A 144,179-nucleotide genomic window follows, 5' to 3' on the forward strand; every position below is an offset into this window, starting at 1 on the left:
TCACCCTATGCTGTCCCAGTCAGATGCGAAGATTAGAATTCATGTGTTTGTTACCTCCCGTCTTGATTACTCTAATGCACTACTCTCCGCTCTCTTGAAATCCCAAATCAAGATGCTGCAGCTAGTACAAAATGCTGCAGCAAGGCTTTTAACTAAGACTTGATCGCATTACCCTGGGTGTAGCTGACCTGCATTGGCTCACTGTCTGCTTAAAATGTGATTTTAAGGTTCTGTTGGTATTATACAAAATCATGCATGGACTTACTCCCTCATATCTTTCAGATTTAATTTCCCCCTATGTTCCGGTCCGAAGCCTTCGCTCTGAAAATGCTGGTCTACTAGTGATCTCAAGAGCCAAGAAGAGATCCGCAGGTTCGAGAGCGTTCTCCATTCGGGCCCCGGTGTGTGGAATGCTATTCCCCCTGAGATTCGATCCGCAACCTCAGTGGAACTGTTTAAATCTAGGCTTAAAACACATTTATATTCTAAAGCTTATGAATGACCTATACAGGTATTTCATCTTGACAATATCTGTATATTGATTGTTATTGCAACATCCATTGTAGCCTGGTCATCCTTGAAGGAGGATTACCTCATGTGCGGTCCCTTCTCAAGGTTTTTTCATTGACCTCATGTTGAGGTTTTGAGTTTTTCCTTACCCTCATGTAGGTTTTAGATCAGGGGATGGCGCAATAATAGTCTGTAGTTTGCAATAATCTGTGGTCTGTGCAGCCCTTTGAGACTCATAATTAAACATGACTTGACTTGACTTTTCAACATGAGACGCGTGAATGCTATACAATATTGTATGTGGGTCATTTTTACTATTCGGTGCCATTTCAGCATGGTAACCTTCACCTGGGCGGTATTAGCTCAGGAGGTATCAAGAGGTCGCAGGTTTGATTCCCGGCTTCTCCGTGTTATAAGTCGAAGTGTCCTTGGGCCAGACACTGAATCCCTAATGCCCCCTTGCATGGCTGATGCTGCTAGCGGTTAGTTAGTGTGTAAAAGGGAAAAGTGTGAAGCACATTGCAAAGCGCTTTGGGAGGTCTTCATTGACTTGAAAAGCGCTATATACAGTAAATGCAGACCATTAAATGCATATCACTCCCCCAAAAATTTAAATATTCAATGTTTTCAACATATCATCTTAAAGAGGGACTTTCAAACTATAAGAGAAATGTTTTGGTCCAGCCAAGGATATACTTATGTTACTTTTTTTTTACCAATTACACAAGCTGGGGTTTTTGTGTTTTTCCTTGCACTCGTGGAGGTTTTAGATGATGTGATGATAGTGCAGTGGTTAGCATACTTTTTTGTAACCAATTATTTGATACATTACTTGAGACACACTGAGGTTTTAGAGTTTTTTGTTGCCCTCATGTAGGTTTTAGATCAGGGGATGGTGTGGTGATAATACAGTGGTTAGCATACTTTTTTTTTTTTTTACCAATTACTTCACACACGCTGAGTTTTCCTTGACCTCATAAAGGTTTTAGATCAGGGGATGGTGTGATGGTAGTGCAGTGACACATTCTCCTTACACGTGAAAAGTCCCCAATTTGAGAATGGGTTGAAACATATGGAGAGGGAATGGCACCACCAGGCTGTACTTGCCCAAGGCAGACCACAGGAAATGGCGCCCCTACAATCCTTGTGGTTAAGGGATTAACAGTCTCTACATCCCTTTGAGACTTCTTGTGATTCGGGGCTATACAAATCAACATGACTTGACTTGTACCAGTAACACACTGCCATCTAGTGGTTAAAAATTACACATTGTGGCTTAACGGTTTTTAAAACATCTACATAAAAATGGCGAAAGGATTTTTTTATTTTTATTTTGGATGGACGTTGTATACCTGTTTGTTTTAGTGAAAGAAAAGAGCGTGCCTTGGCCTTAAATTAGGTTGAGAAACATTAGTGGGGGATGAAAGAAGTTGGCGGGGGGATGGAGGTGCTTTTGCACAGAAAGAAGGAGGTACAGTAATACAGTTGTCAGGGGAGAAGAGGCGGCAGACGTTTTGCTTCGGTAGTTCGAGGCTGAGCAAGACGAGAGTCTGCCCTTCTGCGTTTGTTATCGTCTCCATGCTTCGGTTCCATTTAATTCACCGACTTTTTCTGTAACTGACCAAAGGATGTGCACTCCGTGTTGTATTTCTCAGGTAAGGAATTACACGTCTTTGTCCTCGTGACCCTTTTTTGATGCTGCCTGATGTTATCATTCTCAACAAGCGTTTTTTAGGTCATAAATGAAATAGTGGCTTGTAAATTATCAACTGTAGTAAAACCTACAATTATTCAATGTTGATATCGCTTTTGTCGGGAAAGAAATTAGCGAGGCTTAAGTGTGCTAGCTAAACAGCAGTTAGCAGGAACGGTCTGCTTTTAGGGAGAATGTCGTCATTGTTCTTCCGACCAGATGTGAAAAAGAAGCTGCTATTTCCATCACGAACGTCTTTTCCGACGCTGTGTCAAACAAATAAGCCAAAAACATCAAAATGGGTTTAAGTTTTCGGGTTCTACTATACCTTTCTGAAATTTTCTTTCACCCGACACATTTCGAACCTAACATGACCCAGTTTACACTTGCTTGTAAACGATATTTTCTTTAAATGTGTGAAAAGGCTTAAACACGTGGCTGTGTTTTTTTCCTGTGTTATAAAATGGATTCCTTTTGAACACATGCACTCCACTTTCTTCATTAACACAATGGGACTGTGATAGAAAACGTTAACTCTATGGCAGTGTTTTTCAACCAGTGTGACGTGAGACCTTGTTTATTGTGCCACAGGAAATTTCCTAACTTTATCTTTGCTAAAAAGCATGCCACTGTTCAGAAGCCTTGCTTTTTTACCCAGGGTGTTGATTTAATGTTTTTATGCTGAGCTTGAGTTGCATTTCGGTGTCTGAAAAGTGCTATACAAATAAATTTCAATTTGTTTGATTTGCTTTCTTCCAGTGATCATCTAAGTAACTGTAACATCCATGTCAGTAGGTGGCAGCAGATCTTTTGTATGCCAATTGTTTTCGCATGAGGTAGTACATGGAAATATAATTGATAACTTATTGTGTTTGATAAGGCTGTTTAAGATTGATTGATCAAATAAGGTGAAAAACCTTTTACTAAAAAAATGAAGTTAGGACTTAGTAAACCATTTCTGTTCCGCTTGAATGTTTTTTTCTCATTTTAAATATTATTTTTGTCATTTTTCTAAGAATAAATAAACATCACCCTTACCCTTGAAAAACAGGTTAAGTTATAGTCAAATCAAAAAACTACAGCAAAATGTTTAACCAAGTAAAATACTTGTATGCTGCAGTATCCACAAATGATAAGAAAAAAAATGATGCTGTCAATTTAGGTAAAACGATAATTATCTCATTTCATCAGCTACACCGCTTATCCTCAGTAGGGTCGCGGGGGTGCTGGAGCCCACCCCAGCAATCATCGGGCAGTGGGCAGGGGACACCCTGAACTGGTTGCCAGCCAATCGCAGGGCACACGGGGACAGACAACTCACTCGCTCATACACACCTAGGGACAATTTGGACCGGCCAATTCACCTGAAATGAATGTGGGAGGAAACCAGAGTGCCTGGAGGAAACCACGCAAGCACGGGGAGAACATACAAACTCCGCACAGGAAGTCTGGAGCTGGATTTAAACCCACGCAGGAGGTTCCCAAGACATGAACTGTGCCGCACATGCGCTAACCACTGCCCCGCCGTGCTGCCCCACGATAATGAGTTTTCTAATCATAAAATTTGAAAACAACATCTTTTTTGTTTGAAAAACATGAGGACTTATTAAAATAGAATATTTTAGATGAAAAAGTTCTCAACACTACTCATGTTTCACTCCTATACTTTGGATAAAAATAATTGTTTTTTGTTTGTTTCATTGTTAAATATTTAATATCATTACTATTATTTTGCTTTAGTTTAGAATTCTTTTCAGTTTTAGAATACATGGTTAAAAATGAAGAGTCTTGGTTTATCTAATTAATCGTCTGTGTAGATCTAATATCAAAATAATTGTTTGTCGAAGCCACGGTTGGCATACTTACCTATTATAATGCTCATTGGTCCACTTTAATTATTCAGATTATACTATTTTCAGCTTTTATGAAAAGGTCATTTATTTACCAGCTTGAATTCATGGTAAATTACGTTAATCTTTTACATTTGAAATTTTCAGTGCTCTGTACTTTTTTCCCCCCTGCATTAAGCATATGTAATATGAGCAGAAAATCATTTTTTTTAATTTGCCTATAACATTTATTTTCACACAGAATGTACAATGAACCAATTGTGGCAATTCAATTTAGCCTTTCTGGGGGCTTTTGTTGAAATCCTGGATTTAGCCTTCCTATGTGGAAATTCAGTGTTATTTTGTATCTATCTCTGACTTTTTCAAACATAATAAAAGCCTGATACGACAGCATGTTATTTGAACCTTCTATAACTAGCTGTTGTAAATGTGTTGCTTGTATACACGTGTCCACCAAATGGCCTGTAAAAAGTCTGTCTGCACTATTTTAACAGTAAAGACTAATGAGGATTAAAAAGTAAAGAAAATTGATAGATTTTGTGTGGTGGCTTCATACTTTTAGTCTGTGGGATGCACATCTGCTCCATAATATGCCACGTTAACCAGATTCTTTTTTTATTGTGTCGTCCCACATGCAGTTTTCTTTATCTCAAGTTGGTTTAATGGTTCTTTATATTTTCAAAACCTTTATGAGATGCACTTAAATTAAAATCCTGTCCTTTGTCCTCAAAACATGAATCCTTGGCTTTTAGCAGCAGTTTAGACATTTAAACGATAAATAAAAGAGTAATTTACTTACATATACACGATCATGTTGACATTTAAGACCCCGAACAACCCCACACAAATAATGTTCAACATGTCCTGCGCCCATAGGCTCAGGTGGGTTGCTCTGTTCAGGAATTTCATTAGACAAGCAAATCTCTCATTTCAGGAAAACTCAACTGCTTCCTGCTTGCTACAGTGGAAACATGGAAAAATGAAGGAAGCAAGGGGACAGAAACTATTCATTTGAAGATATCCATACATTTCTAAAAGGTTTTTGTGGGTGAAATTATCTTTGCAGTGATTATTAAAAAAATATATGTGCATTGTGGTTTCAAGAAGCCCAAGTTAGATTGTGGTCTTTTTGATCAAATTTTGCCTTGAAAATGGGAATTAAGTTACCAACACTGTTTGATTTGGAAAAAGAAGTGGTCATACTGTGGGAACAAGTACTTCATAACCTCTCAGTGGGGTTGGAGATGTCCACCATGTTGCAGAGAAGTAGGGGGTGGGCTAATGCCCAATATCGAGTGTGATCCAAAGCCCTATGAGAAACATTGGCAGTGACTGGAGAATACAAGTGAAAGCATGTTTAACAGTGGAAGCATGTAAGCAGGACAGCTAGGCTTTGCAACTTTCTGACAAGGTACATAGGGACTCTTAATCTGAAAACGGCCACAAATTTACAGAGTAGTTTGGTAGATTTGTTGCAAACCCTTGAAGACAGACTTAAAACATTTTCCAATTATTATCTTTATATGGTTGTGTTAATAATCTTAGCGCAATATTAATTACAAATGTTGGAAACAAATGGAGATCCTTCAACTAATTGATTAATCAACGAATAAGTTACTTTGAAATTATTTAATTTGCTCCCCCAAATGAAACAGATAGAGTTTTGAGGGATACCAGAAGAGAAGCCTCCCGATCAGACTTAGATACAGCACTTTCATCATCTAGTTGCCAGTTTTGTCGGTGACCACAAAATTAATTGAAATGTATATTTTCTACAATGATGTATTGAATAATGACCTGTTTCAAAACACATGGATTAGAATTAGGGCTGCAACTAATGATTAATTTCATAATCGATGAACAGGTCGGTTATTTTTTCGCTGAATCGATGCATCGGATTTCTAATTTCTCTCCTATTTATTCAAATATTGAAGTTTTGGACGAATAGACGATAGTGCACAAAAAATATTCTATGATATAAAACAATTAAAAATTATGTTTGTCAATTAACTTGATAATAAAAACATGCATAGAAATGTATGCCATAGACCTGCAAGTGTGCAAGACGCTCTTTTCCTACCACCTTATCCAGAGATCACATTAAATTTGGACTTATCATTAAAAACAAAAAAGAAAAAATAATACATTTAAATTTGTGTAGATTTTTTTATCCACAAAAAAATCAAAAATGTAAACAAACCCTCTTTTCAAAATGTTCGCCGGACACAGGCAGCTGATGGGGGGAGGAGGGAAGAAATTCTGGAATATGATAAACATTGTCAATATGAAAATGATATGTGCTCACGAATTTGCCCCTTGGATAGAGTAAAACATGTCACTATTAGTATTTTTCTTTTTACTTTATTTATTTTATACTTATTTTCTCATTGTTTTTCTTTTGTCTCTTCCCTTGAAAACTGTTAACTTTGTTTCATGATGAAACAGTCAAACACTTCAAAGTTGAAACTTCCATGTCAATTTTCTTTGTAAAGGAGGCAATGTTCAGAATGTAATATTTAAAAATAAAATAGCTTTTTCATAAAAATTCTTGCTGCCCTCTGTTGGGCCAAAGTGGTACTACAATTCCCAGCATCACAACGAAATGGTGTGCACTATAATTTGCATTGATTTAATGTTCTTGGTGGCTCATAAATCACATTATGATACAGAAAGTCGATGATGTAATTAGTTGCCAACGCTTTTAATCAATTTTGATCGATTTTGTCGATTGGTTGTTGCAGCAGGAATTGAAATTAAAACAATTTAAATAGATCAAATATATCGGTTAGTCTGGAAAATAATCAACACATAATAAGTCGATTCCAAATTGAATTACTCAGATATCCGCTAGTAAAGTTAGATAACAGACAGTTCAATTTATTAATCCCTACATGTTTTCTTTATTAATTCATTGTATTTACAAATAAACACTTTTACACTCTACTTTATAAATCACAATTTCCCATCATCATTTTTTCAAGAACACCACCAGTTAATCTTGCTCTTGGGATGTCATACCACAATTAAAACATAATCAAACATCAAAACATTACATTACAAGTTATCCCAATCTGGTGTGTTGGCTTTTATCCTTTCTCCCCCCCACAAATGGTTATATCGGTGCCAAGTGTTTTCAAGAGCACAACTGCTGTAATGCCACAAGTGGGACTGCTGATCCCCAAAGTCTGTGTTGATTAACTTCAAAACTCCGGGGACTTTTAAAATTATCGCCCAAATAACAGTGTGACTACAGTCCCCTCTATCACTTATTCGGTTTATAATGATTGATGCAGTTTAAAAACATCCACCCAGAAAAAAAAGTTTCAAAGGACGTAGTTTTTTTCACAAAGATGTCTTTTTTTTTTAAAGTAAAAGATTGAATATCTAAATCGTACTTTTAAAAAGACCTCTGGTGCAGAGAAGGTATGTTGTCAAGGGGATAGCAGAGATTTTACAAGTTCTCATCTCATTAGCTGCACCGCTTATCCTCAGTAGGGTCGCGGTGGATTTTACAAGTTAATACGTATGAATACATTTCTAAAACAATGCACTGTAAAGGTAATCACTTCTGACCTAAATGAAACATTTCGACATGAGATATCAGCTAAGCCGCGTCAAAAATCAAAATAAACATGCCATTACAGTCCTTCCTAAAGACCAACCGATACGGGTTTTTCAGGCCCGAGACTGATTATTAGAATTAAGAGGATGTCACTATTGAAGCCAATATTAAATTGCTGTAAAAGCCTAAAAAAATGTTTAATTTTTTTAATAATACTAAAAGAAACAAAGAATATTTGTTATAACTTAAAAAAAAAAAAGTTTATACCTCTTTGAAACCTTTCACATGAAAATAAATTAGATTTTCAACTCAACTAACATGACTAGTCTTTCATTTAAACCAAAAACTAACAGTGCAGGAAAGGTACATAAAAGCTTAAATAGCTCCCCAATTTTTTTAAATAAAAAAAGGGTCAAGACAACCAACATGAGTTAAATTATCTGAAAAAAAAGTGCATTGAAATTTCAACAGAGATCGCATATTGAAAAGTGTAGGCATTTCTGTTTAGGATCCAGATCGGCGAACTAATGATATGGTAACATCTCTCAGCTTTCCACTTTACCGTGCCCTTTATGCTCCCTCAATTACAAACACACCCGCTTGATTGCCAAACTAATAATGGGACAGGAGCCAAGATATCAGTGTCCACCTGAGGGTGCATCCCTAAAACAAGTTAACTACACTTTTCATGCTATGTCTTAATCTCACATACTATCAGCGGTCTTGATTTGCAGGCATGTTCGGAGTGAGCAGTGCTGCAGCTGTTTACTACGCTCTCATGTTCTTCTTCCTGTTTTAGTGTCATAGCCCTGGTCGCTTGTCCAATCAGAAGTGGTTAGCATCCCACACGGAGGGGAGGGAAGAGAGGGAGAGAGAGGCTCGGCTGCATCTGAGCCTGCCGAATAAATAAAAATGCTCATACTGATATTGGGTCAATCTCTAGTCCATCCACACATCAATGCTAAGTGGAGTGGATTGACTTAGATCTGTTAGCAACTCTAACATCTGATAATTGGCTGCATCCAAATGTTCAGATCTACTTCAAAATGTTTTCCATTGTCTGCAATTGGCTGTTTTTGTTAATTCAGTAGCTAAGCAATAAGACGTTTTGTTCACTAGCGTGAAACAAAATAAAAAAAAGACATACAAGTCCTTCGTTCTTGTGCAAGTTTTCTTTTGTGGTCAAGCTTCCCTGAGTAGGCTCAATTCCATAGCCTTTTCCTGGTTGTCATGGTAATAATAGAAGACAGAGTTGACATTGATCGTGCTGTTGAGTGGGAAGGCGAAGGACAGTTTAATTTGAATAAAACAAGGCTGACCCCTTCAAAACATGCTCATGCTCAGCAAGTTGAGAAAAGTTGGGTTGAAGTAATTTAACATATTTGATCCCTGGTGTATTTTAACAAAATTCTTCCAAATGGTTGTGTTGCAGTAGTTATTATTAAATTCATCCAGAAGTTTTTTTGTACTGCCAACCAAACACACATACACCTTAATTCAAATAATCTTAACCCTACTTTGAGCTTTTGGACGGATTTACCAAGAAAGAAGCAAAGACTTGAGGTTTGTACATAAAACAGAACAATGATACGTTTTAGCTGTGTGTACACAGCTGCCGAGACATGGAGACAATGGCTGTAGCACAGCCTAAGGCGACCCTAGGTCGCTCTCACAGTGGGAGGGACGCTACGCAATAAATCGCTTTCCATTGTCGGCAATGTTGTTCCTCTCTCTTTCTTCCCCTCAAACGTTTTTCTCCTCCTGCTCTGCTGTAATTTGAGTCATTGGGGTGTGACGAGAGTTTTGTCTGAAACTCTTTCTGTTTTTTGGTTTGGTTCCACGACCTCTGTCATAAATATTCTTGAGCGAATACTGGAAAAAGTCTCTGCTTGTGCTGTGAACCATTTATAGCAGATGTCACGGACGCAGAATTTTATCCGAAAATCCAACATCGACTACATGCAAATTTTGGTCACTGAGCCCAACAAGTAGGACAGTGAGCTATTTTTAAGTGAGGCCGTAATTTGTACTACTTAGTGCGTCTGTTCATTTTGGGTTGCTTTTCTTAAGATGATGATGATGACACTTTTTGATTAATTTTGGTTTGGAGAGGAGATTGTATTTGTATTTACCAATGCAGAAGATATGATAATTATCTGCAGTGCTGGGCATCTCTAGCCCATGTGCTAAGGACAGCACAGTTTCATATGTACTTGCGTCAAAATATTTTCACGTAAGCAAGGGACCCCAAACCTTCCTGTGAGTGCCACATAACTTTTCCCTTCTCTAATGAGAGTCCAGGCTCAGTTTGTAACAGTATAAGTGTGACGACTCCGGTAGTCCCGAAATGTAAACATGAATTTGTTTCCAGAAAGCCACAATCAAATAACCCTCACAGAACACAAGTCGGAAATAAAATAAAAAAAATGACATTAGTAAACACCAGATAACACTCTCTGGGTTCTTCATAGAAAAAAAACTTTGTTTTGGCTTAACAGGTCCAAGATCAGTTTAAATATCAGATCAATGGAGTTGTAAAGGATAGATGACTTGCACAAAGGCAGTCGGTTTTAACTTATTATCACACTATTTGGGTTGCTCTTCCTGAGATTATGACACACTTTAGATCAAACTAGCTAAACTGGGCTCCCGGTTGGCCTGCTCGGGCCAACAGGGGGGCCAAAGTGGAATCAGTGTATGCTGTCGGGCCTCTCTGTTGCTGAAGGGTTGCATCACCCCTTGTTGAGTTGTAGGCTTAATGTTTGGTGTTAGGTTAGGAAGAAGAAAGTGGAATGAATGTTAGGTGAATGTGAGTGTGTTTTCGACTCTAGCCGCCTCTCACTATGGGTATATAGATAGATAGAATCACAGTATTTTTAGTCACGGTACTCGAGACGAATTTTAATTTTGTTATGCGTGTCACATGTTATAATGACAATAAATTCTGTTCTATTCCTTTATTTTAAGCATTGTAAGTGACAAATGTTTTACCATTGCAACAAGTGAAATGTACAACATCTGTGGTACCATGAATAAAGAAGGCGTGATAATCAGATAAATCCCACTGCCTCTTCATGTCACATATATTAGTCCTGTTGTGAGAGTATGGTACTCTCACCCCAACGGCTTCTGCTTCACAGTCAGAAACTTCTGGCCGTGGATCAGCCGACCGTGAGATTCTAAAAGTGTCGGAATGGCTGTGGTTGGCATCGGCCCGGTATTGCAGTACCTCCGGGAACGGTGCATTCGCAATGATCGCAGCAAGGCTTTAGGGCTAGGACCTTAGCTTGGCCTTTTGGCTGAGAGTAAGTGTCCCGGCTCCTAGGCTTTGTAGCGTATTATGAACTGACCGATAACGGATAATGGATAATGAATAACGAAGATAGATCAAGAACCCTTAAACCCCCCCCCCTGCATTCTGGTTTTGAATCCTTTTTCAATCAAAAATGCGTACCCGGGCCACGAGTACTATTTGAGGTAAAAAGAAAAAAAATACCTGTGAAAAATCTGTGGGGTATTGTTCAGGGAGGCGGGCCATAATTTGGGGATGCCTTACATCCTTGTTTTTATAGTTACAGATTCCGCTAGCTAATTTGCATTGAAATTGTGTCAAATTGTCGCCATATAACTAAAATACAGGTTAAAAAGTGAAAAAAAACCTTAACACCGATAATGGTAAGTTTCTTTTAGAGTTAAAGGAAATATATGAATAGGTTTTTGGGGGAAATTGATTGATCTCCAGTATGTTGAGGCTTTTGTAATACTCTTCACTATTTCTGTTATGTACAGCTACTGTACCAAGTAATTGTGGGGTGAAAAGATCTTTTTGTGGGCTGGCCACACAAACACGACAATCAAGTTGGGGGTTTCTATGGAAATTGAAGTGGGGACATATGTCCGAGACGCTCTGAGCACCTGTCCATATGCTGGCAAGGCAGACAGGCAGTTGAGGAGGGGCCACGTTGAGGATAAGGCAAGCGTTGGTTACCATAGATACTCCTTTTTGTATCGGTGTCCAAAAGAATTTCTTTAGACCTCTCCTGTTTCTGACCCTCTCCCTCCCTCTCTCTTTACAGAGTCTGCCATTTGCCCACACACAGTGTGAGGTTCACTGGTGAAACACCCCCTAAACTAATGAAATTCAAACACCCTCTCTGTAAAATGCCCTCTTTAGTTCCTGGTTAATTTTAGTCTGTATTGCCTAATTAATCGCTCTTTGAGGAGAACGTGGGAGCGTAACCATTATCCTGTTAAGAAGCATGGAGGAAAATGCAAACCACGGGATCTCAAGTATGTTGACATGGTCTTGGGAGGAGCCGAGAATTCAGCCAGGAACTTTTGCCAAAACGTGCCAGTCTTGTGGTTAGAACCACACCTCCTGAAGTTTTTATTTAATAGCCTCCAGACCACCAACAAGTATGTTTTAAGATGTAGGTCATAATCATTGTGAGAGAATTTTTTTTTTAGAAGTTCTATTGCAACAAGCGAAATACTTTCTGAAGAAAGAGTATCTGACTAACATCATATTTACTTCCTTCAAAACCCAATTAAAAATGGCTATATTGGTGTGGTGTTTACAGCAGAACTCGTGTGAAGGACAGTTTTGTAGACCGGATGAATGACTAAATAGGAGAGACCCAGTCCTTTTGAATTCTCTTTGATAAAAACTAAAATTGCTGCAAGGCAAGGGAATTATCTTGTAAGAATCCTCACCTTGATTCCTGACTGGTATCTACTCTGTCAACTGAAATAAGATGTAGTTTTACTGATGATACAGTTTTTACTCTTCTTTTTTGTAGTTTGCATGTACTGCACGGTCCAGTCAGGTCCACCTTAGTCCTAGCCAAGTGAAAAAACTACCGCGTTCATTTGTTCTATAACGCATCTTTTTAACTTAAAAATAACTCTAAGTTTGAGTGCGCGTTATACACAAGGTTTTACCGTATTATCACACTAAATTGGTTATCACGGGATTAAAACCCTGGTTGCAGCAGCGAGAGCGCCTAACTCTAACAACTGGACCACCAGCAATATAGATAGAAATATGAAAAGGCATTGGGTTTTATCTCATTATCACACTTTTTTAGTTCCGGTACTAGAGACTAATGGTAATTTTATTGTGCATTTCACATGTTACAATGACAATTTATTCTATTTGATTCTTCTACTCTAATCACATTTAAAGTGTGATTATGAGATAAAATCTGCTGCCTTTTCTGTTGTCATCCATACCACTGGTGATCATGTGGTTGAAAATCGGTCCTTTCACCGCCACAACCCAGATTTGATTCCCACTGCATCAGACCGCAGGGATTGAGCTGTAAAAAAATTTTCAATTTAAAACATTATGCATGCACGTTTACCAACAAATTAAATACGGTATGTTAAGTTGGTAAGATTTATGTGCAATTGAGTGGCATCCAAGTTTTTTTCATATCTATAAGACACACACACACACACACACTAAGAAAATTAAACTTTTTTTTTTTACTTGCAATGCCAGTGCCTGGAGCATACAGTGCAGTGAAAAAGTATTTGCCCCTTCCTGATTTCAGTATTTTTTTGGGGGAGATTTATCATTTACAAAGGGTTCAGTTAATCAAACTAATTTAATACAAAAAGGACAGGGAAGTACAAAATGCGTTTTTGAAATGTTGATTCCATTTATAATGGTACGAAAAAAAATCAAAACCTAACTGCCCCTATGTGAAAAAGCAATTGCCCCCTGAACCTAAGTGAGTGGGGCCACCTTTGGCAGCGATAACAAAAATTTAGCTTTTCGATAATAGGAAGAGTCTTTCACAACACTGTGGAAAATATTTGACCCACTTTCCTTTGCAAAAGTGTTTTAAATCTGCCATATTTTAGGGCTTTCTAACATAAACTGCCTGTTTAAGGTCACACTACAGCATCTCAATAGGATTAAAATCCAGACTTTGACTTGGCCACTGCAGAATCTTCATTTTGCGTGTGTGTGTTTTTTGTCGCAATTCAGAGGTGGCATTTGTCTTCCGGATTGTTGTCCTGCTCCGTGATCAGAAAGCTTTTGATTTTGAGGACACATACTGCTGATCATGACCAGAATTCATTGTCCCGTTAACCACAGCAAGTTGGCTCTGAAGCAGTAAAGCAGCCGCAGATCCTTACACTGTTACCGCAATGCTTTAAAGTTGGCATTATGTTCTTTTCGTCAATTGCTGTGCCACTTCTATGCACACCTTCCAAAAAGTAACTTTTTTGACTCATCAGTCCACAGAATGTTTCTTCAAAAGTCTTGAGCATAATCAAGATGATTTTGGCAAATGTGAGACGACTCCTTTTGTTCTTTTGTGAGAGCAATGCTCCTTACCCGGGAAGTCTTCCATGGATGCCAATTTCGGGCAGTGTCTTTCTTAAGTCATGATCACTGAACTTAACTGAGGTGGGTGAGGCCTGCAATTCCTTGGATATTTTTCTAGGTTCTTTTGTAAACTACTGGATGAGCCATTGTCACACTCTTAGAGTAATTTTAGTTGGGCGACCACTCTTGGAAAGGTTTGCCACTGTTCCCAGTTTTCTCCAATTTGTGCATAATGGCTCTGGAAGTAGTTCGCTGGAGCCCTACAGCCCTGGAAGTGGCTTTGGACATTTTCCGGGCGGATGGATTTCAATTACTTTTTTTCTAATTCTGGATTTTTTGGGATCGTGGCATGTCGATTGTGTTCTTGCGATTTTGTAGCCTACTTCACTTCGTCTAACCAAAACAATTTAAGTGATTTCCTGATTCAACACAGGTAGTGGAAATCTGTTTTTGGTGCAGCCTGTGGAATTAAACGCAACTTTCCCAAAACTGTGGTCACAGTTACCTTTTGATTTAACAAGAAGGGTAACTACTTGTGCACATTGGGCCAGATAGGCCTAGATTTCTTTTTGGGTGCCTTAATTAATGAAATCAACATTTCAAAACTCCTTTTTGCATTCTCTTGAGTTGTCTCTAGTATGATATTTGATTGGTTTAATGATCAGAGGGATAATAATGCAAAAAAAAACTCAATTCAGGAAGGGGGCAAATACTTTTCCACGTCACTTTATCACGGGTATCCAATTGTGTCATGTGGTCCACACTCAATTTAATTTATCCTGTGAGGCCTTAATTAAACAATCTCATGTACGAAAAAAGTCTATAGCGAATTTGTTAAACTTGACTCGGACTCCAATCTAGCCTGCCGCATCATTTTCCTGTGGCTCATGAAAGCAAATTATGCATACAGACTTCATGTTTATTACTACTTGGCATATTTGAAATTTTCCAACTTGCTACAGTATAGTATATTTGGTTGCCAATACGTTTTAATTTTTCTTTCAGCCATCTCTTGACATTTACTATGGTCTTGTATCATGCATGTCACCCCACTGAATCATTTTTAGCTATGCCTCTGAGTAATAGTAGAGCAGCGCTTAAAAGCGAATATAAAAACAACAAAGACTCGCTAGTTGTAAAAAAATTGTAATCTTTTGTTACGTGTTGTGGGAAAAGTCACAAAAACGGGATTGAATGACTCCAGTAAGCACTTTTCCCCCCAAATAACATTTAGGGGACCTGTGACATAAATGTCTTGTATCTGTTTATAGACTATCTTCACATTTTTTGCTTTTTGCTTTTTCTCTCCCCCTTTTCAATGCAGCTGGCCTGCTGCTGCGGCTCAGCGGCTTGCTCGTGCTGCTGTAATTGCTGCCCCAAGATCAAGCAGTCCACGGCTACTAGAGTCATGTATACGCTCTTCTTCCTTTTGGTCACTGTCGTCTGTGTCGTCATGATGTCCCCCACAGTAGAAGAACAGATGAAAAATGTAAGTACATACATATTTTAAAGGCAAGACTACTTACTCACAAAATCCATTTAGGAACATGTATTTGACTATCCAATTTTCGTATTGTAGTGTTTTTTGTTTTTTTTTACTTAGCTATGTTCATATGAGTGCTCACTGTGTATTTCTTTGTTAAAACAAGAAGCTGCGAAGGCGTCTTCAGGCAAAATAAGCTGTTTGATACCCTCCCTATTTAGACCCAAATCAAGTATAAATGTCCACTTTTCAAATTTATTGAACAAAAGGATTGTGCAGTTTAAACCAGGAATAGTAAAATATATTTATATTTAAAAAAAAAAGACCAGCAAAACCAAAATGACTTAAAGTAATAATATTACTGCTCAATTAGCAGCATTTTTAATGAAATCCAAGACGGTTCACTTCATTGGGCTTTGTCTTTGATTTGTTTATTTAATATTTGACACTTGCAAAGACGATTGCATAGGATGCTAGTTTTTTATTTTGACTATTATTGCACACTTTTGTTGTTTTGACTTTTATGAATTGTTTACCTCATTGTCACGTTTGTCCTATCATGCCACTGTTCCCTGATATCCACACCCTTTAAGGCAAATAAGAAGAAATGGCTCGGGGGGAGGGGGGCTTAAAAACATGTTGGAATTTCTTATCTGAGGTTGCTCTCTCCCCTGTTCTTCTTTCAAGTTTAAAACCCATTGATGTATTCTCTTTCTACTAAAATTCAAATTTAATGGTATACAAGATGGTAAAATCCATATCGTATACAGTAAGACCTCGGTTATCGCGGTTAATGGGGACCAAAACCATAAGTGAAAATCCGGGAAGTAGCGGTGCACCTTAATTTTTTTTATTATTATTATTATTATTTTAATTATTATTTTTTAGACCCGGTTAATGGGGACCAAGACCACCCGCAAAAAGTGAAAATCTGCGAAGTAGCGACGCCCCTTCAAAAAGAAAAAAAAAATCTCATCTTCATTATCTGCACTGCTTATCCTTATTATTCGCGAGCGAGCCCCTAACCCGCGGCGCGGGTACTTTTGGGCGCGATTCGCACGACACCGTGACGGCCTGTCGGAAGCGCAGCGGAATGCGCGTTTACGCGAGGGGGGGAGGATTTTGTACGGGTGTCGGATTTGGGCACAACACCGGCGCGCGGTTTTGGTGCGGCTTCCGCTTCACCGCCGTAATGCATAATAGTCTTTGAGATCCCGTCAGCAAACACGAGCTTTAACGTGCGCCACGAGCACCATGCTAAGCCGGGAAGGCTCTCGACTTACTCTGGCCGTACTGAGTGTACTGGTAGCCCACGGCTGCCACTGCTGGGTCCACGCGGCTTCCGCTTCACCGCCCCCTAACCCCCACAGGTCCCCCCTACCCCTTTCCCCCCCATCGAGGGCCGTGTTGGTGACTTTTTCATCCGCGTTAACAAACGCATTTTGTAGAATACGATCGCGCTTTATTGTTTCAATAAGCGTATTAAATAGAATACGATCGCTTTTGTCGGAAGCGCAGCAGAATGCGCGTTCACACGAGGGGGGGAGGATTCTGTACAGGAGTCGGATTTGGGCACAACACCGGGAAACGAGAACGGCGCGTCGTGCTAGGGTCGTCGGCCGAGGGGGATTCCCGCAAAGAGTAGCGACGCCATTACAGACTGCGAAGCTCTGAATCCGCGAACGTCGAACCGTGAAGTAGCGAGGTCTCACTGTATATTCTCTACTGTATCTGCAATTGGCCATGCTTGACATGTGTAGACAAACTTTCTCTTTCTCTGGTGTGAAATGGCAGGTGTCACATCTCATTTGCACGGAATTATCTAATATTAAGGAGTTCAAATGACCCTCAGTTGTTTTTTTTATTTTACTAGCATTAGTTTGTTAAGTCAAAGGCCCATGATCCACTGAAAACGGGCTCAACCCACCAGTTGAGAATCACTTATAGAGACTCACACATTGTCACTCAACGGGAAGTCTCTGGCTTTAAAAACAACCGTTTCATGGATGAGGGCTTGGCACATTATAAAGCTGATAATCCTGTCACTTTTTAGAAATATGGAAATACTGTATGCCTGATATGGCCAAGGCTGAAATCCTAATAACTCGATCTTTGTGTCTCATGATAAAGACTGACGAATTATTCTGCAGTTGCTTGTGCGTCAGGAGTCTGCTTTGACATGACTCCATTCTTTCTTAATCAAATTTGATAAATGAATCTTCACTCGTCTATGTTGAAGGCCACATCCATCTTTTATCAGCCCTACACATTTAAGGATTTTTTGTTTATATTAAGGATGATGGACTAGACGGAAATTGACTCAAATTTAGTTTTTCTTAGTACATTCTATGTCTTTTTAAGATTTATTAGGGGACAATCTTCTATTGAGTTTTTCTAAAATTCAGTGGCCACTAATTAAAGTCGGCTGTTTGTTGACACTGAATCTGATGTGTAACAACAGCCTGCAGCCATCATGTCTTAAACAAAGGCTTGAACACACAAAAATCAGGATTGTTATTCCTGCCTGTCGACACTTTTTGGTCCTAAAGTGGCATGGCGATTAGAATAGAAGCTGTTGGCCCTTTTTCAACTGAGGCCTTGACAAACATGAGTAGAAGTGGGCGGTTTGGGGCTTTCAGTGCGCCTCAATTCAGCGATGAGCTAATCCAGTTTGCTTTTGTGTGTATGCTGTCAATTAGATCCCCTTTTACAGTGAACTGTGTGAGAAGATGAATGCAGGAAAGAACTGCCAAACCCTGGTTGGTTATTCAGCCGTCTACAAGGTGTGCTTTGGCATGGCCTGTTTCTTCTTCATCTTCTCCATCTTCACCATAGGAGTCAATAACAGTACTGGCTGGAGGGCGGCCATACATAACGGGTAAAAAGTCTTGACTCAATAATTTCTCTTGGGCGCATTTGAAAATCAATTTGAAAGATGAATTGATCACAGTTAGAATTACCTCTTTTTTTGTTTCAGGTTCTGGTTGCCAAAATTTGTTTTGCTTGTGGCTAGCTGTGCAGCAGGATTCTTCATTCCACAAGAGGAAATTTTTCTGGAAGGTAAATTCTGTATCTGAGATTAATAATCAGGAGTATAATGATAAAATACATATAAGTATTATTTGTGCATTATGCATATCATTAGATGTATTTTCTTACTCGATTATCATAAATGATAACAACAAATGTATTTGTTGTTTCTTTGGTTTTGCCTTACGTTTGATATACTATTAATTGTGAATTAAAAATATTTTAAAATATAATTAAATACGAAGTTGATTTTCCTTTACATAACCTGTTAAAAGCATTTTTTTAATATTAGATTTATTTAAGTATAAATATCCAAGTCATATTTTGCAAAAATCCAACCACCGTCTATATGTAGCATTTTTGTCTTGTATTTGGAAGGAAATAATTTTAGTATTTCTGATTGCCGATTGCAGTTACTAAAAGAGGACGCCAAATGTTCACACAAGAAAAATAACGATCACTCTCATCATTTTGAAGGAGCTACACTTTAGTAGGATATAGGGTCAACTTAATGCGGTGCATGTTTTTCCCCCAGTGTGGCGCTACATTGGAGCTGCAGGCGGCTTCCTCTTCCTGCTTATCCAGCTTATGCTCCTGGTGGAGTTTGCCCACAGATGGAACACAAATTGGTCAGTCAGTGCGAACCCGCTTCTCTAAACTCATAATGCCAATTGAGTTCATGTGAAACTGAGAGTAAACATATTCTGTGTTTTAAGTTAAGTCATGTTTATTTGTATAGCTGTTGATCACAAGGAGTCTCAAAGGGCTGCAGAGACTATTATTATTACAACACAACATTTTTTTGTACAGATCATTAAATATGCGACTTATTGGGTTTCATGTTAAAGACAATATCGTTCAGTATTTTCCCAGCTTCAGTAGGACCGGCCTGGGTAGTTGATTCTAATGTTATTCCATATTCAGTGCTAAAACTCTTATTTTGTATTTCCTTTTTATTTATTTCAAAGCAATATGGGAATTGAGGCAAGCAAATTTATATTCATAGCTCCAACTTGAGTTTGTTTAGTGTGGTGAGTAGGTTCAGATGTAAAGCTGACTTTATTCAATTGTTATAATAAACAATTTGTTATCACATTCAATGCCAACCCAAAAAAATATTTTTCTGTTTCGTTTGTCAATAAATGTGTTGCGCTTAGAAAAGATCCCCCTTCATCTGTTATTATACTTCACAGGGTGGGCTACAACTGTAGGCTGAATGATAAAGCATAGTACTGAAAAACAAAGCTAAATATTTTGCGTTGACATTTTTACCGGTCCGGCCCACCTGAGAACATAAAGTCTGCATTTTTCCCCACAACCTGTGCGCACTGACTTTTCTGTCTTTGATGTATTTCTTTAGGACCCTGTTGGTTATTTTTCTCCCCTTTTTTTATATTTTTAGTCTTCTCTACCTATATTCATTCATTTTTTTCCTTGTTTTTCTTTTTATCCCTTTCTTTATACACTATACTTGCACAGGAGCTCGGGAGTGAAGTACAACCGCTTGTGGTATGCGGCGCTCGCCCTGGTGACTCTGGTGTTGTTCAGTATTGCGGTGGGAGCCGTGGTTTTTATGGGTCTTTACTACACCCACCCGATGGCTTGTCGCCTCAACAAGGTCTTCTTGGGGATCAACGCCACCCTCTGCCTCGTCGTTTCCATGCTTGCCATCTCCCCGCTTATTCAGAAACGTAAGAACCCGTTTAAAACCCATGTCCATTTAAATATACTTTGAATTGTTCTCGATTCTCTTTAATCTTATTATTCTGTTTACCTTTTGGGTCATTCAGTCCAGCCAACGTCCGGCCTGCTCCAACCAGGAGTTATCAGTGTTTATGTCATGTACCTCACCTTCTCAGCTTTCTCCAGTAAACCAACAGAAAGTGAGTATTGGTTCACAAACGATGTTACGTGAACATTTTTATTATCGTGGATACAATTCGCACTGAAAGTGAGCTGCTCTGCTGACAAAACAAATGATTTTTCTGGCAGAGTAACCAGTAACGTTCTGCACTTACTCTTGGGGAGTTTAAAAATCAAATATTTGAAGAAAAATATCCGGTTTCAGAATAGATTTTTTTTGTTATTTTCACGATATTTTACAAATACCTACCTCTTTATACTTGTGTTTTTCAAATGAGTTCCACTTGATAAACTCAAATTTTATCACAAGCATAGCTTGGACAGCAAATGAACAGTCAAGGGGTCCCAAGGTTGTCCAAACCCAGCCTTTTTCACAAGATAGTAAGGAGTGCTTGTTGGAGCGCAAGAATGTGCTTGAATTTTCACCGACGGGTGATAAAACTAAAACACTACATTGAGTGTATTTTAAAGAGGAATTTGTGTTTTAGAATGGCCAAAAGCTCCAAAAATGTTTTAGGAAAGGTGTCTAACACTTGCCTGATTAAAATTGAACAGTGTTTATCACCAGAGGATTCTCTAACTGCCCAATACAAAATAAAGTTAGCTTTCGTTAGAGATGCACTGCTGTTAGTATCGGCAGTACGCTGATTTCGCAGCCAATTAATACAATATAATGATATTTCCTGTATAATAACATTAGTAGTTGTCACACTCTACCAGCACTTGTTGATGGATTAGTCAGTAACTCTTATGCCCAAACACCAACAGACTACAATTTTTACTGTCCTATTTCCTATTTTCCACAAGAGGTGTTCCACATTTTCCTCACCACTTCCAGTTCATCAATCTACACCGCCACTTTTCCCGCTCGTTAATTATTTACCCTTCCGGTGCCATATGCATGATAGTGCTTAACATTCTGCTACAGTAAGCTGTTTTTGCTTTTCTACTTGTAGTGGTGGTGAAAGAAGGCTTGAACACAACCGTGTGCGTCTTTCCCTTCAAATCTGGGAGGGAAAGCGACAAAAAGATCGTCTCAAGTTTGGGAGCTGTCATCCTGTGTGGCTGCATTCTCTACTCCTGGTAACAGCTCTCACTGAGAATAACATTTGCGAGGAAGACTGTACTTGCTTGCTATCCGCAGTCACTCCTGATAACAAACATTTCACGGCCTTTTTTTTCCCACCAGCTTGACCTCGACTATCAAGCGAAGATCCGCAGCCCTGCGAGTGTGCAGAAACAGTGAACCAGAAACTGAAGTAAATGCACACTTGTTACAATTTAATCACCTTTGATATATTTGGAACTCATTCCCTGCCATCCGATAACGATTCATGGATAGGGAACTTGTCACTTTCCCCTGGGCTGGAATGATAATGACCTCAGTGTCTTCCTGTGTTGGGGCGTTGTAGAGTTTGGAGCAGCATTTTGTCCATCTATTTATTCATGACCTCTTTTTTCCTGTTAGAATACCACAGTCTTTTGCCTGTTTTGTTTGTACTATACTGTGAAAACACACAAATTGTTTCAAAAGTTGATCCAAACTTTTGGGATTTGATAACATGCATTGAAAGTTGGGTCCAACTTTTTTTAATGGTTTTGAACAACATTTTATCTGATACTTATTTCCATTTGTTCCTTCTAAAACTCATTTTTTGGTCTCCGAATCATATACATTTTGTTGTTTCTTTTCCAAATTGATTCAATTTATTTGGGTTGATCAAAACAAAAATGAAACCATTTTGGGACTTTGTGTAAATAAATTTGCTAATTGACTAATTTTATTTATAGAAAGTGAACCCTTTATTGTGGTGGTGGTGTTTATGGAAAATAACCCGGTACATACTTACCAAAGTAATCTGTAGGGCTTTAAGTAATAACTATCTTAATTGTTGTAATTGGATATTTTTTTAATTTTGTATTAAGTTTGGCATTAGATTAGTTTGATCATGTGGTAAATGATAACACACACAAGAAAAATGGGTGGAATGAAAAATACATATTTGATTGAACGTACTGCAGACTCAAACCCCCCAAAAATTAATTCTCTATCTAGAACCGATAAGTCACTTCGCTCGGTCAGTAGAAACATAAATCCATCAATAAACCTCTGTCTTTTTTTGGGGGATAGGCAAATAAATAATAAATTAAAATCAGGTAAACAGAATTGTCTTGGTAAACAAAGAACAGGCTCATTTGAAGCAGTGGAACAGTAAAAAGAAGGGCATTTTGTAAGGTTTATTCAGTGGTCAACTGCAAAGTCGGACAAAACTACCTAACAATTCTCAACAGTTTGAAATCAAACGGTTTTAACAACTGACGTTTGACGTGTTTACTATTTTAACACCAGACGTTTGTTCAAACTGCATGCATTTGATTTCAAATACGTTTGTCAGGCACAGTATGACATAACGCTCGAGCTCCCCTTTATAGTGAAATATAGCCGAATAAAATGTACAATGCATGTTATCAACACCGTGTTGGCCTAAATGTGAATTTTACCAAGGCGAGTCAGACTCCGTTTCGTTTAACTGTTTGCCAGGCTTTCTATTTAAATGTTCATGCATAATCAATGTGCTGCCATGATACAAAATGTCTGCTTTGCACCCTTTTTAAGTACTCATTTTGTACGCTGCATTCAGGCTAAAATTTTCCCAAATTTTGGTTCGCTGACTGGATGTTGATGCCGCCATTTCTGTATGTTTATGTCACCTGCTCCAGACAAAGACGCTACTGTCTATTGCACATCCACGACTCTCAGCAGATTATATCTTGATATCAGATCTCTCATTCTCTTGGGAAAACTTGTCTGGCGAAAATAGTCAACAATGGAATTCATTGTCAACTATTTCTATTACAGACTTTTGTCGACAACGTCAACTAAACATTGCAGCCCTAGTATTTGTCATGCTACTCTTGTCCCAAATACGAATCATTTGTTTCTTTTTTTTTTAGAATGTGGTCAAATTTACTTTTCACCTCTAAAGCCGCCAATGTTAGTTGCAATGAGAGGAGGCTTGATGAAGACACTAGGAAGGATGTATTATTTTATCTTTTGGTCCATGTGGTTCTCATGTTTTTCTTGACCCACAGAGAGCCCGTTGCTGTTTCTGCTTTGGAGATGACGCCGGTAAGAAAAATCCCTCTCCTTTTCATTTCACACCTTTTCCTTTTCTTCACGGCCTCCCGCCTGCTCGTGTGCCTTCAGCCTGTTGAGAGTGTGAATGTTCCCAGTGGTAGCGGGTGCACTCACACAGCGCCTCTGCTCATTGTTATTCATTGCACTGATGTGAAATAGTGAGAAAGTATTGGTCAGCAATCACAGATGACGCTACTGTTACTAGGACATTTAAGTGACACCTCTTGAGCCTTCAGTAGACTACTACCGCCCCCTGTTGGATAAAATATGGCTGGCATATGAGCGTTTGTTGTACTTTCAGATGACTATGACGAAGAGAAGACAGGTGGAGGACAAAATGTTGTGTATGACGAGAGTGAGACCACCACCTACAGCTACAAATATTTCCACTTTGTTTACTTCCTGGGTTCCCTTTATGTCATGATGACCATAACAAACTGGTTCCAGTAAGTCATCGCCATTGCTCTTTTATTACAGAGTTTCACCCAAACTACAAGGCGCACTTAAAACCCCCAAATTCGCCACAAATATGAAAGTGCAAGAGTTTTACGGTGTACCATCTTATCTGTGCTATGATTAAGCAATCGGAAAACATCGCTGACTAAAATCTCATAACATTGTGTGCAACAGAAATCATTCTCCTGTCGCGGTAGTGTGAGTGCCGACAATTACCCACTAAAAATACAGACCTATGAAAACACATAAGGTTTTATCTTATCATCAAACTATTTTTTTACAGTGCCAGAAACTAATGGAGAAAACAGAAAGTAGTCCTGAAAGATATAAACAAATGCAAAGTCAGTTCATCATCAGAAACACCAAAGAGCTATTTTCCTCGCTGTTATTTAAAAAGAAAATCACTCATCACTGCTGCACCCAGAATGACTAATTAAGAAAGGGGATTCAATAATTGATAACTCATTATATTATGATTTATTTTTTTCCCATCAACAATGAGTACTATTTTGGAGGATGTGAATACTGCAGCTGTGTACATTGTTACAAAGAATGACAATACAAAGGAAATTATTATTATTATTATTATTATTCTCTAGTATAGACTACTCTTGCAAGATTTACTTTTTGTAATGTTAAGCATTTCTATGGCAGAATTTGAATTATTTTAATATAACCTATTTTCAACCATATGATTTTATATCTATGTAGTTATTTAGTCATCTAAATGTATACATGATTGAATATAGATACAAAAATATACGAAATGCATACTCCTGTACCGAACAACGAGCTTTTGAGCCTTTAATATGTGCCAACAGCAAAGAACGTAACATCATCCCCACAAAGTTTGTTTTCAACAAAAATATGAAAGCCACAATTGATGCAATGCATATTGTAAGATGTGATACTCACAATTTCGGAACAAAATTTTTTGTCCCCAGTGATTTTAGAACTAGCATTACTATTCTCACACGCTGCTGCCTAGCAATGCTCCTCTGTGAAGAGCGGGATGGCGCTTTAGACCGAAAAACGGTGACCAGATGATAAAGGTGCTTGATCTAAGTCAGATCAGGAGGCGTCTCCTGCTACTGGTAACCATGGAAACCAGTAATATCTGTTTCATGTGGGGCAGCAAACCCCAACCCAAAAAATTGGCCCGGAGAGGGATTGGCACCGCCAGGCTATATTTTACCAAGACACGCCACAGGAAGTGGTGCCCTGATGATCCTGGCGGTTAAGGAATTGGTGAATCTTGATATCTTTCAGGACAACTTTGTTTCCTCTAACATTCATTTCTGGCCCTGCGAAAAAAAAACATTTGCGTAATAATGAGAAGAGAAAAAACTGCCTCTTCGTATGTTATATGTATCAATAGTGGGTTTGTGGTTTGGTTTTGGAGCTCTTAGTGCCACAAACCTGGTTCGATTCCCGTAGCGTATAATTTTTTGCGATTTTGGTTTGCGCTATTTTTCAACTGATCAATAAGAAAAAATGTGACAAAAAGACTATATTTTGGGGTGCGCCTTAGAATCCGGTGCGCTTTATAGGGCGGTAAATACAGTATTTTAACTCGAAAATGAGATCTGAATCTTAAATCGTTTTGCCGTTTCTATTTTGAAGTTACGACAACTACAGGATCGAGAAGCTTCTGGATGGGAGCTGGTCCGTGTTCTGGATCAAGATTTCCTCCTCGTGGGTCTGTCTCCTGCTCTACATGTGCACTCTCATCGCTCCAGTCCTCTGCCCCAAACGTTTTGAGGCCTAAGACGAGACGCCGCAATCACATTCTGCTCAGGAGACATGCTGACAGGTCACCGTGAAGCTTTGAAGGCTGAGCCCAGGGACCAGTAACAGTTTTCTTTTAAAAATTTTCTCTTTCAATCTTTTACCGCTGCCCTTTACTATCTGCAGCTTTGAACCTGGAAAAACATCTGATGCCTTTACGACACCGTTTGCAAATGCCCATGTTACGCTTTTAATACCTTGATGGTATTTTTGTTACTTTATTCTTTTTTTTTTTTAACTATTGAGGGATATGACCTAGGTAGATAGACAATTATAGAACATTTCTTCTTGCAATCTTCCTCAAAAAGTCCATTTGTTGAGGTCCTCCTTTAGAGACTTCAAGTTTCCTCCTCAGATTTGACCTAATACTATATTAGCATGAGTCTGCAGTTGTCCCATAAATTTGTAGCAGAATGACACGTGTGTCTGTGTCTGTGTGTGTGTTTTACTAGACTGAAATCATTTGTTATTGTTTACTTTTGAGTCCCTTTGTGAGGGAGTTTGTAAAACGAATTACTTTTTCTAAATTGATCTCAGGCTTTGAGTCCAAATTTGCTTTGTTATATGATGTGCCCTTTTGTAGATGTTTTCTATGTGATCAAAAAAAGTTCCCTGTTTTGGGATTTTTTAACTTTAGGGTGCCACCAGACTGTACTTGCCCAAGACACACCACAGGAAATGGTGCCCCTCTGACTCTAGTGGTTAAGGGATCCGACCAACCAGCCAAGCTCAGTGCTACCTTCGGGCAAAATCTTATGGAGTAGAAAATAATCATATATTCAATCGATTGAAGATTTATTTGTTATTGTATAGTTTTAGCTAGAAATGAATTCATATTATTTAACAATAAAAAGTTGATGGTGTTGCTATATTAAAGCATGCAGCTGTTTGCCAAAGTTCGATAACTGGAAAACAAAATTTCAACGTGAAAAATGTATGAATCTGTAGCGTTAAATCAGGTTGTCTATTTTTTCTTTAACAGCTTAATCAAAAAAGGCCTCAAGTTACTCAACACTGGATGTTGAATTTACAACTATGTGACTCATATATATATATATATATATATATATATATATATATATATATATATATATATATATATATATTGTAATAACAGTCCATCGTTCGTCACGCACTACCAATGAAGTACATGAACAGTTTATTGTTTTTCTAACACAACATTTTTGGTAACTTATGTATATTGGTGCTTACATTGTGAATATATTAAAGTGGACATTTTTTTCCACCCACAAGCTGTATTGTTTTTGATGAAAATGTCATGGTTGCCATGGCGCCCAATTGGCCCCGCCCGTGCGGCGCCAGCTGCGTCTCGTTGACAGATTGGCTTCCCGTCTATTTAAGCTCAGTGGTCTCACTCTTCCTTTGTCAGTCCGACAACGAACCTCTGCCCCGCAAAACGTGGGTTTTGACTCTGTCCTGTTTCCTGTTGGTATATCCTGTCTGTCCCTTTGTTTTGATATTGGTTTCCAGTTTTGTTCCTGTAGTTTTTCCTGTTTAATTTCTATATCCTTTTTTGATATCAATCCTGTCCGTTACGTTGTTTAATATTGGTTTCCAGTTTCGTTCCCGTCTAGTTTTTCCTGTTTAATTTCGATATCCTTTTTTGATATCAATCTTGTCCGTCCCGTCCTGTCCGGTATCGACCCCATCTGTCCGATATCTGCTCGGGCAATTGGTATCGATCTCGTCGGCCTCTGGCTTCTTATCATTCCACGCCAGACTGCTGCCTAACGTGCATGACTCCCCGTTTCCCGTAAAATAAAAGGCTTGTTTGAGGAAACGTCGCGCATTTGGGTCCTTATCCTGTTACGGTTCTTGACAGAAAATAAGTATCCACAAGATAATTTCAACACATAATGGAATCTGTGACCTAATCTGAATGAAGTCCTCTTTTTCTCTGGAAAAAAAAATATATGCACAGATAACTAAAGGTCCACAAAGATTGCATGATAAAATAATCACATAGTAAAGTAATGTTGTTTTTCATATTGTTCTATCATCTCACTCTGACACATGCACAACCATACAGTCATACAAACAAATACTACTATACACTCTCATACTACAATACTCTCAAACACTACTGCACTCTCACACATACTACCTTACTTTCATAGATTTAGTAAATCGTAAAAATATACTGATGATGAGCAAAGTTGGTTCTATTTCAGATCGCTTTGCTCATTTCTTCAGAATTTTCCTTCATAAATAAGTAGTATGAAATCAGTGTGGTAAAATAGAGGAATTAACAATGATTAAACCTTTTAAAACGAACAACAGTTTGGGGGTTTAGCAGTGGAAATGCAGTGGTACAACTTCACTGGCAGCGCCCCACAAAATACTAATTTCCATTAGCAGAACATTTTCTCACATCTTTTTCTGTATTCAAATAAGAATAATTACTTAAAACAAGCACATTTTTCTTAAATGTAAAGTAATCGCTCTCGTTTTTAAGTATACCTATTCTAAATAATTCTTGAAAAATCTGGAAAATATATGTAAGCAAAGCCTTAGGTGGAAAAACGATTATTTCCTTTATTTTGTAAGTGAACTTTCTGCAGTGTGAAAGACATCTTAGAGTAGTTGAAAGCCCAGCCTGTATTATCTGACCACTAGATGTCACTGTATTGTATTGTGCAACCTAAAACCAGTGCTAGAAAGTGCACCATTTTAATTTTTTTTTCAAGCCTTTTTGAGGTTTTCAGGTCCCTTTAGTTGCAATATGGCTGACACGTCTACTCCCTCTAGGTGAGGGTCCTGTTAGGTAAAATAAATCCTAATTAAAAAAAATCACGTTTATATGACAGTTTATGGATTGTTGCTTATATTTTCTTTGCAATATTAGTTTTTTTTTTTTTTTTAACAAATTGTGTTTTTTTTACCACATAATAATGCACACTGCAAAAAAAGCTTACTTGTAAATTGACCATTTAAGTTTTTATCGGCATGAAGTGCAAAGTCTCTGCTGCTTAATTTTATTACATTTTCATCTTGGAATGTAAAGAGGAATACTGAACTGGAAAAGTCAACATTGAGTGCCAATAAACACGTCCATTAAATTGTATAAAATGAATATAGTGTTTGACAAAATCTCATCTGGGCTTTCAGCTGATGTTTTGGGCAGTAAACTGCTCATAGTCATCTGGGATGGTATCTATAGGAAAAGAAGGGCATTGTTGTTAACATGGAAAAACATCCAGAAGGATGGCCTTGATTCATCAAATGCTCACCGTTGCATCTGTACTTCAGATTGGACCAGATGATATTTTCCTGCGAGAAGCAGAAGACACCAAGCCTGCCTCCTCTCATGCTGGTGTCAAGGATCACACCCGTATCCGCCACCAGGTCCGAGCCCTCGAAGAAGCGAGCCCTAGTTAACAAAATGGAGACGATTTATCTTGTGATGCCAGGGCAATTTTACAAATTTGTGTGATCCCGTACCTGATGTATCCAACTTGAGGTCTATGCTGGAGAAACCAACGGTAGGACACTTTGTCTTTCCAGCCCACATTCCTGGGATCCTTCCAAAGGAGACGAACCTGTTTTGGAGTATCTCCCGTGTGCCACAAGGAGTTCCTCAGATACTCGCCAGGACCAGTTTTGGATTTCACTGCCTGACGGCGAAAGACGAACAGAGCACCGTTTGGGTAGGAAACAGCCAAAAGGACGGAGACGAAAGACGGACCTTGAGTTGAATTCCTGGCTCAGCCACGGCTCGGAATGGCGCCGCCTGCCAGTACGTCTGCTCCGTCTGCTTCCACATGACCACATAGAAGGAGGACGAGTCCTGGTAACCGAAGATGAAGCCGGCGTAATCGTCGTCCGTCACCGTGTTGACGTGGAACGTTCCCTCAAAATCTACACCACTGAAGGCTGTGTAGCCTGTTCAGGACGGAAGCACTCTTTAGTAGAACATCACTCAAGGAGAACGGAAATTCACGAGAACTTCTCACCTACAGCGAGGCCGGGGTCGGAGTTCATGGTCTGGACTATTTCCATCCCCTTGTGTAAAATAAAACAGGATTAACTCATGTTTGACAATTTGTCACGGTCACCTGCAATGGCGGTTTAGAGATGGCAAAGGGGCAAGAGTTCTAGTACCAGTGTTGGTAACTTGGAGCTAACGCATTACAAAAGAATGCTATTACTTTATTCGGAGCGAGTACTGTAGTTTTGTAACTAACTTTTTTTACTCCATGGTGTATTACAGCGTCATTCCGGGACCCGTCAAATGCAGATAATACAGACCTCGATTCCCCACCAACTTTTCGTTTAGCGTCGACATTTTCATATTTACCTGCAAAGTACAACTAAAAACAGGTAGCAGTGACGCTGACTCTAGCACATAGTACGAGGACATTAAATTTCTCCTCATGGAGAAAATCTCCCTACCGTATATACTTGCACCTAAACCCAATTTACAACTATAAAATAAAGAACTGAAATCTGGGGGTCGGCTTATATGCACATATTTGGTTGTGTGTCACCAGTAGCAAATAGAAGCAGCGCATGGGGATGAGGGCGTGTCTTATACAGGAACAACAAACCAACAGAAAATCAATGGAGCAAACGAGAGCATAGAATTTACGGTAAAAAAATTCAGGTTTTTTTTTTTTGTGTAATGCACTATTCCTGGAGAAAATAAGAAAACCTTTTGAACAGTTCCCAGAAATGGAGAAAAAGATCTTCAAGTGGTTTTAAGACCAGAGACAAAATGGATATGGAGTGTCTTGGCTAAGTGTTCGTTTCCAAGCTTTTAAGATTGTACAAGCCAAGAAATTTGAAATGGGTTCATTGCTTCCACAGGTAAGTTTACATGTTTTTTTTTCTTTTTATTTTATTATGTGACTAATTCAAAGCAGTTTTAGGGGTCAGCTTCTATGCGAGTATATATATAGTAATTTATAACTGGATAGGTACTTCCAGAGTAATGCGCTCATCTTTGGTGTCAGTGATCTAGGGGTAATGAAGTTATTTTTTTAATAAGGTAACAAGAGACTGTATTACCAAAAATTCCGTTACTGTTTTTCTACATTTTAAACACTGCCTGTTCCAACACAATGCCATTTTTTTTGTGTTTCTCGGCGAAGTGGATGGGGTTGGCTGCTACTTAAGACGCGCCAGACCCTTTTCGCTGAGTTTAGCACAGTGCAGTGTCTCTTCGGCTGGCCGGCTTAGGGCAGCTGGCTAGGAACTGGTGCGGACCAAGGAACCTGACTGTTTTATTAAAATAAAGCATCACAAGGGCCTGATGAAGTAAAGTGATTTCTTCTTGCCCAGTGGTCTGAATGTCAGAGTTAAGAAATTTAATAAAGTGCTTTGTCATCTGATCAGTGATGCGCATGAATGGATGCCTTAGATTCCCACACTACTGTAACTACAGAAATATCTATAGAAATGGATGTGAATGGGTTTAAGCCTGTGACTTAAAATTCAGTGCAGCTTGTACCAAAATAAAGTTGAGTTTCTTCCTTAAATTTGCGCATGCAGCTTTTAATAAGGTGTGCTCTGAAATCCGATATTTATGGTAACTTCGCGCCCAGCACTGTCTACCACTACCTAATGTCTATGCCATTAATCACCTGGTTAAGAACCACCCAATTGGGATCGATCTGCGAGTCTCCTTCTGGATCCAAGACTACGGTTTGATAGGCCCTGAAATCTGTCAGGGTGATTTCAGCGTTCTCCGGACAGTGGTCCACAATGTCGATGACGTTGTCTTTGTCGAAGTCTCCTTGGCACGCTTCGCCAACATTGTCGTCTGAGACACATACACGTTGGTGCCTAATTTTTATTTCTCGCTCATCGATAAGGGTCTCAAAAATGACGCTAGACTCACTATCTGTGTCCTTTTGGTCTGGATTGGGGACCAATCGACAGTTGTCCTCATCGTCCTTGACGCCATCATTGTCGTCGTCATCATCACATTCATCACCCTAGATATAGTACAGTTTGACTGTTAAAATGTATTCCCAAACATAATTATTTTTTTCAGTTAGGTACAGAAAATTTTGCGTTCTGCCCCATAATAATGCAAATATTTCAAAATGTTTCACACGGCGGGGGAGGACTCGAGAAATTAAGTCTCAAAATTGACCCTGCTTGTTTGCTGTTAAGATGTGATGTCATTAAAGGAACAAATGGTGAATCCCATTAACACAACCTATTAGGCCATCTCAAAAACTGATGACGACTGTAGTAAACAGTGATTGCATACCACCCATTTCAGCTTGGAGGTAGGCGATTGTGGATTTTTTATTTGCATTTTTCGCTGCGTGTGTCAAGTTGGTATAACTTTTTTCTGACTTGCTCTTCGTTCATGTTGGGGGTGCTGAGGGCTTTCCTGTTTTGTTTGCTCCTGGTTAGCTCTTGTTGACTGCCCACCTTGTGCTGTCTGGCCAAGTAGCCTGGTGTTAGCGGTGGTTTTGCCATCTCCTTTGGTTTATTTCTGCCGGTTTCCGTGTTTTTGGCTATTGTTTTTGGTTCCCGGTTAGCGTGGATGGTCACATGTTTTTTTGGATTAGCTACCCAAGCATTAGCGCTGATTTCGTCAGGTCTCTTGGTTTGTTTCCTGTTTTCCTGGACGTTTTGCATATGTCGTTGTAGCTTTTGCCACTATTTGTTGTTGGTTCCCAGTTAGTGTTTTTTTTTAACAGCTAGCCTGGCTTTAGCGCCAGTTTTGTTGTGTCCCTTGGTTTATTCCCGGCCAGCTTCATGTTTATCAGAGTTCCTGCTTTTTGTTCCCGGTTAGTCTGAATGCTCACTGCGAGTTTCTTGGTGGGCCGCCTTTGTTGATCAGTCCTGGTTAGCCCCACTCTGTCGGTTCTGTTTTTTCTTCAGTTAGCCCATTATGGCTGCTCGCCCTTTGTTGTACCATTACTGCACTCATCTGTGATACAACGCTTAGGCATCCTCCACAAAAACGACAAAAACTGTGCTTAAAACACTCATGACCTGTTTGACTAATTAAAATGTAATAAAAAATGGCCACTGGCTTGCTAGGGTGCCTGTGTTCCTCCAATGACGTCACAGCTCAGGATGTTTGAAAAATAATTGGAATATACTCCTGAAATGCATACAGATTTGATGCGAAAACCATGTAGTAAGACAATTCTATTCTAATGTATCCTATTCTATTCTAGTATTTCCTCACATTTTGCATGTTTATGAATTTGGGAATACCTTTCAATACAGCCAAACAGAGGCAACAGAAAACAAGATTGAGACTTTTCAGGGGTCTTTTTCAAAATACTTGAGATCTACTTAAATCCCTTGATAGTTCCCTCAAATAAAGACAAATGCCGAGTTAGCCACCATGCCGTCCTTATCTGTGTCCAACTGAGAAGAGTTGATGACATTTGGACAGTTGTCTTTGTTGTTCTGATGGCCGTCTCCATCTCTGCAAAAGAGGAGAATATCAAAGGGAAAATGAAGGAACTTTCTAAATGTGCAAACTTGGAGAGAAAATCAAGCAAGAATATATTGGACACATGTGTGAGTATGAGTAATATCACTTATAATGAAGAAATACATCAATTATTTCTATTGATTTTTGAGGGGGTACTCAAAGGGTTGTTGTGTTTAATTTTGCGCCTCCTAGTGGTAAAGAATAACACGAGCCTCACCAAAAGGGACCTTACTTGATTGAATGCCATTTCGCTACTACAGGACCCAAACCGGCAGCACGGCGGCGCAGTGGTTAGCGCTTGTGCGGCACAGTTCATGTCATGGGAACCTGTCGTGGGTTCAAATCCAGCTCCAGACTTACTGTGCGGAGTTTGTATGTTCTCCCCGTGCTTGCGTGGGTTTCCTCCGGGCACTCCGGTTTCCTCCCACGTTCCAAAAACATGCATTTCAGGTGAATTGGCCGGTCCAAATTGTCCATAGGTGTGAATGAGCGTATGAGTTGTCTGTCCCTGTGTGCCCTGCGATTGGCTGGCAACCAGTTCAGGGTGTCCCCTGCCCACTGCCCGGAGATGGCTGGGATGGGCTCCAGCCCCCCGCGACCCTAATGAGGATATGCGGTACGGCTGATGAGATGAGATGAGGACCCAAACCCAAAAACTAACGAAAGTTTCAATGTGGTTTGAATGTTGAAGAAAATTACAGATCAACCTCTGATTTTCATGTGATAGATAAACACGGAATGTATAACAAATCACTTGAAATAATACTTTAAGTTGTACGAGATGACATGAATCAGGAGAAAAATGTTGCAGTTTGGTCAGTAGTTTGTATTTTTCCTTGTGCTTTGTTTCACTACAGACTAATGCAACATCTAGTGGTCAAATATTACACTGTGTCCACTTAAAGGACACATCCGCCCCAAACAATAGAACAAGTGATAGCATTAGCACAATAACAGCAAGTCAAGTTATGCAGTATTTTTTTTCGCATTGCAAAGATTTTTTTTTTGAATAATGGAAATTTCATAATTTCATCGATCGATTGATTGAGCCGATATACTTCATTTATATGATATGGTAAGACAATAAAATATTTTTCGTAGATGCTACAGTTTATATATTGCTCTCTTGCTCTGCCAATCAAATAATAAATAATATGTCCATTTATTTGTAAACCTGACTGTGCCTCATCAGACTCAAACTGATTTATAATATTAACATTTATAATATTCACTGATGTCGTAATTACATTGTCATACTATTTACACTCAAAATAATTTTGTGTGGTGAACGATGTCAGAAGAACAAACACAATTTGTCACCATCCTGCACTCAAGAGTCCTGCTTATTTGTATGTTCTCTCTCTCCTCCATTATCTTAGCCTGTTGCTGTCTCTCGCTTGGCCTCAACTTATTTGGTCACTCACCTGCCGGTGCTTATTCCCTCCTCACAGCTATCGTCTCATGTCCTGATTACCCTCTAATCACAACTCTCCCTCTTCATTTTTTAACACACTCTGTCATCTTGGCTGAGTGCTACTTTGTTGTCATTATAATAAATCCCAAACACACAACGGTTTGTTATTCCAGTTTACCAAATTCTCGACTGCCCTTCTGGATCATGAATCTTGAACACTTGGACTGTCGCCTTCGCTGATTGAGTTTACTAGACAACCAACCCCTCGCCTGCATCCTGTACCGCGATTATCGCCTCGCTACATGACTTCCTGTTTACCTGCCCAAATAGATGACTTGTTTACTGTACTAATCAGTGTTTCTGCACTTTCCTTCCACACAACCCTGAATGGGTCCCTGACAAAATTACTCCAAGCTCTATAGGTTTTATTTTTGAGGACTGCTGATAAATGAATGCCTACGTGTCGATGTTGTCATCACAGGTATCTCCTACAAGGTCGTCGTCCGAATCCGACTGTGGTCAGAAAACACAAAATTTTAAACGCTTCAGGTAATTTTCTTTGTGCAACTGTCGATTACCTGATTTGGGTTAGCCATGTCAGGACAACTATCACAGGCATCGCCCACGCCGTCATTGTCTTTGTCACTTTGGTCCGGGTTGGCCACACGAGGGCAGTTATCTTCATTATTCTTCAAATCTAAAAAACAAACACTTTTACTTTTTTCATTTACCCTAACATGTAGACTGAATCATGAACAGAATTCTAAAGGGACAGAGTGTATTATGCGATCACTAGATGTCACTGTATTGTGAAGGGCAACAGAAAGCGAGTGCTAAGAATCACATTTGAAAATACAAACTATGGAGACTCAAAGTGACCTTGTTGAGGTTTTTGGTTATCTGTAGCAGCAACCATTTTTTGATATGAAGCACACTTTTTTTTTAATCAAAAAAAACCTTGATGGACACCGTATATCGAAATTGTTTCAAAATTAATTCTCGATGGGTTTCCCCCCCCTAAACTTAAAGAGACAGTGTGTATGGGATGAGCTCCAGCACCCCCGCGACCCTACTGAGGATAAGCGGTGCAGATAATGGATGGACTAGAGTGCCCTCTAGTGGTCAAATATTAAACACTGGGGCTTTAATTTATCATGTTGCCGTAATTAACATAGTCACGTTTTTCTCATCATTTGCGGCCACACGAAATACAGATGATTGTTTTTGCAGGAACTTAGGATATCAATATATTTTTTAACTGTTTTATCCAGTTAAAATTATTTTTCTAGAAAACAAAAATAATACCTAGAATGAAAAAAAAAATATCTGATTTAACCTTTTTTGTAAACTAAAAATATAAATCTGTTCAAGGGCTTTCCTTCCATCCTTCGGATTTTTGCGCCGCTTATCCTCAGTAGGGTTGCGAGGGTGCTAAAGCCCATCCCTGCTATCTTCGGGCAGTGGGCAGGGGACACCCTGAACTGGTTGCAGGGCACACAGAGACAGACTCACTCAACAACTCACTCGCTCATTCACACCTAGGCACAATTATGCATGCTTTTGGAAAGCGGGAGAAATCTAGAGTGCCCGAAGGAAACCCATGCAAGCACAGGGAGAATATGAAAACTAGGAGGCTGCGGTAGCTGTACTTCAACCCATGACCTCCACACCCTGAGGCTATGCGCTAACCAACCATCCATCATGTCACCCTCTTTCTTTGATATATTTCACTATTTTAACCCCTTTGTAGTGCAATCATAAACAGCTTCTTGAGACAAAATGTTAAATCAATTTCCCCGTACCATGTACCCATGACCAGATAATCATTGTTTTTCATTGCACTATTATTATGAAAGAAAATCAAACTTACATCTCCAAGCACTATCAATTACAATATACACTATTCCATCCAATAATTCAATTCGATTCAATTCTATTCGATTCTATTCAATTTAATTCTATCCAGGGCTGCAATTAACCGCTATTTCAATAATCGATGGATCTTTTATTTATTTTTCGATCAATCGTCAAAAAAACAACAACTATTCAAACATTGAATTTTTGATAAGATAGAAAAAGTCTTGCACAAAACAACAGAATATGAACTCATATAAAACTATAAAAATATAAATGTTTATCAAATACGTTAACAATAAAATACATACAAATATATGCGATACCCCTGCAAATATGAGATGAGAGAGAGATCAGACTTTTTTCATAAAACTGGTCTCGAGACGCCCTCTGACGGACCAAAGTGCTACTACAAGCGTGTTCCGTCAACGTCACAACAAAATTCATTGCACTCTTAGATGCATTGAATTAACGTGTTTAGTGACGCATAAATTGCGCGACACAAAAAAAAAAACATCGAAATTTGTTTCCTACGCTTTTAATCATCGATTTTATCGAGTCGTTGATGCAGGCCTAATTCTATTCTATTAAAAAAAAAACATAGTCATCTGTTGCCACTTACTAATGTACAATAATGTTACAGTTACTTGTCTGATCATTGTATAAAAGCAAAAAATTGTATGTTTTTTTGCAAAGATCTAATCGGGCAATATTGTAAGTCACGCTTGACAAATTAGTGTGCCCGGAACACTTGCTGAAAAACACTGTCTTAAACTATACAGACAAGCAGTTGGGAAAAAGGTCGAACAGTTTCCAAATCCCTTCAACGTTTGGCAGATCCTTGCACGGAAAATATTTTGAAGGCCGAGACAGACGTGACTAAGCATTATTACAAGCTGAGATGGTTGTATTGGAGCTGAACACAATATGTCCGCCAAACCAAGGACGTCATTTTGGCAAGGACAGAGATGACGTATCCTCAGCAATATCAACCAACAATTGAATTGTCCCCACCAAAAAATGTGTTATGTCACCACAAAGGCCAAGACCGAACCTACGCCCTTGCGGTAAACAACAGTACATGCAGGTACATAAAACCCAAAGTTGAAAATGTGGAAAACGGGGAGGGAACCTGTAAAAACCTTGGCAATTAAACTAAGAACATTTCACACTCTTAGTGACGCCTTAGCTATTTACTTGAACAAGGTGACGCATTGCTGCAAAATGACCAGAAATGGATGAGGACTTTAAAGTTAAATGCCAATCCTCAATGAGATGTGATAATAATATTATTAATAACACGCCGAGATCAGAAGTCTCCAACATTTTTCAGGCTGAGGGCTTTTTGTTACTAATTAGCGAAAAGGGCACCCAGTTTGATATGCATTTTTAAACTAACTACTTATCTTTATATTATTATGTTGTTACCAGTTATTACCAGATTTATTATTGAAAGTAGGGTTATCTAGATTCAAACACTAAAAATAGAAAACCACAATGACCCGGCACTGGTGAGCTATTTTCAGGATAGGTTCACAAGGCATCTCTACTGTCCTGACCAATGTTCCCTCTAATTTTCCACGGGCCTGAGCATTCATACAAAGTCGGTGAGCAATGCTTGAAACAACAATGAGCAACCATAATCCCAAATGTGGCAAGATAATTAATTATCAAACTCGTCCAAAACTTGACATCAAGTTACATTTTGCTGAGTTTACAGCAATGCCAAATTATTTTTCTCTTTGGAATAAATTGACTCATGTATTGTTGCAAAGGTTGTATGGCCTAAAATACGTCGTTTGTTCTTACAATTATTTCACAAGATATCCATTTCTTTTTATTTCCTGATATATTTTGTCGCATAATATTAACATTTTTGGGGGCTTATTTAGTCGGTTGTAAGATACAGAACTGTACTTAATCACATTTTTTAGTGGAGGTACAATGTTGGCAACAAGATTCACTTGATATAATTGGAAATTATTTGAATGCAACACAAACCTTTTCTTCTTTTTTCCTTGTTTTTTTTTTCTAGTTTTTTTTTAATTCCTTTAAAAAAAAATCTCATTGTGTTTATTTTTTCCGAGCTGTTACTTTTTTCTTTTTGTTCTCTATTTACTTTTTTCCTACATTTCTCTCTTTTCTTTTTTTCTGTTTTTTTTTTCTAAGTATTTCCTTCTTTTTTCTTTTCCTTTTGTTTCTTTTTTTCTCAGCTTTTCAGTAATGTTTCATTTTGGTGTTATTTTCTTTTTTGTTCTGTTCCCCCCTTCCTTTAAGTCATTTTGTGCATAATTTTACATAATATTTGGTCATGTTGTGATTAAAGAAGTAAAAATAACCTGAAGAGCCGTTTAGGACCCGAAAGAGCCGGTTCCTTTTAGTGAGCCGAAGAAGCCGGTTCCCTGACAAACTTTACTAACTTTACTTAACTTTGTTCTCCTTCGACTCGACTTCAAAATACCGCATTTAGGACACAACGTCAGGGAAACCGGTGAATTTTTACCTTCATGCACTGTAACTTTGACTTGAGTCGCTTCTTAATTAGTAATTTTGAGCCCTCATTTTTGTGCGCTGGCTAGATTTTCTTGTGCACTGAGAATGTGCGAGCAGTGCGGCACGCGCGCAGCTTAGAGGGAACACTGGTCCTGACCTAGATCCTCTCTGTGTTTACTAGATCACTATAGATCTAGAAGACATAGGAATAAACATTGGATTTTGTTCTCATCATTGCACTATTTTTACTCCCCGTACCACATTGCATAACGTTGTTTTGGCTGAACTCCTTCCCATAATGTTCCATTGCAACGTTGTACAAAGTTGCACCGTGAGTGAAAATAGTGTAATGACGAGATTGAATCAAATGCCTTTTCTCATGCCATCTACTGTTCTTGTGGCCTGGTGGTTGGATTGGTATTTGGTGTTCTTACTGCCGTCAAAATTCGATTCACGTCGCATCCAATACAGGCAAAATTGATCAGCAATATTTGTTGACCGATCAAATATTGGTCAAATCCGGTAATATGCTACTACCAAATAGCCTTGTGCATGACACGTGGAATAGCTTTGAGTATAAATATGGCAACTTCTGTTTGTTTCTGTACGGCCCGGTATTAAACGACCCACGGCCCGGAACCAGTCCGTAGCACAGTAGTTGCAGACCACTGCTTAACATGTGCTATGTATGCTAGTTGATTTTCAAGTCAAGTCATGTTTATTTGTATATGCCTTTATCACAAGGAGTCTTAAAGGGCTGCACAGACTACAGACTATTATGACACCATCCCCTGATCTAAAACCAACATGAGGGCAAGGGAAAACTCAAAAACCTCAACATGAGGCAAATGAAGAAACCTTGAGAAGGGACTGCACATGAGGTAATCCCCTTTCCACATAACAAAAACAGATGGTGGCGGTTAAGCTAACACAACGTGTCTTTTGATACATCAAGTGGACCTTGTAAAAGTCATGAAAGTAATGATCCAATTACTCAAACATCTAAACCTTGAATTTAGCCGCTCTATGACGTTGAAAATGTAATTACAGCCACTACTGCGGAAATTTGACTTTTTAGTGCTTGTAAATATTGTGTTGGGTTTCTAAGGTGACAAGACACTCCCATTAAATGTGAAATTAAACGTTAAAAGTAAAACACACAGACACAAACCCCCAAAACTAAATCTTGCCCGATGGGCAGATGATTATGCCCAGGATAAATTCATTCATTTGGTAAAGTAATCAAGTTAAAGGGACTGGGAGTATTTTTTAGCACCTCTCAATTGTAAAAAACATTCATTCATTTATGTGTATTAATTAAAATTAAACAATCATAATAAGCAAAAATACATGAACTATCATTTAATCATTTATTTTTAAAATACTCATAGCCCAAAAAATTCGCATTTATTTTACATAACATTAGCCTCACCTTAATGGAGCTGACGTATCTGTCTGACATCTTGCTGCTATGGGAGCTCAAAAACTACAAAATGGGTCTGTTTAAAAAGAAAGTAGAATGGTGTGTTTTGGTCATTTTGAGTCCCTGTGGTTTGTATTCTTCCTTTAGCACTTGTTTCTGGTTGCTCTGACGACACATGGGGCGACGACTAGTCAAATATTACACAGTGTCCCTTTAAAAATATCATTATCTTTATTTATGTACTTATATAGATAGATAGATAGATAGATAGATAGATAGATAGATAGATAGATAGATAGATAGATGAGAATCATTAACTGCCATTTTCCATATTAGGATATTGAACTTGCTGTTATGGGTACCCAAAAACCTCCAAAGGGTAGGCAAAAAAAAAGACATAAAAAATTGTATGTTCCGGTCCCTTTGAGTCTCCGTAGTTTGTAATCTTGTGCTTTTTTTTTTAGCAGTCGCTTTGAGTTGCACTACACCGTACTGCAACATCTATTGGTCAAATAATACACACTGGCTCCTTAATCTAAAATAAAAACACAGCCCTGTATTTTCTTGGATCCAATCAAGACCAAAATCCCCAGTATTGTCCACCCCTAAACCCAGCAAGTTTGAGGTTATATAGTACATTATGAATGATTTAGAATATTGGTGTACAAATTCAGACTTACTATCCCCATCCATGTCGTTGTCACACTCATCTCCCAGCCCGTCCTTGTCTGTATCTTTCTGGGATGGATTTTCAACTGTTTTGCAGTTATCACAGGCATCGCCATGGAGATCCTTATCGCTGTTCTTCTGGTTCACGTTAGGAACCAGCCAGCAATTGTCCTAGAATATTCAAACATATTTCCTTCCTGTCACCAAAATAACCGAGGTACACTATAAATAGAAACCCTTGCTTGTATTTGAATTACCTCTAAGTTTCCGATGCCATCGCTGTCTGCGTCCTCATCGCAGGCGTTACCAGTGCCGTCTCCGTCGGCATCTTCCTGGCCAGAGTTTGGAACGAACACACAGTTGTCCTGGAAACACACAACTGCTGTCATCTTTTCAACTTTTTATGCATAAGTCGTTGAGGTGAAGTTAGCCAACCTTTTTACAATTGTTTCCTGGGCAGTCCAGATTTTCGTCTGGGTATGCATCAATATCCGTGTCCTTTCCACATTTGTAGCCGTCGCCTGCCCAACCAACGCCGCACTAACAAACACAAAGAAGAATCTTGGCTTGTTCTTTTTCCCTCCATTCTTTCTTTTACACACTGTAGACTACCATTCTAAAGATTGACAATTTTGCGTTTTCCATGAAAAAGTCACACCTTTAATAATCAAATAAGTTTTCCAACGTCTGTTCTTTTGCTGATGTAATCTCTTCATTTCGTTAGCCTGTTCTAGATATTGCATTTTCTTGGCCACTCTGCCTTAAAGGCCGGCATCTTGGAGACTCCTTTACACTGTAGATGATAACACTGGTATTTTGTAGTTACCATTTAACCAAGCTGCTAGTTGAGGACCTGTAAGGCCTCTATTTCTATGTTTGGTTGTGCCTCCCACTACTCTTTCTGATTAGAGCCTGTTTGTGCTATTTTCTGAAGGGAGTACTTCCTATCATTGTAGGAGATCTTCATTTTTTTGTCAATTCCTCACATGGAAAAGCCTTCATTTCATAGAACAAGAATACACTGTAGAATTTCACATCACATTCTCTATTTCTGGCCACTCTGAACGTTGAATCACACCCACAAATGGGATGCTCTAGATGCACCACTTCCTCAATGGAAGGCAAGATTTATAGCTTCTCTAACCAGCTTGGCAGTTTTCAGCTGTCCTTACATAATTGCAAAAGGGTATTCTAATTATCATTTAGCCCTCTAACGCTATTAGCAAACACAATGTACTATTAAAATACTGAAGTGGTGGTTGCTGGAAATAGGCCACTATACACCTACAGTGTGTAGAGACTACATTAAAAAGAGCTGAAATAGTCTTGTGCCGCATTAACAATGTATGTGGTGTATTTCTAATAGTTTAATGTCATCATCATTGGAAAAAGCAAGGACATTTCTAAGTGACTCCAAACATTTGAACGGTAGAGTACAATTGTTGCTACACAATAAACCTTATGGGGCAACCTGGACACATCATTAGTGACTCTCCTAAGGTCTTCGGGTGTTTTGAATCCTAGTCAGACACCCTTACCAAGGCGCCCCAGCCGAAGGTGATCAAATTCCCCAACTTGTGTCCAGGTTGCACACCACACCGACCCTCCAACCTTCTTAACGAGAGCCACCGTGAAGCCTCTTCAGCTGTTCCCAGGATGTTATTGATGGCTCTTTGCCTGTTCAGTCCACAAATCCCATGGAGCCCCGGGACACAATGTAAAGACCTGCCTGCAAAGACCCTGTAGCCCACCTCGATACAATCTAATTTCACAACCACAACGTCTTGTTGCTCTCACCACACAAGTAATACTGCCGTCTCTCTGCACAAGACACTCAGCGTTGGCGTCACATGGGTTGGGCTGCCCGTTGGGACAGAGTCTGGTGCCCTGGCAGCCGCTAGCCTGGTCACCCGTGAAGCCATTTTTACAGTCCCCACAGCGGAAAGAGCCCTGCAGAGAAAAACAGATAAGTGCTTCTGATTTTTTTGTGGATAGCAGCAGTTCTAGCCATATAATCTTTGAGGAGCTTACTATGGTGTTGTGGCAGTGGGAGTTGGCAGTGCAGCCTCCGTAGTCAGGTGGGTTCAGGCATTCATCGATGTCCTCACACATCTTCAAGAAACAGTGACAAGTATTAATGTTTTTCCGATACCATTTTGATTTTTCTAGGGGTGAATAAGTCACATAGGCAGCTCAAAATACAAAAAAAAAATGTTTTGTGCGTGAGGATCACCCAGTAGATTAAACGACTTGACGGTTGTTGGCTACCAGTTTTGGTGTGATTCAAAATTGAAATGGTTAACACAAAATATTACAGATAAAGCAACCAACCAAACATTTCACGCAACCAACAAACTAAAACAAAATCTGTTTATGTGCTTTAAATGTTTGCCTGTGGTTAATAAGCAAAGAGTTTAGGGCAGAGGAGGGCAAACTTTTGTGGTTCTATTATTTTGCAGAGGGTCCGGGCCAGGAAGAAAATAAAACTGACATGCATGTTTTGGGAATGTGGGAGGAAACCGGAGTGCCCAGAGGAAACACACGCAGGCACGGGAAGAACATACGAACTCCACACAGGAAGGTTGTTTCCCATGACCTCAGAACTGTGCCGCGGTCGTGCTAACCCCTCAGCCGCCGTGCCAACCCATTCCCCTCATTTTAAGCATTATTGTTATTTTCCAATTATCTTACAACGATAATTTAGAAAACCATAGAGCACATATGATAATAAGACACACCCAGTACATTTGTAAAAAAAAAAAAAAAAAACATAAAAGCGCACCTGTGTCACAAGCCAGGAACGGAGACAGGACCCGATAGCGTTCGTTTTACTCAGTTTTTATTGAGAAAGAGAGCTGTGCTTGCTTCCACCATCCGATGTTCGTTGGTCACAAGCAATGTTCCCTTTAATTTTCCACGGGTCTGAGCGTTCATACAAAGTCGGTGAGCAACGCTTGAAACAACAGTGAGCCACCATAATCCCAAGTGTGGCAAGATAATTAATTATCAAACATGTCCAAAACTTGACATCAAGTTACATTTTGCTGAGTTTTAATTAAATAATTTTTCTCTTTTGAATGAATTGACTCATGTACTATTGCAAAGGTTGTACGGCCTACAAACGTCGTTTGTTCTTACAATTCTTTCACAAGATGTCCATTTCTTTTTATTTCCTAATATTTTTTGTCGCATAATATTAACATTTTTGGGGGCTTATTCAGTCGGTTGTAAGATACAGAACTGTACTTAACCACCTTTTTAGTAGAAGTACTATGTTAGCAACAAGATTCACTTGATATAATTGGAAATTATTTGAATGCAACAAACTTAATTCTTTTTTCGGTGTTTTTTTCTACTTTTTTTTTAAATTCCTTTAAAAAAATCTCATTGTGTTTATTTTTTCCGAGCTGTTACTTTTTTCTTTTTGTTCTCTATTTACTTTTTTCCTACATTTCTTTCTTTTCTTTTTTTCTGTCTTTTTTCTAAAATTGTCCTTTTTTTCTCAGCTTTTCACTACTTTTTCATTTTGGTATTTTTTTCTTTTTTGTTCTATTCCCCCCTTCCTTTAAGTCATTTTGTGCATAATTTTACTTAATATTTGGTCATGTTGGGTTTAAAGAAGCAAAAACAACCTGACGAGCCGTTTAGACCCGAAAGAGCCGGTTCCTATTCAGTGAGCCGAGCCGAAGAAGCCGGTTCTCGACATACTCTACTAACTTTACTCAACTTCGTTCGACTTCAGAATACCGCATTTAGGACACAACGTTAGAGGAACCCGTGTATTTTTACCGTCATGCACTGTAACTTTGACTTAAGTCGCTTCTTAATAAGTAATTTTGAGCCCTCATTTTTGTGCGCTGGCTAGATTTTCTTGTGCGCTGAGAATGTGCGAGCAGTAAGCAATTGCACACGCGCGCAGCTTAGAGGGAACACTGGTCAGTATCTGATGGCAGGAACGCGGAAGTGACACTTCTGTGTCGAGCGAGGGTAGTCATAGACAGCAAGAAAACAGGTCGATGGCCGGGACGGAGGAGCAAAAGCAGTAACGAGTCCAGAAAAGAGGTCGGCAACAGGTATCAGTAAGGAAACAGGGCAAAACAGGTCGATGGACGGGACGGAGGAACAAAAGCAGAAACGGTTCCAGAAACAGGTCGGCAACAGGTATCAGGCAGGAAAAAACAGGGCAGGATAATGTCGAATAGTACAAAGCTTGCTTAGCTGAGAGCATAGGTTCGCAGACGGTCTGACAACTTCCTCTTGGAAGACGGGGGTTTGAAAAGAGTCAGGGAGCCAATCAGCGACCAGGGCTGTTGGCGCCAACGGGGAAGTCGCAGGTGCCCTGAATAAGCAATCATGAGAATCTGACCGTAGCCTGCATATGCCCGTATTGTAACATAAAATATTTAAATGGACACTGTGTGATTTTTGAGGACTAGATGTTGCTGTATTGTGTTGTGCAACTAAAAACAAGTGCTACCAAGCACAAGGAAGGAACCAAACTACGAAGACCAAAGCGCAGAATTTTTCTTCTCATTTTTTCAATTCCCTTAACTAAATGCTCCTCTCCTGGTCCTTCTTACAAGTTCAAGATCAATTGATGTCTTCTCTCCTCATTTTGAGCTTCTACTAATGTTTAAACTTAACACAACATATGGAATAAATATAATTTTATTATATACAGTGGAAGTAAAGTATTCAAAACAAAAGTACAGATATTTGACACAATGCCTCAAGGAGAGTAACACAAAGTATTGTAATAACATCCCCAAAATGGGGACCAGTACCTGTCTGTTCGATTGAGCATCAGCACCAATGCCGTCGATTTCTGGTCCACTGTATCCCGAAGGACATTTGCCACATCGGAAACCAGGTGCGGTGTTCTCGCACTTTACCCCAGGAAAACATGGATTGAACTGACACTAAAACATGACACGGCAACAAATTAGCATGCGGTTGCGTTTAGCGCGATCGAATCACAGCCCAGTACCTCGTCTATGTCATCACAGTGAATTCCATCCCCGGTATAACCGTCAGGGCAGGGGGTGCACTGGTAACCTCCCGTCGAGGAGGGAATGCACATGTCCTGCCGGAAACAAGTTCCTGGTGGACATGGAGGGGGCATCTGGAACTGACCCGGCCCTGGTTGCGTTCCTGGGTCTGTGGCCCTCCCATCAGGACCTTTTTTGCAGAATAAATTGAAGTGAATTGTACTCAGTCATGGTTTTTATCTTTATTTTAAGCAGTTGGCTTGAATCCAATGAGTGGAAGGAAAATTAACTGAGAGTCTGTTTTATTTACCACATGGAAGACACTCTGTGATGGTGTTCTTCAGAAAGTTGGTCTCTTTTATCTTGGACACAAATACAAGAAAAGGTTTTAATTTGTATCTGTGGTTAAGAGAAGCGAAACAAAGACAATGGAGCAGGGGTGGGCAAACTATGGCCCGGGGGCCACCTGCAGCCCATCAAGCTTTTTAATACAGACTTCCAAATGTTATATATGTTATATATGATATATATAATATAATAATATGTATAAAATGCTAAAAATAATTACTTCTAACAATGATATCGATGATATCAGGTCCAAAGTGTCCTCAACATTTAAATAGCTGGCAACATTATTCATGACTTGACTTGCTAATGTTTTTAATCGGGTGTTTATTTTATCTTTCAAGATGTTTGACAAATTTAATAGAAAAACACACTTCTGAGATAGGTATTGAGTTCTTAACTTTTCAATGCACATCATCAAATTTAGTACTTAAAAAGGAACATAATTTATTACTTTGCTTTAATTATGAGTGTTTCAAAACCAATGTGTTTAAAGGGCCTATTTATAGAAAAAATGAAATATAAAATGTACATGTAGGTGTCTCCATGTTTATTTATAAATAGTTACTACTTACTATATTGTTGCTACTCTTCTAAAAAGACTTATTTCAAGTCAAGTCATGTTTATTTGTATAGCCCTTTATCACAAAGAGTCAAAGGGATGCATAGACCACAGATTATTGCAAACCACAGACTATTATTACACCATCCCCTGATCTAAAACCCACATGAGGGTAAGGAAAAACTCAAAAACCTCAACATGAGGAAAATGAAGAAACCATTAAGAAGGGAATGCATTTCATTTTTTTTTGCGTTTTTCGTGTTTTCAAAGAATGCAATATTTACAAAAAAAGTTCTAAAATGAGATATGTCTTTGAAATAGCAGCGACAATTTGTAAAAAATATATACACATTAACTATCTTTTTTTCTTCGTGTATTGCTGAGGTATTGCATTGCAGACTGTATTTGGTGAATACAAAAATACAATAGAGGTTTAAGTCCCTGGAATAGGTACTGGGCTTAGTCTGAGCTTCCTGCACTGGTTTCCCAATCCTTTTAAAACTAACAGTTGCACAACAGTTTCAGAAACCCAGTTCCTTTTTAAAAAATGCTGATTTCATTGCAGGAACCGAACTTTCCAACTAATAGAGGTAAATTCATCTTAATCACAACCCTCATTCCATTCATCACCCAAAACCAAAAAGTTAGAAGTCGATCAACTGTCGGCATCAGAACGTTTGCATTGTGAGTGATGTTTTTGGTTTGAGACCTGCTGCTTGAGCATTTCCTTCATCTCAGCCAGCATGCTTTTTAATTCCTTCATCATGGTCTCCTCCTGAACGTCCTGACTTGCCTCGAAACCTAGGAGTATGTTAAAGACAGTGACATTTTACAACTTCTTCTGTCAAAGCTGTGATGGAACAACACAAAAATGAAACACATAATACATGATGAACAAACATGCGTTCCACTGGCTAATTATTTTTCTTGTTTTACCTATACTAGACCACTCAATGTGGCTGTATGGTGTAGTGCAACCGAAAATGAGTGCAACAAAGCATAAGTTATAATACAAACTATGGACACTCAAAGTAAACAAAATGTGCCATTTAGCTTCCCATTTTTTGCCCAGCCTTTTTGAGGTTTTTGGATACCTCTAGAAAATAAATGTCGGACAACCATATCCCTTTAGGTCAGCCTCATGTTATGTAAAATAAAGGATAATTTCTCGACCTACGAGTATTTTTCAAAAATGCCTGTTTGTATGCATGTTCATTCATTTTTGCTTATCATTTAAATCAATATTTTTTTTTAACTCCTAGGAAACACAAAATAATGCACACTCTCCCTTTTATTTAATTTTATTTATTATAATTTTCTAATTTTACTATATTACTATAAATATTTTCCACTAAAAATGAGAAATATAATACTTCAAATGAACACAACTATATCCTCTTTGCCACATGTGATAATTACTATTAGTACTATATGTATTATTTGTTATATTCAAGCATTTTATATTGTAACATTCTATTTTGTGTTATCATAATTTATTTCTGTTTAAAAATAATACTGAAAATAGAAAAGTATTTCCCATCTGCCTTTTGTGATAATTACTATATTAATTTGCTACAATAATGTATTTTTTTGTTTTTGAAGGTATTGTAAGAAAACTATTGAGTAAATAATTTTACTTATACTGTATATTGTTTTCATTATTATTTTTAATATTTTCTTTTTCAAAAATAAGAAAAATAATACTTAAAAATTATTGTCAGATTATTCTATATTGTTGGCTAATGTTCAATATATGAGGAAAATTAGCTTCGGGGATTTTCTTATTTTGTTTATTTATTAAAATTTGCGATGCATACTTTTACAAACTTTTTACGGTAATATTGCAAAATAATGCTTAAATTCAGCATAATTATTTACAGTTATCCCTTGCTATAATACACTTCAACATGATTTTCATTATACATTGTGTCTGCATTCTGATTGGCTGAACAGTCCCAAAGAGAATTGGAATTGCGAAAGAGATAATAGATCAATGTTTACGGGTAAAGTATTCCGTACTTTTATTTGTTGAAAGAATGTTTGGCCCAGTAAAAATGGTTTGATCTTTAATCTCGGTATAAAATAGAGTATCTGATTTTATAATAGCACGGCGGCGCAGTGGTTAGCGCGTGTACGGTACAGTTCTGAGGTCATGAGATCGAACCTCCTGTGTGGAGTTTGCATGTTCTCCCCGTGCTTGCGTGGGTTTCTTCCGGGCACTCCAGTTTCCTCCCACATTCCAAAAACATGCATGTCAGGTTAATTGGTCGATCTGAATTGACCCTAGGTGTGAATGAGCGAGCAAATTGTCTGTCCCTGTGTGCCCTGCGACTGGCTGGCAACCAGTTCAGGGTCTCCCCTGCCCACTGCCCGGAGATAGCTGGGCAGTGGGCAGGGGACTGCGCTGGGCTCCAGCAACCCCCGCGACCCTACTGAGGATAAGCGGAGCAGATAATGGATGGATGGATGGATAACTTTATAATAATTGTGAAAAAATAAGGGGTTTTACTTTACTGATTTTACCTATCTCAGGTTTTTTTTTTCAATTTAAAGCCTGCGATTAATTAGGTTTATCTGTACTATATTTTTAACTTTTATTTGGGATCTGGGAGCAATAAATTGTATTTGTTCATTTAAAAAGAAAGATACTTGACAAATAAAAAGGCCAGAATTTTCAACATCACGCAACACACTCAGCAACTGGTCAGAATAGTGTTTGTGCTATTGTTTTCTCACTAAGCAGCTTCAGGGGTTGGCTCTGATCCAGACTGCAGTCCTGCAGCGTCGCCACGTTGTCCACTGTGTCATCAAGGACCAGCTTCATGTCTGTCGTGCCGACCTTTATCACAAAGACAAAGAAAAAAACGGGCAAATGATACAAGCTCACATACAATCCATGTGGATTTTCACTTCCAGCACCTGGAGTGTTCTAAGTGCCACCGAGTTGGGGCTACGAGGGATGGACCCGAAGGCGGCCGGCAGGTCGTCTAGAGTGTGCACCAGCCTGCAGTCCACATAGAAGTTGAGGCGAGGGGGCCCACGTTGGAGCCCGCTGGCATGGAGCAACACGTGGTGCTCGTTGCCGTCAGCCAAGGAACCGTGGTTGAAACTGGTCGTGCCGTATCTTCCATCGGTCTTCTGGTAGCGCAAAATGACTTCGGAAAGAGCGTCACAGTCAAAAGTTCTGGCAGTTGGGAGTAACGCGTTACAGGAACGCAATTACTTTTCTCCGAAATGAGAACTGTAACGCGTTATAAATAACATTTTGTACCTAGACTGCCGTTACAACATGGTACATTACTCCTCTACATTTTAGATCAGATCATTGATCACCATGTCATCTGTCCTTTGGGGGTAACACAATGCTGAACTCAACACCTAGAAAGGGTTTAGATCTACCTACAAAATACATATGTATAAAGTTCTGGGAGTTCGCATAATTTCTCCCTACTGATATTCTCCCTACCGTATATACTCACAATCAAGCCATATTTACAACAATAACATATAATACTGAAACCAGGGGGGCAGTTTATACACCAAAACAACGAAATCAACGGAGCAAATGTGAGTACAGATACTATGGTAAGAGTGCTGAATTTTTGTCTTTTTTATTTGTAAATATATTTTTGCAATACACCATGCCCGGAGGAAAAAAGACAAAATGTCTTGAACATTACCCAGAAATAGAGAAGGAGATTTTCGATCGGTTTGAAGCCCAGGGACAAAATTGATATGGAGTGTCTCGGCTAAGTGTTAGTTTGCAAGCTCTCAAGATTGCACAAGCCAAGAAATTTGTTAGCATTTCTTGTATTATGTGGCCATTTTTAAGCAGTTTCAGGAGGTCGGCTTCATTGCGAATATACACGGTGATTTGTACTAGATTACTTTGAGGGTTACGGGCTATCTTTGGGAGTCAGTGATCTGTGGTTTAATGCAGTTACTTTTTTGAATAAAGTAACTTTTAAATGTGTATAATTACCGCTTGTTGGACATAAAATCTGACTCTTTTTGGGAGATTGATTAAGAGGAGGGGATTCCCAGCCCCCTCGCTCAACCCAACTGAGGCGTTGGGAGTCATTAGGAGACCAAAGCGCCCCCCCAATTCCAATCCTTAATGCTGAATGCCAAGCAGGGAGGTATGACTCGGCCGAGGCTTGAACCAGCGACCTCCCAGTCTCGGAGCGGGCACCCGACCATCTAGGCTACCGGGCAGCACGGCGGCGCAGTGGTTAGCGCTTGTGCGGCACAGTTCATGTCGTGGGAACCTGTCGTGGGTTCAAATCCAGCTCCAGACTTTCTGTGCGGAGTTTGTATGTTCTCCCCGTGCTCGCGTGGGTTTCCTCCTGGCACTCCGGTTTCCTCCCATGTTCCAAAAACATGCATTTCAGGTGAATTGGCCGGTCCAAATTGTCCCTAGGTGTGAATGAGCGAATGAGTTGTCTGTCCCTGTGTGCCCTGCGATTGGCTGGCAACCAGTTTGGGGTGTCCCCTGCCCACTGCCCGGAGATGGCTGGGATGGGCTCCAGCCCCCCCGCGACCCTAATGAGGATAAGCGGTACGGCTAATGGGATGGGATGGACATAAAATCATTATGCCTTCCTGTAGACTTTGCTCACCTTTGCTCAGCTTAGCCTGCACATTAAGTTCCAGGTACTTGCTGTTGTCTTTTGGGTTAAAGATGCTGTAAATGGACATTGGGGCCTTGTTTTGGAGTTTGAAGGAGGACAGCAAGAAGGCCTCGTCCCGCCCTTTGTTCTTTATGCTTCCTTGGAGCAAGTCCGGCAGGCAGTCCGGCGACACCAGAAGGTCATACACTGACACAGGAGAATCATTTTGTTTAAAGAAAAACATGAATCTAGAATATAGGCAGAACATTCAAAAAGTGAAGATAACTTTGTAGGTCAATTTTACCCGTGGACTTGTGGGACTTGGTCAAGATTATTCTCTATGGAAACAAATTGTTGTTCATATCTATACTCTTATCCAGTCATCAATACCGAGTACCGTCTTCACTGCTCCTTATACAGACATTTTCTCCTCATTTTAAATGAAGATCTACATACAGGTACTAAAAAGATTTAAAATGAACACGTCGCTTGTTTATTGTAGGTTTTAGGTTCCAAAATGAACCTGTGATGGGCGAAATCCGTGAAGTAGAAAAGAAAAATCCAAGAAAAAAAAACATTTTCAAGCCCAAGCGTTGCGTTTAACATATTTAAGTACTGTAAGTATTAAAGGATCCGTGAAGTGTGGTACTGTAAAGATTTATCAATTTATGGCCAATAACTACTATCTTAGTCACTGTTTAACCAATCAAAATGTAAAACATGATTTGAATATGGGAGGTAGCAAAACCATGAAAATGAAGACCACATTACAGTGGATATTTTTTACATCTGCTCATAATGTACCGCATTTCTGGATTATAAATTTTGGGCTGCAGAGTATAAATTGAAGCGATTTGGATGACACACACAAAATACATAATTTACAGTCAAAAGTTTACAAATGTTGAATTTTCCTTCTCAATGAAACGATATGTCATCTTCTACATGTAACTAGATTTTTTCACACTGAAAACTAGCATCATAGCTTATGCTTAAATCAACTGCTCTTCCATGTCTTTGCATTCTTCTTTTGTGCTGAATAAAGAGCCTTTTCTTCTAAGTGAACAACTTGCTCCTTTTTCTACTTCTATGAGACTGTTGTGGCAAGTTCCCTCTTCTATGCGGGAGTATGTTGGGGAGGCAGCGGTAAGAAGAAGGATGCCTCTCGTCTTAATAAACTGGTGAGGAAAGCGAGCTCTGTTGTGGGCACAGAGCTTGACAGCCTGACAACAGTCGCTGAGAAACGGGCACTGAAAAAGCTGCGCTCAATCATGGACAAATCATCACATCTACTACACAGCATCATCTCTAAACAGAAGAGCAGCTTCAGCGACAGACTGCTGTCACAGTCTTGTTCCACGGACAGACTGAGGAGATCATTTCTTCCTCATCCCATGAGGCTCTTTAACTCCACCCGGGGGAGTAAAAGCCCAAATTAAATCCCACCCCCACATTTGCATATTACCCTTATTTTTATTACAGTTTGTATTTCCCGAAGCATTATTTAAATACTCTATATCAACACGTTACATTGGGCATTTATCTATTATATTCCTTTTACTTTATTATTGTTTTATTTTCAACACAAGGATACTGCTGGAATTGTGTATTTCCCTACGGGGATGAATAAAGTACACACTTATCCATCCATCTATCTATCTATCTATCTATCTATCTATCTATCTATCTATCTATCTATCTATCTATCTATCTATCTATCTATCTATCTATCTATCTATCTATCTATCTATCTATCTATCTATCTATCTATCTATCTATCTATCTATCTATCTATCTACTTTAAAAAACTAGTGTCATCGTGTTTTACACAAAAAATAGGTGTCATCTTCTTTTATGCGAAAAACAAGCAGCTTTTTGTACATCGGTGGTATCAGCTGCTTGTACATCACATTAGCTGCATCGTTTTAAAAACTGCATAAAAGTTGCTGCTTATTTTCCAGTCTGACTTAACTTGTGGGTTTTTTTTCTTACCTAATTATGCACAAGGATTCATGGCAAGGATAGCTCAAACCTAAGCCGCACTTGCCAGACTTAAAGCCATTTGGAGGGCCAAGAACATAGCAGTGAAATCTAAGATCAGACTCACGCAAGCGCTGGTTACTTCCATCTCCCTTTAAGATTGCAGGACATGGACTCTCACAGCAAAACTGGAAAAGAAAATGCTACAGGAAACTTCTAAGCATCAGCTGCTTAGAATGTGTGTCAAACGAATTGGTGCGCAACACCATCAGAGGGCACATTGGACCCTACAAAGAACTGTTGTCAACTGTGCACAGATGGAAACTTCAGTGGTATGGTCACGTCACAAGATCATCAGGACTGGCCAAGATAATTCACCATGGCACAGTCTAACGCAGCAGGAGGAGAGGAAGACCGAAAAAGAACTGGGCCTACGTCATCAAGGAATAGACTGATGCCAACTTTATAACGACCCCTAGAACAGGCCAGGAACCGTCAACAGTGGAGAAGGCTGTCCAGAGTTGCATCCTCATTGGTGCCTCGACGACCCATGCGGTTAAGAGATCCGTGAATTGTGCATCTAAGGCGTAGTGTGAGTTGTATTCCAGGTGATACATTGTTTAGTATCCGGCATACAATAAATTCAATTCATTTAAATTAAAGTATTCTTAAGTGTCACTACTTTAGAAACGTGTACCTCATGTCATGATCATTGAGTTACTTTAACTTGAAAAAAGGCTCAGTTTTTTCACATCACGATAACTGGTATTGATACTCATTCATTCCCTCATTTTTACAATTCTACTCACGACCAAAGAAGGCTTTACTGCATTGCAGAGGGTTGGTATTTATTAATTATTACGTTAAGATGTTTGAAAATGTTATTACTATTACCGTATAAAAGCCAAAGAAAACCAAACTCATCCAGAATCAACTTTTGGATTGCGGTTTTGATGTCATGATAAAATTTTGTGTGACTTTGGAGCAGAGCTAGGCCAAATTTATCTGCGCAAGTGTCCAATTTATTTTTTTTCAAAGGGAGAGAGGTATTGGATCCAAAAAAAGCATGTGTTTTAATAGATAGATAGATAGATAGATAGATACTTTGTTCATCCCCGAAGGGAAATTCACATTTCCAGCAGCATCCCTGAGCTGAGAACAATCGAGAACAATCGAAAATAACACGGGAGCTGCTGGAGTGGCTGCCATTCGTGACGGCGCCGGAAGAAAAGATTCAATTTGAATCATTTACAAACAAACAAACAATTGAATCATGTACAAACAAACAAACAAAATATTCATGTTTCAATAAGTGGAGTGTTAATAAAATATTTCTGATGCTGATATAACCAGATAAAACTAATTTTAAGCAGTTGACTTGCTGCTGCTCGCTCCTGAAACTAATACTTACCTCTTTGTGTATTGCCTGCATATGGCGACACCCTCTTTCAGCTTGTCTGTCAGAACCTTGATCTCCTCCTAAAATGCTTAATTACTCGTATGCAGTTTATTTAGTGTATATATATCTACATGCATACTTTTATTTTTTTTCACCTTGCTGCTATTTGTTATTTGTACAATAATACAATGTTTATTTCAAACATTTAACTAATGCATTCTCAATTGGAATTGAATGTCTTACTCAGTCTGCCCCTGATTTTGATCCATTATTTGATTTCTCAGTGCATGAGATTAGCTTTCACGAGTCATTTTATGACGAGTGAGAATCTACGTGGGCCCGTGTGGTCTACGTGCTCATGTTTTCAGCCTGTTGTGTTGAATAGAGTGCACTGCCCACACTCTGTCCCTTGGAGCCGACCCACACGTTTTGTATTCACGTGCACGTCGACAGTATCATTAGGTGACTGGAAAAATCATGTGAAAAAATTGTGTTGTTTCCAGGCAAATCAGGCTTTTGCATACACGCTTATTTCAAATGCCAGAAATTATCCCAAAAACAATAGAAAAAATGGGCCAGCGTCAAAGCTAGACATTTACTAGATTGATCCTGGAGATCTCACAATTTTACCAAAGGGGGAGTTACACGACAACATGTAATTTAACCCATGAAATGGAGGTGAAGACAACGACAACGTGGTGTTCGAAAAATAAACCTTGCTTTTAGTTCTTTTTCCGTCAACTTGTTGTCTTGATTTGATTGAATAATTGTTTGAAAGATGCAAAAAATTACAACAAAGAAAAGAATGGTGCACAATTACATTTTACAAAGGTGGCTTTTTAAGTAGCTCAGGTTACTTGGCATGCATCGTACTACTACAATTGATAAATTCTGACAATTACCAATGATAAAACAATACAGGTTTTCTAATAATGGGAACTCTGTTGTCAGTTCATGATGGCTCAGCAATAACTAAAAATATGCAATTTTCTTGTAAATGGTTTTGTTTAGAACAGGGTTCTTTGACCTTTTTCAAGATGAGCATTTTTTTACTAATTAGTGCAAAGAGCACTGAGTTTAATATGGATTTCAAAAATTACTTGTTATTTCATTGTTCTTACTATATTATTACCAGGTTAATTATTGGAAGAAGGGTTTAATAGACTCAGTCAACCACTAAAAAACTAATTTATTAAAAAATCACAAAGACCTGGTGAACTTTTTTAAAACAAGTACACAGGCACCTCGGCTGTCTTTAGAGGGCACCCTGGTGCCCGCAGGCACCACGTTGGAGACCCCTGGTTGAGAAGAAAGGAAGGCTTGATCATGTTGTGACTTTATACTTCTAAAATCAGATAATTATAGTTTAATTTATCTATTAATTAAAATGAAAATATATTTAAATATTTCTATTATAGATAATTATTATTATTGGTTGTTGAAAAATATTTTTCAATGCAAATGTTTTAAAGGGACTGTATTTTTTCCACTTTCTGTCATTTAGCGCCTCCTAGTGGTAAAAAAAACTATTTGAATAATACGAAGAAATACGCAAACTATCATTTGAACGTGCATTTTTCTAAGTACTTGTAGGTCGAGAAATTTGTACCTATTTAAATTTGTACCTATTTTAAATGAGGCTCGCCTAGAGGGAGCTGATATAATTTTCCACCATCATGCTTCGAATGGTACCCCAAAAACTATGTGAAAGGCTGGGGGGAAATGAGAAGAAAATGATGCAGTTTGATCACTTTAAGTCTCTGTAGTTTGTATCGTTCCTTGAGCTTTGTAACATACGTTTTTGCTTGCATTACACTATAGAGTCACATCTAGTGGTGAACTATTACACAGTACCCCTTTAATTCACCTTTAATGGTTGAATATGTACTCTCTACCAGTGTAAAGTATTTAACATTTTTAAAAAAAAAATTCTCTGAAAATGCGAAATTATAAAAGTCTGGTGGTTTAAAACACAATCCTGCAGTAAACGTTTCCAATAGGCAATGACTTTGCCATTACTCACCGATGCCTTGAGCCATAACAGTGAAAATCTGATGCAGCACCACAGACAGAGCTAAGACACCAGGCCAGACGCCAGACACCATCGTCTCCGGTTGGGAGAGGATCTGCTCTTGGAATGGAGAAGTTAGAATGGACTTACTGGACAGAGCTGAGCATCCAGATGTTGAGGCAAATACTCTGCAGAGGTGAGCTGGCTATTTGGCCACAGGCGTGCTGCTTTAAAAGCACAAGGGAGGGTACGCCCTCATATGACGCAAACAAAGTGGTGGCAATTATAGACCGATTTTTTTTAGCTTTAGTTAGTTAGGCTTGCTGCATATATATTATGGGTTTTAATCTAAATAAAGTTATTAAAATATTGTAGAAATAGCCAGGGACACATTCGAATGGAAAGAAAAATATTTGGATTTTATCCTTATTCATGTTGTATTGAAAAAATATAGGGTGCCCTATAACATTTTCATGTGTTTTGAAAAATAATGTATTAAAAAGCAACCTTTCAAAATGTTTCTGCAATATTATGGTGTCATGATTTGCCCATTGCCCTCACCTGTGCCCACTCGTTTAGCCCCAGTTGCTGCTTGTTTCTTGATTGGTTCCCCTCCTATTTAAACACATCACTCTCATTAACTCCTTGTCAGTCCGTTAGTGAACCTCCGCACATGCAAGGCAAGCACTTTTTGACTCTGGCTCCCGTCCTGTCCCGTCTCATCCCGTCCTGTCCTGTTGCCTGCTCATCCGTCCCTGGCTTCCCGATCATTTCTGGTTACCCGACTTGATTCCATCCTCCGACCACGCTCCGATCTCCCCATCCCAGTTGCCCGACTTATTTCCGTCCTCCGACCACGCTCCGATCTCCCGTCCCGGGTGCTCCACTTGTTTCCGTCCTCCGACCACGGTCCGGTCTCGAGGGCTTCCCTCTTCTCCTGCCCAGTGAGTACGGGATCGCTGTCATTTGTTGTCCCGCGCCTGACTTTCCTGATTCCTCATTAAGGCTTTGTGTGAAATGTTACGCGTTTGTGTCTACTGTCTGTTCTGGTTCTGACATATGGCTGTTATCCTTTTGGTTGATATTCTGGATTTATTATTTGGCTTTTAGGTAACCATGTTGCAGTTATATTATCTAGATCTAGAAAAGTAAAAATAAACAATGCCATAATATCTCAGATAACTAAAACACTATTTTCAATCTCCTAAGGAACATTCATCTCCATCCAACACAAGTACGCAAAACTGTGAAAACTATTTATACAGTATCTTGCTAGTTGCATTGAAAAAATAATGCCTGTTTGGGAATTTTTGTTGCTGCTAAATGTCATTGTACTAATTTTCAATGCACTATTATTAGAATTGAAGTCAGTTTCCATGCACTGCCTTTTAAATATAAAAAGAGGACGTCATGTACTACAAAATGTTACCACAATTCAAACTCTCTATTCAAGTGATCACAGAAAGTTTCACACGTACTGACAATTAGTGTCCAAAGCAACAACCTAAGAGGATTTCAATTTAGTGTTTAAAGGTTGGCGTCGGAACTGCCATCAAAGTTATGCGCTTCGCTTATGATTCCTTCTGGCAACAAACAATTAGCATGATAACCACAGAGCATCCGAAGACCACTCTATATGTTTCTCAAAGGCAGAACAGTTACCGTATGCAATATTATTTAATTGTAATCATGCATTTAATTCACTGTATTTTACAGAATACGAGGCGCGAAATTATTATAAAGCGGACTTTCAAATATCTGACGAAATTGGGTTAGTGGGTGCACCTTATAGTTCGGAAATTATGACATTTTACACAACGTGACACTCAACTAGAGGGAGCTGACATCATTGTCTGCCATCTGGGTGCCATGGGTAACAAAAAAATGGGTTGTTTGGTCACTTTGAATCTACATAGTTCGAACTCTCCTGCTTTTTAGAACTCTTTTTCTGTTGCACTACACATAACAGCGACATCTTGTGGTCAAAGCCTTTCCAGCCTCATCATGACCGGATCACCACAAGATGCGTGCTCATTGTTGACCCAAAACAGTGGGAGTAGCAGTACAAGTTTAAACAGACCAAGAGATGGTTTGTATCATGAGCTGTTTAGTTTTATGGAGCGCAGTTTTTTTGTAATTCCCAGAAGAAACCGGCCTTCGTAGGAGCCTGTGGCTGCAAGCCAGTAAGAGAACTGAAGTCTGAGGTGTCCATTTCATAAAGCATATGGTAAGTTATCGTGGCGATCTGTTTCGGATTACCTTGAATGCCAAAGTGTAAGTAGGATAAGGATAGGATGCTACCAATACCTAATAAAGACAAGCTTTGCTACCACTGTTGCTCGCTAGGAGATCTTCATGATAACAATAATAATACAAATTATTAACATTATTATTAATGTAATGTGGTTAGCACATTCACCTAACATGCGAAAGGTCCCCAGTTTGAGACCAGGTGGAAATGTGTTGGATTGAAGAGGGATGGGTGCCACCCAGTGTTCCCTCTAAGAAGCGACTTAAGTCAAAGTTACAGTGCATGCAGGTAAAAATACACGGGTTCCCCTGACGTTGTGTCCTAAATGCGGTACAGTATTTTGAAGTTGGACAAAGTTGAGTAAAGTTAGTAGAGTATGTCGGGAACCGGCTTCTTCAGCTCGGCTCTCTAAAGAGGGTCCTAAACGGCTCTTCAGGTTGTTTTTGCTTCTTTAATCCCAACATAATCAAATATTAAGTAAAATCATGCACAAGCTGACTTAAAGGAAGGGGGGAATAGAACAAAAAAGAAAAAAAATACCCAAATGAAAAAGTAGTGAAAAGCTGAGAAAAAAAGAAAAGAAAGAAATTTAGGAAACAAGTAAATAGAGAACAAAAAGAAAAAAGTAACAGCTCGGAAAAAATAAACACAATAAGAATTTTTTTAAAGGAATTAAAAAAAAAAAGTTAAAAAAAAACACGGAAAAAAGAAGAAAAAGTTTGTGTTGCATTCAGATGATTTCCAATTATATAAAGTGAATCTTGTTCCCAACATTGTACTTCCACTAAAAAATGTGATTAAGTACAGTTATGTATCTTGCAACCGAAAATAAGCCCCCAAAAATGTTAATATTATGCGACAAAATATATTAGGAAATGGATATCTTGTGAAAGAATTGTAAGAACAAACGACGTTTGTAGGCCGTACAACCTTTGCAATAGTACATGAGTCAATTCATTCAAAAGAGAAAAATAATTTTGCATTGCCGAAAACTCTGCAAAATGTAACTTGATGTCAAGTTTTTGGACATGTTTGATAATTAATTAACTTGCCACACTTGGGATTATGGTGGCTCACTGTTGTTTCAAGCGTTGCTCACAGATTTTGAGTGAACGCTCAGACCCGTGGAAAATTAGAGGGAACATTGGTGCCATCAGGCTGTACTTATCCAAGACACGCCAAAGGAAATAGTGCCCCTATGACCCTAGTGGTGTCGGAGATCCAACCAACCAACCAACCAACCAACCAACCAACCAACCAACCAACCAACCAACCAATTATTAATGAATATAAATAGTATATATTTAATAATAAAACACTATTTTATTGTTTAATAATAATTATTGATTAACTGTCATTATCAATGATGATCTCACCAACACAAACGATGCGGGGGGGGGGGGGGGGGGGGGGGGTTTAAGGGTTATTGATCTATCTTCGTTATTCATTATCCATTATCCGTTATCGGTCAGTTCATAATACGCTACAAAGCCTAGGAGCCGGGACACTTACTCTCAGCCAAAAGGCCAAGCTAAGGTCCTAGCCTAAAGCTTTACTGCGATCATTGCGAATGCATCGTTCCCGGAGGTGCTGCAATACCGGGACGATGCGTGGAGTGGACAGAACAAGCTCTTATTCCATCTCCGGAATGCAAAAATCAAAGGCCAAGCTTAGGACCTAGCATCAAAGCAAAAGGCCAAGGCTCAATTATGATGAACTATACTTTTTGGTTTTGGTTTGAACAAATTTATTGACACTAAAAACAGAAAACAATCATGACAATCTCAACAGCAATTAAGCACATTCACAATATTATATTCCAATATTACGTTTTTAACAGCAAACACAAAGTGAGGTTTGAACAAACCTTCTCGAAAATCAAACATATTCACAATTTCATTATATAACATCTTTGTTAGTGTCAATAGATCCGTCCAGGCCAAAGTCGATTGTCCTCGGTCTGAACAAATCCACCGACACCAACAGCAGCAAAACACAGCCATCAAGCATATTCACATTTTTTTTATATTTGACAATATGACGTGACGATATGACGTTTTAACATTTTTTCCTGACATTTTCAACATCAATTAAACAATTTCAGAGTTATTTTCTTTTAACAGTAGTTAACCAGCGTGTAAAAGGCAATACTATTGTGCAAGGGAACTATACGGCCAAGCTAAGGACCTAGTTCTGTCAATACTGGCCTCAATAATGGGTACCTCACACTTGTTTAGCAACACTCAAAGCGGTCTATAACACGGTGTCATTAAAGTTAAAATTTCATGTTAAAAAAGTAACCCCAAAATTGTAAATCAAGAAAAAGCTCACTTGGGCAAGATAAAATAAAAACAACTTCGACGAATAAAAAGTGGTTTCGAAGGACGTCATTGAGTCGGACGCCTGCTACGCGAAGGCTCCGTCGTGACGTCAGTGACCCAACGCCTTCCTCGGAGCCAACATGGCGGCTGCCATGGAGCTGCGATGCTGGGGAGGCGACTGGGGTTTGCCGTCGGTCCACGACGAGTCACTCGTAGTCCTGGTAACCGACAACAACCTTGTCTATTATTTTACTCTTTTCCGCTTGATTTGTGCTATTTCTTGTCTGTCTCTTCTCCTGTTAGCTTCCATGCTAATTTGGTGTCTGCTGTGCTTGTCATCTGCGAGTCTGTACATGGAACCGATCGTTTGTTTATAAACATGTTTTGACATATAAGCCTGTAGGTGAAATCATGTCAATATACGTGAACGCTAGCATTGTCTGTAATCTGTGGTTGTTTCACAGTAAACCAAACATACTATGTCAAGGTCAGCACAGTATAAAACACCTTACCTCTTATTATCTTTGTTCCTGCATTTTTCTATCCCAAATGCACTTACTGTTCAAATGTCAAACCCCTGACTTGTTGTCTTTGACGTGTTTTACACCCCAGAAAATATGATCATCCCACAAGGTGGCTTCTTTCTGGCTTTCTTCACAAGTTTGCCATATTAGTGTAGGGGTCGGGAACCTTTTTGACTCAAAAATCATGAAAGCAAAATATTTGGATTTTATTTCAGGGGGAGAACACTATATATTTTAAGACATTCAACAAAACTGCTAAACCCGCTCTCCAAACAAAAGCTAATTATTCATCGCATTTTATACTGTGTGACGTTAAATGATTTGATTAAATCTATGAAATAATAATTGTGCCAGGGCCTGTGTCCAATATCAACAAAATTCCACTTTAGATTAGTGTTCCTCCCACAGTTATTTTTATCGTAAATAATTGTGTAAAAGCAAAGTGCGAGCAGAGTTCTTTAGTCAAAATGTCACAAATTACTACAAACAAGAATGATACAGATGTATTTACCTTCAGCTATGTGGACGCCCAACCCTACCACTCACCCAACCGAATTGCTCTGGGTCCTTGGCTGGCGTTTTCGGTGTATAGTTTGTTCTGTGGGTTTTCATCTGGGTCTTAACAGTAAACATATATTGTTTAATGAGCTTCCATGTGTAGGATTTCCTAAAGAGGTATAGCAAAAACGGGGTCTGTTGGTGTAAAAGCATGACTGTAAATTGTAGTTGAGTATGGTTCCCGTGGATCCTTAAAGTCTTAAAAGGTGTTGAATTTATGATTCTAAAGATAAGGTATTAATTTGCATTAAAATGTCTTAAATCCAATTGTCAAAAGTCTTAAAAATTTTAACACAAATATTTAGTAGTATTTATCAATTGTTCACATCTAGGGAGTTTCCAAGTATGTGTTTTTATGATGCTATACTCAAAATTGGTCTGGAATATAATAGCAGTGTTATATTTTTCAAAAATTTTTACACTAGAGCAAAAAGCAATTTGTCATGCATCATGATAACATGCTTCATGAATGTAGCAGAAGAGTTCCTTGGAACTAGTAGTTACCTGCCCGTTTTGACATAGGATCCAGTACTGTAAACATCCTTTTTATTTATTTTTATTTTTTATTAGATTCAATCGTTTTATTTGGACGACTTGGTCTTAATCTTGATTTCAACATCTTAAAAAGTCCATAACTTGCCTTAATCTGTAGGAACCTGGTTAAGACTCTGCACCTACATATTGTGGACCTAACCATGCAATTACTCCACTGCTTCGGCTTCTTATACATCAAAAATGGGATGATACAGAAAACAGCATGTCTGTATTTTATCTCCAAGCCTGATGTACTCATGAAAAGAGCCATATCCGTCTCACGAGCCATATATTCCCAACCCCTGTGCTAGTGCAATGAAGGTATGGATCGCAAGCCAGGTCTGGCTCTTTTCATGAGTACATCTGGCTCGGAGATAAAATTCAATATTTTAATGGCTTGGGGACAGGAGTGCAATACTGTACCAGGTTTCTACGAGTAGCGACAGGAGCGCTGTACTACTTTTCTACCTTTACGGCTAGTAAGAAGAACTGTTGTAAGTATTATTTTCCTTTTTGTTGCCAATGATATCTATCAGAACACACACGTGAGTGTGATATTCACCCTTTATCATTCTCTAGATATTTTCTTAAACTTATGATTTCTGAAAGTTGTGAAAAAAATGACAAATGATCCACGACACATTTATAGACTACACTATAAGAGTGTTTGTAGCTTTCAAAGGTTCACATCTATAAAACAAAATGGAAGTCAAATAATGATCACTTAATTCCAAATGTTAGAACTGTAGCCACATCACATAAATACATCTGTATCCTTCTTGTTTGCAGTATTTTGTGACATTTTCATGAAAGAACTCTGCTTGCACTTTGTTTTGAAACTATTATTTGTGATAAAAATAACGGTCAAAATAATCGTCAACAATCATAAGTAACTGCAGATGTGGGACATATTTTAAGTGGGATTTTGTTAATAAGAAACACAGGCTCTAACAATTATTTTCTCATATATTTTATGGAATCATCAAATGTCACACATTGAAATGAAATGCATTGAAGACTTAGCTTTTGTCTGGGAATACGGTTTAGCAGCTTTGTTTAATTTTGTCTTAAAATATAAGGCGTGTTCCTCTGAGAGAAGCCCACCCCACCGCCACATATTTTTCATTACGCCTGTTTAGGTAAAAAGGGTTCCCGACCCCTGCTGTATGGTATCAGTCGCTATTATCGCACATAACTAAATGATTTCAGTTGGGGTTCAGATTAAATATGCCACTTTCTCATCATGGAAACACGAGGACTGCTTTCTCCACTGTCTCTGCCTCGTTCCTGCCTTCCATCAGTTTGAATTCGGACTTTTTTTTCCCTTTCAGGCGTACGCCAAGTTTTCTGGGGCCAAAGTGAACATTTCTACCATAGACTGGACGTGGAAAACTCTGACAGGTGTGTTGATGCTAAATTCTAAGCAGTGAAGTTGAAGTTTTTGGAAAATGCCAAAAATTATTTTTTTCTCCCTCATCAGCAACAGTGCCCGAGTTGATTTGCGGTGACACTACTGTGAAAGAACCTTCACAGATTCTCAACTTCTTGAGGAAGCAGGTATAACTTTATGCCTTGTACAAGCTGGCACACACAAATTGGAATTCAATTAGCGTATTTTCTGCACTATAAGGCTCATCGTATTATAACGTGTATCCCCCAAAAATAGTCTTTTGTGATATTTTTTTTAATGTATAAAGTGCACCGGACTAGGGTTGCACTAAATAGAAAAAAGTACCATATTTGTGCATTGATTGATCAATCAGAATATATCACTAGTGTTGAGCATATTACTTGAAAAAAGTATTTAGTTATAGTTACTATTTCTTCCAAAAGTAACTGAGTTGGTAACTAAATTATTATAGTAAAATTAACTAGATACCAGGGAACGTTACTATTTCTGTTTCCTGAAATGTATGTCAAAGAATTTTAAAATTTTCTGAGCATATATGAAACACAGCATTTACTTGTAGAAAGGGGAATTCCAACTATTTTTAGAGAACTGGCTTTTTCTGCTCGGCTCACTAAAAAACGTCTCTTTCAGGTCCCAAACATAGTTTTTGTTGCTTTAATCCCTAAATCATCAATTATCATGTAACGTTATGCACTGAATGACTTTAAAAGGGGAAAATAAAGAAAAGAAGACAAAACTGAAATAAAAAGAAAAATAAACGAAAGGAAAAATGGAAAATAGAGCGATAAAAGAAAAAAGAATACATTTAGATTTTCATTTAAACATATTAACACTGAAAAACACAGAAAATATAATTAAAATATTTATTAATCTACAAAAAAAGATTTTTAAAAAGTTAACAAATTTAATGTCTACAACACAGAAAATGCATATTGAGCAAGCACAAGAGAAAAAAGTCGTCTCGGAGGGAGCCATCTGTTGATCAGTAGGGAGACGTCTCCCTTGGTTCACTTCCAAGAGTCAAAGAGATGTTTTGTTCGCGAACGATATGAGTCAGGTGCTCACCTTATTTTTCAGCACATTAGTAAATACTATATTTGTAATCGCTATCTAGCTATGTGGTTGTTGCTATTTTGAATAGTGACATGCTCCGAAAAAACATGACGTAAGCAACTTGGAGGAGAGCAAAAAAATGCGTGGCTGAAAACTTCCAAGGGGGGCACTGAAAATACAGTTATGTATCACCTTCTTTACGAAGCGCACTAGATTTTGAACTGAATTAAGAAAAATACATTGTGGGAAGTATTTCCGTAGCCCTAAAAGGTATAGATAAACACATGGCTGCACATAATTACTTTGTTTTCTCATTTTTCTAACATATTTGGTACTGTGACTAAAACTTGGGTGATAATGAGATAAGACCTAATGCCTTTTCATGTGTCGTCTGTATCCCTAGTGATCTAGTGGATAGGATTCAACGCTTTACCCTCCGTGATTCGGTCTCGAATCTCGTTATATCCATTGTTATTCATTTTGAACAACCATCCCTGTCCACTAGTGACCTGGTGGTTAGCATTTGGTGCTCTTACCATTGCTATCCCGTTCAACCCCCGTTGCCATTATTGTGGTAAGCGATAAAATTCATCGACTGATAGACAATTGCACAAATAGGGACACAGATTTCCAAATTTGTCCGCATATAAGGCGCACCGGATTATGATGCGCTCGTTCAACTTGGGGTTTTTGGGCCTTTATAGTCTGGAAAATACATAGATTTGTTTGTGTCGTTTGCAGAGATTCAATGCAGACTATGAGCTGAGCGCCAGACAGGGAGCAGACACTATGGCCTACATCGCTCTCCTACAGGAGAAACTACAACCTGCACTGGTGAATTTCAAGCCTCATTCTTTGGATATTTTCAAAGATTCAAGAGTGATCTCTGATGGTTTGTCCTTCGGGTCACAGTTGCACACTTTCTGGCTGGATGCAGACAACTACGCCAACGTGACCCGTCCGTGGTTTGCCTCCCGTTCGCCCTTCCCCCTTAACTTCCTGGTGCCCAATCGTCATGCCAACGATGCCCGCTCCCGCATCCTGCTGACCAAAGGAGACATGCCATTATGCAGAATCACCGAATTGGAAGGAAAGGTGAACATCGAAATACAGAAAAAAAAGAACAGTGCTTGTCGTGGAGGTTTTGTCACGGTCATTTGTCATCGTTTCAGCTGTACAGTGATGCCAAGGAGTGTTTGAATCTTCTCTCCTATAGACTTGGAGAAGCAAACTTCTTCTTCGGCAACTTGTAAGTACAAAATTGCTCATGAAAACAGTGCATTGCAAGGACCTATGTTTATTCAGAATGTAGGAATAACACCAACCATTTTTTGGGTCACTGTTAAACTTGGAGTATCAGCCAATACAGAGTCCCAATTAATCCTTCCATCCATCCATTTTCTGCGCCGCTTATCCTCACTAGGGTTGCGGGGGTGCTGGAGCTCATCCCAGCTATCGGGGAGTGGACAGGGGACACTCTGAACTGGTTGCCAGAGTCCCAATTTAATTTTATGCTAATAAATTCAGTAAAGAAAGAAAAGAAAACATCCCAATTTCTCAGTTATTATTTCTTAAAGGGACCGTGTGTATTATTTAGCGCCTCCTAATGGTAAAAAAAGAGCTTCATTCTTAAAAAAAAACATCAGAAGAAGGGCTATCCTGACAATCTCCTAGGCCGGGGGTGGGAAACCCAAAAGTTTGAAAGAAACATGTTGGCCACAAAAAAGAGCTTTATGTAAGGTTGGTAAGGAAGGCATGACTAACTATGTATAAACTGTATATATATCTAGATTAATTGGAAAACGTTAAGATTGTTTCTTTCATGTTTGACTTTCAATAGAAACCATATAATTTTTAAATATTTTTGAAAAGGCACCAGGAAGCGCCAAAGAGCCAAATGCAGCTCCAGAACCCCGTGTTGCTGACCCCTGTCTTAGAACTCTGGGAGGGGGTTGAGGGTTAGGGTTAGGGTTAGAATCATTTGAAATTTTCGGAGCAAATACAAAACACCACGGTGACGTCTTTGACCGGAGTTTACTTTAAGAGATGTGATTTCCGAGTTTTTTTTTTTCTTTTTTTTTTTCTTTTTCTTTTTTTGCTTGGCTCACTAAAAAAAGCCGTCTCTTTCGAGTCCTGAACGGCTCTTCGGGTTGCTTTTTCTTGCTTGAATCCATACATTACGAATTATTATGTAACATTATGCACATATCAACTTAAAAAGGGGTGAAAGTAGAGGAAGAAAGACAGAAAATTGCCAGGGTGCTGGAGCTATCCCAGCCATCCTCGGGCAGTGGGCAGGTGCCACCCTGAACTGGTTGCCAGCCAGTCGCAGGGCATACAGAGACAGACAACTCACTCATTCACACTTAGGGACAATTTGTACCGGCCAATTAACCTGACACGCATGTTTTTGGAATGTGGGAGGAAACCAGAGTGCCCGGAGGAAACCCACGCAAGCACGGAGAGAACATGCAAACTCCACACAGGAAGGTTTGATCTCATGACCTCAGAACTGTGCCGCACACGCGCTAACCACTGTGACAGCGTGCTGCCCTCATATCAACATATAAACACAATAGAAAACCAGGAACTATGAAATATTTATAAATCTACTTACTATAAAACATAAAATACAAAACAATTCTGACCTTTTTTGTGCTCAACAAATATAAAGTCGACAACACAGAATCTCCCAAAAATGCATGTTGACCAATCACAAGAGGAAAAAAATGGCGTCTCTGAGGGAACCAGTTGTTGATTGCTGGGGAACCGTCTCATAGAAATGTTTCGTTCACCAACAACACGGGTCTGGTGCTGTCAAAACTCGGCCCTCATACGCCTTTTCTTTCGGTTCATAAGTAAACACTCTTTTCGTAATCGCTATCTAACTATATGGTAGTCGCTGTTTTGACATGATCCAATAACACGTGACATAAACAACTTTGAGGGGAGTGGAAAAATGCGGCGCTGAGAACAGCATCAGGTGTGCCAAGGGGGAAACGCTGCCATTGGCGTTCTGCAGCCAAAGTAATGCACCGCTCTTGACCATCGGTAACGGAAAAAGTAATTAGATTACCCCGTTACGTAACAGCGTTATTTATACGGCATTATTCCCAACAGTTAATCACCCAACAATTTAAGTTGAATGCTTCTTGATTCATTTTCTATATAAAGTAATAATTAATTTTACAATTGTGATTTTAGACCCACCAGCCTGGATGCTTTCGTCTTTGGATTTGTGGCCCCTCTCCAGAAAGCCCCACTTTCCAACAGCCCGCTGCAGAGCCACCTCATAAAGCTGGACAACCTCACACACTTCTGCGACAGCATCCTGGCGGGATACTTCTGCCCGGCACACTCGGGTAAGCCCAGAACGCCAATTTGCAACATTATAGTATGGAAAATTGAGATATAGACTTTTCTAAAGAATACGCTTTGCTTGACGCATGATGGATTTTCCAACGTTTAACTATAGGTGATGTCCTTGATTTTGTAGGTCTTCCCCCGTCCGTTCAGGAAACAATGGATGCTAACCTTGAGAAACTTACTCAGCTTGTAAACAAAGAGTCCAACTTGATAGAGAAGGTGCCTTTTCTTTTCCTGACAATCGGCATCTGAGTTTGTGCACTGGGGCTATTGCAAGAAAGTGGAATAAAGAAATCTCTGCTAACTGATGAAGCGCAGCTTGATCAAGTCTGGCTGGCGCATTTTGACTTAAGTTTGCTGAGCCAGGGTGAAAAGGTGACTCGTCAAGCCACGGCATCTTCAAATAGACCTACAGGATCGATCTCAGAATCACGGATCGAAAATGGAAATGTATCGCCCAGTGACTTTTATGGCCGCTGAACAACAAGGTTTATAAAAATGTGAAATAAACTACAGTGTGAGGAAACAAAGGTTACACAAGCAATAACATTGAGAAATGAGGAAAGCCTAGCAGACAATTGGTCAATATAAGTGGATGCTATTTATAGGGCATTTTGTGGCTCAGTAGAATGACTTGCCTGTCTATCTCTACATACAATGTTAATTTCTTCCCAGATCGCGCTCGCATCTTGAATTGCCTGTATCTCGAGCACATTTTCCTGATACAAAAACTGAAAACGAATCATTTCTCTCCCGGCCTTCCAAAAGCATCCAAGTCAACTCTAAACACCTATAAAACACATTTTCCTGATCACTGACAAGACAGTTAAATAGTAATTAAGCATAAAAATACAGTAATAAGATAAATTAGATGATGATAAAATGATTTTAAATCCCCAGTATTCAGTGGTAATGTCTGTAAATTCTCGTTACTTGGATTTTATTTCAAATGTCGGGCAAAGTATTTGCTTGAAAGACATCTTCTCATAGCTCAAGTAGTTTGTATGTAAAAGTATCATTGTACCGGCAACTAAGAGAACATTTTGATGATTTATCCTAACTTTCTTTTGAAGTGTCACTTCTAATCTCAATAAAAAATTAGACTGCATCCATTAATTATTTTTTGTTTCATTAATCTTTCATAAAGACCAAACTTTTCTCTTTTGATGAGAGAACAGATGAATAGGAGTTCCACCTTCAGTATACATACTAAATTACTCTTGTCAAAGACCTCATTGATACTACCTTTGCATATTTTTGCGTCACTTTTAAGAATCTCAAAAATAGCAATATTATACATATATATCAAAGCTCCGAAGGCACTTTGATAAGTCTTGATAAGCTTTCATGTTTTGGATAGCAGTAAAACACATGTCCTGACAGCAATACATTGGCTACACGAGTGACTATAAAATAAGTATTGCAATTACACAGTCAACAGAGTGTAATAAAATGACAATATAACCTGTATATAAAATTGAAATATAGGAAATTTATGAGAATGCAACCTATCAAGAAAGTCAATGCAAATTCTGTAAAATCCAATCATTTATTACACGATTGACAGTAGAGGTCCCAGATGTAGCATTGAGGATAATATAAGCCTGTTTTTTTTCATGGTCTGGAGCATGCTAGCTGTAGAAAAGAAATTACTATCGTATTTGAGTCCAACTAAATGCAACCAACTTGAGGCCAATTTCAGCCAAGATGATAAACATACCCTGGCTTAATCCCTTATCTTGTTTTCATGCAATAAACCCCAGGACACAAAATTAGCCGCAACTTGAGCATGACAAAGGTGGCTAATACATTTATCGCTTCTCCCAGATGGATGACAACCTTCGCAGCAGCCCTCAACACAAACCTCACCGGCCAGAACCCAAACTCAGCCCGCTCGCCGACAAGAACTCAACCCCTGCCTAATCTGTAACCTTTCTCCTTCAGATCCTAATTATAATCCTGCCTTATCAATGGAGGGAAGACAATCCTAGACATGAGACTTACTGACTTTTCAATGTTAGCCACTGTGGGACGGACTGCGTCTATAAAAACAAAAAGGAAATTTGAAAGCAATTAAAGTGGCATTATAAGTGAGGAAAAGAGAAAAGTACCTCTTCGAAAAATGCACATGGTGGCAGTGAATGAGGAAATGGAATAATAAACTACGTCGGGATAAAACAAATGTTCAAAGGAAAGGCAAAAGAAAAACAAAAAGAAAATGACCTGCAGTATAGGAAAGTTGTGCTGTTTTCATTTTTCTATGAGGCAAATGTTGAACTTGATTGGTTTGTCTTTCATATTTACCCTGCCTTACATTTATATGATCACACAGTCGCAACAAAAGGATACCAACTACTCCTAAATAGTATTTTGTCTCCGTGAATCATCTATTTTGTTCGAGTTTAAAAAAAATCTAATATGACTACTTTAGTTTCCATCGTTGTATTAGCTGTTTTGAAATTCATTGAAACGTGTCCTGCCAAATGACGAGCAGCGTCTCATGCTTGCAAACCATATCTCTGAAAGTTGTATGATTGTAATTATAATAGAAAAAATGAATGCAGTTTTTTCTAGTTTTCGCGGTACGACATGCTGATAAAGGGCCTCTGACACTATAACCCATGCGGAGTAACATTGCTAAGACTGAAATGCTGTGACTTTGTCTTGGATCTTCTTTGAATTCCAGTCTGACTCTATGTAAATCTTTTTATTTTATTATGTGCCGGTAAAACTTTTGATCAATTCTTGCATCCATACCAGAGGCTATAGCTAAGGTCCCAAAGTCTGCTAAAATGTCTGTGCAGGAATTGAACCTGGGACCTTGTTGGGGAAAAGAGCAGCAATGAACTGTATGGTGACGATTTTAAGATGCTCATTGTGTTGGTTTGTGGTTTCTGTCATATTTAACTGACATTCTTTTCTAAATGTGTACTTTGTTGATTGCCTTTAATTTATTGTATACATATTGTATTTTTACCAGGTCTATATGGTTGGATTCCATTATCATATGTGTTCATGTTTGTCTGAGATGGCTTTTGTTTGCCGAGTTTCAAAGGACAGTCAACCTTGCAATTTTCATTTCATGTTTCATGAAATGAAAAAAGACGTATTTATTTTTGTGCTTTAGGGAAATGATTTGAAAAGACACTATGTAATATTTGACAACTCGCTGTATTGCTTTTATTGTGGGGTGGGCGGTACTAGATTTGATTCAAGACCATTCATCATAGCTCCTTTTTTTGTAGTTGCATGTATGTGCGTGCATTCCATCTCTTCAGTAGAACTCATTTTAAGACTTTGGCCATTCCCATGTATCTTCGACTCCTAGCTGACTCAAGTAGTCAGGAAACCCGCAGAAGTCACCACTAGTCACAGCAGCGTGCTATAGAAGACACCTTATCAGAAGAAACACCCAGTACATTTGATAATTTGTGCATTGCAAAAACGCACTTTGCTCTAAGCGGCATGTGTGTACATTAGGGTGGTCCTTATTTTTTGACTTTTAAAATTTCATGCTCTGACCCCTTGAATATGTTCCAATATATACAAAACGTAATTAGGCAAAGTTTCATCAAAATCAAAGGATATTTAGAGGTCGCTCAAGGCCTCTGAAATTTTGGTATGAAAAATAAGGATTTTTCGCACATTATATCAGACCTAGTGTACAAAGTTACTTGTAACTTTTCTTGTGTTACAATTATAAGCAATGGACTGAAATTGGATGTTCTAAAACGCCGTACACATAGGGTTAAGATTTCCGTTTTTTCTCGAAAATTGCCAAAATTTTACCATTTTGGGAAATTTCAAAGTCGTTGAGCTACCTCTAAATATTATCCAAATTGTTCAAAATTGCACACAGTGTGTTTTTATCGATATAAGAACATATGCGGGGGGTCAGAGCCCAATATTTCAAAAAAAAAAAAAATTCGACCCCCATTAAGGACCACCCTAGTGTACATTGTAAAATGAGGTTTTAAAAGAGACACTGTGTAATAATTGACCTCTAGATGTCACTATATTGTGTAATTCAAAAATGTGGGCTGCAAAGCAAAGCAAAGCATAAGGAACAATACAAACTCAGAATACAGAGACTAAGAATAAATAAACGCACAATTTTTCTTTTTTGTCCAGTAAATACAGATTACAAATTCTTTGACCTACAAGTATTTTCAAAAATATTTAACGTTTTTGTAATAGTCATGTACTTTTGCTTATAATTAAAATTAATATTGTTTTTTTCTAATGATGTTTTTAGCACTGGAATTTGCTAAATACCACACAATGTCCCTTTAAAGCGTAAAACTGACTTGTTTTTCCATTTTGCAGTGGCATCCACTGGCGTGTAGAATAATGTTGCTCAAAAAAACAACCGATCACGGTCAATTTGTATTTACGCAGAGCTCTGATTGCCAGCTTAAACATGATATTATTTTTAGTCGACAAAAGGTGGTGTAAAGCCAACATTTTGTTGCTCATGGGACAAATTGATCGAGTAAATAAGGAGGTTGACTTCTCTTTTAAACATTTCAGAATCGCCATAGTTGCATTAGTTTCAATGAAACATTGAAATAAAAAAAACTTTTTGTGAGGACTAATATACTCTTGCTTTCTTGTGTGCCTTATTTTCTTTTCATTTCCGTTTGTGGTTTTAAACAATGCATTTTGAGTCTGCAGCATCAAATGAAACCTGGAATAAAGTGCAATACTTATGTGTATGTATTTAAGTTCCATCGAACATAATTGTCTCCTGTTTTGTAAGGCAACTTTCACTTTTAGTCAATTCAATCCAACCACTGCCTCTTTCAATAGATGTCACTAGGGGTAGGCGATACTGGGAATTTTGGTATTGATTTGAGCCAACAATGGTAGTATCGATGGATACCGATACCTTTTGGGGCGGCAGTAGCACTGGAGGTAGAGCGATCGTTTTAGGATTAAGGGATCCCAGTTCGAATCCCGGCTTGTCCGTGTTACTTGTCGAAGTGTCCTTGGGTAAGACACTGAACCCCCAATTACCCCCAATAAGCAGATTAGCGCCTTACATGGCTGCACAGATCACGGCCGCTATTGGGAAATGTGAAGCACAATGTAAAGCGCTTTGGGAAGTCATTGACTTGAAAAGCGCTATATAAATGCAGATCATTTCATTTCATTTTGCTTGGAAATGTCATGATAATTGAATAATAGAACACACCGTCCTTGAATTAGTTTCTAATCACGACAAACGCAGCACAACAATTGTAGGCACTAAAAATGTTTTTCATTTTTATTAAATAACTACATTGCAACGTTAAACAGTATGTAAAATAAACAGAGATATTTCTATTGCAACTGTTTCAGAGAAAAAGCCAAGAGTGTCAAACCAAAAAAAGTCAATCAATGTAACGAAAATATAAATACTGTATAACAAATGTCAACTACTAGGGAACGAAAATATCTTCCTTTGCACATTATTTCAAGAAAAAACCCGTCAGTAATGCAAAAAAGTGTCAATGTTTACTAATTAGCTCCGTTGTTACAGTGACAACAGATTTACGGGTTTTTGTTCAGGAACAGCAGCATGTTTGCATTTTTCGTTGCAGCTTGATGCTCTCTGCAGGGTGAGGTTTTTCATGTGTTTATGTAAATTGTTGGTGTTACCAGAGTAGCATACCATTTTACCACACACATTTCACATTATTGTCCTGTAGTTGAAAAAATATCCACACCGGGCTGTGTTCCATATTTGCCTCTGTCATTTTTAGGAAGGCAACTAGATGTATACCTCTCTTCTGCCTATCCTACAGGATGAAGCAGCTGGCCAGTTAGGGAGAGTTGCTAAAAAAGTGGGCCTGCCAGTCACACACTCGGGTAATTTTAGAGAGATGCCAAGGGCTGCACTATCTACATATTGAAGCGATGCTTTGAGGAAATTGGTGGTGGAGGGATGTATCGATCACAGGACAATAGTATTGATTTGATCCAATTACGTGATTACTATGGGTAATATCGATATTTGGATCGATTTACCTCTACCAAGTTGGCAATTACTTGCCGGTGATCAAACTTGCTCACAAGGCATTCGATATTGTGAGTACTTGTTTGGAGCGGGGGGGTGGGGGGTGATTTTGTAAGGGTTATTGTTCTATATTCGTTATCAATTATCCATTATCGGTCAATTCATAATTCACTGCAAAGCCACGGGCCGAGACACTTGTTCTCAGCCAAGAGGCCGAGTCAAGGTCCTAGCCACAGAGTCATGCAGCGATCAGTGCGAAAGCACCGTTCCAATAAGTACACAGTTCACTTGCCTTGTTCGCCTTTGGCTATGAAAAACAAAGTCAGACCAAATGAGAGGAAATGATGCCAGAGTGTCATCAGTGTCCTAGTTGTTGTTGACATGAAACTGCTAACTTGTAGCTGTTCATTAAATGAGTGTGTGAACAAACTATAGGTGATGCCCTTAACTTCAAAATATCATAGTTGCTGATGCCGTCTTCTGGCTGAAATCATCATTGCAACCTCTGTCAAGCTGCTTGTATGGCGCGTGCACGTACGTGACTCTCTTGGACGCGTTCGAAAACTCCTTTTTTTGGGGGTTTGGGTTGGCATATGGAACAGTCTGTTTCTTACTTTCACTATTTTCATCCTAGAATAAAAGAAAACTACGAGCACGCGTGTGAAATCACACCTGGTTACAACGATCAAACAAAAACAGGCATATTGACAATGACAATGTAAGTATTGTAAGGCAACGTACCGGTAATTCACTCTCGGATGAAATTATACGTTACATAAATTATTTCAACATTCAGAAAACTTACAAAACAGTACAACAACTAATATGTTGATTAAAGGAATTCCATGTCAGTCAAACACTTTATATCCAATTTCTTTTTCATCTGTTTGATATATACAAATATCCCACATTTTTACAAGGAGGATCACTACAATCGACTCATTTAACTTTATATTTGCAAGGTGCATTGCAAAGAAGAGACAGTTGGGGTTAAAGATTTGCTTGCAGTGCCAACAATGCTGAAGGGGGGGGCGAGGAAAATCAGCTCAAAGTCCTCCCTGGCCTTTTGCACTAGCTTGTCACAACATCTGTAGTTACACTCCTAGCCAGTAGAGGCAGTTGCAAGTAAAAGGAAAACTTCTAAAATATACCTTGAACTTGGTGTAGTACGAGTTGTCTTTCCTGATGTATGTAGAAATACATGTATAAATAAATACCTACAAATATATGCCACATAAATTAATGAGCACATAAATAAATCACGCATTAGCCAAATATATGACTTATTCATTTATTCATGCATTTTGGTATTTTGTCATGAATGTTGTCATGCGCGTTTCATTCAAAATGCAATACAAAATATTATTCAAATGATGAGGCGCTCCAGTTGCCTGAGCTATTCACCTATTGCTTGAACAATGATAAACAAATGGGCTATAGGAGAAAAACTCAGACAGTCCAACCCACCTACTCGTTTAAATACCATTTTCTTCTGACAAATTACAAAACAAATATTAAATACATGACTAAATACACGGAAAAAATAAATACCGAAATAGATAAATTACAAAATGCATAAATAAATGAATGAATTGCATTTAGGTCATATATTTGGGTATTCGTGGATCCCTTATCTGCCTGGATCGTCAGGGCACTATTTCCCGATGTGTGTCTTAGGCAAGTACAGCCTGGCAGTGCCCATCTCCTCTACCAGATTTATTTACGTGTTCATTTATTTTAATGGCATACATTTGTAGGTAATTTTTTATACATTCATTTCTACAAATGGCAGGTTCTGTCCTCCTTAGTATAATAATATAACCTTCATGACACATTCAATATGTACACCATCTCACTCTCGTGTGAACTCGGGCGTCTCCGGCACCATGCAGACCTCCAGTCGGCCTGGCGCGTCCAGGGCGAGAACAGGATGGCAAGGCTCATCAAACTTGTGTTTAAAAGAGCACAACAACTGACTCGTGTCGGCGTTGTAGAAACACAAACGTCCTTGTCGGTAGTCGAGCAGCGTGCCCACCCGGTCGGGCGATCTGATCACGAAGACGCTAGACTGGGTGCCATTGTGGAGCATTTGGAAACTGCAACTACAGAAAACAAACACCATAGGAAAGGTATGTGACACGTTGCAAAGGAACTATGTAACGAATGTGACTCAGTAACGAGAACTGAATAGAAGAATAGAATATACCTTTATTGTCATTTTGACAATATGGGTTGAACATATTGTGACAACGAAATTGGACGTGGCACTCCAGTATCACATCTAACAGTGAAGAACTTGAACGCCTTATTAATTAAAATTTGTAGTTCAACTGTCGTTACAGCATAGTGCGCTAGTTTGTGAATTACATCATCACCAAATGATGTAATTCAATGTTCCACTTTTGCAAAGGATGTAACTTACAACCTTTGGTCTGCCAGCAACTTTTAAGTAAAAGAGGTGTGTTTGTATTTACCTACAAAGTACAAATGAATACAGTTATGGTGGCGCTGTCTTGAGGATGCTGAATTTCTCTTCATGGAGATATTATCCATACCGTATATTCTCACATTTTATCTGTTTTTACGATAATGAATACTGAAATCAAGGGGTGAATTTATATACACAAATTTGGTTGTGTGTCGCCAGTAGCGAATAGCAGGCAGGGTGTGGGGAAGGGGGCGTGGTTTATGGAGGAACAAAGAAATAGATGAGGCAAAGGTGAGCACAGAATTGACAGTAAATTTGTGCCGAGTGTTGGTTTTTTTATTTGTCAAATTGTTGCTTTAGGATCATCTGAGCTTTTTCTTTGGTTATTTTTGTGCATTTATTTGTGTTGTTGAATTTATTTTGTTTATCTTATTTAAATCGTTATGTCATCGTTATTGTTTTGAGACTGCATTGTGATTAAGATCTATACAAATAAACATGACTTGACATCTTGGACAGTACTGAGGAATAGAGAAGGAGATATTTGAGTGGTTTGAAGCCCAGAGACAAATTGGATATGGGGTGTCTCGGCTATATGTTCATAGGTAAACTCTCAAGAATTACTTTTGAAATGAAGCAACTCATAAATGTTTTGGAGTAACACAACCAACACTGAGACAAATCAAGCTCCAATATATATATATATATTTTAAACGTACCCAGATGGCGACGGGATGCACTGCAAACACCATGAAAACTCGTTTTCCACGAGGAAGCGTTTTTTCCTTGCCGAGTTGTATGCGACGCCGAGTCGGTAAGCCGAACATCTTGACACCGTCGTTTCCCAGTAGTGGACACCCCTCACTGGTAATAACTCACCGAGGATGGACGGAGGCCTGGGAAAAGACAGAGACAGAGCTTTTCGTGCAAATGAAGCTGAAAGCTTTAATAAATACAAACAAATTAGGTTTTATAATGTATTTTTTATAAGTTTATTTGTTTAATTTCTGTTTTATTATTAGACACCTGTAAAGGAGATTGCATGGGTTCAAACAGTTCATTGTTTTGACTATTATGAACTGTTTACATCATTGTCATGATTGGCCAATTCTGTTGCTGTTCCTTGATTTCCACACATTTTAGGGCAGATCTGCTTTTTGTAATCAAGGAGATTTGATAAAACAAAAGAAGTCAGGAGACGACTTTGAAAACTTGACATGCATGTTTTCGAAACGTGGGAGGAAACCGGAGTGCCCTGAGGAAACCCACACGAGCACAGGGAGAACATGCAAACTCCACACAGGAAGGCTGGTAGCTGGATTTGAACCCATGAGCTCAGAACTGTGCCAATGACGTGCTAACCACTGAGCCGCCACGCTGCCCTGGTCCGGCAGTGAATCAGTTCAAACGGTGGCTTGGATTCAGTGCCGTGAAGTTTCAGGACGTATTATACGTGTACTGACATACAGGGTTGGGTAGGGTTACTTTAACTGGATTAATTTCAATTACTTTTGGATTACTCCAATACCCAATATGCTAATAAAAGACAAAAGAAACTAAATATGAATAAAATTACTAAATTTTGTGCAGGCTTGGGGAGTAATTGAATACATGGAACGGCAAAAATGATGTTGGCAAGCTGTTTGGATTTATTTTCATTTTGTTTCTGTCGCATTTTATGTTAGTTTTGCCGGGGATCAAAGAGCTCAAAGCCAGAAGAGAAAGCTTACCACGTGTTGTGAGTCAAAATTTTATTCATATTTAGTTTCTTTTGTCTTCTATTAGCATATTTGGTATTGGAGTAATCCAAAAGTAATTGAAAGTAATCCAGTTAAAGTAACCCTACCCAACCCTGCTGACATATGTGTACATAGACTTACTGTTGTTCTTCGGATGTTAAGTGCTGATGAGCATCTTGTGATAGGTACACAGAACTTTGGTCCTCAGACAGTTCAAGAGCAGGATGAGCTGAAGCCTTCAGCAGGTGGAACCTTGTTCCTGAAAGAGAGTTGTGATCGGAAAATACAAGATTCTATTAGGAACAGATCATAAGAACACATGCACAGGAGAATGCAGGGAAAGTGTGTTTTGCAGAAGGATCACAATGGTCCAAATGTATTCTTTGCTTGAGTGTTTCTCGAGCTAAAGCCCTTTTTTTTCATTAAAAAAATCCTGAGGCGCACAGTCCATCCAAATATGTTTAAAAATAAATTCCCGGTACCAGTTTCATTCATCTATTGATGTTTTAAATTATTATGTCGTCTACATTAAAGTTGTTTTTATTATCTGTTATCACCGTGGCTCAGGAAGTAATATGGGCTATTCATTTCGTTTAAAGGGACATAATGTGTCATTTAGCGTCTTCTAGTGGTGAAAAAAACGTCATTCACTTAGAAAAAACAAGTCAAGTCATGTTTATTTGAATAACCCTTAATCTCAAAGAGTCCCAAAGAACTGCTCAGACCACAAATTATTGCAAATTATTATTACTTTACCGTACTGTTTGTGTGCAAATATTTTGATAATATTTGTGCTATTTAGTGGCAAAAAGTAGCTCTCAACTTGAAAAAGGTTTGAGACCCCTGATTTAAAGGGACAGCTGAGTATTATTTTGACCACTACATGTATGGTGCAGGCAGCACGGCAGCGCAGTGGTTAACGCATGTGCGGCACAGTTCTGAGGTCATGAGATCAAACCTCCTGTGTGGAGTTTGCATGTTCTCCACGTGCTTGTGTGGGGTTCCTTTGGGCACTCCGGTTTCCTCCCACTTTCCAAAAACATGTATTTCAGGTTAATTAGCCGGTCCAAATCCTGCTTAGGTGTGAATGAGTGAACGAATTGTCTGTCTCTGTGTGCCCTGCGACTGTCTGGCAACCAGTTCAGGGTGTCCCCTGCCCACAGCTGAAGAAAGCTAGGATGGGCTCCAGCACCCCTGCGACCCTACTGAGGATAAGCGGTGTAGATAATGGATGGATGGATGGATGGTATAGTACGGGGCGGCAGTAGCTCAGGAGGTAGAGCGCTCGTCTTGGGATCAAGGGATCCCAGTTTGAATCCCGGCTTGTCCGTGTTACATGTCGAAGTGTCCTTGGGTAAGACACTGAACCCCTAATACCCCCAATAAGCAGGTTAGCGTCTTACATGGCTGCAATACAAGGCCGCTAATGGGAAATGTGAAACACACTGTAAAGCGCTTTGGGAGGTCATTGACTTGAAAAGCGCTATATAAATGCAGATCATTTCATTTTATTTATAGTGGAAGAGAAATGAATGCTAAGATGGACAAGGAAAAATACAATAGAAACCAAAACGCACCTTTTTTCTGCCCAGCTTTTTTGAGGTCTTTGGGTACCCGTAGTAGGAAGATGCTGGACATTTATTCCGTTCCCTTTATGTGAGGCTCATTTTTTTTTAAACTTAATGCTAATTTCTCGACCAACGAGTATTCGAGAAAAATGCAGGTTTGTATGACAGTTCATCTATTTTTGCTTGGTACTTAAATTAATACTGTTTTTTTGTTTTGTTTTCATTTTACCAAATGAAGTTTTTTTTAACCATTCACAACATGATTTTGAATAATAAGATACATGAGCTATCATAAGAACGTGCATTTCATTTTGAATACTTTGAGTTTGAGAAAGGTGCCTTAATTCAACATTAAACTTTGGGTAGCCAAAAAACAAACACCTCGCAAATCGCTGGAAAAATATTTTAAGATAAAAGGTCTCCATTTGTATTATTCCTTATGCTTTTTACCACAGTAACCTCTAGTGTTCAGATAATACACACTGGCCCTTTAATAATTTTGCTGCAATTTAGGATTTTGCTAGATTTTTAACCTGTTTTTTGAAGTTTACTATTTTTTCATCTTGGTTTTCCAAATGAAAATAATAAACATGATGCTTAAAATGAGCAAATATCATCTGCCAGTGGAAAAAAAATACATTTTTCTAAATTTAAGTACATTTAGAGAAAATGATGAGCAAGATTTTCACTTGATTTGTTTTATGATTTCTGCCATGTAATCCGAAACAGCTTCATCAAGTTAATAGATAAAAATTAAATATGTAAAGAAAAAAATCATCTGCTGCTACGTACTGATTTTGAAGAATGTTACTGTTGCTCAGCTTATCAGAGTTAGAGAGCAAAGATACGGAAAAAGGCGTGCTTTTTTGCAAACCCCAAAATTGACCAATCTTGCTGTACACAAGGTCTCACGGCACAGTAGTGTGCCCACACACGCTGGTTGAAAAAAACAGTGCTTTTATCAGTCGGGATGAAATCGTTATCAGATAAATTGTAGTTAGAATAAAAATGGACCCCACCGCCCCCCCAAAAAAGCACAAGAAGATGCCTAGAAACCTTTAGTTGAAACGAGAGCAGCCTCGCTTTGTTCGCTTGCGCCAGCTTGATTCACAGCTTTGATGTAAAACATATAATTCTCATTGGGTTGCAGGACAACTCGATGTTCGCAGCTTTTTATGCCAGCGATCGATCTAGAAGAAGAGAAAAGACACGCGGCATGAATACAGGCCCACACAAACTTTGTCAAGCGTAGTCAAAAGTTACCATGGAAATATACAGTTCAAATATAGTAAATGGTTTGTGGCTTTTTTATTGAGACACAGCACAAAAAAAAAGTCAACATCAACCACTAATTAGCAAAAGCAAAGAACAAAATACAGAACAAAGTACAGTTTTACATTCATTTTTAATAAACTATGACATTAATTGTAGCTCCAAGACTATGTCTTAACCTCTTGAGAACCGATGTGTTTTCCAGGTCTTAGGATGTTAAAGGAGCTATACGATGGAACTTTTTGACCAGTTGCCGACATCTCATGGCTTATATTATTCTTGCAGTCTTAGTTTGCTTGTTCAGGATGCGTAGGCAAGGTCGTGCATTTCTTAATGACTTATAGTTTCACCTTTCTTGGCTAGCGTTTGGAGCTTCTCTTACTTTCACCATTTTTATGCTACACTTGCAAGGCATTAGTAGCACACACTTATAGAGCAAATATTCTATTTTAGACTTTTTAAGGAGACCTCAAACGATAAATTCAACTTTTACAAATCCTAGAAAAGCGGTTGGTCTGGTGGGTCTCTGTGCTAAATCATTGATAGAAGAAGAGTCCAAAGTTACTTTAGGGACAGATCTCTTACAGTATATGCATTTGGCTACAACCCGATGTTTGTTGCAACATTATAAAAAAAAAAAAAAATATACGAGAAAATACAATACCAAAAAATATATTTAGTGATATTGGTGACTAAGGGCCTTTATCGAACGCCATCCCACCTGAGTCCATCTCCTTCCAGCTCATACCGGCGACAGTATTCCAGGGTGAAACTCTGGCCGGGACAGTGTTTTGTCGGCGTCCATCTGAGCGTGGCCGAGTCCCACGTGACGCTGCAGCACTCGCTGTCCATCACTGGCACTGATGGAGCTACAACAATTCTTCTTGTAAGTGATGATAAATCCGGCTCTTTTTAAACAGTCGGCTCTTTTTAGTGAGCCGACGCAAAAGAGCCAATACCCAATATTTTTTATGTTGTAGTAACAATAAAAAAAAAAAAAAAAAATAATGAAACATTATGCATCAAATTGATAAATTTTGAATTTGTATTGTGCTACTATATTAAAATAGCCTTTATTGTTTCAATATACAATTAACTTTTACCTGATTTAAACTTTAAAATTGTTCTTATTAAGCAAACAACACCGAGATGATGCCACTCTCGTTGACCAGTCACAAGTGCCTACAACAGAGCAGGAAAAAGAAAGAGAAAGAGACAATGAGCAAGAAAGAGCGAGATAAAGAGAGAGAAAGGGCGATAGAGAGAGAGGAAAGATAAAGACAGGAGAGAGGTACAAAGAGGGAGCAAAGGAGAAAAACAAAGACAAACAGAGAAAGAATAAAAGGGGAAAAGATATATAAAGACCGTTAGAAAGAGAGGAAAAGAGAAAGAGAGAGAGAGAGGTAGAAAACAAGAGAGACAGAAAGGGAGGTAAAGAGAAAAAGAGGTGGAGAAAGAGGGAAATAGAAAGAGAACGAAATAGTAAGATAGAAAAAAGATAAAAAGAATAGAGAAGAAAGAGAAAAACAGGTAGAGAGAATCGAAAGAAAGTTTGGGATGGAGATAGAAGAGCAAGAGAGAATTAGAAAGAAAGAAAGAGAGAGAGAGAAAGAAAGAGAAAGAGAAAGAGAAAGAGAGAGAGAGAGAGAGAGAGAGAGAGAGAGAGAGAGAGAAAAAAAAAGAAAGCGGCATAGAAATAGAAAATTGAGAGAAAAGGAGAGAGAGAAAAGAGAGAGAGCGTGTTCTGAAGAAATGATCAAGAAGAAGCCGGCGGTCGTCGTTCACTTCAAAGAGCCGGCTTATAAAGCCGTTTTGTTTGCGAACCAGCCATCACTACCCACTCATCACCCTTACGACATTGAGGTTTCCACTGACCGGTGCTGAAAACGAGCCTTTCGCTGGGCAGAGAGCATCCCGTATAGTTGACCGCCATCACCCACACTTTGTAAGACTTGTCAGGCTCCAGCTCCTCCAGCACGCAGTGACTCTCCTTCACGGTTACACGATACTCCTCCGACACCGCTGCGGACCAAAAAACGAGTTATTTTGAGAACAGATCCTAGTGAGTGTGTGAGTGGCCACCTCCTTGCGGCTCTTCCATGCAGTAGACTTGGAAGCAGTCAATAATATCTCCAAGGTTGACCCTCCAGTAAACGGCGACGCTGAAACTGGAGGCCGATCCCGGCTCTTGAGGCTCCAGCGTGGGCCTCTGAGGGACTGAGGCAGGACATATTTAGCACTCGCAAGGTGGAACATGCAAATGCAAAAACACACCTGGGATCCCCGTCCGTTGAGCCGACTCCGTTCCGGAGCCGTTTCCTTTGGAGTAATCCTCGAACACCAGCAATCCCTTGGAACCCAACTCCAGCGACTTTGTTGACTCCAGAGCCGCCTCGAGCCTGGCCACACAATCGTGGAATGGATTCATTTAATTACAACTACTGTGCTTAAAGTTGTGTTGTAATGGTGACATTTACTGAGTCAAATTGAATATTTCTGATGTGTGAAGAGTAATAAGAAGATCCAACGCATAGGGGAAGAGCTTTCTAAAGACCATGTAAATACATCTGAAAATTATACATGTGGGCATGATGACTGTCCGGGATTTTTTTCCCAATTTAATGATCTGTCACTTGATAATCTTACACAGGTAGTGAGTTTGGCCAAACTGACAACTTGCCTGTTTGACCCGCTTCCGGGTTAGCTAATTGAAGATCTTTTCGGGGTCCTTGGACTTTCAGTTTTAAATATTATAAACATATCACTCTCTTCAGGCGTTGTTCCACGGGCTTTTAAGTACACTGTTATTAAACATACACTTAAACGACCCAACCTTGTCCTAGAAAGCTTATGTAATGACAGACCTGTGTCGTTTATTTCTGAAGTACTTGAAAAAGTTGTGGCACAGCAGCTGAAGGATTTAGGGCTAATCGCTCTACTGAGAAAGCCCTGGTTAAGGTAACCAATGAGCTACTGGCAATGGCCTCCGGCGCTTCATCACTGTTGCTGCTGCTGGACCTTAGTGCTGCCTGACACTGTGGACTATAATATCTTACTAGACCAGCTGGAAAAATTGATTGGTCCCTCAGGAACCTTCCTCTTATGGTTAAGATCCTACCTCTTAGATAGAAAGCATTGTGTTCAATATGGTGAAATGACATCTGAGCCCTTTAGTGTGACCTGTGGGTTTCCGCAGGGTTCAGTACTTGGCCCCCTTCTTTTCAGCATTTACATGCTTCCGTTAGGTGATATTATTTGCAAGTATAATATCAGTTTTTATTGCTACGCAGATGACACTCAACTATATCTTTCGAAGAAGGAATCTGCCCCACTATACTGTGGAGATTTGGAGGCCTGCCTCACTGAGATAAAAAGATTGATGTCACTAAACTTCTTGCGCCTCAACCATGAAAAGACCGAAATGCTAATTATTGGTCCGTCTAAATGTTGTGACTTGTTCTCAAAAACTGCTCTGAATATTGACAAATGTGATATCGCTCAGAGTGACTCAGTCCAAAATTTAGGTGTCACGTTTGACTCCAATCTGTCCTTCCAAACACATGTTAAGAATATTACTAAACAGCTTTTCTCCATCTTCACAACATTGCTAAAATTCGCCCTATGCTGTCTTAGTCGGATGTGGAGATTATAATTCATGCCTTTGTTACCTCCCTTCTCGATTACTGTAATGCACTACTCTCTGGTCTCCCAAAGTCCAAAATCAAGAGCCTTCAGCTGGAACAAAATGCTGCAGCGAGGCGTTTAACTAAGACAAGAAAATGTGATCACATTATCCAGATTTTAGCTAACCTGCATTGGCTCCCTGTTTGCTTAAGATGTTACTTTAAGGTTCTGTTGGTATTATACAAAATCATGCATGGACTTGCTCCCTTATATCTTTCAGATTTAATTTCCCCTATGTTCTGGTCCAGCGCCTTTGCTCTGAAAATTCTGGTTCACTAGTGATCCCAGGAGCCAAGAAGAGAACTGCAGGTTCAATAGCGTTCTCCATTCGGGCCCCGGTGCTGTGGAATGCTCTGCCCTCTCAGATTCGATCTTCAACCTCAGTGGAAATGTTTAAATCTAGGCTTAAAACACACTTATATTCTCTGGCTTATGAATGAACTATATTTTATGTCGACAATATCTGTACATTATTTGTTATTGCAACATCTATTGCAGCCTGGTCATTCTGGAAGGGGGATGACCTCATGCCTTCCCAAGGTTTCTTCATTTTCCTTATGTTGAGGTTTTTGAGTTTTTCCTTGCCCTCATGTAGGTTTTAGATCAGGGGATTGTGTAATAGTAGCCTGTAGTTTGCAGTAATATGCTGTCTGTGCAGCACTTTGAGGCTTCTTGTGACTAAGGGCTATACAAATAAACACAACTTGACTAGAATCAAATTAATGTTTTTTTTTAATTAAATGGAAGTTTTTTTGTACCACTAGGAGGCACTAAATATTACCCAACGACCCTTAAATAAAGCAAAACAAACAAAAAAGGACGAGAATGACGTTACTCTCCACCGCTCCCCCCATACTCCCTACCTCATGTGCCCTACCCCTAACAGCTTTGCTAAAAGTAAGATGAAAGCAGATAGGAGCAGTGGAAAAAAATGGATATGGTCTATTTGAACTCAGTTGGGCATTGTTAACACATCAGTGGTGGGCCTTCTCTGTTGGACCTATACCTGAATCATGAGATGTAATTCTATTTTGTCCATTATTACCTAATAAACAATACCTAATTGTCGTTTAGCTTCCTTCCATTGCTTTCCTCCCTGGTTGTGCTGCTTCCAGATGTTTGTGCTCATATTTAAGCTTTTAACCAATCACATTTCAGCCAATGCTTTTTGCCAGGGTCAGAAGTCTGCCCAAAAGCCTTCACAATCCATTTTGCTGGCCCTGAGGCATAACAAAAGTGACGATAAAAATATTAGTTTAGCCCAGGGGTCGGGAACCTATGGCTCTTTTTATGACTACATATTGCTGGGACATATGATTTGACCATAGCACATTTCTCTGTTGCGTTCGAAAATCACACCAGATGTTGGTACATGCAGGCTCTTGGTTCAGTCCAGTATATAGGGCACATTCTCAACTGCAGTTAAAAGCCGGTGTGTCACACCAACACACCCCGTTTTGGAAGTAGGTCTAAGAAACCCTTTAAAGGGAAACTCATTAAACTTGTTCACTGTTAAGATCATTTATTATGAAGATTCACAGAATAAACTGCAAATACCCGAAATTACTAAAAAACTAAGCAATTTGATTGGCTGATCCCTGCACACAGCGCAAGGCACTCCCCTCTCTTTCTCGATCAGTGCAGTCTGCATCAAAGGTAAGTACAGTTTTTTTTTTGCAGTTTTTGGTGACATTTTTAGAAAAGAGCTTTGCTTGCACCTCCTTTTGAGAACCATGACGGTCATAATGAGCCTCAACACTCTTAAGTAAGGGACAGAGACAAATAGTAAGTGGTTTATTTATATTGATAGGGGACACAGGCTCTGGTATTTTTATTATACATATATTTTTTTAGATTTATTTGCATTTTCATCGTGATGCCCACCATTGAAATAATGGGATCTTATTATTTTGCAAACTTTTGTACAGTGAAACCATTTCATTCACATTACCTTGCATGAATGTCCTCAGGTGTCTGAAACAAAAACACATGGATTACAGATTTCATCACAAAACACTTATTTTTTTGAAAACATAATTCAAACACATAGGTCAATCTGTCTTTGTTGGACCTACCCGAGCATCAGTCTCAGCTTCTCTGTCAGTGATATCCAGGGTGGCCTTGGCTGAGTCGATGCTCTCCTGGAAGCAGACAATCTGATCGTAGAGTTGCTCCAACTTGGCCTTCTTCTCCTCCTCCATGTTGACGGACATTTCGTTGTATTGCTCCATCACCAAAGCCATTGTCTCGTCGTTCTGTGCCTGCATTGCCGCCTCGTTCTCCACATAGTGGTGCTGGATAATACGTTATATTTTCTATTATATTCTTCCACATTTTTATTTCATGCAACAAACATCAGACTGATTGGCTGTTTGGTGTCCAGTTTAATGCCCACAGTGTGGCCTCATTCTTTGCATCACATACAGTATACACCGTAAAAGTGCAGTGCATTGATGTCAGTGATGCACAAACAGGGGAGGCAGTGCCTTACATGTAATCGTGGAAATACAAAGTTAACCTTATATAAAATCATTATATTTATTCAGTGGTCAAATTGTTTTTCGTTTAACTTCACATAATTAGGAATTCCTCTTTCAGAATTGCTGGATTTCCAAGTTATGATTTGAATATTAGTAATAGAATTAGTATGAAGGTCTTAAAGGCCTGACTTTTGGAAGAACATAACCTTAGATTTGCCTGCCGTGTCTATGAGTTAGGAGTTATTTCCATCAACACAAGCATGATTTTGTCATGCACTAGCTGTCAGTCAATGCAGAGGTCCTGCTCATTTCTTGAGAGCAGGAGGATGCTGTAAAGTTTACACAGTGTAAACTGACAAAAACACGCACCAGATGATGTAGGTGCTGCGTCTGAGTCAGATCAGAAGGCTTCTCCTGCTATTGGTAAATATGCTCCAGTACTATCGGCTTCATGTGGAGGAGAGGGACCCGATGCCAAGAACCACCACAGGAAGTGGTGCCTCAATGACCCAGGTGGGTATGGGATCTGTGAACCGTAATGTAATGTATCACTGTGTCTGCACAAGCAGAGTGAGGCACACAATTCTCATGCCTCGTTGCAGAGGGAGATAGGGAAGCCTATGATTCTAATTTTTGTTCACACCTCGGACCCAAAAAATAGAATTAGTCATTGAATTTCTAAGCTAACAACAAGTCAAGCCATCCAGTATTTATTTTCTCGTTGCATGGTCTTTTTTTTCAATAATAGACAATTACCTATTTATGCTTTTACTCAAAAGAAGTAGCGCATAACCTTTATTTATAAGTTAAGACAGTAAAACTTTTTCTTTTCTAATTTATCTTTTGCTTTCTTGGTCTGCCAATCAAATGATGAAAATTATCTAGGTTTAATTATTTGGGAATCTGACTGTGCCTTAACAGATAATAACCTCAATGCACGTCACTGACATACAGTAAAATATACAGTACATTGATGTCTACCTCCACAGAGTGGTAGGCCAACTCCAGCTCGGATACCAGGTCCTCAATATTCTCTGATCTCTCCTGCAGCTCAGAGATCCAGTCACTCAGTCGCTCCTGTGGCATGAGAAACATTCAACACCCAGTCATTTAGTTTTACATCACACATTTTTATTGTTATTATTACTGTGTTTATCATTAGAACCTTGATATAAAACAGCTCTTAAGTTAGAAAATGAATTTGTACAGATTTTCAGATAATTCCTTACCTTAATGTCCTTAAAAGCTTCATCCACCATAAGCACCTTGTGGTCGTCATGGTCTCCCGAAAGGGAGTCATCCTTAGACAGTAAACACTGACAAGTGAGACAGAAACAATCAAACCCTTGCAGCTCAGCAGCTAACTGGGCCTCACGCTGCTCCTCACTATCGATTATGTCGTAATCAGCCTCAATGAGGTCTTTGTCTCCGATCACATCCACACCAGTCTCTACTTCATCTACCTTAGCATCGCCGACTGACACCGGTTCCTCTGCTTCTTGCCACACTTTACCTGTCTCTCTGGTGACCTCTTCGTCAATCATCTCAAAGTCATCAACTGTAACCTTTGCAAAATCTTTACCTTGTGCTTGTTCTTCCCCCATAGTTTCTTTGAAAGAATCTATCACCAATCCTGCTTTAACATTGCCAATATTATTTTTCTCTACATCTGCAGTATTTGCTTTTAGGTTGACCTCATTATGCAGGGATAAATCCTCTTGTGGAGAAAAGCTCCTCAGAGTGGGAAAAAGGGCATCTTTTTCAATTTTTGTCTTTGCTTCTTCCGTTTCAGTCTTTTGTGATGAACTTGCAGGTGAGGGTGTACTTCTGACCTTTTCCAACAGTTCAATTGGTTCTCGTTCCAGCTGATGCAGCAGTGTTCTTTTTGAGGCCTCGCTATCAGATACAGTGAGTTGTTTGTATTCTGTTTTGAGAGCAGGTTGATTCATCGAGTGACTTGTTGTTTTTGTGGACGGACATGTACTTAAGTCCATCTCCACAGTTTGGCCTTTGGGGACAAAGACAATAAAGTCATCGCACATTTCAGTTGTTTGAGAAGGTGTCTGGCTCTTTGGTTCATTCATCTGCTGATGTTTTTTACCTGAATCTGTTTTTTGCTCATTTACTTCTGTTTTAGCACGCAAGCCATGGTCAATTATAAAAATTGCTGACTCGTCTGAAGTATCAGTTTTATATTCTGCTTGAGGAATACTCAGCCCCTCCTGAAAATCAATGTGTACCTCAGTCTGCGCCTCATTTTCATAACCTGGCTTCATGGTTTGATTTAAAAGCGAGTGCACCTCGGCAGGTTGATTGGGATGGAGCCCCTCATACTTTTCTTCCTTTGTCTCTAATTCAAATAGATTTTTACCCTCTGCTTCTATCTGTCGAATCTCACTCTGGATTTCTGTAAAAGGCGCCACTGTTTTTGCTTCAGGTGCTATCTTATCACAAAGTCCCCCTACTGCTTCTTCTTGTAACGTGATGAGAATTTGAGGAATTTCAGCAAGAGCATCAGGGATGTTGGGAAACTGGTCCTGCACTAACTGTGTTCTAGCAAGCTTTTGGTGTTCTTCACTGATGATTTTTTTGGTGACTTGCACATCTCTCCAGTGCTCTTCTGTTGCCTCGACACTGATGCATTGAATCTCTTGAGGTTTGGGGGTGTCCTCGTGAGTTGAATTACCAGAAATAACCTTTTTTGTTACCCTCTCTTCAGAGTTCTCTGATGGTGAGTGGTCTCCTACTGCTTCTTCTGTCTCCTCAGATTTATTGTCATCTCCTTGCTGTTCCACGGCTTTCGTTAGACAGCCTTTTATTGCAAAAGTATTCTGTGACCCAAGCATTTTCTTTGCTTTTTTGTCTTCTGCCAAGTCAGCCGGAGGGTCGGCTGCAGGAGTGTCATCTTTTAAAATGAACTTTTCTTTGAAACTGTCTGGCTCCTCTACATCAGAGAAACCATATTGGTGCATTGCATTAACAGGAGCTCCATCTCCAGAGAAGACTTCATCTATGTGTTCCCCAACTATCTCTGCCTCTGTCACAAAGACAAAGGAGTCCTCTGAAGGACTACTTTTAACTACTGTTGCAGGCTTTAAGTCCTCTTTGCGTTTTTCCAATTCCAGTTTTTGAACATTCGGAGCCATTGGTCTAGGAACCGCCTTGTCCACTGGTGTAAACTTCTTAGAATAGCCAATGTCCTTGGAGCCCTCTTTGAAAATGCAATTGTGTGTCAATTCAGTGTCAATTGAAGGCCCAGGGTCATCTTTGGCGGGCTGTTGGTTGATAATTTGAAATAATCACATTAAAGAGAATTGCATAACAGCTATAAAAATGTAAGTGCACGATTTAATGTGAAAAGTACCTCATTAAGTTCCGCCATTCCCACATCCTGAGAAGATTCCTGGATTTTGTTGAATTGGTGTCGAGTTTTGACCTTATAACTTTGCTCAAGTTTACACATTTTGTCCTTCAGATCCATGCTCTGCTCTTCATCTACTGTGGGAAGTTTGGATCGTACCTTGATGTTAAGAATCTCATACCCATCTGAAATCAAACTGTCTTTGTTTTTAATTTCTTCCATATCAGACAGTCTTCTGTTCTTCTGCTCTTTGACATATAGTGATAATTTCACGTTTTCAGGTGTCTCCATACCTACAGCCGAGGGTGGCTTATAATTGCCACATCTGCTAAGCCTGTCTCTCAATCTGTTGCTCCTTCCTGACTTAGTCCTCCTCCGAACTATTTTGTTCTCATCAAAGATGATGGTGACTTTCCCTGCAGCTCCAGACCCCTCCATGCTGCACGCTTCAGAAACGGAACTGGTCTCAGAAGCCCACGGAGTAGAGCAACGACTGGAAGCCGTCTCCCAAACAATACCACTGTCCTCGCTCTGAACTGTCACCATGGAGAATGATGGGTCCACCATTAGGCACTGCAGTTTGGGCTTTATAGACTGATCCTGAACTAGCTCCCGTAGACTGAAACAGGAAAATAACTTATTGAGCAATTTGTGCTTTTCAAAATTAAATTATAAAAAAGTGCAGCCACATGGGTAAGAGAAGCTCTAACAAACTGCTGAGAGGTCCAATCGTGGTTAGTTAAAATGCATGATTGCTATAGAGTAGTACATAATATTTTAGCAAAGATAGGCTCTGTGAAGTTTGGCGCAGAACAGAAATGGACACATAAGAAATGCAAGAATGAACTGCAGAGACCTCAGTGCCTTAACTCATTTAAGTGATAAAAGATAAGGAAACGCTTGAAATACAAGACACAATAATAAGAATAAGTACAAAAACGAGATCAAGTATCATCAGCAGTATTTGCAGTGTTCAGGCGGGCATGATTAGCACCTGTTTTGCAATTCTTCCACCTCGTCTTCATCATCCTGTGCGAAGTCGTCTGAAACCTCATGCTGGATCTCTGTCAACTCAGTCATCTCACAGTCCAAACTTTCATTATCTTCCATCACTCCTTGTATTTCCATTTGTTTTATGAAGTCTGCCTTGTTTTCAGACACTTGTGCCCAGGGGTGTCTGTTTGTTTAGTTTGTCATTCTGATAGGAGGGGTCCATCTGACTAGGCTCAAGACGGAAATAGATCAAGTAGGGAAGAAAAAGAGGGGTGTGTGTTGGGAGAAGTAACCAAGGCCTCAATGTGTCTTGAACCAGGTGAATATTTCAATGCATGGACTACATTTGATCAATGTCGAGGGCAATGTAGGTTAACTTGCATTACATCAATCTGTATTATTGAATATCAGCAGGAGTCCTGTGACTTTAAGATCAAAATCCCCTTCGGGGTTAAATATAGGCCTTGTGCTGAAACCGAACTCCCTCGTCTTTCCCCTCTGTTCTCGGCTTAGTGAGAGGACCGCTCATGCGCACAGGTTAGCTTTTACTATTTGCATCTATTAATATTCTGTTTTATAACATTCAATCAATTTTAGTAGGCCAGTTGGTAAGGACAGTAGACTGGTGCTAAAATATGACTACAGAAGTAGCTTTCAATTGACTTGCACCATTGCAACAAGTTATTTTGGATAATTTTAAAACTGTTTTTGAAACGTCAAGTTTGCTCAACACTACACTAGTTCACATCAGACATGCGTAGAGCCTCTCCCCTCCCCCCCACCTGGCTGGATCTGACCATCTCTGTCTGTCCCTCACCCCCACATACACCCCCCTCAGGAGAAAAACAAAGCCTGCAACAAGGACAATACAAACATCTTCTTTGTTCTCTTCTATCCTCACTGTAAAATGTGAACCTGGAGTGCCATGTCCCATTTTGTTGTCACAATATGCTCAACCCATTTTGTAACAATGACAATAAAGGTATTTTCTTTTCTATCATACTGTCCAGTTAAAATGAGTGGAATGGATATTTTAAATGCAAGTCACAATCATCCAAACCCAAAGTGTTGCTTCTGACCAATGCATAAAATACCACCCATTTTAAAATATCTTTTTTTGCAGTCCCACACAATTAATAATTTGCAAAAGAAACAAACAGGTTTTTTTTTATTTCACCGTCCATGTAAGCTGGGGGCAGTTGATCCGATTACCTAAAACAAAACTATACAAAAATGTAAAAAATAAAGACAGGCTGGAATGTGACAAGATATATTAAAAATTCCACCAAAGTCTTCACAATATGTATAAGTAAATTAGATTCATTTGCAGCAAACTGGCATTTTTTGAGAAATTGGGAACGAGTTTCGGTCTGGGAGACGAGCAGAAAGGACTTCCTCATTGCCAGGATGTTTCCTCATCAATGATCTCTTGTACAGAAAGAATAGAGTTTAGGTCCATCTCTTGCCGCAGAATCAGCCAGGACTGTAAAACATGTAGCGTAAGAAAATGTATATAAAAAAAACATGGTCATAAAAGTATCATCTGAAGGTGTTTTATCCAACCTAACATACCTGGTAAAATTGTGATTTAATGTAATTGAATTTGTCAAGGCTGAAGACTGCCCGCGCAACATTTTGCTTCTCAAATGGCTCTGAAAAAGGATTCCACGAAATAAAGAGGCAGTGACAATGTGTTATTTTTAATATTGAATCTCCAACAATCTTTTTTAGGTAATACATTTATTAAATGTTCAGTATTGCATCCTACCATTAGAATGCTTACCTTCCACACAAATGAGTTTATCTCTCCACGTCGGATGATTGTGCCTTGGTAAAGCTTTGCCGACTCGAACAGAAATCACATTCTTCTGCCAGCTGCATGAAAGAAACACAATACAAACGATTAAGTTGTGATTAAAAACAATATTCCATGTGAAAGAAATATATAAGGTAGCCTGTTCCGAATATCCAAGATATTTCTTTCAACTTCACAGTCCGTGAACAACATTTTGTGGTAATGTAAATAACAAAAACAAACCTATAACATCAAAATTATTGACTGTATTCATACTCCTAAGTATAAATACAATTTAGAAAAATAACTCAGTTAAACAACTAACGGTTTAAGTTGTTTATTGAATGTATTTAGAGCAAAGACTATAAACCCTAGTCATTACAGATAAAAAGTACTCAATAGAGAAGTTGTAAGTTATGTTTTTAATATTGGACACCAGATGGAATGCCAATTAGTTATTAGTTGTGATTGCTTCAGCAAGGCACAACTACATTGTTAAGTGCTGTAAGCGCAGGGCAACTCATTAACATTTATTCAATAAAATTATTATTATATCTATCTTCTTCCGCCGAATTTTGACGGGCCTCTCCTCCCAGACCTTTTGGAGTCGCCCGACGATTCATATACCAAAAATTCTGGCCGAATCAGGACTCTCCTGCGACAAAACAGATTTTCGATACGAGTCCCCATCCGGAATAATGGGTTTTGAGAATCTCCCATCCGGAATACATGGGCCCATTCATTTCTATGGGTAGTCATGGAAACGAGGGCTTTTTCTACTTAGTAGGGACTAAGCAGGGACTGTCCAGGGTGGCTTGAGGGCGCAGCCAGCCCAAGTATTAGCGCAAGCTAGCTGTAAACACTGTGGGCAATGCTAACTTCTTCATGCCCAAAAATTTTGGGAATGGCTATATTGTAACAACTTCATATTTACAAATTATGCCAATGGATTCATGTTAATGAGTTATGCCAATGGGTACATATTAAAAAGTGATGCTAACGGCTAAATGCTAACTTCTTTATGCTAAAAAATGTTGGTAATGGAAATATTTTAACGACTTCATATATACAATTTATGATAATGGGTACATGTTGATGAGTTATGCTAACGGGTACATGCTAAAAAGTGAAGCCATCAGCTAAATGCTAACTGCTTCATGTTAAAAAATGTTGGTAATGGCTATATTTTAACGACTTCATATTTACAAATTATGCTAATGGATTCATGTTGATGAGTTAAGCTAATGGATACATGCCAAAAAGTGATGCTAACGGTTAAATGCTAACTTTTCAATGCTAAAAAATTTTGGTAATGGCAATATTGTTACGACTTCATATTTACAAATTATGCTAATGGACTCGTGTTGGTGAGTTATGCTAATGGTTACATGCTATAAAGTGATGCTAACGGCTAAATGCTAACTGCTTCATGTTAAAAAATTTCGGTGATGGCTTTTTTTAACAACTTCATATTTACAAACTATGCTAATAGATACATGTTGATGAGTTATGCTAATAGCTACAGGCTTAAAAGTGATGCTAATGGTTAAATGCTAACTCCTTCATGCTAAAAATTTATGCTGATGGCCACATGCTAACGAATCAGCAAAATGAATAGGCTCAATGGATTCCGGGTGGACCAATTCAAATCGAACGGCCCATTCTATTTGAACATGTATATTTTAATTTTTTTTAAAGTGCAATAACAGTGTTATTACTATGTTTTTACCTGAAATCTTTGGCGTAATACTTGAGAAAACCCAGAAAAAGCGTTCCCAAAGACGACTGGTTTTGAGACTTGTAGCGGGGGATGCTTCTGGCTCCCTCAGGGATCATGTCAATCTCCAAAGAGGGATTAAAGAATTCCTAAAAATAAAAGAATAAAAGTTTTCAAAACTCCAATTTATTATATCCCTCATCGTTAATAGATAAAAACCATTGAACAGTGAACACAGAATGTATTTGAATTATTTTGAACAGTTAAATTTGACATTATTTTCCTGACATTCCAAGAAGGATCTAGAACGTTGACTGGTGTGAGACAGGGCTGTTTGATGTCGCCATGAATGTTTAATGTGTACATGGATGGTGTGGTGAGAAAGGTGAATGCAAGAGTATTTAGCAGAGGTGTAGAGATGATGGATAACAGTGGAACGGTGTGGCAGGTAAGTCAGTTGTTGTTTGCAGATGACACAGCACTTGTGGCTGATTCTGAGGAACATTGAGAAGGTTGGTAACGGAGTTTGGAAGAGTGTGTTATAGGGGTAAGTTATGTGTGAATGTCGGGAAGAGTAAGGTGATGAGGTGTTCACGTGATGGAGTGCGCATAGTGTTGGAAATAAGGTTGCATGGAAAGGTGCTGGAAGTAGTTGAAAGCTGTAGTTACTTGGGTTGTGATGTAGCGGCAATTAGTGGAATGAAGTGTGAGGTATTGCACGGAGTAAATTAAGGAAGCAAGATTTTGGGTGTTCTGAGGAGAGTGACGGGTAACAAGAGTATGAGTATGGATGTTAAGAGAGGACTGTATGAGAGTGTGATTGTGCCAACTGTGTTGTATGGTGCAGAGACTTGGAGCCTGAACACAGATTTGAGAAGGAAATTAAATGTTTTTGAGATGAAGTGTTTGAGGAGTATGTTAGGAGTGACAAGATTGGATAGATTGAGAAATGAAATTGTGAGAGACAGAACTGGAGTAGTAGTGTAACTGAGCAAGCGTGTGGATGAGAGAGTACTCGGGTTTGGACACATGGAGAGGATGGCTGAGGAGTGAATGTTGAAGAGGATCTACAGAGCAGAAGTAAATGGAAAGAGACCAAGAGGAAAGCTCCGATTGACGTGGATGGATGGTGTTATGAGTGCACTGCAGGAAAGAGGTCTAAATATAGCGCAAGCTAGAGCTCTTGTTGGTAATAAGAAAGAGTGGAGGTGTTGTGAAAGGATAGTGGGATGTTTGGACGCGTTCTAAGGGATGGGCAGGGCACCTGTATGATACGGCAGGGGTAAACCGGCAAAAGCTGTCGGGCCCTGCTGTTGAACAGAAGAGTGTGTTGTGTCACCCTGACCCGAGTGACATGGCCGCTTTCTCGTGTCCCGTTTCATCTGGAGGGATGAAAGCATGACCGACTTGGGTGCCGAGGTGCTTAACTTGTTTGGGTGTTTGGGCATTTGGGTTGGCCATGGTCAAATGTTTTGTGTTTTTTGCTACTTCTGTCCTCTTTTCTTCGTTTTTGTGTATGTGTTTGTCTTGCTGTCGGTCACCCCTCTTGAGGGATATGACCAGGGTAGGTAGATAGATAGATAGATCTAGAATTTTAATTGGGTGGCATGCTTAGGTCAAAATAGCCAAAGTGGGGCGACTTACTGGAAAATCCATCTGCAGTGAAGGAGCCACTGGTTTTGCAAGTGCTGAAATGACAAATATAAATGAGAAAGTGTTGTGATGTGAATGAAACGATATACTTTTGTGTGTGTGTACTAACTCTGGAGGTAGTGCAGCACCATGAGCGCCAGAGCGTAGCTGCTTAACGTTCCTTGACTGGCATCATTGATCTGATGGTGCCGTGCCCATTTCTTGATAACAAGCATGAGGGGTCGTATCCTGGGCTCGACTTGACATAAAAAAGGAACATGAAAAGGTCAATTTAGCCATTTCTCCAATAACTGAAGGGGACTGAATTTTGAATTGGGAAGAAAATTACCATTTGCATAACTCTTTAGGAGGAATGTGTTTCGGATTCCCACTACATTGTTGACGTTTAGATCAAACGTCAAATTGCTTAAGGATAGAAGCATACTTGTTTCATTCTTCAATGCAGCACAATATGAAAGCCAAATTCAAGGACAGGTGTTGCTCCTACCTTACCTGCCTTTCTCACAGAACCGGAGGATCGGCACTTTGGCTCTGATAAGATGCAGCTGCTCCACTAAATCTGGGAAAAAAAGCACGCCCGTTTCTTCCAAACATGTCATTCCAAAGGAAATAGCACCACCTTCTGGGATGAGTTTCTGATGCATAGTAATCACTGCATGGCTGTTAGTTTTAATAAGAAAGCAACAGATTTTGACAAATATCAATTATAATTGATCACTAGTGAGTATTGCCCACTGAATTTGAATCTATCGGTCGTGATCAAAGGTTTCCAACAGAAAAAAAAAATGTTTGCTTTGCAGGACCAGCTGTTTAATTTGAAATAATGTTCTAATATAAGACTTAACTATGTAACTATAAACATATACAGTACAAAGATGCACACCCCCACAAATAATTTCTTCATAGTTGATTCAAAACTTTTACATTTAATACACTTGCACCCCTTGTATATCAGAGGTCTCACATTTCCAGCCCGCATGGCGATAGTCTGAGGCCCGCGCCTTAATATGAAGGATTTACATCAGGGCGTCCTGCTTAAATTTGATATAAAATGCCTCATCTGTGCTAATTAGTCAGGCAGGGCTCAAAATTGGAAACAATTCACTCCTAAACCACAATATCAGAGTGTGCCTAATACAAAATAAAATAAAAAGCTGGGATAACGCGATTTCTGTTAGATGTGTTTTGAATGCAATATTTGAAAGTCTTTGGCCAGTCGCTCTCATCGAAAACATGAGGTGGAGCGAAAGAGAGAGAGTGGATGACAGAGGGACAAAGAGGACAGAAAGATAGACGGATATGGAGAGACACGGAAAGAGATAGAAAAACAAGAAGAAACAGAGAAGGGGAGATAAACTAAAAGACACAGGGGAGACGCAGGAAAGGGGCCGGAGAGAGGCAGAGAGAGATCACAGAACCTTTTTGGAATACAACTCCCGTGAAAAGCGAGGAATGATTGTAGTAGAATGCTTGATGCGATACGACCCCACTTTGCCTGCAACAACCAGCACCAGAGTAGGTTGAGTTTTAAATCCCTTCTCTTCATGGTTATCTGAAGGTTTACATTGATAAAAGCTAATGATCTTATGTTCCCAAGATTCATCTCAATTTAGCTTGCCTGAAATTATAATTTATTTTACCTTAGATGAGCATGTTGATTCTACTTAAGTAAAAAAAAAAAAACATTATACTTACTCATCGATCTCATAATCCTTTGGAGATCAGAAAGGACAGTAACTGGTGCGGTGTTCTTCTGAAATCGAATTTGAGAATGAGAGAAAATGAGTGATAATACAAATCACAAAAAAAGGCAGGGGGGAAAAAAACAGACATTTAGACTTTCATGGAGGACAAAACACATGTCTGCATCACTGCTACGGCAGCCGAATCCACTCATTGTTGATCCAGTCATGTACAGCTTCCCCACTGTGAAAGAAAACAACATGGTGTTGAAAAAAATGGACAGAGAAAGAGATACAGTATCATGAAAACATACTTTTGGATACACGCTTGTCTTGTTGCAGCAAACTTCTGTACATATCTTTCCGACATAAATCAGAAGGCTGCTGCCGGCACATCTCGAACAGTGTAATCATCTGATTGCTTAGCTGAAGAGCACAATAATATGAGAACATGCCTACAACATGAAAACACACACTGAAATGCTATGCAGCTTCCTTTGACGGTACCTTGTCTTCACGGATGTTCATGGAGCAGCTTACGTAATGTTGCGCATGTGAGTGAGGGGTGGGAGTGGGGTGATCTAAATCAGGAGATGATCTTGAGGTTGCCGATGATTGAATGAAAGAACATGGAGGTTGCCGGTAGCCAGGATGTGCTGATGGAGGAAAGGAGAGGTCTTCACCACGCAGTCTCTTCACAGTGGGGGAGCCATCACCCTCATGTTGCCGCCTGCAGAGTATTTGACAATATAAGGCTCCTAATATTGTTAAAAATATAATTCTAGCAAATTGGCATACTTGCGGCAATTATTTCTAGTGAGAAGAGATGGACCTGGAGACAATGAGGAAGGATCCTGTTCATAAGTCGGCAAGTTGTTGTGTGCAGGAACAACATGGCTGCAAACAACATGTTCATCAATTAGACCAGGCATGTAAAACTCAAGTTTGGCTCTAGGGCCGGATCTAGCGCGCAAGCCCTATTTTGACATAAATGAATTAGACATATACTTCACAGTCTGAAGACGAACAAAACAGAATTCAGCTAGGGTTGGCGATTTAAGACTTGGGCAGCACGGCGGCACAGTGGTTAGCGCGTGTGCGTCACAGTTCTGAGGTCATGAGATTGAATCTCCTGTGTGGAGTTTGCATGTTTTCCCCTGTGCTTGCGTTGGTTTCCTCCGGGCACGCCCACATTCCAAAAACATGCATGTTAGGTTAATTGGCCGGTCCAAATTGTCCCTAGGTGTGAATGAGCAAGCGAATTGTCTGTCTCCGTGTGCCCTGCGACTGGCTGGCAATCAGTTCAGGGTGTCCCCTGCCCACTGCCCGAAGATAGCTGGGATGGGCTCCAGCACCCCCGTGACCCTATTGAGGATAAGCGGTGCAGATAATGGATGGGTGGATTCAAGACTTGGCTGTTCTCACCCATTGACTGCCCCGTGCTGGTTAAAGTGTTGATCCACGGATGGTAACCAGGGTTTGGTTGCTGGTCGCCTCGGGAACATGCCTTGTAAATTCTGGGTGTCAAAAGAATAAAAAATATATTAAACAAGGGTAAACGGACTGGATGCAAAACAATATACGCACAATAAGTATTACAACATTAAACATAAATTGCAGAAAACGTCTCCAAATGATCACTAGCTCTTGCTGTAGATGAGGTAAACTAGCTGCTAAGAGCTAGCACATCAACCCTCAAACCCCGTCAAAAAAACAATGGAAATTATAATAGCGCCTTAAAAAACAATAAAAAACAACACATGCAATTTCTACAGCCTCAAAAATAATAACAACTCGCTTTAAAAAAATATATGTATGAAAACACGTCTTCAAGATCTACCATTTCTAGACGTGGAGCACTTCCTGTCAGCTCGATCTCGCGTTATAGTGACGTCAGCATTTTTAAATTAAAGCGAACGTAACATCTTTTCACCACGGCATTGACAATTGTCTCATGGAGTTGATTTTTTTCAGTAATAAACATAAAATTTGTTTAGTCGTCATACGACAAGCGAAATCACATTTTAAGGGACATTGTGTATTCTATAGCGACTCATTGTGGTAAGAAAAGTACTTAGATTATTCAAACAATTTTTTATATAATTTGTACTAATACAGTACATGAATTATCATATAAATATGCATTTTCTCAAAATCTCATTGGTCGGGATATATTTGTATGTATTTTACTTATGAGGAGCTGACACGATTGTCTGCCATCTTGCTGTTTCGGGTACCTCCCCAAAAATCCAAAACCTTGTAGAAAGCTCAGTTGAATAATGAGAAGAAAATTGTGTTATTTTGTCACTATGCTTTTCCGTAGTATGAATACTTCCCTGGTCTATGTAGCACTCGTTTTCGGTTGCATAACACTATACAAACACATCTTTTAGTTAAACACTACACGCTATCCTTTTAAAAGTGATCTTTTTTATTTAAAGGGTGCGTGGAGTGTGTCCGTAAAATGTGAAAAGTTAAATATTGTTTTTCTATCAGGTTTGTGTTAACGATGCCCAACTGAGTTCAAAGAGCCCTTATGCTTTATTTTCCACTGTGATTATCTGCTTTCACCTTGATTGTTTTCAGAGTTGTTTGGGGCGGAAAACATTGGGTCTGAGGAATGGGGGCTGGCAGTCCTAAAAAGTGATGTCATGCTCGTCCCTGCAAATTTTTTTTTTAGTATAGTGTGAAACTGGTGAAAGCAATAAGAGGGCTTTTTCAATTCGGGTCAAAACGCAAAACCAAACCCGAGAAAGAAAAACGAAGAAAAGATTATTCAAGCCCATCTAAGAAATGCAAATATTTGCACATGCATCATAAGTGAGCTGACTGAGGCTGCAATCATGGCTTTGAACCAGGAGATGGCGGCAGTGAGTAACTAAGCTCCAAATTCTGTACATCTGTAAATAATAAGGAAAAATACCTGAACCATCATTTAAACATGATTTTTTTTCTTAAGGACAAAAAAGGTGTATTTACTTTACATAACATGAACCTCAAATGGACATTACTATCAGCTTTTTTGCTACGCGTGCTACCCGAAAAAACAAAAATCTTTGCAAAAAACATTGGAGGAAAATGAAGTTTGGTTACTTTGAGTCTCCATAGTATGTATTCTTCCTTGTATTTTTTATTTGGCACTTATCGGTTAGATAGATTGATAGATAGATAGATAGATAGATAGATAAATAGATAGATAGATAGATAGATAGATAGATAGATAGATAGACATTTAGATGGATGGAGACATAGATAGATAGATAGATAGATAGATAGATAGATAGATAGATAGATAGATAGATAGATAGATAGATAGATAGATAGATAGATAGATAGATAGATAGATAGATAGATAGATAGATAGATAGATAGATAGATAGATAGATAGATAGATTTAGATAGGGTTGGGCGGATCTATCCAATTGTCAATACCATTGATACTTAGCAAGTACGAGGATATGATTGATAATATTTACTTGGGATCGATACTTTGCCCCTCCATCAATTCCCACCAAAATGTCGCTTTTTTATGTAGATAGCGCAGCACTTTTCGCTCTTACCCAGCACCCTGGGCCACTCTCGAAGTTTATGCCTGAATGTGTGACTGACAGGCACACTTTTAGCAACTCCCTCTCCGATCACCTCTACTAGAAGCTGAAGCTGACAATTAGAAAGCACAGTGCAGAGTGGAAAACTATAGATAAGGACAATACCAGTGAGGTCAATGGTTCTGCTATTGTGGCACATAAGCGTGACCAACCCGTTATGCCCATACTCCCAAGCACCCCCAAAATTATAGCATTTTTAAAACTCCCCATTCCTTGATAAAGGACAAGATAGTCTTAAATCTGATTTTTAAAAAGAGTGCTAAATAAAAAAAAGAAAGAAAAATAAAACAAAAATGTGAGCAACGCAGCATCGGAAAAATGCCACTGCCTTAAGAGTTATACAAATAAACAGGACTTGACTCGATTTGACCTGAAATGGTTCAGTCCATTAGACTTCCAGCACCACTCTTTTTTACTCGGCTATTGTTCTGTGAAGGCTCTATTGCAGGGGTGTCATTTTAACTCAGGGGCCACACGATAGAACAAACATTCTGTCTGGGGCCGGACTAGTAATAATAATAATAATAATAATTTCCTTGTATTGTCATTCTGTGTAACAATGTACACAGAACGAAATGTCGATTGCACCTGACCCGTTGTAGCGAGCCGATGCAGATTAAAGAGAAAGAAAAAGAGAGATAAATAAATAAGACAAAGAGTGAGGGAAAAGGAAAGAGGGCGGGACAGAGAGGGAGAGAGCGTGAGAAACAAAAGATAAAAAGTCGTGACAGAGGGGGAAAAGAAAGGGACAGGAAGAAAGAAATCCAAAGAGAAATAGAAAGACGGAGAGAAAAGATAAAAGAAAGCGCGAAGGGTATGAAGAGAGAAATAGAAAAGAGAGAAAAGGAAAAAAGGAAGTTAGAGCAAAAGAGGTTAGAAGACACAGAGAGAGAAAGAGACAAAGAGCAACAAAGGAGGAGAAAAAGAGAGACAGAGTGAGTGAAAGAGACAGAGACAGAGTGGAAGAAAAGGGGTGGAAAAGAAAGTGAAAGAGAGAGAGAGAGAGAGAGAGAGAGAGAAGAGAGAGAGAGAGAGAGAGAGAGAGAGAGAGAGAGAGAGAGAGAGAGAGAGAGAGAGAGAGAGAGAGAGAGAGAAATACAAGTACAGTGTCAGAGGCACCTGGCTTTGGCAACATCAAGTTGACATATTTCAACCTGCAGCTTGTTTTTCTCTTGCGCTTGTCTCACGGGCCGGATTCAATCCCTGAGCGGGCCTGATCTGGCCCGCGGGCCGCCTGTTTGACACTTGTTCTCTATTGTATTACGGTGAGAGTACAGTATGTAATGCAGTGGTTATGTTGAACAACTATTTTCCCACCCAATACTTTGACTTTATTATCATCAACAAATATTAGTTGTCATGTTCTGTTTTTTTTTGTGTTGTGCTTCTCTTTGTTGACTCATTTTAGCTGCATTGAATTGTAGTAATCGTGTTTCTGCTAACCACAAGCTCTAATGTGACGTTCACAAATGGGAAATGACATTCCTGAACAGTGTTGAACGGTGCTATATCACTTTAAAGCCCCAGGGTAAAATATTTGACCACTAGATGGCACAGTGTTATCTATTACAAAGGAAAATCAGTGCCACAGAGCACAGCATCAAAGCAAGTTTACAGACAAACATGCCGGCTACCTCTTAGTAGTATGTAAAAGTAGTACAAATTTCTCCCCCTATGATTTATTTAAATCCAAACTAACAATGGTACGATAGTTCCGTTTTTTCTTCTTCTAGTATTTAAATCAATGTGTTTTTTCTTTTACCAAATGAAAGTTTTTTTTTATCACTCGGAGACACTAAATATTACACACTGTCCCTTTAACTAGAATGAGAAAAAAAACAGTCGGACACTCTGGGGGCTCAGCACCCCCAAAACTCTGATGAGCAACAACCAAAAATGTAAACATGTTACTGTTCCTGAACAAGCACTCGTAAATCTGTCATTACTACGGCAACAAAGACAGTGAGAGAAAATTGATACTTTATTAGCACCGCTGACTTTATTTTCAAAATATTATGCAATATTCTCGTTGTTATACAAAATAGTTCTGGTATTTTTGTTACATTTCTGCTTTTTTGTTTGACTTTATTGGCTTTCGTTCAGAAACATTTGTAATATAAATATTTATTTAATTTTCTTATACTTTTGAAGTTGGAATGAATTTGAGAATTGAAATTTAAAACGTCCCGAGGTTGAAAAAGGGGATACCGGTAAACCATGCATGTGTGTCATTATATCCCTCTGGTTATTAGGACAAAATGTGAAGATGCATTTGTTATATGGAAAGTATAAAAAGGCAAAGGAGGACATTGTAGTTTTGCTTCTTAAAGTGTGCTTCTGAGGCACAAAATGAAAACGTTGATCAACAAACTGCTCTAATTTCTTCCCTTTGCTTGAAATTTTTTATTGGGTTGTTGTTTTATCTTGAATATTAGCCTTTCGTTTGCATTTAAGAGTTAAGTGTGAGCACACAGAGGTTCACTCTGGTTTCATGAACTATTTTACCCTGTCTAAAGACGCCCCAAGGGGAACCTGAATGCCGTAACACTTCAATATAATAACTTCGTTTTTCAGACGGCTAAGAATTGTCCACTTTTTACTTTTCGAGATATTTTTCACACATATTGGAGAAGGTAAATGACAGAAATGTTCATTTTCCCTTGATGTATTAAAATATGAACCTTTGTAACACAGTGTAAAGTCTTGTTCGGTAAAAAACACTCCAATGACATTTTCAACTCTCCACATTCTCAAGCATATTACATATCCTTTTGACTTTGGGAATGTTTATCATATTCAATTATTTAACCCCCAAAACAAATTTGTTGACACATTTTAAGTTCATTCACTTTGATATTTATTGTTGTGGATTGAAAAAAAGTACACAAATTGAAATGTATTGCTATTTCTTTTTTTTTGTAGGATAAGTCGAAATTTAATATGATCTTTCGATAAGGTGGTAGGAAGAAAGTTTCTTACATATTTGCAGGTGTGTAGCATATATTTGTATGTATTTTTGTTTATTGACTAATTAATCAACGGCGTTTTTTTATTGTTTTAAATTACAGAATATTCCGTTGTTTTGTGCACTATTTTTTATACGTCAAAAACTTCAATATTTGAATAAAGAGGAGGAAACTAAAAATGCCCTTAAGAAATCCGATTCATTGATTAATTTGATTATGAAAATAATGTTTTGTTGCAGCCCTACTTGCGACCACAATGGAGGTGACCTGAATTGAAGCGCACCTTGGTTGCGAGCTATGGCTCTGGAGTATGACTGCCTAAAATAATGAGTAAAGCTCCTCCTAAAAACACTACTAAATCATCCTGGAATGTGCGGTCCCTTCTCAAGGTTTCTTCATTTTCCTCATGCTGAGGTTTTTGAGTTTTTCCTTGCCCTCATGCAGGTTTTATATCAGGGGACCGTATTATAATAGTCTGTAGTTTTAAATAGTGGCCTATGAAGCCCTTTGTGAATCCTTGTGATTAAGGGGTATACTGTACAAATAAACATGACTTGACTTGTTACTAATGTTGCTGTTGTTTGTGTTCCCGCATGGACCCTTTAAAAAAGGACGTGACGCGAGGGAGGAGGGAGGTGACAGACGCTGAAGTTTTGTGCTCTGAATTCAGTCAGTGTGTGCACGTAAACGGTGTGAGTTACGACCAACCGCTCTTGTGTGATTGTTTGTACTGATTGTTTTTTTTTTTGTTATTACATTGGCGTTAAGTTTTGATCTGCATCATTGATCACATAGAGGGGCATTTCAACAGTGAACAGCCAAAATTCAGGCAAAGGGGGAGCCCCGATGTAGACCAGTTGTGGGCTACTATTTTGAGTCACGGGCCGCATTAGGTTCAAAACTTTGGCCAAGAGGTTTATCCTGGACACAGATGCAATTTTTTCATCTGTGCTTCAATACAGTACAACCCCAAAACAGGCCAGGATCCGTCAACAGTGAAGAAAGCTGTCCAGAGTTGTGTCCTCATTGGCAGCTAAGGAATATGTTATAAATATACATGCAGACATCTTCATGTTATTTTTATTTTGTAATAAATTTGTCTTATGTAACTGGTTTTGAAACTATTACAATTAAATTAAAAATAATTTAGTCTTAAGCACTCTATTTTATATTTAGTTTTGTAGTTGCACTAAGTATTTTTTCCGTGTCTCCGCATTCGGACCTTTGTTGTACCGATACTTCTGCAGTATTTTTGTAGTATTACTACAGTTTTTTGTAGGATTACCATAGTAGTATTTTCTTTATCATATTTCTGGGCCAATATTTCAGCAGTAGTATTTTTGTAATATAGTATTACAGTAGTGGTATTTCTGTATTATTTCAATTGTTTTTTCTTTTCAGAATAAAAGCAATATAAAACCAGGTCCTTGATTTTAAGCAATACATTCAAGATTTAATATTGTAGTCATTTTGTCGTTTTTCTGTTCAAAGTTGAAAGTAGAATATTTTCTCTACCAAGTATGTTTTGACAAAGCCCAATAAGCTTTACATTTTTTTTCCACAGCGCCTATCTGCTTTTATATTAAGCTGTTTGGGACTCGCATCACATTAGGAACTAGGAAAGGTGGTAGAGGGGGCGAAGATTGATTTCATGCTCATGCTCGCTGTTTTCTGTTGGTGTAAATATGTTCTGACAGCACACAGCAAATGATATCACAGGGCAGATTGCGTTTGTGTGCGTATTGAGTGGCTCTGACTGTCTATGTGCGCGACTGATAGGCTGGTGTATGCTGTAAGTCAAACAGCGGGGCGGGCGCACATGTCAATGTGTTCACCCAAAACAAACTGTAAAGCGTGGCGACAGCGAGCTTTTAGCGGCTTATTATACTGAACATAAATTCATAAATTGAATACGACTCTTTGGAGTCAAAAGACCGCAAAAAATGGTGGTCACCAGCTGTTGCTCCGTGGATTGTCATCGGGTCTGGGATGAGACGAAGACGGTGTCGGGAGGGAAGGCAATGATGGGGCTGCATTTCCGGCCTACTGTTACAGCTTGGCTAACCACCCTCATGAGCCACCCCTGCTGAGCCTGTATCTCACCAACGGTTGATCCATTACCCATGAAACGGATGACCTGGTGCAACAACACGGGGGAAACCGCTACTTTCAGGACAGTTCTATTCGGGGCGGCAGTAGCTCAGGAGGTAGAGCGATCGTTTTAGGATTAAGGGATCCCAGTTCGAATCCCGGCTTGTCCGTGTTACATGTCGAAGTGTCCTTGGGTAAGACACTGAACCCCCCAATACCCCTAATAAGCAGGTTAGCGCCTTACATGGCTGCACAGATCACGGCCGCTATTGGGAAATGTGAAGCACAATGTAAAGCGCTTTGGGAAGTCATTGACTTGAAAAGCGCTATATAAATTCAGATCATTTCATTTCTTTCTATTTCAATCATGTGGAAGTCCTGGCCCAATCCGGGGTTACCCGATGCTAGCCTGCAGCTAGCCAGCCACTCTACATCCCTTTTTTGTCCTGAAAGGAGAATCCCTCCATTTCATTCAACTATAATTCTGTGTTCTGTGTTTTTATTTGTAGATCTATAGTTGTTTTTTGTGTTACAGTCACATACTCTCAGTAGGTAAGGACTTTATCTCATGGTAGATTTTCACCCTTAGCGGGGGTTTCTGTTCCCTATCAACCGCGATAACCGAAGGATTATTATATTATGATATAGTGACAACCTGGCCAGAAACACCCTTAATCGATACTCACTGTACGTCATGGGAGATTCCTCCCTTATGTATAACTTATGTAAAATTTGTTGAAAGTTGACATTTATACAGTTTGTGGTGAGCAGTAGCCTTTGAAAAGGAACAGAGACGTAGGATTGTGACTCATCATTCAAGTCTATGCCCACTTCTTTATTGCTACTCGCTCACCGATCTCATCAAAATAGACGATGGTGACACGAGCATCGTCTTAAATGCTGTACCACCTGCCTCTCTAAGATTGATAACTGCTTTCATTTGTTTTCGTACCAATGCCAAAGGATTTTGAGTTCTGGAATCGACACTTTTTTATTTGCAGTTGTGTCGCGTGCTATAAATACAAATCTCGGTTTCGGGTGCCAGAAATTCCCTACACACACGTTTGCTTTCTTCAAGGTTGTCATGGGAATTGCAGCCGGCATCCCGATGCAGTAATACAGTAATACATTTTGATGTGCTGCTTTGTTGCTTCTTTTCTATTCATTTGCTTAATGACCCGTAGCAATCTTTTTTTAATATTGCGAGTTCTCTAATTAGGACCTGGCACTATAATACTCACAGTCACATGTCATACACCGATTTTCAAAACAAAATAGTAAATGTAATAACACTAGACCATGAGCGTTGCTAGCCTCATGCTAAAATGTAATTATTGACAATAATTGGTAGTGGGGAAAAAGGATATACACTTTGAAGTTTTGAAAACAATAGTTGCACCTAATGAGTCTTATTTTGTAAAATTACCAGTTAGTATTCATGATAGATTTTTTGGAACAATTGCTAATTAGTGAATAATTAATAGGATTTTTTTTCTGTGAGATAACAGCCTTAATGTTGTAGGATTTCTCATGCAATAATGGCTTTAACAACATTTGATGAATTTTTAGGATACTCACCCAGGATCTATATCATATGCGATAATGGCCATCGTCAGTACGTCAGTATGGCCGTTATTGCATACTAGGTATGTTAGTAGTTTGGGCCGTTATCGTATCCGCACTGTGATGGAATTTAGAATACTAATTATACTCAGGGGAACGGCACGGCAGATGGGTGGTTAGCGCGCACCCCTACAGTGCAGAGGTCATGGGTTAGATTCCAGCTGCCACGGCCTCTCTGTCCAGAGTTTGCATGTTCTCCCCGTGCCTGCCTGGGTTTTCGCCAGGCACTCTAGTTCCTCCCACATTCCAAAAACATGCATTTCGGGTTAATTGGCCAAGAAAAATTGGCCCTAGGTGTAAATGAGAGAGTGGCAACCATTTCAGGCTGTCCTGTGCCAACTGTCTGATGATGGCTGGATGGGATGGAAGATTTTCAGAACCTGTCCATTGGCTACTCAGGTATTCGTAGGGGGCTTCCTGGTGCCCGCGGGCACCACGTTGGGGATGCGTATGCAACTGTCTCATTTTGTAAACTACCTGAATGGCAAAAAAATACGAGGGAAATAACTATGATAATTATTTTTACCTTAAAATAGAAACAAAGAACATACTTCCACCGGAAATCTTTCATCATATACAGTGCCTAGCGAAATTATGTCCCCCTAAGAACTTTTTTTTCGTATTCCCACATTTTAGGCTTCAAACTTAAAATCTAAAAAACAGAAAAAAAAACTTCAACATGTGAGACACAATCGTGAAGGGGAACCAAATTATTTCATCATTTTAATATTCACAAAGAAAAAAACTTAAGTAGGTTATGCAAAAATATCAGCTCAGTCAACTGAGTCCAGAAGTTCCCTGATGACTTTGGAATGATCCAATGTTGACCTACAATGACAGAGTGCACATGAATGTCATTGAGTCTCAGTTTAAGTGCACCACAACAGATAGCATTATAAAGCATTATAAAGACGAGAGAACACACCAGACAGGTCCGGATCAAGTAGTGTAAAAGTTCAATGCAGGAATGAGATACAAAAAGCTTTTCGCAACATTTACACATCTCCCAGAGCACTGTTCGAGCAATAATATAAAAATAGAGAAAGCATACAACTACTGTCAAACTACCAAGACATGGCTGTCCCTCTAAACTTTCGGCCTAAACAAGGATAAAACTAACCAGAAAGGCAAACAAGAGGCCCATAATCTTATTAGCTGACCTACAGGCATACACAGCTAAGGTGGGACAATCCGTGCATAAGGCAACTATTAGGCATACTCTGCATAGATATGCCCTTTATAGAAGGTGGCAAAACTAAATTCCTTACTGAAACAATACAATAAAAAAAGCCTGTTTGGTGTTACAAAAAAACACAAATAACATGTGGAAGAAGGTTCTCTGGTCAGATAAAGACCAAAATTGATTTTTTTTTTTCTATGCAAAGCATTATGTTTGACGTAAAAGTGACACTGCAATTAACCCTTAAACAACATCTACATTGTCAAACATTGTGGTGGCAGCATCATGCTCTTGGGTTGCAATTTTTCAGCAGTTACTGGGAAGAACCATGGAGCCAAATACAAGGTTGGCTGAAAGTCTGTTGGAGTCTACAAGAGGCATGATAATGGGGCGCAGGTTCGCCTTCCTACAGGACACCGACCCTAAACACAAGGCAGAATCAACAAGGGAATGGTTGAAAACAGGGGTGTCTAACTCATTTTTACTTGGCCACACATCAGAATGTATTTTTTCTCGTGGGCCGGACTAGTAGATTAGAGAGAAAGAAATCAGAGAAAGAGAGGGAGATAAAACGAGAGAGTGGGACAAAGAAAGAGAGAAAGGGAGAAAGGGAGAGAGAGAGGGAAGAGAGAGAGAGAGAATTTGAGAAACAAAAGATAAAAAGAAAAATAGTGAGAGAGGGGAAAAGAAAGAGAGAAAGAAAGAAATCCAAAGAGAAATATAGAAAGAGAGGAGAATAAAGAGGAGGAGAGAAAGAGAGAAGTGGAAAGCAAGAGAGAGAGAACTACAGAAAAGAGAAAAGGAAAAACTGAAGAGAGATCAAAAGAAGGTAAAAAGACACAGAGAGAAAAAGAGACAAAGAGGGAAAAAAGGGACAGAGAGAGAGAGAATGAAATGAAATGATCTGCATTTATAAAGCGCTTTTCAAGTCAATGACTTCCCAAAGCGCTTTACAATGTGCTCCACATTTCCCAATAGCGGCCTTGCAGCCATGTAAGGGGCTAACCTGCTTATTGGGGGTATCAGGGGTTCAGTGTCCTACCCAAGGACACTTCGACATGTAACACGGACGAGCCGGGATTCGAACTGGGATCCCTTGATTCCAAGACGAGTGCTCTACCTCCTGAGCTTAAAGGGAGGAAGAGAGAGAGACAGAGAGAGAAAGAAATACAAGTAGAGCGTTTGTAAGAGGCAGCTGACTTTGGCAACATCAAGTGGACATATTTCAACCTGCTGCTCGTTTTTCTCTTGCGCTTCCCTCAGCGTTGTCTCGCGAGCTGGATTCAATCCCTGAGCTGGCCAGATCTGGCCCGCGGGTAGCGTGTTTGACACCCCTGCTATAGAGCATTTGTGGATGGATCTGAAAAATGCTGTGCACAAACGATCACCGTCAAACCTTATGTAACTTCAGCTGTTTTGTAAAGAAGAATGGGCAAATATTCAGCATGTGCAAAACTTATAGAGGCAGAACCAAAGAGACTTGTGACTCTAAGTATTAACTCAAAGGGGTAAATATTTTTGTGAAACCCACTTTTCCATTTGTTTTTTGTGTGCATAGTATACAATGCTGAATACATTTGGTTTCCTTTCACAATTGTGTCTCACATGTTGTCGAGTCTTTCAAATATTTGGAAGTTTGAAGCCAGAAATATAAGAATACTGTATGTCTAAAAAAAAAGTTCTAGGAGGGCAATACTTTTGCAAGGCACTGCACGCTCCCCAATAAACTTGGTCAAGTATCCCTCAAAAAGGAAGCAAGTCCCTTGAGAAGAAGCCAGTGACGTCACTGCGGAGAACGGTGTGGTGACGTGGGAAGTTCGATAGTGACACGGTGGGAGGAGTGCACACGGATTTATCACCATTCATTAAAATCACAACCATCATCATCATATGGAACCAGGCGTGGAGTACACTTTTTCTTAATTCACGCGATGAATAATAAACAGCGTCGCGACTGCAGTCTAACGAGATCAGTGCAGAGAAGATGCGCTCTTGGAAACGTGGGGGTGTTGCCTGTGAGCCAATGGTAATAGGAAAGAGGGAGGCGGGAGGACACTGGGTGATAGTGATGGAAATTCCAGCACTTTTTTAGAGAAGCGGCTCTTTTCACTCGGCTCACTGAAAAGAGCGGCCCTTTTGGTTTCCGAACGGCTCTTCAGATTTTTAAAAATGAAACGAGACATAAGCGATAATGATAAAAAATATGCAAGAAATCAATTTATTTATACCATGTTACTATATTCTGATAGCCTTTATTGATGCCATATACTGTAAACTTGTACTTCATTCAAGCTTTTAAATGGTTCTTACTAAGTCACTCATTAATATCTCATCTCATCTCATTAGCTGCACCGCTTATCCTCAGTAGGGTCGCGGGCGTGCTGGAGCCCATCCAAGCAATCATCGGGCAGTGGGCAGGGGACACCCTGAACTGGTTGCCAGCCAATCGCAGGGCACACAGGGACAGACAACTCGCTCGCTCATTCACACCTCGGGACAATTTGGACCGGCCAATCCACCTGAATTGCATGTCTTTGGAATGTGGGAGGAAACCGGAGTGCCTGGAGGAAACCCACGCAAGCACGGGGAGAACATACAAACTCCGCACAGGAAGTCTGGAGCTGGATTTGAACCCACGACAGGTTCCCATGACATGAACTGTGCCGCACAAGCGCTAACCACTGCGCCGCCGTGCTGCCCTATATATATATATATATATATATATATATATATATATATATATATATATATATATATATATATATATATATATATATATATATATATATATATATATATATATATATATATATATATATATATATATATATATATATAATATGTATATATTAATAAGTGAAGGGCAGCACGGCGGCGCAGTGGTTCAGCTACCGGACTTCCTGTGCGGAGTTTGTATGTTCTCCCCGTGCTTGCGTGGGTTTCCTCCGGGCACTCCGGTTTCCTCCCACGTTCCAAAAACATGCATTTCAGGTGAATTGGTCGGTCCAAATTGTCCCTAGGTGTGAATGAGCGAATGCGTTGTCTGTCTCTGTGTGCCCTGCGATTGGCTGGCAACCAGTTCAGGGTGTCCCCTGCCCACTGCCCGGAGATGGCTGGGATGGGCTCCAGCCCCCCCGCGACCCTAATGAGGATAAGCGGTACGGCTGATGAGATGAGATATATATATATATATATATATATAAAGAAAGAGGGAGAGAGAGAGAGAGAGAGAGGAAGAAAGAAGTTTAGAGAAATAAAAAGAGAAAAAGAGGGTGGCTGAGAGAGGGGTAAGAGAGACGGAAAAAGAAAGACAGAGAACGATCGGAAAAACAAATAAATAAAGTAATAAATGAAGAAAGAAAGAAAGAAAGAGAGAAAGAGTGAAAGAAAGAGAGGGAGTCGGCTCCTTATTGACGGCTAGCCAGCTTTAGTGGTTCACTTCAGGGAGTCAGCTCTCAGAGCCGTGTCGTTCGCGAACGACACGTCACTACTGGGTGATGCTGCTGCGTGTTCTCGAGCGCCTCTGGTTTGTCTTCCCCGGTCCACGAAGCGGGGCTTCTCAATCTCCCATTGACGCTACAGCCTCGGATCTCCAGCTTCACGCACAGGGAAGGAGGGAAAGAAGGAAAGGAAGGAGGGAGGGCGTACGGGGCGGTGCAAAAAGCCGGGCTGGGGAGCCATGCGCACGGCGACGCTTGTGCGTGGGTCCGCGCAGTGACGGGCCATTCGCGGGGGATGGAGCGCTCGTCATCGCATTCCTGCAGACGCAAGCGACGCTGATCTAGCGGCACAGGCTGCAGCGTGGACGCGACAGCATCGCAGCAAACGAAAGCAGAGTCTTCTCCTCATACAGAGGTGTCGCCTCGCCTTTCAGCCTCGATCATGGGGTAAGTGATTATTATTCAGTCGACTATTCTCCGTGGACATGCGAAGACGCAACGCAAACGATGCGCCCTGCGTTCGAAAGACAACATCAGCATGCATCTGCTGTGCATATTCATCATAAAATTCTCCCTAAATAATGTAAGAAGGCCCCTTCATTGAAAGTTGCTTGCGTTACTTAACTTGGAATATTTTGATTGAGATAAAACGAAAATCCAAAAGTTGGACCCCTCACTTACTGTCCAATCGTCATACAGATCGGATGTCTCCACCGCGTTGCCTGCGGGCACCAGGTAGCCTCCTGAGAACACCAGAGTAGCCAGCGGGATGGTTCTAATATTATAGTGCTGGTCATTGAGATTTTCTAGGACATCCATGGTGTTTAGTGGTTGACTGAGCATATTTATGTCATGACCAGAATGGAATCAGGACCCAGATGCATAACATTAACCACAAGTTTATTGAGAGAAAGAGGAAAGGGCAGCGCCCGCGATCCGGTCCTCGCTGGACGCGGGTAGCAAGCCTCTCATAGAATCGGATCGTGTTCCGAGTGCGGAAGTGGATCTTCCGTAGCGGCAGATGGCGGTGTCAAGGACGGGAAAAAAGGTCATTACCTGGGACAGGAGAACAAAAATGTGGTTGGGATCAAAATCGGGCCGGACGGGAGAGCAAACATGGTCGGGGTCAAACAACAGGTCGTAGCCGGAGACAAACGGGAAAAAAGGAACGGACGTGTGGAAAAACAGGTGCAAAAAGTGGGACCGACGGGAGTCAGAGTCAAAGTGCTTGCCTTGTAGAAACAGAGGTTCGCTGACGGACTGACAACAGGCGAGTGAATGGACTGATCTTAAAAGGGACGGGGAACCAATCAGGTAGCCCGCAGCGGCCAGCGCCAAACGAGTGGGCACAGGTGATACTAATCAGTCATCATGACAATTTAACCTCCAATAATAACCTAGTATTAATAACCAAAGTAACACCATAGTAACAGCATATTTTTTAGAAATTGATATCAAACCGGTTTCCCTTTGTGCTAATGACTAACAGAGTAGCTCTCAGCATTCGGCCCGCGGGCTTCGAGTTTGAGAACCCTGAGGTAAGTGATTGTTATTCAGTCTACTCTCCGCTGACATGCGAAGACGCAACGGAAACCAATGTTTTCAGGCCCCATATTGAAAGTTGCCTTTATTACCTAACTTGGAAGATTTTAATTGTTATTTCCCAAAAGTAAGAAACAAACGGGTGTCAAACTCATTTTTGCTTGCAGTCACATGGTATAGAAAAAACATTCCTATGGCCAAAAAGTTTGCCTTAGCTGGACGGGTTGTGGTCTCTTTAGAGGCTCACAATTCATTTTGATTCAGGGATGTAAGATGTTAACAAAAAAATTTTTTGAGGGTTTATTTTTTTCCTTGATATTTTTTTCCTTCACTAAGACTGAAAAAGAACTGGGCGGACAACATTAAGGAAAGGACTGGTGCCAGTTTTGCCACGGCCCAAAAACAGGTCAAGAACTGTCAACGGTGGCTGTCCAGAGTTGCGTCCTGATTGGTGCCCTGACAACCAGGTTAAGGGATCCAAAACCCAAAGTAACATAACAAGTTGTGACAACTGTAAGATTTCATCAATAACGCTTTTCACCAGTGCCAATAGTTATATGTTCCAGAGAAGCATTCCGAACTCTGCTAACATTGCCATCTTACTTTGCACCCTAAGCGGCAGTAACTCAGGAGGTAAAGCGCTCGTTTTGAGATCAAGATGTCGCAGGCTTGATCCCCGGTTCCTCCGTGTTATATGTCGAAGTGTCCTTGGGCATGACACTGAATGCCCAATGCCCCCGATAAGCAGGTAGTTGCATTGCAGGGCTGATGCTGCGATCCGTATGTGAGTGTGTGTCAATGTGTTAGTGTGAAGCACATTGTAAAGCGCTTTGGGAGGTCTTCATTTTTTCAGTAACGGGCTTTCCCCAGGTTGTTTACGTCACGTCTTTTCGGAACATGTCACCATTCAAAATAGCGGATTCAATATAGATATAGATTACGATTACGAATGCAGTATTTACTAATCCACCAAAAGAAAAGGCGAATGATGGGTAAGTTCTGTCTATCTTGGAAGTGAACGAAGGAGCCAGCTCCCCATCAATCAACAGATCGTTCCCTCCGGGACGCCTTTTTTCTCTTATGATTAGTTAATAGGCGGGCAGCACAGCGGCGCAGTGGTTAGCGAGTGTGCGGCACAGTTCTGAGGTCATGAGATCAAACCTCCTGTGTGGAGTTTGCATGTTCTCCCCGTGCTTGCGTGGGATTCCTCCGGGCACTCCAGCTTCCTCCCACATTCCAAAAACATGCATGTTAGGTTAAATGGCCGGTCCAAATTGTCCCTAGGTGTGAGTGGGCGATTGAATTGTCTGTCCCTGTGTGCCCTGCGATTGGCTGGCAACCTGTTCAGGGTGTCCCCTGCCCACTGCCCGAAGATAGCTGGGATGTTCTCCAGCACCCCCGTGACCCTACTGAGGATAAGTGGTGCAGATAATGGATGGATGGATAGTTAATAGGCATTTTTTCGGAATTCTGTGTTGTCGACATTAAACTTGAGCACAAAAAGGTTAAAATTGTTTATTATTTTATTTTATGAGTATTTCAGTTGTATTTCCGGTGTTTTTCAGTGTTAATATGTTTATTTAAAAATATCAAGTTTATTCCTTTTTTCCTTTATCTATCTTTTTCCTTTTGATCTTGTGTTTTTTCTATTCTTTCTTTTTTCAATTGTTTTCCTTAATTTTTTCTCCTCACGTTTCTTGAAAAACTGATCCTATGACGTCTGCTTTTCCGAGACGTCATTAAATTTTGCCTCAATTCTTTAATTTGGACTGATTGAATGACAAATGATGGCTGCATCCTCCTCCTTGTCGTCTCTGAACTCCTCCTGCACAGTGGTGTGTGTTTTCATACCATTCTATTATCTCATGCTTTGTTTCGATGGCCAGAAAAAGTCTCTTTCTCTTCTTTTATTCTTGCCTACTTTTCTGCTTGTCCATTGTGAATGATAGCTCTTTGTAGCATTACCATACAGGTAACTGTTAATGAGCGGGAAAGCGACATTAAGAGCATGCCGGGATTCATGCATAGGCACCGGATTGCCGGGTAGAACTCTGGGAGCGATTAATGGCAGCGCATACTGTACTGCATTTTGACTTGGTATCCTGAAACACCTTTGTAACTAGAGACAATATTTTCCCGTGCAGGTACTTTTAACCTAAAACTTTTGTATGTACAGACATTTGTAAGTAGAGGTACCTCTGTATTTGCTACATTTAATGAAATGAAATGAAATGAAATGATCTGCATTTATATAGCGCTTTTCAAGTCAATGACTTCCCAAAGCGCTTTACAATGTGCTCCACATTTCCCAATAGCGGCCTAGCAGCCATGTAAGGCGCTAACCTGCTTATTTGGGGTATTAGGGGTTCAGTGTCTTACCCAAGGACACTTCAACATGTAACACGGACGAGCCGGGATTCGAACTGGAATCCCTTGATCCCAAGACGAGCGCTCTACCTCCTGAGCTACTGCCGTATGTAAAAATATTTTACATACAACAACCTTTTTTTAAGTAACGGAAACCGTTACTTTCCCTGGTGACTAGGGGTTCGGTTACTGACTTAGTTAAATTATGACAGAAGTAGTGAGTACCTATAATTACTTTTTTAAAGTAAAGTGCCCAACACTGGTGATACGAGCACAACGCGCTCATAGGAATTTAAGACCCCACGCAACATCTTGTTCGGGGTCTTTACATGCAGCGCTCGTCGCAATGTCGATGCCCAACTCTATTTTTGCGCCCTGAGAGTTGCATCCTGTCTCCATGGCAGCAGCTATGACCTTAAATATCTTTCACGGGCGAGACGTACCTGCTCGGTGTGTGGCGGCGGCGCTCATTTTCCAGGCCTCGCTGTCGCCCGTCAGGGGCCCAGTGGTCCTTAACCCCCAGGGGGCAACACTTTCATTAACAGATGTCTCCCACAGTTTAGTGGGATTAATGATCCACCGGGGGAGGTTGATAATGTGGATCCAGGCCCGGTGCACTTTCAGCCAAATTTCCTCTCATGCATAAGAATTCCACTGAGCGAGCGTATTCTCACCTCCCCCAGTGTGGGCAGCACATCAGCCGTCCGTCCAAGCGTCTCCCACCTATCGGCAGCGCTCGCCCAGCGCTCGTGACTAAGATACTATTACGCAACTGACACAGTGAGTCAATTGATCCACAAAGGAGCATCGCCAATATGATCGGGAGCACAGAGAGGCGGACAGATTGAAGATGCCGAAAGTAGTCAATCCCAAAATTATAATGCTGTTTTACATTTTGAGACCTAGCCTAGGCGGCACGGTGGAGGGTGGTTAGCTTCCAGCCCCACGGTGCAGAGGTTCAGGTTGAAGTCCAGCTACCGCAGCCTCTGGGTGTAGAGTTTGCATGTTCTCCCCATGCCTGCGTGGGTTTCCTCTGGGTACCCCGGTTCCCTCCCACATTCCCAAAAACATGCATGTCAGATTGATTGGCCAGTCCAAATTGTCCCTAGGTGTGAATGAGTGAGTCAGTTGTCTGTCTCTGTGTGCCCTGTGATTGACTGGCAACCAGTTCAGGGTGGGCACTGCCCATTGCCCGAAGTTAGCTGGGATGGGCTCCACCAGCCCCGCGACCCTACTGAGGATATGCAGTGCAGATAATGGATGGATCAAGACCTAGCCTGTTAGAGTTCGTACTTTAAGTCAAGTCATATTGATTTGTATAGCCCTAGATCACAAAGAGTCTCAAAGGGGTGTACAGACTACCACAACATTCCCAAATGCAAGAGCATCCCCCAAACATTGCCACGACCTGGTACGTATTCTGAATTGATTCCTTCCTCTTGAGGAATTGCTCTGACTTTGACTTCTAGTTAGCGTCAACTTGACTGGAGTTAGCCGTTAAAGCATTGGTTCCCAAACAACGTCGCAGAGTGAATATGGCATGTACAGTCCCCTGAACAATACCAGAGATTGTTCTGATACACTTTTTTTTTACCTAAAAAAAGAACCAAATTTATATTGTGTGTGTGTGTGGTTGTAACAGGATTCAAACCTGGGTAGTGGCAAACCTTTACAGCTTAAAGTAAAGTTTACAGCTCCAAGATATCTAAATATAATATATCTCATCTCATCTCATCTCATTAGCCGTACCGCTTATCCTCAGTAGGGTCGCGGGGGGCTGGAGCCCATCCCAGCAATCATCGGGCAGTGGGCAGGGGACACCCTGAACTGGTTGCCAGCCAATCGCAGGGCACACAGGGACAGACAACTCATTCGCTCATTCACACCTAGGGACAATTTGGACCGGCCAATTCACCTGAAATGCATGTCTTTGGAATGTGGGAGGAAACCGGAGTGCCCGGAGGAAACCCACGCAAGCACGGGGAGAACATACAAACTCCGCACAGAAAGTCTGGAGCTGGATTTGAACCCACGACAGGTTCCCATGACATGAACTGTGCTGCACAAGCGCTAACCACTGCGCCGCCGTGCTGCCCTAAATATAATATATATAATATTTAAATATGGCAACAGGTTCTAGCGCTATGGGCGCTCCTGACAGACGAAAACACAGAAAGCATTCAATGGAGAGAAAGGAAGGTTTTAGATTTGATTAATATTTGGAGTGGTCAACTCTGTTCAGCCTTCAGTGGCACAATAACTTTCAAATTGCTAGATAGCATCCATGAGTACTTCCGAGAAAAATAGACGCATTGTGTGTGACCTAACGTGTTCTCTTCTACGCAAGCTGAACACTTGTGACATTCAAACAGGAGACGCTTAATATCAGAGGAGATGGCATGCAAGTCGCTTTTTTCACAAAAACATCAGATTTTACACAAAAATCAGAATTGAGCATTAAGCCCCGCACTGTGAACGGCAGCCTCACCATGTCTTCACCATGTCTGCCGCTTTATATAACACACAGGAGGCAAATTTAAATATTTAAGTCCTTTATGTGTCCCTTGTGTTTGTGAAAAATGGTAAATGTTGAATAATCATTTCAATAATTAATTTCCAACAAACTTTTTGACAGGGGTTCCAAAAGAGAGAACAAGAAAAACCAATAACAATAAGAGCTTTTGGTGCAATTCAAACCCTGACCTCTGAAGTGCTACCCAGTCAGCCCACGTTTAAATTCTATAACAAGTTGATTCTGGCTCCAATAATCTGAATATAAGGCTGATTAAATTTGCATTTGTGGGATATGAATTAAGCAGTACAAATCATCTCATTTTCATTCACTGCAAATCCCAGGCCTTTTGCCATTTGCTGTCAACTACAAATGACATAAAATGGTGGATAGTGATAAACAATGACTAATATTCGTTTTCTGAATTTGGTCATTGCTGTAGGTACTGCGGTGTTAGTAAAAATGATGACTGAAATTTTTGGACTATAAACCGCAACACAATGTCAGCTAATGCATGCAGCCGCCATGGGCGCTCGAGCAGAAAAGGTAATAGTGAGACAGATGTTGTTGAGGGAGACTGGAGTCATACAGCAATAAAAAACACAGAAGAAGAAGACCTGCTTCGTACGTGAATGCAATCAGCATAAACTGACCCTCATCATGGAAAATGCAAAAAGAAAAGCATGCAGATGATAAATAATAAAACAGCTTTATAAATGTATGCACCTTATAGTCCAGTGCGCCTTATAAAGTATGTGAAAACTAAGACTATTTATTGTGGTTGCGCCTTATAATCCAGCGCGCCTTATATTGCATAAAATACAGCAAACTGCAAAAGGCCCTGAATACAAAAGTCTCTCCCATACGTGTCTGACCACTCACGCTCTCTTGTGTTTTTAAAAGGGGCTTACTGCAGAGGAACGTGTGTTTGCAGTACGACGCAGGTCATCTCAGGCACTTTCTGTAAATAGAGCAACTTGAAGCATACTCATTAATAACCTACTCTGTCTAATGTGAGCTTGTCTCTCTCTAAAGGGGCTCTCGGTGGAATTGATAATAATAATAATTAAAGAAAAACCTCTTGGGCACTGTGTGGAGGTGGTGGTCAAGGGCTCCTGGGGTGGGCAACCGTTATATAACCACTGTTAAATTCAGCAGAAATCGGAGCAGCTGCATAGTTAAAAGGGACACAGTGAAGGAGAAAACCTATGCAGCCGTTTGCGTGATCAGGTGACGCACGTTTAAACACTTTGCTACCACAAGGAAAAAGGCACATCTGCTCAACAAGCCCTTTTAGCGCATTGCATACACAACACCTGTCACTGATGCCACAACTGTAGCGGTGAGTTGGTTTCAACTCTCTTTGAAAAACCAAAAAGACAAAAGTGCCGTATTTACTGCGCTACACAGTAATGCGCATCAGATTATAAACTGCACTCCCCAAAAATAGTCGTCATTTTTTTATTAACAGTGCTGTTCAAAGTAATAGCAGTGCAATGTGACTAACCAGAATATCTCAGGTCTTATTATACTTTTGATTGTTACATGCCAAAAAAGGTTACCAGTAGGTGCAATAGAATCTTAGAAAACCAACAAGCCCCAAAATTCACAATAGGCACGCTCCAAAGGCTGTGCAATTGGGCACATAGTTCAAAGGGGTGTGTTAAAAAATTGCAGTGTCTGCTGTTGGCTGTACAAACTCAAAAGTATTTTGTATTTCAAAAAAGGTAGGATTTAGCAATCTTAATTTTTACTTACAGTGACAAAAATAAGTATTTGAACACCCTTTTCTTTTGCTATTTCTCCTACTTAGAAATCATTGAGGGGTCTGATCATTGTTGGTGCATGTCCACTGTGAGACAGATAAACTAAAAAGAAAAAACCCAGACATTTTTGCAGCTTTATCACGCAAATAAATTGTTGAAAAATCATGCATTGTGATTTCTGGATTCTTCTTTTGAGTTTATCCTTCTCACAGTGGGAATGCACCTACGATGAAAATTTAAGACCCTTCCATGATTTCTAAGTGGGAAAAATAGCAAAAGAGCAGAGTGTGGCAAAGAGTCAACCAACTTGTGGCATCTTTCAGTTGTTATTTCACTCCACGATTGCTAAACAACATTCCACATCTTTTTCACATTTCTTGTATTTTTGCTTCACAAACAGCATTCGATTTTGTCTCACTACCACAGTGCTGAAAAAGATGTTAGAGAATGGAGAATGTCGTCCTCAAAGATATGAATCCATGCAAAAATGCATGACGAGGGGAAACAACCATTTGGTGTACCTGATGATGAATCAGACTTTGAATTTCTTTTGGGATATCATGGGTTTCATAAAAATTGACGAAAAAGTTGTAGTTCAGACTCAGTCCCAAAACTATACGTTTCTGGCGACTGTAGGCATTTTTGGCCGAGCATGTGTCCAGGAGAGAAAGTAAAATGGATAACAGAGCAGTCATAATTAGAGAAGTATCTGAGGAGCTGTTAGCCGCTGCACCATTCGTGCCGCCATGATGTTCAACTGTCTCCTCTTCTCTTTCCATTAAATATGATCATTAGGACTAATTCTGCATGCAGCCACAAGCGACGCAAAAAAGGCATATTTGAAATAAGTCTTTATCCATAATGACGTGCATGATGTCTATATTTTGCTACTGCTAAGTAATTATGAGTGCAAACGACTTCAGATTATTGGTACAATCCAGGTAACATTAATGGGAACATCAATTTAAAACGTATGTGAAGATTCACATAAAGCTGCTCTATCTAAGTATTTGGGCAAACATATATTTACAATACAGTATTTTGTTTATTTGAACAATTCTGATTCTTAAATTTTATAGCCAGCGTATCAACACTCAATTGGTATTCGTATTATGTTTCAAACTGGGTTCATGTTATAATTTCCAGTGCTGTGTGACATGTAGGAAAAGTACTGACTATTTAAAAAAATAATCTTGTGTAGATTAACAGACAAAAATCAGTATCAATTTGAATAATTTCAATAATCTGTCAAATTAATAGCTGCTTGTATGGTCTAAAATGTACATATCAGAGCCATATCCTCCCCAAGAACACACTGACATTCTTGCATTCTTGACTCTTTCTGGAAGATTGATACAGAGGAGGGGATTCCCAGCCCCCTCCCTCAACCAAACCGATGTGTCGCAACACCTGTTGTTGGGAGTCATTAGGTGACCAAACCACCAAACTGCAACCCATAATGCAAAGGGCTAACCCACTCGCGGGGGTGCCTGAGCACAATGTGGAAAACCAAATTAGTACAATAAAGTGTGGTCTTTTTTCCAAGTTTTTATGAGGTCAAGTCAAGTCATGTTTATTTGTATAGCCCTTAATCACAAAGAGTCGCAAAGGGTTGCGCAAATCAAATACGATTGCAAAGTATAGACTATTATGACACCATCCCCTTATATTGTCAACATAAAATATAGGTTATTCATATGCTATAGAATAGAAGTGTGTTTTAAGACTAGATTTAAACAGTTCTACTAAGGTTGCAGATCGAATCTCAGGGGGAAGAGCATTCCACAGCACCGGGGCCCGAATGAAGAACGCTCTTGAGCCTGCCGATCTCTTCTTGGCTCTTGGGATCACTAGTAGACCAGCGTTTTCAGAGCAAAGGCTCCGGACTGGAACATAGGGGGAAATTAAATCTGAAAGATATGAGGGAGCAAGTCCATGCATGATTTTGTATTATACTAACAGAGCTTTGAAAGCACATCTTAAACTAACAGGGAGCCAATGCAGGTTATCTGAAATTGGGGTAATGTGATTAAACTTTCCTGTCTTAGTTAAAAGCCTCGCTGCAGTATTTTGTACTAGCTGAAGGCTCTTGATTTTGGACTTCGGGAGACCGGAGAGTAGTGCATTACAGTAATCGAGACAGGAGGTAACAAACGCATGAATTATAATCTCCTCTTCCGACTGAGACAGCGTAGGGCGAATTTTAGCAATGTTGCAAAGATGGAAAAAAGCTGTTCTAGTAAAAATTCTTAACGTGTGTTTGGAAGGACAGATCGGGGTCAAATATGACACCTAAATGAGCTGGTACTTGTGGTTGGGGTGAGACGAGTCCTTACCAATGATAGCAGTTGTGATGCGGTAATGCAACTCGGTAATGGCCTCCAGACTGGGCAGAGAGCAGCCAATGATTTTCTGACCTTATAGATAGATAGATAGATAGATAGATAGATAGATAGATAGATAGATAGATAGATAGATAGATAGATAGATAGATAGATAGATAGATAGATAGACACTTTATTCATCCCGGCAGGGAAATTCACATTTCCAGCAGCATCCCTTCGCTGAGAACAATACAATAATAAAGCAAAAGGAATACAATATACAAATACCCAATGTGAGGTGCTAATACCCACTGTAGCGTGTTGTATAGAGTATTTAAATAGTGCTACATTAAATACACAATGCAATAAAAGTACAGTAATATGCAATGTAGGGGGTGTGGTTTAATGTGGACCTTTACTCCGCCGGGTGGAGTTAAAGAGCCTCATGGCATGAGGAAGAAAAGATCTCTTCAGTCTGTCCTTGGTACAAGACAGTGACAGCAGTCTTATGATATGTTGTGTTTGTAAGTTTTTTTATTGCTTAAACCCCAATGTGTACTAGTAAACCACTAGCTGGCCTTGTGTTGTCTGGTGCGAGCGAGGGCCAGTGCCCCAATGTCACAGTGTACAGCGTGGCAGCATCCTGCCGGACAAACATGCCAGAGACCTAAGTGTGTAATCCACTGTGTGAAAGAAATACCAATTTCTCAACTTGATTGATGATTTTTTTTAAATAAGAATCACCATTGGTGTAATAGTTCATATATATTCGACGAGTATCCACATCCATTTTGTTTTACTGAATGAAAGTCTTTTTGTAACTCTAGGAGACACAAAAATTTTCACACTGTCCCTTTAATAAGAGGAATTGTGATCATTAAGTGGCTGACGTTAACACTTGGCTGGTATATTGTTTTGTGAAATGAATACAAATTTCTGAAGCAGGTGTATAAAATAAATGCACGTTTATATGACTGTTAATGTATTTTTACTTGTTATCAAATCAATGTTAGTTGGATCCCTTAACCACACTGGTTGTAGAGACACCATTTCCTATGGTTTGTCTTGGGCAATTATAGCCTGGTGGTGCCCAGCCCTCTCCAGGCCAACACATGTTTCCACCCGGTTTTGAACCGGGGACCTTTCGTGTTTCAGGCAAATGTGTTAAGCACTGCTCTACCGACGTAGATTTTCTTTTTATTAATTACGTTTTTATACCAATGGAATACGCTACATAATACATATTTTCCCTTTAATTTCTAGTTCTAAATAGTTCATATCGCCAATTCCTAAAACTGATACAGAAAGGTATACGTAGTCGCCCACCCCTACTAATCAACGAATTAAAAAACAAACGTTATCTAAATCAATTTTGAATTCGAATACAGGAATAGGTTTGTCTTTTCTGTTTTCAGACCATTGGTCGGTGGCGCATAGTGCAACAAAAACACGGGGTTGAAAACATTCCTGTGAAAATCAACTCGCAGAAATACTGCGGCGTTGGACACGGCGCAGGAGTCAGCGGCAAGCGATGCCAAATTAGCCGCAGCTTTAGGGAATTATGCAATGTGATAGGACACCAGTTGCCAAGCAGCTATTGCACAGATCACACAGACTGGTGTGATGGGTGCTCGCACGCAATGACTCACAGTTCCGCCACTCGCGCTGCTGTCCATGATTATGATCATTTGCGATTCCACAAGCAGCTTGGCGGAGAAGCAATAATCAGCCCAAATTCACTCTCACACTTCCTATGTGCCCCCATCGTGCTCCTCCCTATTCACTTGCTTGTGGTTCAGTGTTATCCTGTCTTTCTTAGTCTGGGCTAATCACACGCAGGAAGTGTACTGCTGATGAATCTTAATATTCATTTATACACCGAGCCTTTGATGTCCCCCATCACCCCTTCTTTGCAGTGTAAGCACTTATCTATCTTCTCCTCTGCCAGCTATGCCAGCTCAGAATATCTCCCCCTGAACACATTTAACTTGGGGTGTGTGTGTGTACCACTGGAGATGGGAACCAAAAAGTTGACAAGGGAGAATAGAAATGTCAGTGGCGAAAGATTATGCCGCAGTTTCCGCACTATAAGGCGCACTGGGTTGTAGGGCAACCCCCCAAAAATGAGTCTTTGTTATATTTTTTCATACATAAGGCGCATCAGACTATAAGAGAATACTAAGGTCTAGACATACTAAGCAAGCGCTTGGATCGGATGGATATTATTTTCCTTGGATTGATACTTCACCTCTCCACCAATTTCTTCAAAGCACCGGTTCTATATGTAAAAAGCGCAGTCTTTCCCTCGGCCACTCTCTTATGCCTGTTTGTGTGACTGACAGGCACACTTTTAGAACCTCTCCCTAACTGGCCTGTTGCTGCATCTTGCCTGCCAGGCAGAAAAGAGGGACACATCTGTGCTTAACCTTATCAGAAGCTAAATACGACAGAGGCAAACAGGAAGTACAGGGCCAAGTGTCATTTGTGTGGTAAAGTGGTCTTCTACAGTGTCAAATTTACGCAAGCTGCAACCAAAGATGTAAACATGTAACTGCTCCTGGACCAAAACCCGTAAATCCGCTGTTGCTATGGCAACAGAGCCAAAAGGGTTTGTCTTTTAAATTGATGATTTTTTTCTCACTTGTAACAGTTGTTGTAGTGGATGTAATTTTTTTTTTTTAAATGTTTAAGTTTTTTTAGATTGTATTGTTTACACTATGTGCACTTTCTGTATTGTGCAATGTAATTATAGTCGACATGTTGGCATTGGTGGCACAGCGGCTGAGTGGTTCTGAGGTCATGGGATCAAACCTTGTTGTGTGTCCTCCCACATTCCCAAAAACATGCATGTCAGGTCAATTGGCTGGTCCAAATTGTCCCTAGGTGTGAATAAGCGAGTGAGTTGTGTCTCTTTGTGTGCCCTGCTACTGGCTGGCAACAAGTTCAGGGTGTCCCCTGCCCACTGCCCGAGGATAGCTGGGATGGGCTCCAGCACCCCCGCAACCCTACTGAGGATAAGCGGTGCAGATAATGGATGGATGGATGGATGTTGGCATTGTTATATTTATATTTTGTTACATTGCTGTTTTTTTGTTTGACTCTTGGCTTTTGTTCTGAAACAGTTCTAATTCAAATAGTACTATTTATTTTTTTTATACTGTTGAAGTTTGAAATGTAGTTATTTAATAAAAAACGAAAAGTGCCTAAAATGTATTTGCTGCACTTATTGTAATTATAAACAAATTCAAGGGGGCTGGGTACAATTACTCAAGATTCATGACGTTTCCAAAACTGAAATAATAAGTATTGCAATCGGTATCAATTGATACTATTGTGTATTTACGTGGATCGGATTGATATAAAAACTCAGTGAGTTGTGTCTCTTTTTCACCCATCCCCACTGGCCATGTGCTTTAAACAAGACTACAAGGTATTTAGACGACACAAAAGACAATAGCGCCTATGTCATCATCACACTATTTTTAGTCACAATACCGCGTTGTTGATGTTTTAATATGGTCCAGGAAAGGTTGGGGACCACAGAAATACAGTTCTGTGTCATTGAGTTGCAAAGTCTTTACTGAGGGCAAAAGATTGTTCTAAGTAATTCAGTCGTCCTGAAAGATTTGAACAAACGCACGGCCATACATATTCAACAATGTTTCACTACCAATGCTTCGTTTGAGATGGGAAAAAGTGAAATATAACTGTATATTAATTTCAATCACTTTCTGTTTTCTCATTTATCTAACATATCTATCTGGTACTGTGACTACAAATGGTGTTATAAATTGATAAGCTCTAATGCCTTACTGTGTATCACCCACAGGTGGTCAGGTGATAAAGTGTCTGCGGACCACCGCTATCTGGGTTCGATCCACATTGCAGCTGTTTTCATGCAATTGTGGGCAGCGATAAGCATCGCCTGATCAATAATTTCACAAAATTGATGATACACTAGAATGCATTTCCATTTTTTTCTGTACGTAAAGAGCATCAGATTATAAGGGGCATATTCAAATTTCTGTCCAATTTGGGGATATTGTGAGCACCTTTTAGTAATACAGTACTAGTATTACAAAACAATGCAACAAGGCATAGGACCCATTTGAATGACCAAATACTTCATTGTGCTCCATAGACTGAAAGAGGTCAATCCAGACTCTTCTTTGGGATCAAACAAATGTCAATAAGGAATTATTATGTCATGGCCGCTGAAGCCATTGTGAAGCTTTGATCGTATATAATCTCCACTGTCAAAAAAAAGGACATGCGAACTGTAGTCTGCTTCTGTCCTATATAATAAACTCTAATCAGAGATGGTTGATCACACTTTTTGGACCAAAACCAGTGCAACTACTAAATAGTTTAGTAAAATCAATACAAATCACTTTTTGTTTAAAAATAATTGAATTGAATTGTCTTTGTCGACATTAGTAACAACGCAGTAAAACATTGTATTCAATGAGATTAGACATGACACGATAAATACGTAATAAATACATTAAAGAGAAAAATAAGATAAAAAGGCTATCAGGATAAATAGGCTTAGGTTTTAATAATAGTGCTAAAAATAGCATATCATCAAAAAATTGAGCAATGAAAAGTAGCGCAATAACATTTAGCAGCAACATAAATGATTAAATAAGTCAAAACATATATATTATCCACAATTCTGCGCTCTTGTTTAGGGTGGTGATGGCCCTGGGGAAGAAACTGTCTCTAAGCTTGTCAGTTCAACTATTATTATTACTAAAATAATTTCTACCTTAAATAATCATTATTTTTCATTTCTTACTCAAAAGAAAATAGGTTTTAAAAAAATGATACTTTAAAACTTGCAAAGTAATCTAACATCTTTCATGTCGAAGATAACTCTAAATGATTATTGTTTTTATTTTTTTAATGGTAAGGAAATACGTTTGAAAAAAGAAAAAAAAGCTTTGCAGAAGTATGAAGAAATTTTACCTCCTTTTATAAAGGATAATAAATCAGTGAAGTCTTATATTCAGGTAGACATTTTCACAAAAAAATTAAACGCAGAAGACTCTAAAATCAATTAAAAATCATTTAAATTAGCGTTTGTTTGCTATTTTTGTCATCTTCCAGTGCAAATGTATTTAATTTTTGTTTTGCTTCTTTTTCTTTAAAAATGCACAGGTGATAAACACTAAAGGGATATAAATCTTAGTGAAAGACAAAAATATTGAGGAAAAATGAAGGAATGCATGAATGGTCTTTATTCTCATTATACGATAGTACAAACTTGAGGGCTTCTCCTTTCAGTGCAATAAGCGATGTAGAGAGCGTCCAGCTAGCTGCTTACTAGGATTGGAGATCCTTGGAGTGAGCCAGGTCTCCATGATGATTTAAGTTCAACAGTCATGAATGAAGTGGTTTTTCAGGAGTTGTAGCTCCAGGTCATCTGTTTCATGGGTAATGGAACTGCCATTGGTGGGATACAGGCTCAGCAGGGCTGTCTTGTTTGAGTTGTTAAGTAGCTCCAGCAGTAGGGCGGACTTAAACCCTCGAAAACGTTTTTATGACCAAATCCATGAATCATAATTTAACTCTGAGCCTCTTAAAAGACCCCTAGCCCTCCACGGTTTCAGTCTAGAGAAGCTATTGTGTCAGTCGGAAAAAAACTGTTATGGTTTATTCCGATAAAATGTATTTGACATTTGCTGTTTGTGGCCTAACCTGAACTAACTAGTTGGAAGAAACATAAACCCAGTTCGACCAAACCGACCAAACTACTATCCTTGATGAGTACGCCTTTTCCTCTGAGGGTCTTAAAAGAGGTTTGTTTTTATATACACACACAAGCAGGAAAGTTAGCCCATGTGGAAAGAGGTGTCCAGCGGGGTGTGTCTTTGGCAGTAAAGCGTGCCCTACTGACTATATTTAGAAACTCTAAACACTCTCTTTTCTCCCCCGTGTGACCCTTGCTCCTTGCCGCAGACATTCCCATATCGGCGCATGGAGCGACGCCGCTGACCGCAAAAGACTTTAGTGCAGGTGTTTCCGATGATGACGGACGTCCCCGACACTTTGTATACAGTCAAGAATATGCAGAAACTTTCCAGACGTTGCACGGTCGCCTTTGTTCTGCTTTAGATTTGATTTTTTTGGTAGCAATGGAAGACGGCGAGTTGGTTATCCGCTTGCCCGGAAGATCTGACTCCCCGCCGTCGGGCGAAGGAAGTGTCCGTGCCGGTCTCGGGTTCGGACAGACGTTGGTACTGCGCCACAAGGAAGTCCACAACTTCTTTTTCGTCCCTTTCAGGGAGCAGCCCATTTACAGCACGCGGGCCCACGTCTTCCAGATCGACCCCAACACGAAAAAGAACTGGCTGCCCACCAGCAAGCACGCCGTCACCGTGTCCTACTTCTACGACAGCACGCGCAATGTCTACCGCATCATCAGTTTGGACGGGACAAAGGTAAGCTTGCATTTGCACCTGCCGCATGCGTTTTGTAGCACGTTCCTTTTCTCACCGCGTCGTCCTCTCGCGCAACCTTGCGGGAGGTGAGTCTGCTTTTAAATTGCTCAGCGGGCAGCTGCTCGGGTGACAGTGTGTGTTTGTGTGAGGTCAGAAAAATCGTATTTGCACATTTACAGTATCCGCAACAGTGCAAGCAGTGAGGTTAGTGTCTGTTACATATACAAAAAAAAAGATTTTAAACGTACAAGCATAATGGCCAAGCCGCATGCAGCTCCAGAGCAACTTGTTCACAAAAGCAGATGTTTATTGTTTTCTTTTGGTATTTATTAGGGTGTCTTGACACCAAACTTAGCTAAAGACTCTCACAGAGGCCTAGATTATGACTGTGTAAATTTTCACGAAGATCGATTCAGCTGTTTCAGAGCCTATAAGTCACATACAAACTTACACGAACACATACACGTCTGGATTTATTAAGTAGTTCATCCATCCATCATCTGCACCACTTATCCTCAGTAGGGTCGTGGGGGTGCTGGGGCCCATCCCAGCAATCTTCGGGCAATGGGAAGAAGACACCCTGGACTGGTTGGCAGCCACTTGCTTATTCACACCTATGGACAATTTGGACCTGCCAAACAACATGAAATGCATATTTTTGGAATGTGGGAGGAAACCCCTGTTAATTTTTTTTTTTCTGTTTTCTTAGTTCTTTGTTGTTTTTGTTGTTGTTGCTTTTGTGCATCAGGTTGGTCTGTTTATATGTTATATTGTCACTCAACATGGATGCTGTAATATTACTGAAAAAACTAAAATAGTTCTGGTGACCCAAAAAAAAAAATCATTTTGGAAGAAATAATCACAAAAAAAATATCTATAACTTATTAATCATTTGATTGGCAGAGCCTGAAAGCAATATATGAACTGCAGCAAAGAAAAAAGCGTTTTGTTTTCTTAAATAAGCAATAGATAGGCAATCCTCTATTAATTAAAAAAGCCCATGAGAAAAAAAATACTGGATGGCTTGATTTGCTCTTAGCTTACTAATACAATCATTAACTATATTGTTTGGTGCGCCAAATCAGAATGCTTGAATTCACTAGCGCCCTCTGCCACGAGGCAAGAGAATTGTGTGCCTCACTCTGTATCTGCAAACCCTCAGCAGAGTAATAGGTTATATACTAACGGTATTAATAATATTCATATTATGTAAAAATTCACAGATTTTGAAAAATAAAATAAAAAAATTGTGACATTAATTTAGAAATGACTTTAAAGGTGTGTGATATTCGACCACTAGATGATATTGTGTGTGCAAGTGAAAACGAGTGCTACAAAGCACAAATGATAAATGGACGGCATTTCTATAGCGCTTTAACCAGTCACCCGAGAGCTGCTAAAGCGCTTTACAATTTATTTAACATTTACCCATTCAAACACCCCCTCACACACCGAATGGGGAGTCACCCATGCCAGGTGCCTACCTGCTTATTGGGGGCATTAGGGGTTCAGTAACAAGCCCAAGGACACTTCAACATTTAATTCGGAGCCTGCGACCTCTTGAAAAGGAGTACAAACTACACAGACTCAAAGTGACCAAAGCTTCTCATTTTTCTGTCTTTCTTTTGTGAATCAAGAATAAAGAAAAGAAGAATCGACCAAAAAAACAGCAATGAAACAAAAATACAAACATTTTATAACAATGTCAACAAGACAGCTAAAATACCTTCCATTGCACAATATTTTGAAATAAAGTCAAAGATAGAAAAATGCTTTTGAATTTGTTATTTGATTTGTTGAAAAGAGATAAGACTATTGGTAATTGATTTCCACACTAATTTATGGTTGCTAACTATATGTTTTAGACTTAAAGTGAAACCAAAATATGTGTGTAAGTGCAGTAGAACAAAGTAACAGGTGATGATGTCTGATGTGGAATTTATTTGCCTATTCCTAGTGGCATGACCTGACCCAGTCAATTTCTTTGTTGTTGCTGCTGATGCTGTAAAATGTGTCAATGTGTTTTTTAATATAACACTATGATGATAGTTTTCGCAGTATTTGGAGCTTTTTTTAATGACTTTTTATTTCTCACACACACACATTGACAGAAGGTAGGGTCATCCATCATACAGCAACACAAACAAAAAATATATACAATTGACATACCCATTAATAACAGGGGCGGCAGTAGCTCAGGAGGTAGAGCGCTCGTCTTGGGATCAAGGGATCCCACCTGGAATCCCGGCTCGTCCGTGTTACATGTCGAAGTGTCCTTGGTTAAGACACTGAACCCCTAATACCCCCAATAAGCAGGTTAGCGCCTTACATGGCTGCAAAGCCGCTATTGGGAAATGTGGAGCACATTGTAAAGCGCTTTGGGAAGTCAGTGACTTGAAAAGCGCTATATAAATGCAGATCATTTCATTTCATTTCATTTCAATAACAAAACAAACAACAACAAAAAGTGTTAATAAAATAAATAAAAATTATTTGGAGCTTTTAAGCATGTTGACAAACTACTTGCATTAATGTGATAATTATCGTTTATGAGGTATTAATGTGATGAAAGAGAAACATTTCTTGTTCACCAAAAAGTTTTTTATGTGATTTTACTTAAGAAAATAGTTTGAATTCTGCAAAATCAAGATCAGAAAAAAACAAGCTTTTTGCAAGCTAACTCCTACTGTCACTCATTTCGATTGGGTCTGATTAATTTAAAACAAATCATGGCGTAATCCGATCGTTTCAACCTTATTTGAGTACTCTTGCTAAAGCCCCTTGCACACTTGACGCCATTAGCATAGAGAATTTGGCGAGCACAGCAGGCGCCTTTTTCAGCTGCACCGTTTTCAGTCCTTCGCTCAAGTTATCTAGGTCACATGTTTTCAGATCATTTGACCATGATCTACCAAAATTACCACAGAGTCATATAGCACACATTTACTACTGCGCCAAAGAAAAATACAAATGAGGGCTGCATCACGTAAAATATGTTGTATCGTCCCCACAATGAACCATTCTGTGGATAATAGGGCTAGAATTGAGTCTTTTTCATTGGTTGTTGTCACAATGTTGGACCAAATTTATCATAATTCCTTGAGGATTAAAGGGAACTCCATGCGACTAGACTATGATTCAGATGATACCAAAAGGGAACCAAAGCGGTTTTGATAGATAACTTCCCCTGCTTTCAAATCGGATGGAAAAAATGAGGACATTGCTTTCTATCTGGGAGAAAAAGAGGAAATATCGTGAGTGCATTGTAAATTTTGAATAAAGTACAGCAGCATCAAACCTCTTGTTAAAAGTTATATAAATAATATTGGCAAAAGTAGCTCACTGATCCTCCCAGAAGGGCATCTGAAATGTTTTCAGATGTCACTGTAATTAATAAGATGTTAGGAGTTTAGAGTGCACGTGTTGTGGAAGAGAGCAACTCGCTGTTTACCCTGTGCCCCGCAGACCCGAGAAATTTGGTGACCAAGCTCCAAAATGCTCAAACATGTTTGATACTCAAAGTCTTTGGCACCACACCGTTTTCCTCTCAAAATTGCCCCCGCACACCACAGGCAAAAAAACAAATATTGGTACATATTGCGCTCAGATGTACAGTGAAGACAATAAGAGTCACGGCCGGAACAAGCAGAGGACCCAAATGCGTAACGTTTCACACAATACTTTATTAAGGGATCGGGGAAGTCAGGTTGAGTCGAAAAGACAGCGATGTGGTACTCGCTGGACAGGTGGAACAGGAACCCCCCCCGGTCGATGACAGATGGCGAGGCGGACAGGCGGGGCCGGAGAGCAGAGCGTGATCATGGACTGGACAAGTCGGGTAGCCGGCACAGGGGGCGAAGCATGATCATCGATCCAAAAAAGTCAGATAGCCGGGACTCGAGAACGAAGCTTGGTTGGGGATCGATACAGGAAACAGGGGACAGAATTAGGCAGGTTACGGGTAGCAGAGACAGGAGAACAGAGCGTGGATAGGGGATCGATACAGGAAACAGGGGAGGGAATCAGGCAGGTTACAGGTAGCCGAGATACGAGAACCGAGCGTGGATTGGGGATCGATATAGGAAACAGATCGGGATCAAAACAGGAGCCAGCGTCAAAAGTGCTTGCCTTGCATGCGCTGAGGTTCGCTGACGGACTGACAAGGAGTGAACGAGAATGCAGTGCTTAAATAGGGAGAGGGATAATTAGGGAACGAGAGGTCTAACTGCCAACTAGAGGCAGGAGTTGGTCAGAACAGTATCAGATAGTTTTGACTTTCACAGCACAGATGGCGAAGGCCTTTTCTGTCAATTCAAATTACAAAAGGTAATTGACTGCACATAATCGAAAATGGCATGCTATGGTCAGGCGAACTCTGACAGTTATGTGCCGTCAATGGCACTCAAAGAGTTCTTGTTAAAAAAAGTGGTTGTAGTCTGTTAAAATGTCATTTCTTGGCAACCAAGATGTTCTTGGGTTTCTACATACTAACAGTACCATTTTATATGTCAGACTCTGTCCTTTTTTTCCCTCAGAAAGGCCTACCAAAAAAAAAAACCCAACTGTTTTTTCAAATGTAAACCAAAAAAAAAAAAATCTTGACTCGAGATTACTATTTCAGTCTATGGTTGTTTTATCTAAGTCTTTGAGCGAGACTAAACCGCTCCAACGATCGCATTTGATTTCCATTTTGGTAAAGGTTGACAGTGTGTGTTTGTGTGAGGTCAGAAAAATCGTATTTGCACATTTACAGTATCCGCAACAGTATCCAGTTTTAAACAAGCACAGTTTTTTTTTAATATTCTAGAGACAGACTGTGTTTCAGCCGTAAAAATAGAGTACGCGATAACATCTATCAAATTTGATTTATTTGTAGAGCACTTTTCAGGCATTAAAATTGCCCCTTAAAGTGCTGTATAAAAGCATTCAGCGTACAAGACAGTAAAATCCCCTCCCCCCTCTCCACCTAACTACACGAAACACCTCATACACAGACACACACGACGATTAAAATACAATAAAAACAAAAAAACAGTAATCAAAATAAAATATGATCATGGCAAGGCACAGACTAACCATGTGAGGAAGGGGACCTGAGGGAGTCTCATTCACACTGATAGGGATGGCAGCAGATGTCCACAGGATTTTCAGCCATTAAACCAAACCTTACCAGATGAGGAAACACCGTAATGTATAAATAGAAATAGAATAACTGCAGTACAAAACATAGAACCGTTAAGTTACAGTAAAATATTCGAAGTTGAAGATCATGTCAGGACCAGAACGGAAACAGGACCCAATTGCGTTACGTTTCTCACAAGTTATATTAAAGGAAAGAGGAAGGGCTGCGTCCATGATCAGGCGTCTGCTAGGCGCGGTAAGCAAGTCGCTCTCGTACTTGGATTGTGATCCGAACACGGTCGATGGCGGTGTCAAGGACGGAGAGTAAAAACGCGGTCGGGGTCAGAAACGGGTCGTAGGTCGGGACAGGAGAGCAAACGTGGTCGGGATCAAAAACGGGTCGTAACCGGAGACAGACGGGAGAAAAACGACAGGTGGGAGTCAGGGTCGAAAAAGCTTGCTTAGTATACACTGAAGTTCGCAGACGGACCGAGGATTGACAGGACTGAGTTCAAATAGTGACAGGGAGCTAATCAGAACCCACGGCGGGTGGCGCCAAATGAGCGGGTACAGCTGAGTCACATCAGTAACCATGACAAATAAAAATGATCAAGTGTCAAAAGCTTGGTATACATGCTTTTTCTCATTGTATCATCCCTCCAGAGCCGATTCCTCTTTAATTTTCTTTCAATTTTACTCCAGCCTTACAAAATGATACATGGGTTGGGAGGGTTTTAGTACAGCTCTGGCAGTACCAACTTTAAAATGTCAAGTTCAAGCAATGCATTTCACAATCCTATCTGGTAGCACTAATCCGAGGGTTTAAAACAGGGGTGTCAAACTCATTTTACCTCGGGGGCCACACGATAGAACAAACATTCTCTCGGGGGCCGGACTAGTGTTGGAGAAATTGGAGGTTCGATAATCGAGAGAAAAGTCTTCTCATATGTGGATAAGGAAAATGGACAGGAGCCAGCCTCGTGGAGGGAGATACAACTTTATTGATGCGTCAATGAAGATCTCAGAGAGCTGGGAACATGACAGTGTTTTTAAAGCTGGTAGCGACGATTAAGCTTCGATTACACCCCAAAAGGCGGTCCTGTATCACGTATCAAGTACAGAGCGTCCCGTCCCTTGCACGCTATCTTCAAGGAAACTTAATGTCGCCAAGCGTATCTTCAAGGATGTCTACCCGACCTTTTCCCACAACTGTAAGCAAGTCTTTCTACATTTCTACATGTATGCAAATCTATTCTACAAATGCAAGTGTATTTACCACAACATATCCCCCCATTGGGAGTTTATACTCCCATTCTGAACAGAAATTAAAATCAAAAATGAATACAGGGTAGTGGTAAAGTATTACAAATCATAGATATCAATACACGGACAGAGTTTACGCGAATCGAAAATAAAAATAAAATTCTGGCGGTCAGCCTGCTGTGATCATTCTAACTTTCATTGTTCATGTCTCATTTACAAAAACCCCCAACACTCCAAACATCTGACCCACGCACTAACCCCCCCTTCATTTATCTTTATCCGTACACACTGGATTATACACGTGGACCGTCGATGGTTGATCGGTACGTGATAAAGGTAAATGAATAAATCAACTGATAAGTGAGTGATAACAAATTTTGGTAACAGTCGTCGATACATTTCAAGATGAGTGCATGACTGGATAGCGATACAGCATACACATCGGCCTTTGGCCTGACCCCTGCGAACATTTTGAAGACCATGCACTGTCGTATTCGTCAATGGGTCTCATGAAGTCAGATGTTGGAGTGAGTGTTCATCCCAGCAGGCATCACGCGCAGTTTCCATGCAGCCCAAAACCCGGAAGCGACGATGCATCCTGACCATCCCAGACAGCAGCTTGCTCCCCGGCAGTGTGACATATCAACAAAAGAATCACAATCAGAAACCAATATATTTGTTGCTGTTATTCCTAGTGCTATATAGTGTGTTGCGTGTTTAACAATAGTGCTAATTGATATCGTATTCAGTCCAGATCATCATATGTGTCTATTTCCGCAGATGGTCCATTTTTTATTATAATGTAGACTGACTATTAACGTTGCCTGATAAAATTCAAGGCGTTGAATTTAGTTGAGTCATCTGTTCTTCCTCACTAAGGAATAGGCTTGGATATTTAATCACTAACTGTGCTCATTGAGCTTCTGCCACCCTAGTATTAGCCACTACTGTCATTTGTTCTCCAAAAGTCTTAAGAATTCCTCTTTTAAGAATAGGTATGGCACAGAAACACAACAAACACATAATTATTACGACAGCTAGTACAAGAATCCCCCTTTCGCTAACAGACTACCCCAGTACCCAAATGTAGACGAGAACCAATCAAAAGAAATACTGTTCTTCTCAGTATTCACTGTCACTTCATTGCTCAACTCACGAATTTTCGACATTGCTTTTGTGAAGCTTCCTGCTGCGGCTGTGTTTAAAGGTATATAAGTACAGCATTCCTCCTATATCATATGACACACGCCTCCTTTACTGGCTAAGAGAAAATCGCTTTGCTCTCCTACTGCACTAAAGGCCTCGTTAATGTAATTAATAAAACGTTGTTGGTTGTAATAAATCAATAAATGTAATTAAGCCATTCTGCGTTCTTTTTCGGAGTTATCCAGATAAATATCGATTCCAATCCAGACTTAATTTCATTCCTAGCTTTAAATTCATCTGGAATTCCTCTCGGTTGTCTGATGGTATCTAGCTATACACGTCCACCCGGAAACTCAAACGTTTTGATTGGGTAAGCGTTAGGAACTATAAACAGGACATGCGCACTTTTACTCCGTTGCCCAGCGCCTGTGCTAAAAGTAAATACGTAAGTATCTTCAGTTGTAGGAATTTTTGACATTTTCACAAAATAACTTGGCTTGCATCAGGTTTTGAATCAATAATTTGAGACAAAATGACAGACAAAATGAGCCTCAGCACTCATAAGTGACGGCGGGAGGGAGTCGAATTTTAAGTCACTCAACACTCAAAACGTCACACAGTGAAAATTAAAATCGCTGAATGAAAGTACCGTAGAAATACTACGACAGTAATACGGTAATAGAGAAATGCCCCTAGAGGTATACTAAACAATATCACAAAACTAACGATTCAATATAGTACTTTAAAACAAAGACATAGTACACTACATCAATTAAAAATAAATAAAAAAATAAATAACTACAAAACTAAATACCAAGTTAAGTGCAAAAAGGGCATTTATGAGCTGGCTCTCTTCAATAAATTGAGAAAAAAAGCAGTTTTGTCCAATGAAAAAGACTGACTTAACCAATTACCAACAGCAATGACGTAATCTCGAAGCGACGAGATCTCATTAGCTAAGATCGGCGTGCAGAAGAATAAAAACTCGTACAGCAAAACCAAAGTAACGATGATGTAATGCGTTGAATCTTTGTTAACGAGGAATTAAATGATAATGACAATTTAAAGGAAAAGGTTGCGTCCCCAGCATGAATGATGCATCTGGGACACAGGTACATGGTGAAATGAAAACACTGAGTGTATAATACAAGATAATTATACAGAATAGTTTAAAAAGAAAGAATGTTTAAGTAACAAAACTAATCATCTCTCGTTGAATATGCGAATGGCAAAAGGGTAAGAATTTTTAAGACGTGTAGTTATGCTCCTAATAAAGCAAGGGCGAGTAAAACAAAGAAGACGACTGGAAACCGTCCATACTTTCAGTGTAAGAGGCGTGATACGTAAAAGGATTGTTTCCTTAGTTTTTCTCATATTCAAAAATAGATTACTAGTGGTATGAATGATTGCGAATTATCAAAAATTGAAAGAAGTTTGAAAATGACGACATATTATCACAGGGAAGAAAATTCGAGACTAGAAATCATTAATAACGTAGCTGAAGCTATTTGAGTAATATTTCTTTTAAACAGAAAAGAAAAAGAAAAACAAAGGGAACTAAGACAATTGCGTAAAAACGAAGATTGTTGCGCGGAATAAAAGATTAAGATAGTAATATAAAATAAAAACGAGTCAACAAGATAATTCATAAGTGACAAGTAGGTATTGCTTTATATCGAATCAACAATAAGAGATTATGATTACAGAGGCATGAAAAGACAATTAGAAATTTTTGACATTGAGTTCGAGTTGGCAGTTTTTTTTTAGGACAATTGATTCCACACTGAATTTTTTAGAATGAGTGTTACGTTCGACAAATGATTAATAAATGTGAAACAATAGCTGACTTATGGTTTGGTTAAGTTAAAATGAAACATTGTCTATGGAAAACAGCATTTTTTTTAGAAGACAATGAGAATAAGATTGATCAATCCTGGAAAGGATTAAAGGAATTAAAAATAACGGGTTAATGGATTTCGAGACATGGGAAATGAATGGAAATTAATTAAACTAAGATAATGTCTACTAGTACTTAACTTTAGAGAAAAATTTAGAAATTGAATAACCTGGCTAATTCACTAAAACAGGGGTGTCAAACTCATTTTAACTCGGGGGCCACACTAAAGAACAAACATTCTCTCGGGGGCCGGACTAGTACATTAGAGAGAAAGAAAATGAGAAAGTGCAAAAGAGAGGGCGAGAAAAAGAGAGAGGGTGGGACGAAAGAGGGAGAAATGGAGAAATAGAAAGAGAGAAGGAAAACAAGAAACTGAGAAAAATAGAAAGAGAGAAGGAAAACAAGAAACTGAGAGAAAGAGAGGAGGGGAGAAAGAGAGAAGGGGAAAGAAAATGATAGAGAAAGAGAGAAGGGGAAAGCAAAATAGAGAGAAAGAGAAAAAAAAGAGAAAATGAAGAGAGAGCAAAATAAAGTAAAAAGACTGAGAGAAAAAGAGAGACGAGGGGAGTGAAAGAGAGATAATGGTTGAGAGAAAAAGGGAGGAAGAGAGAGAAAGAATATACAAGTACAGCGTTTGTGAGAGCCACCTGGCTTTGCCAACATCAAGTTGACATATTTCAACCTGCAGCTTGTTTTTCTCTTGCGCTTCACTGAGTGTTGTCGCGGGCCGCCTGTTTGACACCTGTGCACTAAAACATCTCAGTACGTAATCACGATAAAACTTAACGAGACTCTAAGTGCCCCTGAATTCCACAAAAAAGTTAACCTAGTATATTGTTTTGCTTTAATTCTGAAAGAAAAGGAAAAAGAAACACTAAGACAAACATACAACATAAGTTATTTAACATTAAATGGCCCCACGTTGGGCGCCATTTAATGTTGGAGAAATTGGAGGTTCGATAATCGAGAGAAAAGTCTTCTCATATGTGGATAAGGAAAATGGACAGGAGCCAGCCTCGTGGAGGGAGATACAACTTTATTGATGCGTCAATGAAGATCTCAGAGAGCTGGGAACATGACAGTGTTTTTAAAGCTGGTAGCGACGATTAAGCTTCGATTACACCCAGAAAGGCGGTCCTGTATCACGTATCAAGTACAGAGCGTCCCGTCCCTTGCACGCTATCTTTAAGGAAACTTAATGTCGCCAAGCGTATCTTCAAGGATGTCTACCCGACCTTTTCCCACAACTGTAAGCAAGTCTTTCTACATTTCTACATGTATGCAAATCTATTCTACAAATGCAAGTGTATTTACCACAACACTAGTAGATTAGAGAGAAAGAAAAAGAGAGAAAGAAATAAGACAAAGCGAAGGAGAGAAAAGAGAGAGGGTGGGACAATGAAAGAGAGGAAGGGAGAAAGAGAGAGAGAGAGAAGAGAGAGAGAGAGAGAGAAGAGAGAGGGAGAGAGAATGTGAGAAACAAAAAAGATATAAAGACAAATAGTGAGAGAGGGGGAAAGAAATAGAGAGAAAGAATGATATCCAAAGAGAAATAGAAAGAGAGAAAGGGGGAAGGAGAGAAAAGAGAAGGAGAGGAGAGAATGAGAGAAGGGGAAAGCAGGAGAGAGCGAAAGAGAGAAAAGGAAAAATGGAAGAGAGAGCAAAAGAAGGTAAAAAGACACAGAGAGAGAAAGAGACAAAGAGAAACAAAGAAAGAGAGAGAGACACAGAAAGTGAAAGAGAGAGACACGGAGAGTGAGAGAAAAAGGGAGGGAGAGAAAGAGAGAGAGAGAGAGAGAGAGAGAGAGAGAGAGAGAGAGAGAGAGAGAAGAAATACAAGTACACCGTCTTTGTGAGAGGCACCTGGCTTTGGCAACATCAAGTGGACATATTTAGACCTGCAGCTCGTTTTTCTCTTGCGCTTCTCTGAGCGTTGTCTCGCGGGCCGGATTCAATCCCTTAGCGGGCCTGATCTGGCCCCCGGGCCGCATGTTTGACACCCCTGGTTTAAAACAAAATGCTTATTCTTCCAAACTTTGATACAGTTTTACATTATAGTCCTCGAATTCAGTGTTTTTTAATCAGTGTGTCGGGGCACACTAGTGTGCCATGAGACCTTGTCTAGTGTGCCGCTGGAATTTGCCCAATTTTATCTTTCCAAAAAATCAGGCCATTATTCAGTATTTTTACAATCTTCAGACGAGGAACTGTAATAGTCATCCATATCAGTAGGTCATCCAAATCAGTAGATTTTTATATACTAATTATATACTAATTATCTGCTCATGAGGTAGTACAGTGAAATATTTGACAACTTCATTTTCAAACATTTTCAACGGACTGTGTGCCTTGGAACTTTTCTATTTTCTATAAATAAAAGTGTACCTTGGTTCAAAAAGGGTTGATAAACACTGCTCTAAATCATGACGTACAGATAGGAACAGAGGTTTTAGGGAAAGAGAGGCGAACTGGTAAAAAGAAATATCACAGTAAACAGTTTTGAACCGGGCCTGGAAACGCGTTGCCTATAGCAAATTCATTCTTTACGTAACATAACTCTTCTCTGACGTCAGTTCATTAGATTTTTCCACAATCCCCCCACATTGATTGATCAGTTGTTAATTAGTTCTGCTTTAGAGATTTGGGATTACAGTATGGAACACTTAAATGATTTTTCCCCCTCCCCCACCACCTTTTTCTGTCACTGGTTCTCATTAACTGACTGAAGCGCACTGAGTAAAGTCTGTAAATAATTTATGACCTTTCGACACTGTCTCTAGCTTTAAGTGACTTTTGCGCATATTTAACACATATCACTTTCCACACTTTGATTCTGTCAGGTTTTTTTTACAATTAAGAGCAGTCCAAGTGCTGTTTAAAGAATGTTATACTGCTTCGGACAACATGCATTTCTGATACTATACTAAATTGAAAGCAAGGGGGTCCGTATACTGTGCATTTAGCAGCCACAACAATTGAATTTGAGTTTTGTCAATTGTGGAGAGAAGTTTGGATGTAAAATATTCGTGGGGGGGGATTTTGTAAGGTTTATTGTTCTATATTCTTCATCAATTATCCATTATCGGTCAAATCATAAAACGCTACAAAGCCAAGGGGCCGAGACACTTGCTCTCAGCCAAGAGGCCGAGTCAAGGTCCTAGCCACAGAGCCATGCAGCGATCAGTGCGGATGCACCGTTCATGGAGGTACTGCAATACACCAATTTTGCTTCTGCATCAGATTACAATTCAAGTAAATCATATGCAACTGGCCTACTTCATATTTCATGCTAAGTTTCTTCACTCATGGTACTTTCAAGCATTTTTTAATTGTTAGTAAATACATTTGAACCATCTTTAAAGCCCCAGTGTGTAATATTTGACCACTAGACGGGACTGTTGTCGAATTTGAACGAAAACAACTCTCACAGGAAGCAGCAAGATGTCAGACAAACATAGAGGCACCTTAGTTATGGATTCCACTGTATGAAATAAATACACATTTTTTTACATAAGAAATAACATTGGTATGATAGTTAATGTATTTTTGCGCAGTACTCAAATCGATTTTTGTTTGTTTTTACTGAATGAAAGCTTTTTGCACCATTAGAA

At 39.5% G+C, this 144,179-nt stretch overlaps 6 protein-coding genes and 1 pseudogene across 10 annotated transcripts in view; 3 read left to right on the forward strand and 4 right to left on the reverse strand.

The window, feature by feature from the left end:
- Positions 1 to 1,816: 1,816 nt before the first annotated feature.
- On the forward strand, positions 1,817 to 26,131 carry serinc5 (serine incorporator 5). The gene is made up of 12 exons (XM_088335980.1): positions 1,817 to 2,165; positions 15,280 to 15,444; positions 18,138 to 18,316; positions 18,416 to 18,498; positions 19,004 to 19,097; positions 19,948 to 20,159; positions 20,259 to 20,351; positions 21,288 to 21,414; positions 21,521 to 21,590; positions 23,425 to 23,461; positions 23,772 to 23,916; positions 25,550 to 26,131. The coding sequence occupies exons 1-12, from the start codon at positions 2,139 to 2,141 to the stop codon at positions 25,692 to 25,694; spliced, it is 1,377 nt and encodes a 458-aa protein (XP_088192106.1). The 5' UTR covers positions 1,817 to 2,138; the 3' UTR covers positions 25,695 to 26,131.
- A 2,565-nt stretch (positions 26,132 to 28,696) lies between these two features.
- Positions 28,697 to 57,070, reverse strand: thbs4a (thrombospondin 4a). The gene is made up of 23 exons (XM_088335978.1): positions 56,904 to 57,070; positions 51,511 to 51,708; positions 49,811 to 50,046; positions 49,628 to 49,730; positions 47,601 to 47,692; positions 46,295 to 46,346; positions 45,984 to 46,174; positions 45,781 to 45,915; positions 43,028 to 43,108; positions 42,794 to 42,946; positions 41,432 to 41,536; positions 41,254 to 41,361; positions 41,008 to 41,167; positions 35,136 to 35,254; positions 35,018 to 35,070; positions 33,050 to 33,134; positions 31,575 to 31,671; positions 31,318 to 31,496; positions 29,689 to 29,737; positions 29,421 to 29,617; positions 29,177 to 29,349; positions 28,966 to 29,105; positions 28,697 to 28,889 (listed from the first exon to the last, which is right to left on the reverse strand). The coding sequence occupies exons 1-23, from the start codon at positions 56,983 to 56,985 to the stop codon at positions 28,840 to 28,842; spliced, it is 2,838 nt and encodes a 945-aa protein (XP_088192104.1). The 5' UTR covers positions 56,986 to 57,070; the 3' UTR covers positions 28,697 to 28,839.
- A 3,637-nt stretch (positions 57,071 to 60,707) lies between these two features.
- LOC148365599 (U2 spliceosomal RNA) lies at positions 60,708 to 60,850 on the reverse strand (annotated as a pseudogene).
- A 671-nt stretch (positions 60,851 to 61,521) lies between these two features.
- On the forward strand, positions 61,522 to 73,628 carry mtx3 (metaxin 3). The gene is made up of 9 exons (XM_088335981.1): positions 61,522 to 61,684; positions 64,411 to 64,480; positions 64,560 to 64,636; positions 66,285 to 66,377; positions 66,456 to 66,638; positions 66,716 to 66,792; positions 68,748 to 68,905; positions 69,040 to 69,128; positions 70,737 to 73,628. Exons 1-9 carry the CDS (start codon positions 61,604 to 61,606, stop codon positions 70,830 to 70,832), a joined length of 924 nt encoding a protein of 307 aa, XP_088192107.1. The 5' UTR covers positions 61,522 to 61,603; the 3' UTR covers positions 70,833 to 73,628.
- Positions 73,629 to 75,749: 2,121 nt separating this feature from the next.
- Positions 75,750 to 92,549, reverse strand: cmya5 (cardiomyopathy associated 5). Its single transcript, XM_088334978.1, has 14 exons — positions 92,434 to 92,549; positions 91,443 to 92,058; positions 89,308 to 91,353; positions 89,060 to 89,155; positions 87,674 to 87,892; positions 87,550 to 87,572; positions 84,189 to 84,313; positions 83,997 to 84,131; positions 83,790 to 83,936; positions 82,636 to 82,783; positions 81,699 to 81,832; positions 79,216 to 79,333; positions 78,055 to 78,231; positions 75,750 to 77,009 (listed from the first exon to the last, which is right to left on the reverse strand). The coding sequence occupies exons 1-14, from the start codon at positions 92,547 to 92,549 to the stop codon at positions 76,760 to 76,762; spliced, it is 4,350 nt and encodes a 1,449-aa protein (XP_088191104.1). The 3' UTR covers positions 75,750 to 76,759.
- A 1,035-nt stretch (positions 92,550 to 93,584) lies between these two features.
- Positions 93,585 to 101,183, reverse strand: tent2 (terminal nucleotidyltransferase 2). Of its 4 annotated transcripts, none has more exons than XM_088335984.1 (15): positions 101,120 to 101,183; positions 100,705 to 100,796; positions 100,078 to 100,176; positions 99,787 to 100,009; positions 99,594 to 99,705; positions 99,429 to 99,523; positions 99,293 to 99,350; positions 98,090 to 98,156; positions 97,926 to 98,002; positions 97,707 to 97,835; positions 97,589 to 97,632; positions 95,957 to 96,093; positions 94,216 to 94,307; positions 94,005 to 94,084; positions 93,585 to 93,915 (listed from the first exon to the last, which is right to left on the reverse strand). In XM_088335984.1, exons 1-15 carry the CDS (start codon positions 101,120 to 101,122, stop codon positions 93,829 to 93,831), a joined length of 1,395 nt encoding a protein of 464 aa, XP_088192110.1. In that variant the 5' UTR covers positions 101,123 to 101,183; the 3' UTR covers positions 93,585 to 93,828. The 4 variants fall into 4 exon arrangements, with proteins under 4 accessions (XP_088192110.1, XP_088192109.1, XP_088192108.1 ...); XM_088335983.1 differs by lacking the exon at positions 101,120 to 101,183 and adding an exon at positions 100,882 to 101,112; XM_088335982.1 differs by lacking the exon at positions 101,120 to 101,183 and adding an exon at positions 100,867 to 101,112.
- A 13,040-nt stretch (positions 101,184 to 114,223) lies between these two features.
- homer1b (homer scaffold protein 1b) overlaps positions 114,224 to 144,179 on the forward strand; it is a 78,658-nt gene continuing 48,702 nt past the window's right edge. The window contains exons 1-2 of one of the 2 annotated variants that reach the window (XM_088336001.1): positions 114,224 to 114,634; positions 130,985 to 131,141. In XM_088336001.1, the coding sequence (XP_088192127.1) occupies positions 114,630 to 114,634; positions 130,985 to 131,141 (162 nt within the window). In that variant the 5' untranslated portion in view covers positions 114,224 to 114,629. Of the gene's footprint in view, positions 114,635 to 130,684; positions 131,142 to 144,179 lie in introns of those variants that run through there. The other variant, XM_088336000.1, reaches the window with a different exon arrangement.

Source organism: Urocampus carinirostris, chromosome 5 (assembly GCF_059441175.1).
Source record: "Urocampus carinirostris isolate Australia breed hairy pipefish chromosome 5, RoL_Ucar_1.0, whole genome shotgun sequence".
NCBI lineage: Eukaryota > Metazoa > Chordata > Actinopteri > Syngnathiformes > Syngnathidae > Urocampus > Urocampus carinirostris.

Bases quoted from the DNA above. Each gene is read 5' to 3' on its own strand.
- serinc5 (XM_088335980.1), top strand. From the start codon at position 2,139: ATGTGCACTCCGTGTTGTATTTCTCAG. The intron at 21,415-21,520 runs GTAACAGCTCTC...TTTTCCCACCAG, and splicing joins GGCTGCATTCTCTACTCCTG to CTTGACCTCGACTATCAAGC. The intron at 21,591-23,424 runs GTAAATGCACAC...CTTGACCCACAG, and splicing joins ACAGTGAACCAGAAACTGAA to AGAGCCCGTTGCTGTTTCTG.
- thbs4a (XM_088335978.1), bottom strand. From the start codon at position 56,985: ATGGTGTCTGGCGTCTGGCCTGGTGTCTTAGCTCTGTCTGTGGTGCTG. The intron at 41,362-41,431 runs GTTGGCTAACTT...GTGTGTTTCCAG, and splicing joins CAGGAAACAATTGTAAAAAG to GACAACTGTGTGTTCGTTCC. The intron at 33,135-35,017 runs GTAGGCATTCAT...CCTCTTTTGCAG, and splicing joins TGTGATGACAACATCGACAC to AGATGGAGACGGCCATCAGA.
- mtx3 (XM_088335981.1), top strand. From the start codon at position 61,604: ATGGCGGCTGCCATGGAGCTGCGATGCTGGGGAGGCGACTGGGGTTTG. The intron at 68,906-69,039 runs GTAAGCCCAGAA...TTGATTTTGTAG, and splicing joins CTTCTGCCCGGCACACTCGG to GTCTTCCCCCGTCCGTTCAG. The intron at 69,129-70,736 runs GTGCCTTTTCTT...CGCTTCTCCCAG, and splicing joins AGTCCAACTTGATAGAGAAG to ATGGATGACAACCTTCGCAG.
- cmya5 (XM_088334978.1), bottom strand. From the start codon at position 92,549: ATGGAAGATAATGAAAGTTTGGACTGTGAGATGACTGAGTTGACAGAG. The intron at 87,573-87,673 runs GTAGGTCCAACA...TTTTTGTTTCAG, and splicing joins AAGCTGAGACTGATGCTCGG to ACACCTGAGGACATTCATGC. The intron at 79,334-81,698 runs GTTTCTAGGCAT...ACTCTCTTTCAG, and splicing joins TGCTCTCGTTTCAACTAAAG to GAACAAGGTTCCACCTGCTG.
- tent2 (XM_088335982.1), bottom strand. From the start codon at position 100,890: ATGTTTAATGTTGTAATACTTATT. The intron at 100,177-100,704 runs GTGAGAACAGCC...TGTTGTTTGCAG, and splicing joins CAGCACGGGGCAGTCAATGG to CCATGTTGTTCCTGCACACA. The intron at 98,157-99,292 runs GTAAGTATAATG...TTTTTTTCCCAG, and splicing joins AAGGATTATGAGATCGATGA to ATTTAGTGGAGCAGCTGCAT.